Source organism: Haemorhous mexicanus, chromosome 23 (assembly GCF_027477595.1).
Source record: "Haemorhous mexicanus isolate bHaeMex1 chromosome 23, bHaeMex1.pri, whole genome shotgun sequence".
In the NCBI taxonomy this organism is placed as follows: domain Eukaryota; kingdom Metazoa; phylum Chordata; class Aves; order Passeriformes; family Fringillidae; genus Haemorhous; species Haemorhous mexicanus.
Window position 1 is genome coordinate 2,070,697 of NC_082363.1, and position 114,065 is coordinate 2,184,761.

The window sequence follows — 114,065 nt, forward strand, 5'->3', positions numbered from 1 at the left end:
AGCTTGTTAGTACAAAAGTTTAAAGGTCTCAGCATCTAGAATTCCAACATCTTATGGCTCATCCCCAGGGAACAGGGTGGGATGTGCCTGGGACAGGGAATGGGAAGGATGGGATGTGTTTGGGACAGGGAATGGGAAGGAGAGGTCCGGGAAGGGCCAAACCCCTGTGGGGAGCAGCAAGAAAAGGCCCAGGGAAGCTGGGCAGGGCTCAGAGGAGCCAGAGCCAGCACTGCACTGAGCTGCACATCCTCAGCTGCCAGAGCAGGGAATTCCCTGTGGGATCAAACTGCTGGGATGTGCCCAGCCGGGATCCGGGAAGGGGATCTGGGAAAGAGATCCAGGAAAGGACCCCAAGAAAGGGCTCCCTCCCACTTCAACAGCAGCAACCACCCCCAGCTCGGTGTCTCGTACCCCAGAACAGCTTCAGGAATTGGAGGAGCCCAGAGGAGCAGCCAGAATGCTCCAGCAGGGAATGCTGGTGGCATTTCCAGGCTCTCCCAGGCCTCACTCATTGGAGATTTTTGGTAAGAACCCATTTTCCACAGCCCAGCAGCACCCAAACTCCTGCTGGGAATGGTGCTGGCTCTCCAGGCCTTCCTGGAAGCACAAACCTTGGTGGATCCCTGGACTGGGAGCTGGAATGGTGGAGTGGCCCCAGAGGGCCGGGCTCCCCACTGGAGGCTGCTGGTTGCACTGGTTTGTACTGGGCAGGGGCTGGGGCCGTGCCCCGAGCCTGCTCGGCTGGTTTGGGCCGAGGGATGGACAGGAGCACACCTGGGGCCGGGACAGGAGCACACCTGGGGCTGGACTGGAGCACACCTGGGGCTGGGACAGTAGCACACCTGGGGCCCGGAGAGGAGCACACCTGGGGCTGGGACAGGAGCACACCTGGGGCTGGGACAGGAGCACACCTGGGGCTGGGACAGTAGCACACCTGGGGCCGGGACGGGAGCACACCTGGGGCCGGGACGGGAGCACACCTGGGGCCGGGACGGGAGCACACCTGGGGCCGGGATGGGAGCACACCTGGGGTCGGGACGGGAGCACACCTGGGGTCGGGACAGGAGCACACCTGGGGTCGGGACGGGAGCACACCTGGGGCCGGGACGGGAGCACACCTGGGGCTGGACCGGAGCACACCTGGGGCTGGGACAGGAGCACACCTGGGGCTGGGACAGGAGCACACCTGGGGCTGGGACAGGAGCACACCTGGGGCTGGGACAGGAGCACACCTGGGGCCGGGACGGGAGCACACCTGGGGCCGGGACAGCAGGATTGGGGTGCTCTGCGATCTGCAGGGAGGGGAGCTCAGCGCTGCCGGGAGCACAGCGGGAGCTGGGACCTCAGTGCTCCCCAAAATCCAGCGGGATCGCATCCCTGGGCACGGAGGGCCCAGACCTTCCAGGGCCGGGTGGGTTTTGCAGCTCAGTCCCAGCCCGTTCTGAGCCGCTGCGGGTCTCGCCCAGCCCCAAGCACCGGCGGGGTTTGGGTGGAACCGGCCCTCCCTCCTCTTCCTCCTGCAGCTGCCATCGGCTCCGACGTGCCGTGCTCGGGGACAGGAGGGTTTGGAGCCACCCGGCCCGGCCGGAGCTCAGCGCTTCTCCCTAATTACAGCCTGTCCTGGGAAAGTGGCACATGACAGACGGATCCCGCCTGTCCATCACACCAGGGAGCTTGGGCAGCCTGCTCTGGGGGTGCCTTTGTCTTTCCCCAGTCCCAGACTCTTTCCTTCCCCAATCCCATTTTCCCAATCCCAGCCTCTCTTCCCCAATGCCAGTCCATCCCAAGCCCCCCAAACGCCCGCAGGAACCCCAGGACAGCCGGATCCCTCCGGGGCGTGTCTCCTCGCCCATCCTGCAGCCCCACTCTGCCAAGGAAAGTTCGATAATCTCCCTAAGCCGATAATTACAGCTTGTTAATTACAGCTGGTTAATTACCCCGCATGCCGAATTGCAGGCAGGAACCCTTACGAGCCGTGTCAGGCTAATTACCTGAGCAGGGCGAGACATCGAACCAGCTATCAAACCCCGCCGGGCTCGGCAGCGCTTGGGGCTCCTGAAGGGTTTCTTTAGGTTTTCTTTAGATTTCTTTAGGGGTTTTTTTGGCTGCGGCATCCCAGGCAGGCAGGGACGACTGTCATCCCCCATTCCACCTGGGAGCCAGGGAAAAAGAGCAGGAGGCAGGTTCGGGGCGAAAAAAATTCTGGGAAAACCCAGAGTTCGGGTTGGTGTGGAGCATGGAAAACCCCCGGACTGCCCAAGCACCCCAAAACCCGCTCCGTCCCTTCCTCTGCCCCAAAGAAAGGCGGCTGCCCGCAGGGAGGCTCCGGAGCTGCTGATCCCAGAGGGAAGCGTCCCGGAAAAGCAGAGCAGCGATTTTCCCTGCGGCTGGAGCCGGGCCCCAGCTCTGCCCCAGCCCTGCCCCACACATCGCCTGCCCTGCCCCAGCACAGCCCCGGCTCTGCCCCAGCGCCTCCATCCCGAATTCCCGAATCCCGAGCAGGAACGGGCAGCGCCCGGCCGGGCACGGGCACCTGTTGGCACCTCCCGAAGGCGAAAGGTCAGCGCGGAGCGCTCCGGGGAACATTTCCCTCCCACTCCCGGAATTCCGAGCCTGCAGCGCGGAGCCGGAACGACCCCCGAGCCCCGAGCGGACACCCCGGGAGAGCAAATCCCGAGTTCCAGCTCCGGGAAAACTTCGGGAATGGAGCGCGGGGGCTACTCCCAAGCTCCAGGCTGGGATCTGCTCCCAGCTCCTGGGAATTCGGGCGGCAGCGCTGTCTCGGCAGAGGGAGGTTCGGGCAGAGCAGCTCCCGGTCTGGTCTGGGCGTTAAAGACCCCCGGGAATCCTCGGAGCGGCTCAGATTCACCGGGAAACCGCAAGACAGATATAGGAATAAACCGGGATCCGGAGAGTCCCAGCACAGCCGGGGTACAGATCCATGGAAAAACCCAATTCAAATGAAATGATCCCAAATCCAGTGGAAATGGTCCCGATTAACTCAGATTCCCTATTTTCCCAGCCCTGAACTTCCCAGCACCTGGCCTGGATGCTCATCCCAGATATTGCTCAGCACAATCCCAGAAATATAAATATTTGGGCCAGAAGGGCTTTAAGTCCCACCCCATTCCCCCTCATTCCATGGGGGGCTTCCAGGGGGAGAATGATCCCTAAAAAGTCCAGGAATATTCATCCCCCAGCCCTTCTCACCCCTCAGTTCCAAAGGAAATTATCCCAATTCCAATTAAACTATCCCAATGCCAGTGGAAATGATCCCAATTCCAGTGGGAATTATCTCAGTTTAGATCAGATTCCCACGTGGACCTAGCCCTGAACGTCCCAGCTCCTGGCCTGGATATCCATCCAGGATTTCCTAGCACAATCCCGGAATGATTTGGGCTGGAAGGGCTTTAAATCCCACCCCATTCCCTGTTTTTCCATAGGGGAATGGCAGCGTGGGGATGATCCCTATAAATCCCAGGGACTTCCATTGCCACGGAGGAAAGCCGGGGCTGGAAAAGGGAAGCCCGAGAGGGATGGAAAGAAGGAACATCCTCCTGAGCCTTGCTCGCTAATTGCTTGTGGCTTCCAGAATCTGGGGCAGCAGTTTGGGCTGGAAAATGAATATTTAGCTGGGTGTTCATGAACGATGCAAACCCGCGTGGGCGGGAACCGCTCCTGACGCGCTCCGGAGCGGCCCGGGGGGACAAAACCAGCTCCGAGCTCCCTTCAGCAGCCACTGCTCCCCAGCTTCCCTTTGAAAATGAGCAGGGGAAAAAAGGAGAGTTCTGCTCTTGCCTCAGGGCTGGGAAAGCGGGAGCAGGCAGGGGTTTTCCCTAGAGAGCAGAAGGAGAGGGTGAAGTGCACCCCAGGGATGCGGCCAGGTCCCAAAATGCCGCAAATCCGCCTTGGGGATCCCAGGCTGGGGTCAGGGAGGTGAGGAGGGACCGGGAGCTGGGGACAGCTGGGGGAGCTCCTTGCCCAGGGCTGGGGCCAGCTGCCCTCCCTCCCTCGCTGTCCATCCCTCCCTGTCCATCTCTGTCCATCCTTCCCTGTCCATCCCTGTCCAACCCTGTCCATCCCTGTCCCTCCCTCCCCATCCCTGTCCCTCCCTCCCCCGGATCACTTTCAGAGGTCTCACAGGTCCAGCCCAGCCGCCCCCTCGCTCCCATTGCCATCCCAGCCCCGCCAGCCCCGCGAGGAGGAGGAGGGCGGCCCGGCCGGGGGAAGGAGCAGCAGCGGCCGTGAGGGTTCCGCAGGGCAGCTCCCGGGGCAGCTCCCGGTGCCGGTGCCCATGGCCGGGGAGATGCCGGGGGAGCCCCGCACGCTGCGGCTGCAGCACGGGAACCGCATCGAGGCCCTGTGTGTGCTGGGAGGCCACGTCCGCGCTGACGTCTTCGGGTGAGAGGGACCCCAAAACTTCCCTTCCTCCTCCTCCTGCTTCACCTTCCCCCCTGCTTTAATCTGCAAATCCCTGCTCCTCATTTTCCCTCCTACAAATCCCGGCTCCTCGTTTCTCCTCCTCTTTCCCAAACCCCAGAGCTGCTGGGCAGCCAGATCCACACCCATGTCCATGGTGAGAGGGACCCCCACAAAACCTCCTTTCCTCCTCCTCCTCCTCCACCTTTCTGCCCACCTTTCAACCCTGTTTTTCCCTCCAGGAATCCCTGCTCCTCGTTTTTCCTTTTGCAAATCCCTGCTCCTCATTTTCCCTTCTGAGAATCCCTGCTCCTCATTTTCCCTCCTACAAATCCCTGCTCTTCGTTTTTCCTTCTGCTTTCCCAAACCCCACAGCCCCAGCACCGTTTTGATGCAATCTGTGGGCAAAACCCTCTCTGGGCTTTGCAGAGCTGCACAAATCCCTGGAAAGCCTTGAACACCCTTGTATTTACCCCAGCCCAGGGTGGGTCTGACCCGCTGGGCTCAGCAGATCCAGGGGCACCTCAGGGAGGTGAGGAGAGCAGAGGGATGAGCAGGAGCCTGGGGAGGGACTGCAAAGTAAGGGAAGAACACAAAACCTCTTGACCAAAACCTTGGGAAAGTGGGAAATCCCCACCGCGCCAACCCCGCTTCCCTAAACAAACTCAACACTGAACCTTGGAATAATCATTCCCCCCAAGGGAAAAAGAAGGTGAAAAGCTCATTCCAGGCTCGATTCTGGTCGGTGGTGCTGTTGCAAATCCCAGCCTCAATATTCAAGCCAAGCAGCGCAGCTCCAGCTCCCCTGGCACCTCTCCAGGCCAAATCTCTTCCCAGCGGAATCCCCAGATCCAAGAAACCAGGAAACCAAACCAGTTTTTCCATGTGTAATTAAAAGCAATTGAAGGATTTAAGGAACACCCAGGCGGGAGCAAAGGAGCGCTCGGATTTCCTCCCCGCTCGCCAAGGGTGCAGGTTTGGTGGGACCGGAGGCATCCGAGAAACCTGATCAACGCGAGGTCTCGGGTGTCGGGCCAAAGAGCCCAAAAATAATAACCTGGAAAGGCAGGGAAATTCGGGAAAAGGAGAGGGGAAGAGCAAGGGCACATCGGACTGGGAGCAGGGCAGCACTGGCAGCTTTGGGGCTGGATAAAATCCCCCAAAAATTAGAGTTTCCCGTGGAAGAGCCTCTCGGGGGATGGCCACAGTGTTTTGAGGAGCTGTTAGACGCCATGCTGGAAAAGGAACCAGGATTTCTCCATGGAAGTGAGAACCCAGGTTGGTTGGGATTATTACAGATCCTTATCCACAGCAATGGCTGCAAACCCTCACGGGGCTAGGCCGGGCCTAAGCCCAGGTAAATTCCAGTTCCCAGGCAGGAGCAGGGCAGGAAGGTGCCGGCGGTGAGCGTGGAGACGCCGGCGTGCCCGGTCTTGGCCGCGCTCGGGGCAGTGGAATGAATCCCGGTGGGAACGCCGTGCTGGCCCTGCACATCTCTGAGAATTCCGGGTGTTTCTGGCAGGGCGGCCCCGGCCGGGGCCGTGGCCTTTGGCGTGAAGCACACGGAGGGGGTCAGCGTGGACGTGCTGTTCCGCGGCCGCGCCGAGCCCGAGGCAGTGCCCGGCGCCGGAGCGCGGTGGCCGCTGGACGAGGGGACGGTGCTGAGGTTCAGCATGAACCGGGCCAGCTCCGAGGTCAATGACAACAAGGTGAGGAGCGGGATCCTGGGAGCAGGACCTCCACGGAGGGAGAACGTCCTGCCCCAGTGTGGGGTTTGGGGTTTGCAGGTCACCGTCAGCTTTTATGCAGAGGGAGGGAAGCCCATCAACCAAGCCGGGGTGTTCCTCACCGGCGTCGGTGAGTCCGGAGCTCCGGGAGTCCATCTGTGTCCCCTCGTGCCTGGAGCAGGGGCAGGGATGGAGACAGCAAACCCAGGTCTGCTGGCTCTGGGGGTTTGGCACTCGATCCCCTCACCATGCCCGGGGATGAGGAAGCTCTGTCCCTGCAGGGATCTCCCTGGATGTGGACGCGGATCGGGATGGAGTGGTGGAAAAGAACAGCCCCAACAAGGTACCCAGCCTCCCACACCCACGGAAAATCCTCAGGCTCGGTGGGTCCTGAGCCCACTGAGCCCCAGGGGTGCTTTAGGCGAGCTGGGCCTGGGGACCAGAGGGACACGGGGCCATCCTGCTGGTCAGCTGTGACAAGGATTTTCCCTTCATCCCGCCCTCCGACTGCGACAGCGAGCAGGTGTTCAACAGGGAAGGTAAAGGCTCCCCAAATGCCCTGTCCCCAAAACCCCCATCATCCCCTCTCTGTGACCTTTCCTGAGAGGGACCCAGCCCAGGACCCAGCCCAGGACTCAGCTGCTCCCCACCAGCTGCTGAGCAAGCTTCCCACATGGGAATTTCGGTGGAATTAACGCCACGCCAACCCACTGGAGCCAGGCAGGGCACGGCAGCCAGCCCAGGGAAGGGCTGAGGTTCCAGGGCTGGCACGGTGCGGGCCGGGGATGCTCCACACAGGTGAGAGGAGCGCGGGGTGAGGCACGAGGCCGGCAGCCAGGAATCCACCCACCCATTCCTGGAAAACCCAACCCACGCGGAGCCAGGCCTGGCGGCGCTCCGAGGTCACAGCCCGGCCGTGCCAGGGAGGGCAGGGAGAAGGGATGGGAAAAGGGCATTTGGGTCACAGCCCACAGGGCACCAGCTCTGGTTTGCCAGGGTGCCCGGGCTGGTGGCAAGGGAAGGAGATCCAAACCCCAGGAGGGAACATGGAGAGCCCCACCCAATTTGCTTCGTTCTCCCCCAGATTTGCTGGACATGGCTCAGATGGTGCTGAGGACAGAGGGGCCCCAGCGCCTGCCCCGGGGCTATGAAATCGTCCTCTCCATTTCCGTCAGCGACGCCGACAAAGTTGGGGTCTTCCATGTGCAGAGTAAGGTCTTCCTCACCTCCTGCTCTGCCTCTTCCTCCTCTGCCCCTTCCTCTCCCCCTTCCTCCTGTTCCCCTTTCTCCTTTTCCTCTTCTTCCTCTTCATCTTTCTCCTCTTCCCCTTCTTTCTATCCCACTTCCTTTTCTGCCCCTTCCTTCTCTTTCTGTTCCTCCTCTGCCCCTTCCTCCTCTGCCCCATCTTCCTTTTCCCTTTTCTCCTCTTCTCCATTTCTCTTTTCTCCTTTTCCCCTTTCTCCTTTTCTCCTTTTCCCCTTCTTCCTCTTCCCCTCTTCCCCTTCCTTCCTTTCCTCCTCTTCCTTTTCCTCCTTTTCCCCTGCTTTGTCTTCCCCTTCCTCCTCCTCCCTGATGATTTTGAGGTCCCCATAAGCCCCTTCCTTCCCATCTCCGACCTTGTCCTCTCCACGCTCCTCAGACCATGCCCCCAGTGCCCCTTCCCCATTTTCCCCCCATTTCTCCCCCATTTTTCCCTTTTTTCCGTCCTGTGGAAAACTCTGGGGATAAACAAGCAGAGGGAGGGGGACACAAAGCCACACAGCAAAGGGGTGGCACCAAGCAGCCTGGTGTGGCTTTAAGAAAAGGAGGATTTAAATATAAATAACATTTGTTTGGCTCCCTGAGAACCGAAATTTCTGAGGGGAAGCAGGAAAAAGCTCACTTTTCCCGACATGTATATTTGGGTTATCCTTATGGAAACCAAACCCCATTTCCTCGGGCACAGCAGAAGTGTGGGAGCTCTTTGCCCGAGGGAACAGACAAGAGGGAATCCTGTGGAAACAGGAGGGAATCCCGAGGAAATAGGCGGGAATCCTGAGGAAACAGGCAGGAATCCCAAGGAAACAGGCAGGAATCCTGAGGAAACAGACAGGAATCCCAAGGAAACAGGCTTGAATCCCAAGGAAACAGGCTTGAATCCCAAGGAAACAGGCAGGAATCTCAAGGAAACAGGCAGGAATCCCGAGGAAATAGGTGGGAATCCCAAGGAAATAAGCTGGAATCACGAGGAAACAGGCAGGAATCCCGAGGAAACAAAGAGGCAGGAATCTCGAGGAAACAGGCGGGAATCCCAATAAACTGGGGCTTTCCTGTTTTCCCGCAGATCCCTTCTTCGGGCAGCGCTACGTGCAGGTGCTGGGCCGCAGGAAGCTGTTCCACACCGTGCCCTACCCCGGCGGGGCCGCCGAGCTCCACTTCTTCGTGGAGGGGCTGCGCTTCCCCGACGAGACCTTCTCCGGGCTGGTGTCCATCCACGTCAGCCTCCTGGAGCCACTGGCTGAGGTCGGGAACTCCAGGAACTCCTGGGAATGGGGCAGATGGGAGCCTGCACCCAGCAGATTGGGATAGTGCCAGAAGGGAGGGTGATCCCATTAACCGATCCCAAAAATGGCCTCAGGAGAGGGTGTCTGGGGGGAATGGTGTGGGGAATGTCCCTGATTTCTGCTTGGCTCCCTCAGGGCATCCCCCACTCGCCAATCTTCACGGACACTGTGGTGTTTCGGGTGGCACCGTGGATCATGACCCCCAACACCCTGGCCCCGGTGAACCTCTTGGTGTGCAGGTACAGGAGGTGCTTTCCCAGCCCCACCGGCACTGGGGCCAGGCTGGGAACAGGGAATTTCCATCCTTTCCATCCTTTCCTCCAGCATGAAGGACAACTACCTGTTCACCAAGGAGATCCAGAGCCTGGTGGCCAAGGCCGGCTGCAAGCTGAAGGTTTGCTTCGGCTATATCAACCGTGGCGACCGCTGGATGCAGGTAGGGGGGCTCCAAAAACCGGGAAAACCCTTCCCTGCCGGTGCCCCAGGTGGGATTTCTTCCCTTCCTCAGGATGAGATCGAGCTCGGCTACACCCAGGCTCCCCACAAGAGCTTCCCAGTGGTGCTGGACTCCCCTCGGGAGAGAGGGATGGAGCAACTCCCAGTCAAGGAGCTGCTGGTGAGAGAAGGTTTCCTGCGTTCCCGGTGTTCCTTGTGGAGTGGTTCCCAGGGTCAGGCCCAGCCCACATTCCCATTTCCCAAATCCTTCTTGCCCTCGGCTCCGTGCATGGAATTGCCTGGAAAATAAGAGCAGAGCAGCTCCACGTGGAGATTCCCTCCCAGCCAGCTCCAGCCTCACCCCCTCATCCCTCATCCAGCCTCACCCAATCCCAGCCCTCCGAGAAACCTCTGACCCAGGGGGAAAGGAGGATCCGGCACCCCTGGGAGTGAAAGGCTCCAGCCAAGCTCTGGGATGGGATTTCTTCCCCTCGAGCATCCCAGGACAGGCGGCTCTTTCCTTTCCTCCTCCATGCCTGGGATTATCTGGCAGGAGAGGGAAGGGAAGCAGGTGAGGGTCAGTTTACTTCCTCGGAGGAGAACGGGATGCAGCCAGGACCAGGAACATCCCTGTGGGCTCCTTGGCCAAGGAAAAGGGCCAGGACAAGTCTGGGATGGGGCATTTTGGGAGAGCCCAGCACGGAAAAAAGCTGGGTTGGGTGATCCCTTGGAGATACCCCACGGGGGAAGGGCAGAACACCCCAGGCAGTCACAGAGTCCCCAACTCCCAGCCAGGTGCTGGAGCAGCCTCAGCCCTGGCAGGAACAGGAGACAAGGAAAAATCCCAGCTTTTGTCCCTTTGGAGAAGGCTGGGGGCTTTGGGGAGCGCTGAAATCCATCACTTCTCATGCCTGGTATGGGAACATCCAGTCCCGGATTCATCCAGCGAATCCTCTGGGCGGCCGCGTGGATCTGCCCTCTTTAGGAATTGCTCTGCCTCGTATTTAGGGCAGCAATTTCAGCCTTGGGAGCTGCTAACGCATTATCCTCCAATTTCTACTTTGAAGCCTGCCCTAATCCCCAGCCCAACCTTTCCAATCTCATTTTCCAGATAGGAATACTTGGCCCGACACCATGGGCACAGGTCAAGCCCTGAGCCCCTGGAAGCCCATGCCAGGGAAAAAGGAGACGGGAGGGAATTATCTCCTCAAAATCAGTGTGGAACTGATAGGACTTGGATGTGACCCGCAAACCTGGGATGAACCAGAGCCCTGACAGTTGAAACCGGGAGGGCTCCATGGTTTTATTAAACTGAAATTAGTCAGAAGCAGGTGGTTGGTGCTCAGGCTCTCCCTTAGAACCCAGGGAAAAAGGGATCTGATCCCAGCCATCCCCCAAAAATGCACCCCAAAACCGCACAGGGAGCCTCAGGGAAATCTGTGCTCCCTCTGGCCCAGTGTCTCCAAACATCCTGGGTTTAAAAAGGGAATTTCTGTGTGGAAGCACCCCCAGCTCTCCCTGCTCACTTTTTCTGACCTGTATATTTGGGTTATCCCCATGGAAACCCAGCCCTGATAAGTGACTGGGATTTAACTCAAACCTCACGGACACCTGATCTCATCCCCGGGGCTGCCGTGCGCTCCAGTCCCGCGTTGGCTCCAACCGGAGAGCGGGCAATGTGGGATTTTGGTCCCATCCCTGCCGGTTTTGCCCTGTTTTTAATGCTCCCTCAGGCTTTGGCACACAGGGCCAAGCACTAATTGCCCCTGCACGCACAGTTCCTCCAATCCCAGATACGGTAAATCCTGGAAATCAGGCCTTAAGTGGGATTTAAGTGCCATGCAGCCCTTGGGGTGGCTCTTAGCCCAGGGAAGAGTCACCCTCAAGGGCTGGAGTTCACCTCCCTCCCAGAGCCAGCCAGGAACTTGGCTCAGGGCTGCTTAATTAGCTTAATGTGGACACTTAAAACTTGGCTTAATGTGAACATTTAAACCTTGGCTGGAGAGAACAGAGGAGATCTGGCCTGGCTTAATGTAGACACTTAAAACTTGGCTGGGAAGAACAGAGGAGATCTGCTCCTGCTTAATGTGGACAATTAAACCTTGGTTTAATGCAGACACTTAAACCTTGGCTAGGGAGAACAGAGGAGATCTGGTCTTGCTTAATGTGGACATTGAAATCTTGGCTGTGGGATGAGAGGAGATCTGGCCCTGGCTCCAGGCCTGGGCTCTGCTCCTGGGTTGTCCCAATTATTCCTGCAGCTCTGTGATCCCGAGACCTTTCTCCTGTCCACTTTCCTGTCCCTTCGCCACCGCTGTCCTCGCTCTCCCCACAGGCCGATAACACCACGGGAGCAGTGGGGACTCAGGGCATTTCCTTTTTCCCAGGGCCCCGATTTCGGCTACGTGCACAAGGAGCCCCTCTTTGAGGCCATGGCCAGCCTGGACTCCTTCGGGAACGTGGAGGTCAGCCCGCCCGTGTCCGTGGCTGGCAAGGAGTATCCCTTGGGAAGGATCCTCATCGGCAGCAGCTTCCCTGCGTAAGAGAGGGGGAATCATAGATTTGGGAAAAACATGGATTTGGGAACAGAGCCTCAACAAGAGCCCTGAAATACCACCAAAATCAGGGAAATTGGGTCAATCAGACACTGCCTGAGCAGGGTGGCGGCTCCCAGCTCCTCCACATCAGAGGCAATTAATATCCAGGCAGATGTTGACAGGAAAACCCCCCAGCCCAACTGTCCAGGCAAATGTTGATGGAAATTCTCCCCCAGTCCAAGGATCCGGGCAGATGTTGATGGGAATTCTCCCCCAGATCCGCGGGCCGCAGGATGACCAGGCTGGTGCGGGATTTCCTCTACGCCCAGCTCGTCCAGGCCCCTGTGGAACTCTACTCTGACTGGCTGGCTGTGGGCAATGTCAACGAGTTTGTCAACTTTGTCCCCACTTCCGACAAAAAGGTACCCCCAAGACAGCCTGTGTTGCCCCAGGGTTCCTTCTCCGGGACACCGATCCCACTGGGAAAACCCCAGAGCTCCTTCCTTTGGCACCCCCAGCCAGTGTTTGCTTGGGTTTCATTCCCCACCCCAAAATGAGGGATCTGAGCACAAAAAAAGGGATTTGTTGGGCTATTAATGAATGCAAATAAAAGGGAAAAGATGCCTGCAAAGGCATCCAAGAAATTCCAGCCTTAAGATTCCCGGGGGTTTGCAGTGGCTCAACATCTCCCAGAGGTTTTCAGAACATTTATCTTCCCTCTCTTGTGGCTTTTCCTGCTTCTGACATAGATTTTTCCCTCAGGGAAACTGAGCCTTGACCAGGATGGTTCCAAAAACCAAAAGGAATATTTATGCCCTCATGTTTTCAGAACAATTCTCTTCCCTCTATCATGGTTTTCCCTGCTTCTGACTAGAATTTTTCCCTCAGGGAAACCGAGCCTTGACCTAGATGGCTCAAAAAAGGAATATTTAGGGCCACAAACCCTCCACAGGTTAAACGAGGCACTAGATAACAAGATAACTAGATAAAGACTCCTGATTTCAAGAGTTTCAGCTCGGGTTTTTGCAGAAGTGAGTCCTGGGGCGCTGCAGGGCTGCACTGACCCGGCCGTGTTCCCGCAGCGATTCCGGATGCTGCTGGCCAGCCCGGCCGCCTGCTACCGGCTCTTCCGCGAGAAGCAGAAGGAGGGACAGGGAGAAGCCACCATGTTCAAAGGCAAGGGGACAGCACTCAGTGGCACAGCCAGGGCCACGCGGGGACATTTCCCCGCTGGGTGTCCTTCAGCGGGATGCCTGCCTGCCGCCCCCAGCCTCCTCCGGCCCTATTTCGGGAAAGCGAGTGGGATGGGAGGGATAAGGGCCTCCGCGTAGAGGGGATGTTTGCTGCCAGGGATGGAGCCTCTGGAAATGCCAGCGGAGCTCCAGCACGGAGCAGGACAACTGGCAGCTCTCGTGTCCCCCCAGATTAGCACCATTGTGATTTTGATCCCTGACGGGGTTGGGAGGTCTCCGTATCTCCAAGGATATGGAGGTCCAGCATGGAGCAGGACAGCTGGCAGCTCTCCTGTCCAGATTATAATTGGATTTTTTCCATTTCATTGTGGTTTGGATCCCTGATGGGGTTGGGAGAAGGTCTCCGTATCTCCAAGGATATGGAGCTCCAGCACAGAGCAGAACTCGTGTCGCCCTAGATTAGAACCAGGATTTTCCATTTCATTGTGGTTTTGATCCATGGCAGGGTTGGGAGAAGGTCTCTGTATCTCCAAGGGTTCCTCTGGTGGGAGCTTGGCTGTCCCCAGACCAGGGGTGACCCATGGAGGGGGATGCTCTGGAGAAATCCACCGGATTCCCCTGGGCAGGAGGATGGATGACAGGACTTTTCCATTGCTCTTTCCAATGGGCAGAGATTTCCTCCCATCAGCTTCCCAAGCTTTCACCCCAGCCTTAGGAAATTGGGATTTGGGGCTTTGGGGGCTTTTTTTTTGGCTTTTTGGGCTTTCTCCATCTCTATACCCCACCTCAAGCCAGGCTCCTGCCAGCGCTGCTTCATTTTGAGGGCGTTTTGCGTGTTTAGGGTACTCGGGGACAGACACCAAGCGCGTCACCATCAACAAGGTGCTGTCCAACGATGTCCTGGCGCAGCAGAACCAGTACGTGCAGGTAAAGCCCACGCTCCGGGTCACAGCCCCCATTTCTGGCAGGGACCGCCCCGGCGTGGCACAAACCCCGCAGGGAGTGGTGGAATTTGGGGCCCTCTCTGCTCTGCTCCGTCCCCCGCAGCGCTGCATCGACTGGAACAGGGATATCCTCAAGAAGGAGCTGGGCTTGCTGGAGGAGGACATCATCGACCTGCCAGCCCTCTTCAAACTGGACAAGCAGGGAAAAGCCATTCCCTACTTCCCCAACACGGTAAGGGGGGGGGGGGGGGGTCCCACCCTTGTCTCCTCCCCAAAAAACAGCTCCATCAGCCAGGATGAGTCCCCAAAGTTTTCCTGAAAAGAAAAATCAGCTGTCTAGAAAAGGGAAATATCTCCAGGATAAACACGGGTCTAACACAGCTTGGTGGCTTTGGGTTTTTGAGGCAAAACCCTTTCAAAGCAGTGAAATTGCAAGCTGAGAGGCACGTTTTCCACAAAGTTTTCCCAACACCCCCTCCCCCAGCTGTCTAGCAAAAGGAAATATATCCAGGCAGGCAGGGATAAACATAGATCTAACACTGCTTGGTGGCTTTGTAGTGCTTGCAGTGGGGTTTTTTTAAAAAGTGGTGAAATTGCAAGTGGTGAGGCATGTTTTACTGATAAAATAGAGGGAATTCTGTTGGATTTGGAATCCTGAGGGAGACCAGCTGCAAAAATGGTGCTGAGGAGGGTGGAGGAGGGTGATCAGTGTCTTTCATTTGGCTTCATCCATCCTGACACTGCTGGTGTCAGCCTGCAGGTCATCGTGATCGTCCTGGCCAGGGACCTGGGCATCCCCAAGCCCTTTGGCATCACCCATTCTGATGCCAACAACCTCTGGTGTCACCCCATAGGTCACCATGATTGACCTGGGCATCCCCAAGCCCTTCAGTGTCACTCATTCTGATACTGATATGCCCTTGGTGTCACCTGCAGGTCACCATGATTGTCCTGGCCAGGGACCTGGTCATCCCCAAGCCCTTGGTCATCATAGATTCTGATGCCGCTGTCCCCTGGTGTCACCCCGCAGGTCACCATGATCGTGCTGGCCAGGGACCTGGGCATCCCCCAGCCCTTCAGTGTCACCCATTCTGACACCAATGTCCCCTGGTGTCACCCCGCAGGTCACCATGATCGTGCTGGCCAGGGACCTGGGCATCCCCAAGCCATTTGGCCCGATGGCAGGCGGCGAGTGCTGCCTGGAGCGGCGGATCCGCGCGCTGCTGGAGCCGCTGGGGCTGTGCTGCCGCTTCCTGGAGGACGTGGCCTCGTACCACGGCAGCCTGGGCGAGGTGCGCTGCGGCACCAGCGTCCAGCGCCGGCCCTTCGCCTTCCAGTGGTGGCACTTCACGCCGTAGCCAGGCCTCTTCGTCCTCCTCTTCCTCCTCTTCCTCCTCCTTCTCCCTCCACATTTGCTCCCAGAGTGTGTTGCTTGTGATTCTCTTAATAAATGAATTTGCTGTGAGGAAAAAGCTGGGGAATTAAATAACTGAATAATTAATAATTAATTAATTAATAATTCCACTGGGAATAACTGGGAGGGAAAGTGAGGGAGCGCTCAGAGAGGTGGGGAGAGTTACCAAAATCCTCCAAAATTGTCTCTACCACTGTTTTTGTGGTGTTGGCGAGTCAGGCGTCACTTTATTTAAACTCAGCCAGGGTTTGTGTGCAGCTGACAGAGCTCCAGCTTCCACATCAATACAAAATGTTTTCATTTATCTACACATCTTTAACAAAGAAATTAGTGGTCATGGGTCCTAATAATGCTCTTCATTGATTAGCATTCTGTCCACTATTGGTTATTGATTTCTCACTCTCCATACTTAGCTGGGCCACATTCTTCAGTTCTTTTATCATCTTTGCCTTGTCTTTTTCAATTGGGAATCCCCAGCTTTCCAGGCTTCAATCTCCTCTGTACCTTCTTATTACTCCAGTGTCCTTAAAGGTCCATAAATTTGAGATCCCAGATCTCCACTCTTCAAATCCCTTTGGCTTTATTGAAGCTTGTCAGGGTTAGCTTTAACAAACTCAAGGTTTCAGTGATTTAATGATCAAAACAGAAGTATGAGCCTGTGAAGAAGTTTTAAATTGTGCTGGCTAAAAGTGGGCACTGGCTTACAAGCAATTATAACGATTAATTAAAAACTAATTAGGAGAGTTACATCATTTCAAACGGGGGCTTTTTTTGGCAGGGGCTGCCCAGGGAGGTTTGGAGTGCCCATCCCTAGTGGTGCCCAAGGAAGGCCTAGATGTGGCACTCAGTGCCCTGGGCTGGGGACAAGGTGGGGATCAGCCACAGCTTGGACTTGAAGGTCCTGGAGGGACCTTGGAGGGCTTTTCCCACCTTAATGTCTCTGGGACTCTGCTCCCCAGTGCCCACCATTGGCCCCATTGGTGTTGGGGCAGCTCCCCTTGAGGCAGGGGGTAGCAGTATAGGTACCTCCATACAAAACAATGATGCTGGGAATTAATGGAGAGAAAACAAGTGGGATTTAGGAAAGAAAAAGGGAAATTTAGGGAAAAAAAAGGGGGTTTTTGGCGTCCTGCTCCAGTCCCACAGGGCGCGCCACACCAAACATGGCGCCCTCCTGAGGGCACAGCCACACTCAAAATGGCGGGAGCGCCTTCCGTCAGCGCAGGACAATGGCGGCGGCAGGAGCGCTTCCGGGGCGGGCGGAACTGCGCAGCGCCAAGATGGCGGCGGCCGCGGTCGGAGTCTCCTTGAGGCGCGGAGTCCCCGCGCGGCTCCTGCGGGCCGGGCCGCGGACGGTGAGGGGCCGGGGCGGCCGCGGGGGCTGGCAATGGAGCGGGGAGAGGCGTGGCAGAGGCGGGCGGGGGCTGCAGCGGTCCGGGATGGGGGCGGAAGAGAAGGGCGGTGAGCTGAGGGGGAGAGGGAGCTGTGGGGAGGGGGCTGGAACTGGAGTGGGGGGTCTGGAATTGGAGTGGGGGGCCTGGAGCTGGATTGTGGAGAAATCAGGGATGGACAGGAGAGCAGGGTTGGGGAAGGGGCTGAGGAGGGGGCTGGGGGCAGGGGCAGGTGAGGTAAGAGGGGGGAAGGAGTTGTGGGGAGGGGGCTGGAGAGGGTCTGTGGGGTCTGGAAGGGGGAATTGGGGAAGGACATGAGGGAAAGGGTGGGAGAGAGGGTCTGTGGGGTCTGGAAGGGGGATTGGGGATGGACATGAGGGAAAGGATGGGAGAGAGGGTCTGTGGGGTCTGGAAGGGGGAATTGGGGAGGGGAAGAGGGGGAGAGAGGGTCTGTGGGGTCTGGAAGGCGGAATTGGGGATGGACATGAGGGAAAGGATGGGAGAGAGGGTCTGTGGGGTCTGGAAGGGGGAATTGGGGAGGGAAAGGATGGGAGAGAGGGTCTGTGGGGTCTGGAAGGGGGAATTGGGGAGGGGAAGAGGGGGAGAGAGGGTCTGTGGGGTCTGGAAGGGGGAATTGGGGAGGGAAAGGATGGGAGAGAGGGTCTGTGGGGTCTGGAAGGGCCTGTGTGGGAATTGGGGTGGGCAGGGGGAACAGTTTCAGAGGGGCTGGGGGGCCTGGAGGGGGACTGGGATGTGGGAAAATCTGGGAAGAGTGGATAGGAAAATGGCGTGGGGTGCGAGGGAATGGGGTCTGTGGGATTTGGGAAGGAGTAGGGTCAGTGGGAGAAGGGAGGGGGCTGGAGAGGTTTGTGGGATTTGGGAAGGAATAGGGTCAGTGGCAGGGGGGCTGGAGGGGATCTGTGGGATTTGGGAAGGAACAGGGTTAGTGGGAGAGGGGCAGGAAGGGATCTGTGGGATTTGGGAGAGGGGAGGAGAAGCGGGAGAAGGGGATGGAGGGAGGGGGCAGGAAAGATCCAGGAGGAGATGAAATAGGGGAAGAATGGCCGGGAAAAGGGGGGGGCTGAGGAGGGGCTGGGGGCAGAGAGCAGCTGGAAGGGTCTGGGAAGGGTTTGGGGGAGATAAAGGACAAGGGGAAATTCGGGGAGCGGTTCAGGAAAAGGTTGGGAAGAGCAGTGGGAGCAGGAGTGTGGGGTTATCCTGGGAGAGGGGAGCAGGGACGGGAAGTGGAGCCCTGGGAAAGGCTGGGAAGAGCAGTGGGAACACTCCAGGAAAAGGTTGGGAAAAGGAGTGGGGACATTCCGGGAAAAGGCTGGAAAAAGAGCAGGGGGAACATTACAGGAGAAGCTTGGGAAGAGCATTTGGAACATTCCAGGAAAACGTTGGGAAGAGCAGGGAGAACGTTCCAGGAAAATATTGGGAAGAGCAAGGGAGCAGGGCCGAGGGTGATCCCGGCAAGAGCAGGACGTGCTCGGGAATTCCAGGATAACTGGGCAGGGAGAGCCTCTGGGATTTGATGGATCCAGGAGCAGCTCGGGGTTGGAATTTCGGGAATATTGGTCTGGATCCAGGCAGGGGGAGCCCCAGGATAGATTTATATAAAATTTTAAGAAATGATATAAAAATACATATCATTTATCTAGATATACAAATATGTAAATATGTATATCTTTATGTAAATTTTTGTTTTTATATCTATCTATAAATATATATAATGGATATGCATATATTATAGATGTATATACATATTATATTATATATAAATTTGTCTACAGACATTTATAGACATATATCTACAGACATTTTATATTACATATATAAGTAATGTATATAAATTGTGCATAAAGATATATAGATGTAAAATATAATTATATTATTGTAATTACACTATACAAATACTTATAATTTACAAACACAGCTCTAAATACGTGTAATTTATAAACATACATAGAATATATTAATTTGTTCCATATAAAATGCATATAAATTGTAGACTTATATGTGCATATATATGGGTATGTGCACATATATATAAATACAAATATGATGTGTTCTGTATAGTGTGTAATATACACTGTATAAATACATAGAATATATTTTTAAACATAATATATAAATAAAGTAAACATGTAATTATGCCATTATAATGACAGTCAGTGGAATATGCAAATACATATAATTTATAAACATGTACATATAATTTATAAATAAAATACACCATAAGCAATGTGCATATATGCATACACATATATATGCATGTTTGTGCCTATATATTTATATATGTGTATATAAATATATATCATATACAATCTGTTATATAATCTATGTAATACAATTTATATATGTGTATATAAATATGTCATATACAAAGTGTCATATCTATAATATAGAAGTACACACAAAATAATAGCAATGATGTGGATACATGCGCAGCATACACATATATATCCACACGTAATTCCAAACAAAAATATCATTTATATATATATGGGTGTGGGTAAATATATATGTAGTTGTTATCTTTAAAAATCTTTATATATATGTGTCTATATATCTATATTTAATATGGCTTTCAATATATACACATGTATATATTTTCTGTGTATCTCCTCCTGGATCCAGGATGGGATCTGAGGCTGTTTTTCCCTGGATCCGGGGTGGGATCTGAGGCTGTTTTTCCCTGGATCCAGGATGGATCTGAGGCTGTTTTTCCTGGATCCAGGATGGGATCTGAGGCTGTTTTTCCCTGGATCCAGGATGGATCTGAGGCTGTTTTTCCCTGGATCCGGGGTGGGATCTGAGGCTGTTTTTCCCTGGATCCAGGGTGGGATCTGAGGCTGTTTTTCCCTGGATCCAGGATGGATCTGAGGCTGTTTTTCCTGGATCCAGGATGGGATCTGAGGCTGTTTTTCCCTGGATCCGGGGTGGATCTGAGGCTGTTTCTCCCTGGATCCGGGATGGGATCTGAGGCTGTTTTTCCCTGGATCCAGGGTGGGATCTGAGGCTGTTTTTCCCTGGATCCAGGATGGGATCTGAGGCTGTTTTTCCCTGGATCCGGGGTGGGATCTGAGGCTGTTTTTCCCTGGATCCATGATGGGATCTGAGGCTGTTTTTCCTGGATCCAGGATGGATCTGAGGCTGTTTTTCCCTGGATCCGGGGTGGATCTGAGGCTGTTTCTCCCTGGATCCGGGATGGGATCTGAGGCTGTTTTTCCCTGGATCCGGGGTGGGATCTGAGGCTGTTTTTCCCTGGATCCAGGATGGGATCTGAGGCTGTTTCTCCCTGGATCCAGGATGGATCTGAGGCTGTTTTTCCCTGGATCCGGGGTGGGATCTGAGGCTGTTTTTCCTGGATCCAGGATGGGATCTGAGGCTGTTTCTCCCTGGATCCAGGATGGATCTGAGGCTGTTTCTCCCTGGATCCAGGATGGGATCTGAGGCTGTTTTTCCCTGGATCCGGGGTGGGATCTGAGGCTGTTTTTCCCTGGATCCAGGATGGATCTGAGGCTGTTTTTCCCTGGATCCGAGGGTGGGATCTGAGGCTGTTTTTCCCTGGATCCAGGATGGGATCTGAGGCTGTTTTTCCCTGGATCCAGGATGGATCTGAGGCTGTTTTTCCCTGGATCCGGGGTGGGATCTGAGGCTGTTTTTCCCTGGATCCAGGGTGGGATCTGAGGCTGTTTTTCCTGGATCCAGGATGCGATCTGAGGCTGTTTTCCCTGGATCTGAGGCTGTTTTTCCCTGGATCCATGATGGGATCTGAGGCTGTTTTTCCCTGGATCCGAGGGTGGGATCTGAGGCTGTTTTTCCCTGGATCCAGGATGGGATCTGAGGCTGTTTTTCCCTGGATCTGAGGCTGTTTTTCCCTGGATCCATGATGGGATCTGAGGCTGTTTTTCCCTGGATCCGAGGGTGGGATCTGAGGCTGTTTTTCCCTGCATCCAGGATGGGATCTGAGGCTGTTTTTCCCTGGATCCGGGATGGGATCTGAGGCTGTTTTTCCCTGGATCTGAGGCTGTTTTTCCCTGGATCCAGGATGGGATCTGAGGCTGTTTTTCCCTGGATCTGAGGGTGGGATCTGAGGCTGTTTTTCCCTGCATCCAGGATGGGATCTGAGGCTGTTTTTCCCTGGATCCGGGGTGGATCTGAGGCTGTTTCTCCCTGGATCCGGGGTGGGATCTGAGGCTGTTTTTCCCTGGATCCAGGATGGATCTGAGGCTGTTTTTCCCTGGATCCAGGTGCTGCGGCAGGCGCAGACGGCGGCGGCGGCACCGCGGCTGAAGAAATTCGCCATCTACAGATGGGACCCCGACAAGGCCGGGGACAAACCCCGCATGCAGACCTACGAGGTGGACCTGAACAAGTGGGTGTCCCCTGGGAATGGGGCTGGGGAGCAATCCCAGCTCCAGGGAATGGCTGGGAAGGGGCTGCTCACCTCTGGCACAGCCACCGTGGGTGTCATCCCTGGAAAAAGCGGATTTAAGCAAATTTTCTCAAGGAAAAGGCAGATTTTCCACAGGAGCTGTGGGTGTTATCCCAGGAAAAAGCAGATTTAAGCACATATTCCATAGGAAAAAGCAAATTTTCCACTGGATAAAGCAGATTTTCCACAGGCACTGTGGATGTTACCCCAGGAAAACGCAGATTTTCCACAGGAAAAAACAGGTTTTCCACATTTCTGGACCATCCCTGGGATGGGTTAAAGAGGTGCTGGTGGCTTTAATAGACCTGATTTATTTGGAAAGTTTGGGGGCTGCCAAAGAAGAGGGAGAGCAGCTTTTCCCAAGGCCTGTTGGTGGCCTGGCAGGTGTCAGGAGCAGTGGCAGGGGACAGGGTTTGAACTGAAAGAGGAGAGGTTTGGGTGGGATACTGGGAAGGAATTCTTCCCTGGGTGAGGTTTAGATGGGATGTTGGGAAGGAATTCTTCCCCACGAGGCTGGCAAAGAATTCCCAGAGAAGCTGTGGAAGTGTCCCAGGCCAGCCTGTATGGGGCTTGGATCTGCCTGGGGTAGAGGAAGGTGTCCCTGCCCCTGGGAATGGGATGGGAAGGTCCCTCCAGCCCAGGGATGGTCCCTTCTGGAATGCACAATTCCCAGGGAGCTCTATCCACCCTTCCCATATCTGTGGCATCCCAGAGCAGCTCCTGCTTCCCTAGGATCCTGGGAAGGGGCTCAGAAACCTCCCTGTGGATGCTGGGCCTGGATTTCCCTGAGCTCCTCCAGAGGGATCCACTCCAGACCCTTCCCAGGAGCTCCTCCAGTGGAACCCACCCCAAACCCTTCCCAAGGGCTCCTCCAGAGGGATCCACCCCAAACCCTTCCCAGGAGCTCCTCCAGTGGAACCCACCCCAAACCCTTCCCAAGGGCTGCTCCAGAGGAACCCACCCCAAACCCTTCCCAGGAGCTCCTCCAGTGGAACCCACCCCAAACCCTTCCCAAGGGCTGCTCCAGAGGAACCCACCCCAAACCCTTCCCAAGGGCACCTCCAGAGGGATCCACCCCAGACCCTTCCCAAGGGCTCCTCCAGAGGAACCCACCCCAAACCCTTCCCAAGGGCTCCTCCAGTGGAACCCACCCCAAATCCTTCCCAAGGGCTCCTCCAGTGGAACCCACCCCAAACCCTTCCCAAGGGCTCCTCCAGAGGAATCCACCCCAAACCCTTCCCAAGGGCTGCTCCAGAGGAACCCACCCCAAACCCTTCCCAAGGGCTCCTCCAGTGGAATCCACCGCAAAACCTTCCAGAGGGATCCACCCCAAACCCTTCCAGGAGCTCCCACTCCCACCCAGCCCTACCCAAACCCCACAGGAGCCACAGCTCCGTTTTTGGGGTGGCTTTGCCCCAGTGAACAATCCCTGGGTGGTGTCCTGGGTGTCAAATGACAGAAATTGTCCCCCGGTGTTTGTCCCTGTCCCTCGTGACTCAGGGGCCAGGCAGGGCTGTCACAGCCTGACCCCGAGAGGGGAAAAGGGGCCAGCACAGGTCACTGGGGTTTGGCTTGGCCAAGCCCTCAGTGGTCACAAGAGTCTGACCCACCCTGCCCCTGGGCTGCCCTGCTGCTCAGAGATCCCTCTTTGATCCCTGGGATTCACACAATTAATGGGAATTGTTAAAAACCCTTTCAGGTGCTGCTGGGTGTGGGTGCAGGGGTCAGACCCTGCGTCTGGGGGCTCTGCAGGGTGGGTGATTTGGGATTTGTGCCACAGGTGTGGGCCCATGGTGCTCGATGCCCTGATCAAGATCAAGAACGAGATGGACTCCACGCTGACCTTCCGCAGGTCCTGCAGGGAGGGTAAGGACAGCACATTCCCACCTGGAACGGCCTTGGAATGCTGTGGGTGCTGACTGTGGGAGCTCAGGGAGCTCAGAACCCCTCCTCTCGCATCCCTGGGGGTAAAACACCTGAGTGAGCCAGGCAGTAAAACTGCTCAGAACCCCTCTCCTCCCATCTCTGGGGATAAAACACCGAGGAATAAAACTGCTGAGAACCTCTCCTCTCCTCCCACTGTGGGATAAAACACCCAAATGAACCAGGGAGTAAAACTGCTCAGACCCCCTCTCCTCCTACTGTGGGATAAAACACCCAAATAAACCAAGGAGTAAAACTGCTCAGACCCCCTTTCCTCCCACTGTGGGATAAAACACCTAAATGAACCAAGGAGTAAAACTGCTCAGAACCTCTCCCCTCCCACCCATGGGTATGAAACACCTGGGTGAACCAAGGAGTAAAACTGCTCAGAACCCCTCCCCTCCCACATCTGGGGATAAAACACCCGAGTGACCCAGGGAGTAAAACTCTCCTCCACCTGTGGGGATAAAACCAAGTGAACTAAGGGTAAAACTGCTCAGAACCCCTCTCCTCTCACTTTTGGGGATAAAACATCCAAGTGACCCAGGGAGTGGAACTGCTCAGAACTCCCTCCTCCCACCCAGGGGATAAAACACCCAAGTGACCCAGGGAGTAAAGCTGGAGTTGGTGCTCCCAGGGTGTAATGACACAATTCTGAGCTGCCAGCTCCAGTAATTCCTTCCACAGCTCCCAGTTGTTCCAGTTTCTCTCAGTCTGGTTCCTCTGCTGCCTCCCAGTGCGTGGGGAGATGAGGGAAGGATTCCAGCAGCGGGGCTGAGAGGGCAGGGCTGGAGTGGGAGCAGTGGGGGCTGTGCCAGGAATCAGACTGGGTGAGCTGGGAGAGAGCACTTGGGACTTCGAGGAACAGCTCCAGGAATCTTCTCCTTGGCCCTTTGGCCGAGGGCAGGGGTGGGTTGAGGAAAAGGGCACTGGTGGTTTGGGGTTGTGGCTGCTCCCAGATCTGGTTTGGGGCTGCTGTCAGACTTCCCCTGGGAAAAACTCCTGAGTCACGGGTCACACTGGGCTGTGGGAGTGCATTCCTGGCTGGAATGGCTCTGGATTTAGGGGGCTTGCTGGGCTGTGGGGTTGCATTCCAGACTGGAATGGCTCTGCATTACTGAGGTGGGTCTGCAGGCAGGGGCAGTCTCAGGGCAGGCAGTGCCTGGGGATGTTTTGTCTGGGGTGGGAATGGAAAGCAGCACTCCCGAGGCACCTTTTCCTGAGGCACCTTTTCCTCTGGAATCTGCACGGCAGGGCAGGAATTCCACACAGACTGGGGCTCCCAGACAGCCAGAACTTTTGCCCTGAATATTTTCCCTGGACTGGACGGGTTTTCAGGCCGAGCTGGTTCCATCCTGCCCCTCTGTGGCTCCCCCAGTCCCACATTCCTGCTGCAGGCCCTGCTCCCCTCCCAGCTGGCTGGAAAATGCTTGGGAGCCTTTCTGCAGTGGGAGGAACCTCGTGGCAGTGCAGGGGCTGGGACACCCTCGGAGGAGTCATTTCATCCCTTTGTTGGGCTATTTTTGTGGCCCTGCTGCCTCCTGTCACCTTCGGGAGGGCAGTTTGTGCCCTGGCAATGAGCACGAGGGGAGGGGGCTCCTGCTGGGGGGAATGGGGTTACATTCCTGAATTTTGGGGATGATTTGGGGCATTTTATTCCCCTTCTGTGAGGAGAGGCTGTGGGAGCTGGGCCTGTTTATTCCAGAGATGGGGAGGCTGAGAGGGGATCCCATCAATCCTTACGGATATTTCCAGGGGGTGGTGCCAGACCCTTCCTAGTGGTGCTGAGACAGGATAAGGAGCAGCAACCTCAAATTAAAACACTAAAATTCCATTAAAACACAAAAATTCCAGCTGAACTTTTGGAAAAAAGTTCTTTCCCTGGAGTGGAACTCCAGCTCCAGCTTTTGGAGGGAAAAAGGGTCGAGTGAGGTTTGTGAGGGTTTGTGAGTTTGCTGTCACTGGAATCCATCCTGTGACCTCCAGGGGCATGAAATGAAGGGCAGTGTCAGCCTGGATTCCAGGTTTTAGGGAAAAAAGGGGTGCTGAGCACCTCCTCTGACTGCTAATCCCATGAGTGGTTGGTTTACTCCAGCTTGGATCCGTCCTGTGACCTCCCGGCACAGGAAGGAAGGACAAAGCCAGGCCCAGTCGGGGCTTTTAGGGACAAAAAAGGTTGGACAGAGCCCAGGGAGGTCCCAACCCCCTGGACACATTCCAGTGCCACCTGCTCCAAGGTTGCCCTGGATGATTCCCAGAGGTCCCTTCCATCCCTGCAAGCCCTGGGATTCTCTGGCTGAGGAGGCTGCAGCAGTTCCCCAGGTTTTAATGCCATTTTTTGTTGTGTTTTTTATTTTTTATTTATTTTATGCCTCCCTCGGCTCCCACCTCGTGCCCCAAACCCGAGGGCCGAGCTGGATGTTGTCCCCTCCCCAAATCACACCCAGCCCCCTCATGTGCTGCTGGGGAAGGAGCTGCCCCATGGAAAAAGGGGTTTTGGTGCTGGTGGAAGCAGCTCCCGTGTTTGATCCTTGCTGAAGTTAAAAACTTTCAGCCCCAGTGGTGAATTCCGGCTTTCTTCTCCTTTGGGGCATTTGTGGGATAGATAAAGACCCTGGGGTGGAGTGAAAGGAGTTTTTTGGGAATCTGGTGGATTGGGAAGAGGTTTTTTGGGACCCTGGCAGGTTGGGAAGAGGTTTTCCAGGACAGGTGAGGACACTGAAAGAACAAGAAGGGTTTTTTTGGGGATGGCTGAGGCCTCAAGAGGCTTTTCCAGAACCTGTGATGAGGTTTTGTGGGATGGGTGAGGACCCTGGTGTGGTGAGAAGAGATTTTTTGGGGTAAGTGAGGATCCCAGAAGGTTGGGAAGAGCCTCTCCAGGATGTTTTCTGGGACGGGTGAGGATCCTGGTGGGTTGGGAAGGGGTTTCCCAAGACCCTGTTGGGTTGGGAAGAGTTTTTTTGGGATCCTGGTGGATTGGGAAGAGCCAAGCAGAGTTTCCCCAGGACAGCCCAGGGGGATTTTTGGGGCCAGGAGGGAGAGTCCCACACTTGGCTCTGCTCTTCTCCCTCAGGGATCTGCGGCTCCTGTGCCATGAACATCGGAGGGGGCAACACCCTGGCCTGCATCAAAAAAATCGACAGTGACCTCAGCAAAGTCACCAAAATCTACCCCCTGCCCCACATGTACGTGGTGAAGGACCTGGTTCCGGTGAGTGCAGGGCTGGCAGCAGCCAGGGGACAGCCTGGGCTGGAGCAGGGCGTGGCAGCTGCCACCAGGGTCAGGGCTCACCTGTCCCTTGGGTGGGTCCCAGTGACTAAATGTGTGCTGGCCTGGAATGTGTCAGGTCTGGGGAGGGAATGGCACCTCCTGGTCAGGTGCTCAGGTGTGAGTTTGAGGTGAGGCTGTGCCAGGAGGGGATTTAGGTGGGATTTTGGGAAGAGGCTGTGCCCCCGAGCGTGGGGCTGAAGGGAGGGGTCAGGGCCCCATGGCATGGACAGCAGGGGTGGGATTTGGGCTGGATCTGGCTGGGGTTGTTCCCTGATTCTCCTCAGCCCCATAACCAGATCCCTGTACTTTTCCTGCCCCCAGGACCTGAGTAACTTCTACGCCCAGTACAAATCCATCGAGCCCTACCTGAAGAAGAAGGACGAGTCCAAGGAGGGCAAGCAGCAGTACCTGCAGTCCATAGAGGACCGCCAGAAACTGGTCACTGCCATTTCAGTGCTGAAACCCCTCCCAGAGCAGCCCCGGCTCACAGCTGAGCCCTCAGCCCCTTCCCAGTCCCACACCCCCTCCCACAGTGTGGGACACGGCCCCACAGCTGGGGCTGCTGGCTCAGGGCGGGGAGCTGGGCTTGCCAGGGGGCTCTGATCCCATTGCCCCCCATCCCATTCCCCTGTGGAATTCCTGCTGCTGGGAGCGCTCTGCATTCCAGTGGGGAGAGGGGGTCTGGCTGTGCTCCCACCTCGCTGGGCTTTTGCAGCCTGGAAAGCTCCTGGGAAAAGCTCAAGTGCAAGATTTGGGGTGTCTGTCTTGAGCAGGGGGGATTTTGAGGGGAGTTTTTTGAGCTCTTTACAAGGCTGATGGTGTGGCCGAGGTTTGGGGTGGATTTCCATGGCTGCCACAGGGATTAGCAGCAGATCAGGAAGGGTTTTTCCCCTGAGCTGCCAGGATGGATCCATCATTCCAGGATTCTGAGCTCAGCCTGTCCTTGCTCCGCTGGGGAGGTGGCAGATCTCCATTTTGGGAGGGAGAGGTGGATGTGAGCAGCAGGAAGGGAGGCTGAGCAGAGGGGTTCAGGGAAACACTACAGGTGTCCCCTGGGCATCTGCAAGCTGACATCCCATAATAGCCCCTGGTGTGACACCTGAGCAGCCCCAGGGCTGGACAGGCTGCAGGAATCTCTGTCCAGGGGCAGCACCTCCAGCTTCTCTGATCCCTGTGAGCTCCAAAGGGAGTTTCCCTGCCCTGGGAGTCCCTTCCTCAGCCAGGTGGGAACCAGAAAACCCAAAAGCCACACCTGGAAAATGGCTCTTGATCCCTTTGCTGGAATTCCTCTCCCTTTGGGATCAGCCTGTGTGCAGGAGAAACTTGGATTTGGCTGAAAAATTCCTTTAAATCCTTGATCCTTCAGAGTGGTGCAGTTAAAAATGAGATTTGGAGTGAGGAGGGGGAGCTCTGCCCTTGGGGCTGGCAGCTCTTCTCAAAGGCTTGTTAGGAACTGCTGGGAATTCTGGCACCAGGAATCTCCTGAGCTCAAACTTTTATCCCAGAATAACTTTCAGGAATATGAATTAAGCCAGGTTGGGCTCTGTCTCTGTCTGGGAGAAGTTGCTGGGCCACAGGGAGGCTCAGGGGAGCCTGAGCTCCTCAGTTTCCTGTCCAGGATGAGAAATCAGCTCCTCATTCCAGCAGGAATGAGCAGAGCTGCCTGGATCACTTCCACATAGTATTGGACTCCTCCTGTGCCTGGAAAAAAAACCTGCCCATAAAAACAGGGAAGTGATCCAGGAGGAAAGGGATCCCGAGGGGATGTGATCCAGGGGGGAGGTGATCCAGGACCTGCCCTGTTCTGTGCTAGGGTGCCCTCAAGGACAGGCTGCACCCGGAGCTGCCAGGCAGACTCTGCCCTCTCTTCCTGCTGAGCACCCCTGGGATTGTCCACTGGGGACAAATCTCTGCCTATCCTGGCTGGGATGAGCTGGGAGTGCAGGAGAGCCCGAGCTGGGAGTGCAGGAGAGCCCGAGCTGGGAGTGCAGGAGAGCCCGAGGTGGGAGTGCAGGAGCCCGAGGCAGGGGTGCAGGAGAACCCAAGGTGGGAGTGCAGGAACCCAAGGCAGGGGTGCAGGAGAACCCGAGGTGGGAGTGCAGGAACCCAGGGCAGGAGTGCAGGGGAGCCCGAGGTGGGAGTGCAGGAACCCAAGGCAGGGGTGCAGGAGAACCCAGCAGCTCCCCCTTCCTCTCCAGGCCGTGCCCTTCCCCTGCTGCCCCAGACCCTGGTTCATTGTGTGGCTCCTGGAACCATGGAATAAACACCCTGAGCTGGAAGGGGGCCACAAGGACCCTGGGGGGACCACAAGGACCCTGGGGGGACCACAAGGACCCTGGCAGGGGCAAAAGAGCCGTGAGGGGACTATGAGGACAATGGGGGGACCACAAGAACCATGGAGGGGCCACGAGGACCCTGGGGGGGGCCACAAGGACCCTGGGGGGGCCACAAGGACCATGGGGGGCAGCTCCTGGCCCTGGTCTGGGAGGGTCGGGATTGTTCCCCTCAGGAATTGCTGCCTCACGCGGGAGCTGCTCCGTGGGGACAGGGGTGGATCCCTGTGTCACCAGCCCCGTGGTGACAGCCTGCCTGTCCCCTCCCTCGCAGGACGGGCTCTACGAGTGCATCCTGTGTGCCTGCTGCAGCACCAGCTGTCCCAGCTACTGGTGGAACGGGGACAAGTACCTGGGCCCTGCTGTGCTCATGCAGGTGAGGCCAGACACTTTGTCACCTGCCAGTGTCAGTGTCACCTGGCCGGTGTGGGTGCCTTGGAGTGGCTGCCTAGACCAGAGATCTGACAGGGTTAAGAGGATGAAGTGGGTATTTTTTGAAGGCCTTCAGTAGGCACACCTTGGGCAGTCAGAAACCTCCAAGGCTACACCCAAAATGGATGATGGGCACGAGTTTTTCAGACAATTATAAATTGTTAACCCCATTTCCATATCAGGGGTTAATGCTCCAATTACAGCTTCAGGTGATGAAGTCATTTACCCCAGGTTTGCTGCCCCCCAACTCATTTTGTTTATCCTTTTTGGGCCCTGGGGCTGGAGGGTGTCCTTGAGTTTCAGGCCCAGAGGAATTGTTGTGTGTGACCAGAGCGGGAGAGCAGCAGCTGGCCCTGTCTGGGGTTTGGAGTTGGGCACTAAGGCAGCACAGGAGCTCCAAAATGCAGAATATAAAATCCTCAGGCATCGGTGTCACCGGCCTGGCCTGGCACTCCTGGGTGGGTGTCACTGTGGGATCCCCGCTGGTGCCAGCAGGGAGTGTGTCCCCAGCAGTGTCCCTGTCCCCAGCAGTGTTTGTGGTGTCCCAGCAGTGTATCAGCAGTGTCCCCAGCAGTGTCCCTGTCCCAGCAGTGTCCCTGTCCCAGCAGTGTCCCTGTCCCCAGCAGTGTCCCAGTCCCACAGTGTCCCCAGCAGTGTCCCACAGTGTCCCCAGCAGTGTCCCTGTCCCAGCAGTGTCCCTAGCAGTGTCCCTGTCCCCAGCAGTGTCCCAGTCCCACAGTGTCCCCAGCAGTGTCCCACAGTGTCCCCAGCAGTGTCCCTGTCCCAGCAGTGTCCCCAGCAGTGTCCCTGTCCCCAGCAGTGTCCCTGTCCCCAACAGTGTCCCTGTCCCAGTAGTGTCCCTGTCCCAGCAGTGTCCCACAGTGTCCCCAGCAGTGTCCCTGTCCCAGCAGTGTTCCTATCTCCAGCGGTGTCCCAGCAGTGTCCCACAGTGTCCCCAGCAGTGTCCCAGTCCCACAGTGTCCCCAGCAGTGTCCCTGTCCCACAGTGTCCCCAGCAGTGTCCCTGTCTCCAGCGGTGTCCCTGTCTCCAGCGGTGTCCCTGTCCCAGCAGTGTCCCCAGGAGTGTCCCACAGTGTCCCTGTCCCAGCAGTGTCCCAGCAGTGTCCCCCCGTGTCCCTGTCCCCAGGCGTACCGCTGGATGATCGATTCCCGCGATGAGTTCACGGAGGAGCGCCTGGCGCAGCTGCAGGACCCGTTCTCGCTGTACCGCTGCCACACCATCATGAACTGCACCCGCACCTGCCCCAAGGTACGGCACGGGGGACACGAGGGGACACGGACATGGGGGGACATGGGGGCCATGGGCTGGCATGGAGGGACGCAGGACACAGGGGGACATGGGCTGGCATGGGGGGACGCGGGGACACAGGGCACAGGCTGGCATGGGGGGGACACGGGACATGGGGGCACATGGTGGGACACGGGCTGGCATAGAGGGGTCACAGGACATGGGGGGACAAGAGCTGGCATGGGGGGACATGGGGTGTGGGCTGGCACAGGGGGTCACAAGGCACGGGGGACACGGGGTGTGGGCTGGCATGGGGGCACATGGGCTGGCATGGAGATACATGGGGCACAGACTGGCATGGAGGGGACACGAGTCACTGGGGCAGTGTCACAGACTGGCATGGAGGGGACACGAGTCACTGGGGCAGTGTCACAGACTGGCATGGAGGGGACACGAGTCACTGGGGCAGTGTCACAGACTGGCATGGAGGGGACACGAGTCACTGGGGCAGTGTCACAGACTGGCATGGAGGGGACACGACTCACTGGGACAGTGTCACAGACTGGCATGGAGGGGACACAGGGCATGGGGCACAGCCTGGCATGGGGGGACGTGAATCACTAGGGCAGTGTCACAGCCCGGCATGGAGGGGATATGGGGCACAGCCTGGCATGGGTGAACACAAGGCATGGGGCACAGCCTGGCGGAGGGGGGACATAGGACACGGGGCGTGGGCTGGCACAGGGAGACACGGCCTGGCGTGGGGGGACATGGGGCACAGGCTGGCATGGAGGGAACATGGCCTGGCATGGAGGGGACATGGGGCACAGGATGGCATGGGTGGACACAGGACATGGGGCACAGCCTGGCAGGGGTGGACACAGGACATGGGGCACGGCCTGGCATGGGGGGACACGAGTCACTGGGGCAGTGTCACAGCCTGGCATGGAGGGGACACGGGGCATGGGCTGGCATGGAGGGAGCCAGGGGTCACAGGGGCAGTGCCACGGCCTGGCATGGGGGGCACGGGCAGGGAGCACAGCCTGGCATGGAGAGAGCAGTCAGGTCACAGTGGCAGTGCCAGCCCTGCCAGGACACCAGGACATGGCGCTGGCCCATCTGCCCCAGCCAGGCCTGGGCACTGCCAGCGGTCCAGGGACAGCCACAGCCTCTCTGGGAATGCCATCCCAGGGCCTCTCCACACCCACAGGGAGGGGTTTATCCCAATTTCCCACCTAAACCAGCACGTGGAATCCTGGAGGGGTTTGGGCTGGAAGGGACCTTAAAGTTCCTCTCGTTCCATGGCAGGGACACCCTCCACTGGCCCAGGGTGCTCCAGCCCCATCCAGGCTGGCTCTGGACATCTCCAGGGCTGGAGCAGCCACAGCTCCTCTGGGAATTCCATCCCAGGGCCTCTCCTCCCTCACAGGGAGGGGTTTACCCCAGTATCCCACCCAAACCTCAAACCATGTCCCTTTATATTGTCACTGCCCCCCCTGAGCTGCAGCAAGGCCACAGTGAGGTCTCCCCATCCCTTTTCTGGAATTCCTGGTGGTTTTCAGAGGAAAAGGTCCTTTTAGGTCCCAGTTTTCCCCAGACTTCCCCGTTCTGCTGAGCCTGGGGACACCCAGAGCTCCCAGCAGAGCCAATGCTGGGATCAGCTTTTCCTCCTCTGAGCCCAGGGTTTGGGAGCAGGGCCTGCCAGGAGAGCTCCAGGGAATTTCTGAGCATTCCAGGGAATTTGTGAGCCCTTCCTGTGCAGAGCAGAGGGAGCTTTCCCAGTGTGCCTCTGTCCAGCCTCGCTGCTGGGAGTGAGGAGCGGCTCCCTGGCAGGGCTCGACCCCACAGCTTTCATCATCCCAGAGCAGGAACACCCCGCAGCCCTGCAGTCAGGCTGCCTCTGGAAATCCAGACACCCATAAAAACCTGGAATTCCGTCCTGAATCTCCCTTTGATCCCCATCAAAGCCCAGCTCCAGGGGCAGGAGGGGAGCTCCAGCTCCGCGTCCTGCTCCAGGCTGGGCCGCTCTTCCCAGGGAAACTGAGGCTGGGATGGGGCAGAGCTGCACCTGGACCCCCTGGAATTCCCAGTCTGCCCCCAAAGTGAGGCTGGGATGGGGCAGAGCTGCACCTGGAATTCCCAGTCTGCCCCCAAAGTGAGTCTGGGATGGGGCAGAGCTGCACTTGGACCCTCTGGAATTCCCAGCCTGGCTGGAGTCAGAGCTGGCCCAGGTGTCCTGAACCTCCCTGGGATGGAAAGGAGGGTTCCTGTCAGGCTGGACTGGGATTTCTTAGGGAAAAAAGAGGTGTTGAGCAGCTCCTCTAACAAATATTTGAATGAGTAGCAGCACATTTGTGAGTTTGCTGCGGTTTAAATCTGTCCTGCGGTCTCCCAGCACAGAAAGGAAGGACAATATCAGCCAAATTCCAGCTTTTAGGGGATAAAAAAGGGGGGCAGCAGCAGACTTGGGAGTTTGCTGTCACTTGGATCCCTCCTGTGACCTCCCAGGGTGTGGAAGGAAGGACAGAATCAGCTCAACTCCAGCTTTTAGGGGGAAAAGGGATGCTGAGCACCTGCTCAGTGCAGAGAGGAAGGAGAATGTCAGCCAAATTCCAGGTTTTAGGGGAAAAAAGGCAGAGCAGCAGCAGATTGTGAGTTGCTGTCACTTGGATCCAGCCTGTGACCTCCCAGGGTGTGGAAGGAAGGAGAATATCTGGCTGAACTCCAGGCTTTTTGGGAAAAAAGGGGGCTGGGCACCTCCTGTACCAAGTATTTCTATGAGTAGCAACTCAGTTGTGGTTTTATTGTGGCTTGGATCCCACCTGTGACCTCCCAGTGGAAGGAAGGAAGGACAGAACCAGCTCAGCTCCAGGTTTTAGGGGGAAAAGAGGTGGAGCAGCAGCAGATTTGTGAGTTTGCTGTGGCTTGGATCCATCCTGTGACCTCCCAGCTTTTAAAAAAGGACAGAACCAGCCAAATCCCAGCTTTTTGGGGAGGAAAAAAGATGGAATAGCAGCAGATTTGGGAGTTCATTACAATTGTAACCCATCCTGTGCCCTGCTGGGGTTTGAAAGGAAGGAGAGCATCAGCTGAGTTCCAGGTTTTAGGGAAAAAAGGTGGAACAGCAGCAGGGTTGGGAGTTCAGTAGGGCTGGGATGAGGAGGAGGGAGGGAGGGAGGAAGGAGGGAGGGGAGGGAGGTGCTGCAGCCCCCCTGGCTCTGACCAGCCCCTCCCACAGGGGCTGAACCCTGGCAAAGCCATCGCTGAGATCAAGAAGATGATGGCCACCTACAAGCAGAAGGCAGCGACTGCCTGAGGGCTGAGTGACCCCGGAGTGACCCCAGAGTGACCCCGGAGTGACCCCAGAGTGACCCTCACACCTGTGCAGGGTTACCTGTGCACCTGCAATAAAGGCTGTAAAGAACAGCTCGGGCTCCATCCTTCGTTATTCACTTGTTACTCATTTGTTATTAATTTATTATTCATTTATTAATTCCCTTCGTGGAGCGTTTTGCCAGCCCCCAGAGCTCCCGGGGCTGGGAGCAGCTGGGAGGCTCTGGGAATCCTGGGATTGGCTGGAACAGGGAATGGGGGAGGGATCCTGAGCCTGAAATCCCAGATTGAGGGTTTGGAGCTCCCGGGAGGCAGGATGGGACAGATCCACCAGGAGCAAGTCTGGTTTGTATTCCTGATTTCTTCTCCAAATCCCAGGAAAATTGGGTTTTTAGGGGTGGATCTTCCTATTTTCTGCAAAACAAGTTCATTATTTTATCTCCAGATCCACCAGGAACGAGGTGTTCTCTTCCCACCCCATGGGACCCTGGTTTGTATTTCTGAGTTCTACTCCAAATCTAAGAAAATGGGATTATTTTAGGGGTGGATCTTCTTCTCTCTGATATTTTTACCTCCAAATCCACCAGGAGAGAGGTGTTCTGTTCCCAGCCTGTGGGACCCTGGTTTGTATTCCTGAGTTCTACTCCAAATCCTAAAAAAATGGGATTTTTTAGGGGTGGATCTTCCTTTTTTCCCTGCTATTTTTACCTGCAGCGTTCTCCAGTTGGGGATGTTTGGAGCAGCTCCAGCTTTGCTGGTGAATTCGTGATTTTGGTCTGAATTACTCAAACCTCCCAGAAATGGGATGCTGCTCCTGCGAGGTCACAGGGACGCCACTCCTGGGGTGTCACACCTGGTTTTGGGGTGCAGACTCCATTTCCCGGCATCCCCCGGGGGTGTCACACCTGGTTTTGGGGTGTGGACTACAATTCCCAGTATCCCCCGATGTATCACACCTATTTTGAGGTGCAGACTCCATTTCCCAGCATCCCATGGGGCATCACAGCTGGTTTGGGGGTGTGAACTACAATTCCCGGCATCCCCTGGATGTCGCACCTGTTTTGGGAGTGCGGACTCCATTTCCCGGCATCCCCCGGGGTGTCACGCCTGGTTTTGGAGTGTGGACTCCAATTCCCAGCATCCCCCGGGGTGTCACACCTGGTTTTGGGGTGCGGACTCCATTTCCCGGCATTCCCCGCCGCTCTGGCCCCGCCCTTTCCGGCGGCGCGCGGGGCCGCGGGGCCGCGCCATGAGCTCAGGTCAGGAACCGGCACCGGGGCCGGGATCCGGGAATGGGGTCGGGATCGGGATCGGGATGAGGGGTCGGGGTCAGGGATCGGGACCCCCCGAGTGCCCCGAGCCCCCCGGACCCCAAAGCGCCGCCGGGGGCTCCCGGGGCCGCTCCAGCCCAGCCCGGGGGGCGGCACCGGTGCGGCTCCAGTGCCATTTATTCCCGTTTATTCCCGTTTATTTCCATTTATTCCCATGTGTTCCCATTTATTCCAGTTTATTCCTGTTTATTCCCATGTATTTTCATTTATTCCCACTGATTTCGCTTTATTATTTTGCCTTTCTTCAAAATTTTTGCTTTTTTAATTTGCCTTACTATGCTTTATTTATTTTTTTACTATTGCTTTATTCTGTTACCTTTTTTTTATTCTGCAGTTTTATTTTGCTTTAATTCTCTTCATTATTCCGCTTTATTTGACTTAATTTTATTTTGCTTTTTTGCTTCCTTGTTTTGCTTTCTTTTGTGGCTTATTTTTTTACTTTCACTTTTTAATTTTACATTTGGCATCATTATTTTGCTGTAGTTTTGTTTCCTAGCTTTGTTTTTCTGCTTTTTATTTGTGCATAATTTTGCTTTGTTTGTTTTTTCATTTCCCTTTATCATTTTCCTTTATTTTTTTTCATTTTCATTTTTTCCTTTTTTCACTCCAATTCATTTTGCTTTTTATCTTTTGCTTTATTTCACTTTTAAAATTCCATTTCTCTTTTATTTCACTTTATTTTGCTTTTTTATTTTGTTCCGTTTCTGTTTTATTTCACTTTATTGGGCTCCACTTCCCTTTTTTATTTTGCTCCACTTCCCTTTTTATTTCACTTTATTTCCGTGTTTTATTTCGCTTTATTTCCCATTTTTATCCCACTTTCTTTCCCGGCCCCTCTCCCAGCCCGGGACCTCCTGGCTCTGCATCCCTTGGGAATTCCGGCCCTGGGAGTGCAACCATGGATCCGAGGGGAAGGAATTGGGGGAAGGGCTGGGGGGTGCTCCAAACCCCCCAAATCCCAAACCCCTCAAACCCTAAAACCCCCAAACTCTCTAAACCTCAAACTCCCGAAACCCCAAAATCCTCAAGCCCTCCAAACCCTTAAAACCCCAAAACCCCCAAACTCCAAATCCCAAACCCCCCAAACTCCTGAAACCTCAAAACCCTCAAACTCTCCAAATCCCAAACCCCTCAAACCCCAAACCATCCAAATCCTTCAAACCCCAAACTCTCCAAACCCCAAACTCCTGAAACTCTCTGAACCCCAAAACCCCTAAACCCTCCAAATCCCAAACTCATCAAACCCCAAACTGTCCAAACCCCAAACCCTCCAAACCCCAAAATCCCCACCCCTCCTAACCCCTCCAAACCCCAAAACCCCCAACCCTCCTAACCCCCCAAAGCCTCCAAACCCCAAACCATTCAGATCCTCTAAATCCCAAAACCCCTCAAACCCCAAACCGTCCGAATCCTTCAAACCCCAAAACCCTCCAAACCCCAAACTGTCCAAACCCCAAAAACTCTCTAAAGCCTCCAAACCTCCCAAACCCCAAACTCTCCAAACCCCAAAACCCCCAACCCTCGTAACCCCCCAAAACCCCCAAAGCCTCCAAGCCCCAAACCATCCAGATCCTCCGAACCCCAAAACCCCTCAAACCCCCCCAAGCCCCTCAAACCCCCCAAGCCCCCCAAACCCCAATTCCCCCAGGCCCAAACCCCACCCTGGCTCCCCTCGGCCCTCCCAGAGCTGCTCCCCCGGGTGGATCCCACCCAGAATTCGGGAACGCTCCCGTCCCTCTCCCGCGGGGATCGTGGGGAACGGACTGGGGTTTGGGCTTGGGAGGACCCATCGCCCCTCAGATCCCATCCTGGAGCAATCCCAGGGTTTTTTTCATGGATGAATGATGGAATGTGGTGCACGGTGGGAAAAGGGCACCCGGGATTCCGGATCCTTCCAGGGCTCCCGGCCGGGATTCCCATTCCCGGGAATGCGGGAGCCGAGCGACCTTCGCCCCTTTCCTGCCGGGACGTTTCCTCCAGGCAGAGCGGCTGGGCAGGGAAGGGCAGAGGGGACATCCCTGGGTGCTCTGGGAGTTCCATCCCTGTGCTGATCCCGCTCAGATCCCCGGGATCCCCCTTGCCAATCCCAGTCCCAGTCCCGATCCACAGCCAAGCAGCGCTTGGGGGTCCAAGCTCCCCCTCTTTTCCCTGAGTTCCTGATTTAAGGGTTGCAGGAGTTGTTCCCCCCCAGTTCCTCACTTCCCATCAGGAATGCCGGGAGTGCAGCCCCTCTTCCTGAGGGAGGGAGGAGCCCTCATTACCTGGAGCTGGGGGAGATGTGGGGTTGGGGTGTGATCCCGCTGTTTTCCTGCTCACACCGCGCTGTTCCCCAAGCCGGGATATTCCTGGCACTTCCCTCCGGACTGGCAGCTGGGCTTGGGTGCCAGGGAGGATCCCCCTGTGCCAGAAGGGTTGGAATGCAGGGATCTCACAGGCACATGGCACAGCCCTGCTCCTCACAGAGGAGCTCTCCAAAAACCCAAACCACAACCGGTGCAGGCGGATGGGGCTGCTGGGAATTCCCAGGAATTTGTTCCTCAGCTGTCTCAGGGGTTTGTTGCCTGAGCATGGATTTCCCAGCACTGGGGAGTCCGAATCCTGGTTTTCCACGTCCCCACCTTGGATCAGACCCATCTCAGCCTTTGTTCCTCCAGCCTTGGGCAGTTTTTCTGGGAGGACCTGACCACCTGGTCAGATGGGTTTGCTCCAGCGGCACAGGATGGGTGTGTGGGATCCATGGGAAGGGCAGCACATCCCTGTCCAGCTGGGTTTGGTGTGTGGGATCCATGGGAAGGGCAGCGTGTCCCTGACTGGCTGGGAGGGGTTCCTGTGGGATCCATGGGAAGGGCAGGATCACCAGGATCTCAGCCCGACCCTGCCCTCAGCCGTGGGATCTCCCATCCCGGAGCTGAAGGCTCTGGAAGATCCTCCTGGGTGTCTCACCCTCCATGACCCAAACACTTCCTCACATTGTCTCTCTTTCCCAGATTTTGCCTTATCCTGTTTTTCCATGTCCCCATCTCCCCAGGTTGGCCTTGCCATCCCCATCCCACCAACCTCAGTGGTTGGAACGAAACTTCCTTGGATGGAGCATCCTGATCTTGTGTGCAGCTTCCAGTCCATATGGAGGCATGGATGGATGGGTGGAGGCATGGATGAATGGATGGAGGGATGGATGGATGGAGGGATGGATGGAGGGATGGATGGATGGATGGATGGATGGATGGAGGCATGGATCCATGGATGGATGGACAGATGGATGGTCCTGCCTGGGACCATCCAGCAGGAGCCATGGGAGCAGCAGGAGGTCTCCAGGCCCCCTTGGGGTTCGTTTGCTTCCTGGAAGGGGCTTGGGAAGGGCCAGGGCTGCCCAGGGAAGCTGATGGAGAAGTCTCCAGGAGCAGCATCCGTCTGTTTTCCATGTGCACCTCCTCTGGGGAGGGGGCTGTGACTTGGATCCAAATCCTGGGACAAGGACCTGGCATTCCCAGCTGATCCCCAGCCAGGTCTTGGATCCCGATCCCATCCTGGCTTCCGTCCCTGCGCTCCAGAGTCCAGGGTTCACCCCCCCCCCCACCAGGATGTGCAGTGGCTGTGGGAGCATCCCGAGCAGCCTCTTCCCAAATTTCCACCCGAGAGGACAGGGCAGGGCCTGGACTCGGAGCCAGGCAGCTGCAGGGAACTCCAGGTGGGGTTTTGGCCGTGCACATCCATCTTCAGTGCAGGATCTTCGCTCCCCTCTTCCCCGGAGCAGCCAGGCCGGTGCATCCTGACCCCTCCGGGATTCCAGCCTCTCCTGGCCCTTATCCTCCTCCTCATCCCTGTTTTAGCGGCGGAGCGGGAAGCAGAGAGCAGAGCGCTGTGCAGGGCTCCGGGGAAATTCCCGGGATCCGGAGGCGGAGGAGGGACATCCAGGAGCCCTCGCGCCGTGTTTGCCGACAAGGAGTGGCCTCGGTGCCGGGATTGCGGCGGCAGCGCGGCCGCTCCGCTCGGCATCTGCCCGGCCACGGCCGCGGGGGCACCGGGGGTGGCGGCGCCGCCGGTCCCAGCCCGGCCGATCCCATCCTGACCGATCCCATCCTTACCGATCCGATCCTGACCCATCCCATCCCGGCCGATCCCACCCTTCCCGATCCCATTCCGACCGATCCTGACCCATCCCATCCCGGCCGGCCCCACCCTTCCCGATCCGATCCGGACCCACCCTTCCCGATCCGATCCGGACCCGTCCCAGCCCGGCCGATCCCAGCCCTACCGGGAGCGGCTCCGCGGGCGCTCCCGGCGGGATGAGGCGGGGTGGGTCTGTGCCGGGGCTTCTCCTCACCTGCCGAGCTTTGGGAACAGCCGGGATGGGAGCGGGAGGGGAGGAATTCAGCGGGGACGGGGCTGTGCGGAGCCGCTTGGTTCCTCCCAAGGATTTATTGCTTTAGGATCAAGAAGAGCCGGGATAGTTCCGTTCAGGAGAGGGGCGGGCCGGGCTTCCCATTGCCCAGGGGCTCCGGGAAGGGAACCGGGCTGATTTCAGGTTCTTTGGATGCTTTTTCCCCCTCCTGCAGATACCGGGCAAAGCCCTGGTGTATGACCCCCCGCCCTGTCCTTTGTCCTGCCCTTGGGAAGGGCAGCGCTCCCGGTGTCCCTGCAGCTGGAATTCCTGCTTTTTGCAGAATTTGAGGCTGGCACTGGGGATAGCTGACCCCTCCCTTTCTTTTCTTGGCTCCTGGGACAGCTTTTGTTTTACCGAACCATCCCTCGGGCTCATCCCCCAATTCCCCCCCTCCAAATTTATCCCATGGGGCAACACCAGCTGTGGGAGCTGGAGATGGATCTCCCCCACCGGGATCACCAAAACCAGGGAATGGTTTTAATGAATGGCTTTTATTCCCTGCAGAGGAGCTTTGGGGTGGACAGGGAGCAGCAGGAATCCAGCCGGGGCGGTTTTTCCAGTGTAAATCCCTGAGCTGGTCTCTGTGCCCTCCTGGAAACCCAACCCTGGCTCAGGCAGGAAATATCCACGTGTTCCAGGAGCAGGAACAGCTCCCAGCTCCGTGCTTGTGCCACGTGCTGCCTCCCCCCTGCTGCTCTGAGATCCCGGCCTTGGGAATACTGTGATCATAATCCATCCTGGATTTAGGGAATGAGCAGGCTCAGTGACTTGTGATCCATCCTGGATTTAGGGAATGAGCAGGCTCAGTGACTTGTGATCCATCCTGGATTTAGGGAATGAGCAGGCTCAGTGACTTGTGATCCATCCTGGATTTAGGGAATGAGCAGGCTCAGTGACTTGTGATCCATCCTGGATTTAGGGAATGAGCAGGCTCAGTGACTTGTTATCCATCCTGGATTTAGGGAATGAGCGGGCTCAGTGACTTGTGATCCATCCTGGATTTAGGGAATGAGCAGGCTCAGTGACTTGTTATCCATCCTGGATTTAGGGAATGAGCAGGCTCAGTGACTTGTGATCCATCCTGGATTTAGGGAATGAGCAGGCTCAGTGACTCATGATCCATCCTGGATTTAGGGAATGAGCAGGTTCAGCTTCAGGCACGGAGGGTGGTGGTTGAGATCCCACCTGGGTGGATCCCAGGGATGACCCCTGATCCAAGGGGATCCCCTAATTTCCAAGGCTGGGCTTTGGGGTGCAGCAGAGCCCAACAGGAATTGGCACATGGTTAAAAACTGGGAAATGCCAATTTTTGGCGGCCAGGAGCAAACCCAGGGAGCAAACAAGGAGCAAACGAGCTGGAAAAGTGTCAGGGAGAGCTGGCCTGGCTCTGGCCCAGCCCCGCTCCCTTCCCGTGCCCGCTGAGCTCCTGGGATAACGCCAGAAATCCCGGGGCTGCTCCGGCGTCGTCCCCGTGACCGTCACGTGCCCGGGAGGATGAGGGGGCAGCGATCCCGGCTGGATGGGCCACGAGCCACCACCTCCTCCGGGGCTGGCCGGCCCCTCTGCTGACCCTTCTCCGTGTTTCTGGTGGATTTGCAGACAGCAGCCGGCTGCTGGGGGCCCGGCGCCCGGGCTACGGGACGCTGCAGCCGGACACGGACCCGGCCCACATGGTAGGTCCGGCCTGGGGGGGCTCCCACACCCATCCCGGGGCTTCCCACACCCCCAGGTGCTGCTTCTCCAGCCCCTTGGTTTTCCCTGCCTGGGGTTCGGTCACGCTGGGATCTTGGGAGTTTGGGGTTTAATGGATGGTAATCGAGTTTAGCTGATTTTATGTCTGAGCAGCCAGGCACAAGTGGTTGATTCCCAGTGATTCCCAGTGATCGATCCCTGGTGATTGATTCCCAGTGATTGATTCCTGGTGATTCCCAATGATTGATTCCTAGTTATTCCCAGTGATCCCCAATGATTGATTCCCAGTCATTCTGTGATTGATTCCCATTGATTGATCCCCAGTGACTCATTCGCAGTGATTCCCATTGATTGATTCCCAGTGATCAATTCCCAGTGATTCCCAGTGATCAATTCCCAGTGAATGATCCCCAGTGATTCATTCCCAGTTATTCCCGGTGATCCCCAGTGATTGATCCGCAGTGATTCCCAGTGATCAGTTCCCAGGGATCGATCCCCATTGATCGATCCCTGGTGATTCCCAGTGATCAATCCCCAGCGATTCCCATTGATCGATCCCCGGTGATTCCCAGTGATTGATCCCCAGCGATCCCCAGTGATCGATCCCCAGTGATCCCCAGTGATCAGTTCCCAATGATCAGTCCCCAGTGATCGGTCCCCATTGATCAATCCCCAGTGATTCATTCCCATTGATCGATCCCCAGTGATCCCCAGTGATCGATCCCCAGAGGTCAGTCCCCAGGGATCCGTCCCCAGAGGTCCCCTCCCTCTCCCCAGGAGGTGACGGGCTACCAGCGCCGTTCCTGGCGGGTGCTGCTGTGCCACGCGGGCTCCGTGCTGAGCGCGGGGCTGCTCCTGCTGCTCTTCCACTGGAAGCCCAGCCTGGAGGTGCAGGCCAAGTGCCAGCCCTGCGCCCTGGGCCAGGCCGACTGGCTCATCATCAGGGTGAGTGCCCAGCCGGGAGCCCGGCAGTGGGGCTGGGCTGGGGGGCGGGATTCTGTGGGTTGGGAATTGGATTCTGTGGGTCTGGGGTTGGATTCTGTGGGTCTGGGGTTGGATTCTGTGGGTCTGGGGTTGGATTCTGTGGATCCAGGGTTGGATTCTGTGGATTGGGAATTGGATTCTGCAGATCCCGGGTTGATTCTGTGGGTCTGGGGTTGGTTTCTGTGGATCCAGGGTTGGATTCTGTGGATTGGAGTGTGATTCTGTGGGTCTGGGTTTGGATTCTGTGGACTGGGAATTAGATTCCATGGGTCTGTGGTTGGATTCTGTTGGGTGTGGGATTGGATTCTGTGGATCCAGGGTTGGGCTCTGGATACAGTGTTGGGTTTTGTGGGTCTGGGTTTGGGCTCTGTGGCTCCAGGGTTGGATTCTGTGGGTCTAGGGTTGGATTCTATGGATCCAGGCTTGGATTCTGTGGGTCTGGGGTTGGATTCTGTGGACTGGGAATTAGATTCCTTGGGTCTGTGGTTGGTTTTGGTTGGGTGTGGGGTTGAATTCTGTGGCTCCAGGGTTGGATTCTGTGGACTGGGAGTTGAATTCTGCAGATTCCGGGTTGATTCTGTGGGTCTGGGTTTGGATTCTGTGGGTCTGGGTTTGGATTCTGTGGACTGGGAATTAGATTCCATGGGTCTGGGGTTGGATTCCATTGGGTGTAAGGTTGGATTCTGTGGATCCAGGGTTGGATTCTGTGGATCCAGGGTTGGGTATTGTGGGTCTGGGTTTGGGTTCTGTGGGTCCAGGGTTGGATTCTGTGGATTGGGAGTTGGATTCTGTAGATCCAGGCTTGGATTCTGGGGTTGGGCTCTGTGGGCCTGGGGTTGGATTCTGAGGTTGGATTCTGTGGAGCAGGGGGGTGGATTCTGTGGATCCGGGGTTGGATTCTGTGGATCTGGGGTTGGATTCCGGGGTTGGATTCTGTGGATCCAGGGTTGGATTCTGTGAATCAGGGTGGATTCTGTGGATCAGGGCATGGATTCTGTGGATCAGGAGGTGGATTCTGTGGATCAGGGGGTGGATTCTGTGGATCCAGGGTTGGGCTATGCCCCAGGTTCCCAGCAGGACCCTGTGAATGTTCTCTCTCCTTGTCCTCCTGCCTGTGTCTGGCATCTCCTTTCCTCAAGCACCAGATTATCCCAGGAATTTATTATATAATTCCTAGAATTGTCCCATTCCAGGAATCATCATTATTCCTAAAATAACTCCACCTTTCTCCCTTCCATCCCAGCCTGCCCAGCTTGGAACTCCTCTCCATTGTCCCCAAACCTCATCCCCCACCCGGGATGGGTGGCCAGGGCCTTCCCGGGGTCTGGAAGGAGCTGGGAGCACTGCGGGCATTCCCAGTCCCCATCCCTGTGTTTCAGGACCGTTTTGGGCAGTGCTTCACCACCAAGGTGCTGACGGAGCCGCTGGGCGAGGCCAGGTGAGCCGGGCTGTGTCCCTGCGGTCCGGGGCCACTCCTGGCGCTGCGGAGGGTGGCTGAGCCCCAGTGTCCCCGAGGGAGGGTGGCTGAGCCTGGGTGTCCCCAGGGGAGGGTGGCTGAGCCCCACTGTCCCCAGGGGAGGGTGACTGAGCCCCACTGTCCCCGAGGGAGGGTGGCTGAGCCCCACTGTCCCCAGGGGAGGGTGGCTGAGCCCCACTGTCCCCAGGGGAGGGTGGCTGAGCCCCACTGTCCCCAGGGGAGGGTGACTGAGCCCCAGTGTCCCCGAGGGAGGGTGGCAGGCCATGTCTGAGCCCCAGTGTCCCCGAGGGAGGGTGGCAGGCCATGGCTGAGCCCCAATGTACCCAATGGAGGGTGGCAGGCCATGACTGAGCCCCAATGTCCCCAAGGGAGGGTGACTGAGCCCGTGTCCCTGATGGATGCTGGCAGGCCATGTCTGAGCCCCAGTGTCCCTGATGGAGGCTGGCAGGCCATGGCTGAGCCCGGGTGTCTCTGATGGAGGGTGACTGAGCCCCAGTGTCCCCAAGGGAGGGTGGCAGGCCATGGCTGAGCCCCGATGTCCCCAGTGGAGGGTGGCAGGCCATGGCTGAGCGCAGTGTCCCCGAGGGAGGCTGGCGGGCCATGGCTGAGCCCCATTGTCCCCGAGGGAGGCTGGCAGGCCATGGGTGAGCCCAGTGTCCCCGAGGGAGGCTGGCAGGCCATGGCTGAGCCCAGTGTCCCCGAGGGAGGCTGGCAGGCCATGGCTGAGCTCAGTGTCCCCGAGGGAGGCTGGCAGGCCATGGCTGAGCCCAGATGTCCCCCCGCAGCCTGGAGCAGCACCGCGGGGCCCAGCCGGGGCGCAGGAGCAGCGTGGCCGTGGCGGTGCCGGACGAGGAGGAGAGCCGTGACACCGTGCGGCTGCACGACAAGGACGAGGTGGCCCCGGCGCCTTCCCTGCCCCCAGGCCCTCTCCCTGTCCCTGTCCCCCCGCTCACACCTCCTTTTCCCGTCCCTTTCCGGCAGAAGAACCTCCTGAGGTATTACCTGTTCCAGGGAATGCGCTACGTGTGGCTGGAGCGGCGGCAGGCCTTCTGCAGGGTCAGGTACTGCCAGAGCCCGGCATTCCCGCTCCCCCGGCTCCCTCGGGACCCTCCCGGATCCTCCTGGATCCCAGCATTCCCAGCTCCCTCGGGACCATCCCGGATCCTCCTGGATCCTGGCATTCCCAGCTCCCTCAGGACTCTCCTAGATCCCAGCATTCCTGCTCCCTCAGCTCCCTCAGGATCCTCCTGGATCCCGGCATTCCCGCCTCCCTCAGGACCCTCCTGGATCCTATCTGGCATTCCTAGTTCCTTCAGGACCCTCCTGGATCCTCCTGGATCCCAGCAGCCCCGGCTCCCTCCACTCCATCAGGACCCTCCTGGATCCTGGCATTCCCAGCTCCCTCAGGACTCTCCTAGATCCCAGCATTCCTACTCCCTCAGGATCTTTCTGGATCCCAGCAGTCCCGGCATTCCTGAGCTCCATAAGGATCCTCCTGGATCCCAGCATTCCCAGCCTTCCCAGGTCCCTCAGGATCCTCCTGGATCCTGGCATTCCCAGCTCCCTGAGCTCCCTCAGGACCTCCTGCCCCCGGCATCCCCAGTATCTCCTGTCCCTTGGTGCCTTTTTGGGGCTCCCTAAAAGCGGAGGCCAGCCCAAATTAAGGGAATAAAGTCACTTGTGTTTCTGAAGGCTTTCACTCGAGGCTCCTTGGACAGTCAGAACCCCCCAGGGGCTGCACCCAAAAATGGACCACGGCTCACGGGTTTCACACTTTTATAACTTTGGCCCATTTGCATATTGGGGGTTAATGCTGCAATTACAGCTCCAGGTAATGAAGTCATTTACCCCAGGTTGGCTCCCCCAGCTCCCTTTTGTTCAATCTCTGGGGCCTGAGGCAGTGAGGTGTCCTTGACTGCCAGGCTGGAGAGGAATTGCTGTGTCTGCCCAGAACGGGAGAGCAGCAGCTGGCACTGCCTGTGGAGTTTGGAGTTACACACCAAAGAGCTGCAGGGTCACAAACACACGGAAAATATAAAAACTCAGACCCTGAGGCATCACCCTGAGGACTCCCAGGCCTCAGAGCCATCCCTGCTGCCCTCAGGGTGCTCCGGGCACGGGGAAGCGCCCGGGGCGGTTTGGCAGGGCCGGACACTCCCGGCTCTCTCTCGGACTGTGCCCCTTTTGTTGGCTTCCCTTGGCAGCCGTGGGCTGCAGGGAGGCCAAGGAACAGGGCACTGTCCCTTTCCAAAGGGGGGGTTTGTCCCGAGCCCTTGGCCCTGCTGTTTGTTCCGCCCTCCCCGCTGGGGCTGACGCTCTCCCTGTTCTCCTTGGCTGCCCAGCGTCCTGGACGAGGGCTGGAGCTGCGCAGAGCTGCACCTGTGCCAGGCCGGGCTGGACCTGCAGGAGCACGGCACCAGGTGGGGCTGGCAGCTTCCTGGGGCTTTTCCAGGGAGCAGGAAATCCCAGAGCCTCGGACCCCAAACTGCCGGGCCGGATGGAATTCCTGGGATTGGCTTCTCCCCATAACCCGGCTCCTTGTGGGGGTCTGGGCAGCACGAGGGGCCTTGGGCTGGAAATGCAGCTTTTCCCAAGGGTGAAACTCCTTCCCTCTTTTCCCAAGGGTGAAATTCCTTCCCTCTTCCCAAGGATCAAACTCCTTCCCTCTTTTCCCAAGGATGAAATTCCTTCCCTTTCTTTTCCCAAGGATGAAATTCCTTCCCTCTTCCCAAGGATCAAACTCCTTCCCTCTTTTCCCAAGGATGAAATTCCTTCCCTTTCTTTTCCCAAGGATGAAATTCCTTCCCACTCTTTTTCCAAGGATCAAATTCTCCTTTCCCAAGGATTAAACTCCTTTCCTCTCTTTTCCCAAGGATCAAACTCCTTCCCTCTCCTTCCCAAGGATAAAATTCCCTTGCTGTCCTTCCCCCCCTCAGGAGGAAGATCTATGGCCCCAACCTCATCGAGGTGCCCGTCAAGTCCTACGCCAGGCTCCTGGTGGAGGAGGTGGGTTCTGGGCTGGGCTTCCCAAGCGGATTTTCGCAGGACAGATCCCTCTCCTGCTCCCTGTCCCTCTCTGGAAACGCTGCCCGGCCCTTGGGAAGGGAGGAGAGGATTTGGGGAGAAGGCAGAGCTGTGGAGGGGACCCTTCCTGACCCTCTGGGCACGGACAGGAGCAGCCCCCAGGGGTTGAGGAGGTGACTGAGCATCCTTGGGAGCAGCATCCATAGGGAATTCCGGGGGGATGGAGGGTTTGGGGGCTGCCAGCCCCAGGGAAGGGCTGGGTTCTCCTCTGAATCCGGGAGCCTGGAAGGCTCACAATGGGCTGGAGGAAGCTTTTCTTCCTCCAAGGAGCCTGGAGAAATTCTTCCCACCTGGAAATCCCATACTGGGCTGGGGGAAGCTCTCCCCATCCCAAGGAGCCTGAAAATCCCATACTGGGCTGGGGGAAGTTCTCCCCACTTCCAGGAGCCTGGAAATCCCATAATGGGGTGGAGGAAGCTCTCCCCACTTCCAGGAGCCTGGAAATCCCATGATGGGCTGGGGGAGGCTCTCCCACCCCAAGGAGCCTGGAAATCCCATGATGGGCTGGAGGAAGCTCTGCCTATTTCCGCAGAACCTGGAACTCCCATGATGGGCTGGGGGAGGCTCCCCACCCCAAGGAGGTCTCCCAGTGAGCTCCCAGACCTGTTTTTTCTCCTTGTTGCAGGTGCTCAACCCCTTCTACCTGTTCCAAGTGCTCAGCATGGTGCTGTGGGTGTGTGATGCCTATTACTACTACGCCGCCTGCATCTTCCTCATCTCCACCTTCTCGCTGGGGCTGTCCCTCTACGAGACGCGCAAGGTGGGCGGGGGCAGCTCCTCTGGGGCCACAGCCCCGCTCCGGGGGGGGACAGCCCTCTCCCAGCTCTCCCTGCCCTCTGGCCCTGCTTCCGAGCCCCCCAGGCCGTTTTTAGGGATGGTTTCCCGTGTTTTGGGTGGATTCTGACCACTGCCTCCCCCCCAGCAAAGCACCACGCTGCGGAACATGGCCAGGATGTCCGTGGGGGTCCGGGTCCGGCGGCCCGGAGGAGGTGAGAGGGAGGGGATTTGGGATGGGGGTTGGGATGACATGTCCTTTGGGATCCTGGTTCTGCACCAAAGTAGTGTTGGGATAGGTGGGAATGGTGTTGGGACACACCGGAATAACATTATTGTACGTGGGAATGATGTTATGAGGCACCAGAGTAATGTTGGGATGTGTGGGAATAGTGTTGGGATACACAGGAACAGTTTTATGATACATGGGAATAATGTTGGGATACATGGGAATAATGTTGGGATACATGGGAATAATTATATGATTTATGGGAATAACGTTATTATACATGGGAACAATGTTATGAGACACCAGAGTAATGTTGGGATGTGTGGGAATAGTGTTGGGATACAGGAATAATGTTGGGATACATGGGAATAACCTTATGATATATGGGAATAATGTTATTATACATGGGAATAATGTTATGAGGCACCAGAGCAATGTTGGGTTGTGTGGGAATAATGTTGGGATACACAGGAACAGTTTTATGATACATGGGAATAATGTTGGGATACATGGGAATAATGTTGGGATACATGGGAATAATTATATGATATATGGGAATAATGTTATTATACATAATGTTATTATACATAATGTTATTATACATAAGAATAATGTTATTATACATTATGTATAATGTTATTATACATAAGAATAATGTTATGAGACACCAGAGTAAAGTTGGGATATAGGAATAATGTTGGGATACATGGGAATAATGTTGGGATACATGGGAATAATGTTATGATATATGGGAATAATGTTATTATACATGGGAACAATGTTGTGAGACACCAGAATAATGTTAGGATGTGTGGGAATAATGTTGGGATACACGGGAATACTGTTGGGGGATACATGGGAATAATGATACGATATGTGGGAATAATGTTATAAAACAGGAGCGATGTTGGGCTACATGGGAATAATGTTGGGATACATAGAAATAATGTTATTATACATGGGAATAATGTTATGAGACACCAGAGCAATGTTGGGATGTGTGGGAATAATGTTGGGATACATGGGAATAACAATCTGATATATGGGAATAACATTATTAAACGTGGGAATAATGCTGCCATACACGGAATAACCTTATGAGACACTGGAATAATTTTGGGGTCCAGTTAGTAAAAGCTGCCTCTGCCCAAATGAAGGTGCAGACAAGGCCATATTCCAAAGCCAATATGGATTTGATTTAACAGGAGATTTCAGGGAAGGAGAGAGAGAAATTGATTACAAGGATAATCCCCCATCAATCCCTGCCCTGTCCCACCAGCCCTTTTCCTCCTGCTCTTCCCAGTACTGGGAATTCCTGGGGTTCCTCTGGTGGTTCCATTGCCACACAGCCCAGACCCTGGCTGTCCACAGGTCTTTGTGCCATTCCCAGCGCTCGGGGTGGCTGGGAATTCTGGTCTGGATCAGCTTTCCCCAGGCCTGGCACCTCCCTGCTGGGAATTCTGGTCTGGATCAGCTTTCCCCAGGCCTGGCACCTCCCTGCTGGGAATTCTGGTCTGGATCAGCTATCCCCAGGCCTGGCACCTCCCTGCTGGGAATTCTGGTCTGGATCAGCTATCCCCAGGCCTGGCACCTCCCTGCTGGGAATTCTGGTCTGGATCAGCTATCCTCAGGCCTGGATCTCAATTTACCACCTCCAGGGAATTAACCCCTTCCTGTTTGCTGCCTTATCCCACAGGGATTCCTTCCCTGGTGCCTGGAGATGAGTGTCCCCATTCCCCAATCCTCAAGTGGGTTCTCCAGGTGTCAGGAGACGAGTGATCCCCATTCCCCAATCCCTGAGCGGGTTCTCCAGGTGTCAGGAGATGAGTGCCCCATTCCCCAATCCCTGAGCAGGTTCTCCACGTGCCTGGAGATGAGTGCCCCATTCCCCAATCCCTGAGCAGGTTCTCCACGTGCCTGGAGATGAGTGCCCCATTCCCCAGTCCCTGAGCAGGTTCTCCAAGTGTCAGGAGATGAGTGCCCATTCCCCAATCCCTGAGCAGGTTCTCCAGGTGCCTGGAGATGAGTGCCCCATTCCCCAATCCCTGAGCAGGTTCTCCAGGTGCCTGGAGATGAGTGCCCGTTCCCCAGGCCCTGAGCAGGGTTGTTTTCCAGAGGAGCTGGTGGTCAGCTCGGCAGAGCTGGTGCCCGGGGACTGCATCCGGCTGCCGGCGGCCGGGGCGCTGCTGCCGTGCGACGCGGCGCTGCTGACCGGGGAGTGCATGGTCAACGAGAGCCTGCTGACTGGTGAGAGCCCTCCCTGCCCCTGGAGCAGAGCAGAGGCCTGACAGGGTTTAGAGGATAAAGTGGGTATTTATTGAAGGCCTTCCAGTTCTGGGCAGTCAGAAACCTCCGAGGCTACACCCAAAATGGATGATGGGCACGAGTTTTTCAGACAATTATAAATTGTTAGCCCCATTTCCATATCAGGGGTTAATGCTCCAATTACAGCTTCAGGTGATGAAGTCATTTACCCCAGGTTTGCTGCCCCCCAACTCATTTTGTTTATCCTTTTTGGGCCCTGGGGCTGGAGGGTGTCCTTGAGTTTCATGCCCAGAGGAATTGTTGTGTGTGACCAGAGCAGGAGAGCAGCAGCTGGCCCTGTCTGGGGTTTGGAGTTGGGCACTAACGCAGCACAGGGTCTCAAAAACAGAAAAACTGAAATCCTAAGGCATCACATTCCCACGGGATTCAGTCAGAGCCACCTTCCCACTCCGTCTTGCTGGCCCCTGACCCCCCTGGGGAGACAATCCCCCCCTGGAATGTTCTGGGCAGGAGAGAGCGTGCCGGTGATGAAGACGCCGCTGCCGGCGGGCGGAGCCGCGTACTGCCCCGAGGAGCACCGGCGGCACACGCTGTTCTGCGGCACTCAGGTCATCCAGGCCAAGGCCTACGTGGGCGGGGAGGTGCTGGCCGTGGTCACCCGCACAGGTGAGGGCATGGGGGATCATCCAGGATGAATGCCAGGTTAAATCCGTGCCCTTGGGAGCGGTGCCATGGTGACCTCCTGCCTGTCCCGCAGGGTTCTGCACGGCCAAGGGGGACCTCATCAGCTCCATCCTCTACCCCAAACCCGTGAGCTTCAAGTTCTACAAGGACGCAGTGAAGTTTGTGCTGTTCCTCGCCGTCCTGGGTAGGTCTGGGTGCCGAGGTGCATCCTGGAGCAGCCAGATTCCTTGGAATGGAATTCCATTCCAGCTCCCTGCTGTGCCCTGCTTTGTAACCGAGCCACTTCTGCCCCTGCACAGCTCTCATCGGCACCTTGTACAGCGTCCTCATCCTGGTTAGGAACCAGGTAGGGCTGGTGGAGCGAGCGGGAGAGCCTGCAGGGACCCATCAGGGGAGGGATGCCCACCCTGTTCCTCCTCCTCCCCTCCCAGGTCCCAGTGGGACAAATCATCATCCGCGCCCTGGACCTGGTCACCGTCATCGTGCCGCCGGCGCTGCCGGCCGCCATGACCGTGGGCACCATCTATGCCCAGAACCGGCTGAAAAAACAGGGAATCTTCTGCATCAGCCCCCCACGGATCAACCTGTGCGGGAAGATCCGCCTGGTGTGCTTCGACAAGGTGAGGCGGGCCGGGCGGGCGGGCCGGGCGGGCGCCGGGGCTGCCCGGACCCACCGTGCTGTGCCCGCAGACCGGGACGCTGACCCAGGAGGGGCTGGACGTGTGGGGCGTGGTGCCCCTGGAGCAGCAGCACTTCCTGCCCATCGTGCACGAGCCCCGCCGCCTGCCCGCCGGCGCCCTGCTCTACGCCCTGGCCAGCTGCCACACCGTGTCACCGCTGCGGGGACAGCTCGTCGGGGACCCCGTGGACATCAAAATGCTGGAATCCACCGGCTGGGTGAGGCTGCGGGGCCGCAGAGGGAGGAGTTGGGAATCTCGGCGGTTCTGGACCCTCTGTGGGTGGACGAGCTCAGCCAATTTTTTGCCCTCTCGATTTCAGCACCTGGAGATGATGGAGGAGGAGGAGGAGGAAGGGGAACTCCCGGCATTCCAGCAGTTTGAGATGAAGGTCTTGGCTGTGGTGAAACCTCCACCAGAGGAGGAGCAACCTCTGGACAGGGTAACCCCATGAACAGCTGCCCACCCTCCTGCCTCCTGGAGGAGTTCCTGCCCGGCCCTGATCCCACCCACTCTCCACAGAGGCACCAGGCCCCCCTGGGGATCCTGCGGCGTTTCCCGTTCTCCTCCTCCCTCCAGAGGATGAGCGTCCTGGTCAAGCTGCCCGGGGAGGCCTCGGCCCACGCCTATGTCAAGGGCGCCCCGGAGATGGTGGCCAGTCTGTGCAGGAAGGAAACTGGTTGGTACTGGGAGGTGGGCTCACCCCCAGTCCTGCTGGCTGCATCCTTGAGGCTCATCCCCCAGGGAATTATCCTCAGGAAGGCTGTGGTGCAGCTCCCAAAGGCTTTGGGGTGGCTCCAGCCACAGGAGGGAAAGGAAACAGGAGCCAGAAGATGGGGAATGGGGTTGGGAGCTTCCTCCAGCCCATGCTGGGATCTCCAGGCCCCTTGGGGTGGGGAGAGCTTCCTCCAGCCCAGTATGGGATCTCCAGGCTTCTTGGAGTGGGGAGAGTTTCCCCCAGCCCATCCTGGGATCTCCAGGCTCCCCGAGGAGCAGCTGCTCATGAGCACCCAAACCCCAGAGCTCCGTGTCCCCCTCAGGAGCTGTTCTGGCCTCGCTTTTCCAGTGCCCCCGGATTTCTCCCAGATGCTCCGGCACTACACCACCGACGGGTTCCGGGTCCTGGCTCTGGCCTGCAAAGCCCTGGGCACAGTGGCCACCTTCGAGGAGGCCCTGCAGCTCCCCAGGTCAGTGCCAGCACTCCCATCTCCATCTGCTCACTCTCTCCCGGCATTTTCTGGGGTGCCCTGCAGGGAATTCATCCCTAATCCATACAGAGGGAATTCCTGGCCAGTTCCAAGATGGATTTTAGCTGCTCACACCGCTAAATCCTCTGTGCTGGTTTTGGAGGTGATTAAAGGCTCCTTGTCTCCCCCCAGGGACTCTGTGGAGAGCGGCCTGAGCTTCCTGGGGTTCCTGGTCATGAAGAACGTCCTGAAGCCGGAGTCTGCCCCGGTGATCCAGCTGCTGAGGAGCGCCAACATCCGCCCCGTCATGGTGACAGGTGACCCTGGAGGGACCAGCACCCGGGGCTCGGGGAGGGACGGCACATAGACAGTCCTGGGCAGTGTGCCAGGGAAAGGGCTTTCCCACCAGGAACCCCATCCCAGGAACCCCACCAGGATCCCTACCAGGAACCCCACCCCAGGAACCCCACCCCAGGAACCCCACCCCAGGAACCCCACCCCAGGATTCCCACTAGGGATCTCAGCAGGAACCCCACCTCTGGAATCCCACCAGGAACCCCACCAGGGACCCCACCAGGAGCCCCAGCATGACCCCTAGCAGGAATCTGTGCCTGAAGCAGTTGTGGGGCACCACGAGGACTCCTGGGTCCTGGCTCTGTGCATCCCTGCCCTCGGGATGCATGATCCACTGCGGGGCTCAGGGCGTGGACGTGTTTTGGGTGGAGGAACTCATTGTTCTGCTGTCCATCCCCTAAATATTGCTGTGTTTGAAATCCCAAATTCCATGCCTAGGGTCACCTCTGCGTGTTTTCCAGGCAGGAGAAAGGGGTTGAATCCACATTTCGTTGGGGCAGGACAGGCAGGAGGTTTTGGAGGAAAGAAGAGGGAAGCGAAGCCACCACATGGCTGCGGTGGCTGGGAGAGGGGACATGGCAGCTTGGAGCTGCTCCTCTTGGCCTGGACATCCCAAAACCTCCTTGCTGATGGCCCATGTGTCCCTGGCAGGTGACAACATGCTGACAGCCATGAACGTGGCGCGGGGGTGCCGCATGGTGGAGCCCAGGGAGGGCGTGATCTTCGTCACAGCCTCGCCACCCGGCCACGACAAACCTGCCACCCTCAAGTTCGTCCTGGCCGAGCATTCCCAGGGCGAGGAGCAGCCCGAGGTGAGAGCCCAGGACACCTTTTGGGAGCCCAAACTGCCCAGGCACCCTGCAGGGCTCGGTTTTTTGTGGAATCACAGAATTCCAGAGTGGTTGGGGTTGGAGGGATCTTAGAGCTCATCCCATCCCACGGGCAGGGACAATTTCCACCATCCCAGGCTGCTCCAGGCCCTCTCCAGCCCGGCCTTGGACACTTCCAGGGATCCAGGGGCAGCCAAAGCTGCTCTGAGCAGCCTGTGCCAGGGCCTCCCCACCCTCCCAGGGAGGAATTTCTTCCCAATATCTAAGAAATTGAGTCCCTCAAATCCGGCTTTCTCCACAGTCCTGGGAATCCCGGAATCCCAGAACGGGTTGGGTTGGAAGGGACCTCAAAGCTTGTCCCATTCCATGGGCAGGGACACCTTCCCCTATCCCAGGGTGCTCCAGCCTGGCCCTGAGCCCTCCCAAGGATGGGAAGGGGTTTTCCATCATCGTTATCCTTGGAGGCAGTTAAGGCTGTGATCCTGCTCCTGATAAACCCATCCATTGGAGAGGTTCAGCTGCTCCTGCCTCTCCCTGGAGCACATCCAGGGATCCAGGCTGGAATGGCAGCTCCAAACACCTGCCCATGGCTGCTGCTCGATCCTGCTCCCAGCTGGGCGTGGAATGCTGGGCTGCACCCCTGACAGCCTCATTGGTGTCCCTGGAATTGGGATTTCGGGGAGCCTTTCCCACTGCTCCAGGTCTGGCATGGAGACCTTGGTCAGCCCAGCCTTGTGCCCCAAACAGCACCACTGGGAATTGGGATTTTGGGGAGCCATTCCCGCTGCTCCAGACTAGGCTTGGATGACTGGGTCAGCCCAGCCTTGTGCCCCAAACAGCCCCACTGGGAATTGGGATTTTGGGAAGCCATTCCCGCTGCTCCAGACTAGGCTTGGATGGCTGGATCAGCCCAGCCTTGTGCCCCAAACAGCCCCACTGGGAATTGGGATTTTGGGAGCTATTCCTACTGCTCCAGACTAGGCTTGGATGACTGGGTCAGCCCAGCCTTGTGCCCCAAACAGCCCCACTGGGAATTGGGATTTTGGGAGCTATTCCCGCTGCTCCAGGTGGGTCCTGGCTTGGCCCGGGGGCCCTGCAGGGGTTGGGGCTGGAGCTGGAGCTGTTTCCTGGCAGGGCCTGCAGCAGCGGGACGGTTCCTCCCTCCCAGCCCGGCACTGCCACTTCGCCCTCAACGGGAAATCCTTCCAGGTGGTCTGCGAGCACTTCTCCGAGCTGCTGCCCAGGGTGAGTCGGGCAGGGAGCCCCCAGGGGCCTTGGGGAGCCTTCCAGTGGGCAGGGAACCTTCCAGTGCCACTGGGAACCCTCCAGTGGGCTGGGAACCTTCCAGTGCCGCTGGGAACCTTCCAGTGCCACTGGGAACCCTCCAGTGGGCTGGGAACCTTCCAGTGCCGCTGGGAACCCTCCAGGAGGCTGGGAACCTTGTTCCCTGCTGGACATTCCCAGTGCCCAGCTGGCCATTCCCAGTTCCCAGCTGGACATCCCCAGTTCCCTGCTGGACATTTCCAGTGCCCAGCTGGCCATTCCCAGTTCCCTGCCCCCCGGGAACGCTGACGGATCCTCCCTGTTGGCAGATCCTGCTCCGGGCCACCGTGTTCGCCCGCATGCTGCCCGAGCAGAAGACCCAGCTGGTGTGCAGCCTGCAGGAGCTCAAGTAAGGCCAGGGGCTGGATCCCAGGGGCTGGATCCCAGGGGATGGATCCCAGGGGATGGATATTGGAATTACAGGGTGGGCGGCGTTGGGAGACACCTCAAACATCACCTGGTGGCACCCATGCCGTGGGCAGGGACACTTCACCAGGTCCAGCCTGGAACGGGGCCTCCACAGCTTCTCTGGGCTGAGCCAGGGATTTTCCCCATTCCCTAAGGAATGTGGGATCCCATTCCCTGAGGAATGTGGGCTCTCTTTCCCCATTCCTGAGGAATGTGGGCTCCCTCTCCCATTCCCTGAAGAATGAGGGCTCAGTTTTCCATTCCCTGAGGAATGAGGGCTCCCTCTCCCATTCCCTGAGGAATGAGGGCTCCCTCTCCCATTCCCTGAGGAATGAGGGCTCCCTCTCCCATTCCCTGAGGAATGAGGGCTCAGTTTTCCATTCCCTGAGGAATGAGGGCTCCCTCTCCCATTCCCTGAGGAATGAGGGCTCAGTTTTCCATTCCCTGAGGAATGAGGGCTCCCTCTCCCATTCCCTGAGGAATGAGGGCTCCCTCTCCCATTCCCTGAGGAATGAGGGCTCAGTTTTCCATTCCCTGAGGAATGAGGGCTCCCTCTCCCATTCCCTGAGGAATGAGGGCTCAGTTTTCCATTCCCTGAGGAATGAGGGCTCAGTTTTCCATTCCCTGAGGAATGAGGGCTCAGTTTTCCATTCCCTGAGGAATGAGGGCTCCCTCTCCCATTCCCTGAGGAATGAGGGCTCCCTCTCCCATTCCCTGAGGAATGAGGGCTCCCTCTCCCATTCCCTGAGGAATGAGGGCTCCCTCTCCCATTCCCTGAGGAATGAGGGCTCCCTCTCCCGCAGTTACTGCGTGGGGATGTGCGGGGATGGTGCCAACGACTGCGGGGCGCTGCGGGCGGCCGACGTCGGCATCTCCCTGTCCGAGGCCGAGGCGTCGGTGGCCTCGCCCTTCACCTCCCGCGTGGCCACCATCGAGTGCGTGCCCAGGGTCATCCGGTGAGCTGGGGAATCCCGGGGATGCGGGGGATGCCGGGAATGCCGAAGTGCTCTCGGGATCCCTCCCGGGGAGGGCTGGCCGGTGGTGACGCTGTGTCCCCCTCAGGGAGGGCCGGTGCTCCTTGGTCACCTCCTTCGGGGTCTTCAAGTACATGGCCCTGTACAGCCTGGTCCAGTTCGTGTCCGTGCTCCTGCTCTACACCGTGAGTGCCACCCTGAATCCCTGCTTTTCTCAGAATTCCTGGGGCACCCATGCCTTTTGGGGCTGCCTAAAAGCAGAGCCAGACAAGGGAATAAAAAGCAGGTGTATTTATTGAAGGGCCCTCAGGTACATTTTGGACAGTCAGAAGCCCCCCAGGGGCTGCACCCAAGAAAAACAGCTCACAGGTTTTCACACTTTTGTAACTTTGCTACATTTGCATATTGGGGGTTAATGCTGCAATTACAGCTCCAGGTAATGAAGTCATTTACCCCAGGTTGGCTCCCCCAGCTCCCTTTTGTTCAATCTCTGGGGCCTGAGGCAGTGAGGTGTCCTTGACTGCCAGGCTGGAGAGGAATTGCTGTGTCTGCCCAGAACGGGAGAGCAGCAGCTGGCACTGCCTGTGGAGTTTGGAGTTACACACCAAAGAGCTGCAGGGTCACAAACACACGGGAAATATAAAAACTAAAACCCTGAGGTATCAGCCTTACTGGGTCTGAGCCTGTCCCTTCCCTCCTCCCCAGATCAACACCAACCTGAGTGATTTCCAGTTCCTGTTCTTCGACCTGGTGATCACCACCACGGTGGCCGTGCTGATGGGGCGCACGGGGCCGGCGCCGGCGCTGGGCGTGCGGCGGCCGCAGGGAGCCCTGATCAGCGGGCTGGTGCTGGGCAGCCTCCTGCTGCAGACAGCCCTGCTCATCACCGTGCAGGTCCTCAGCTACTTCATCACCGTCTCACAGAGCTGGTGAGGGCCCCAGATCTGGGAATCGTGGGGTTCAGGGTTGGAAAAGGTCATCGAGTCCAACTGCCAGCCCCTGTTTGCCACTAAGCCCCAAGTGCCAGGTCCACGGGGTTTTTGGACACTTCCAGGGGTGGTGATTCCATCCTCCCCTGGACAGGCTGTTCCAGTGCTTTGTAGCCCTTCCCACGAGGAAGTCTTTTCCAATATCCCACCTGAACCTGCCCTGGTTTCCTGAGGGTTTGATGATGGGGACAGCAGCAAGGTTGTGGCAGAGCCCAGGGTGTGTCCTGGGATTTGGGATCTGGCAGCAGACAGAGAACCATGGAATGTCCTCAGCTGGAAAGGATCATCCAGTCCAACCCCTGGCCCTGCCCAGACACCCCAGCAATTCCAGCCTGTCCTGGAGCTCTGGCAGCCCTGGGGCTGGGACCATTCTGGGGAGCCTGGGCAGTGCCCAGCACCCTCTGGGAAAGGAGAGCCTTTCCTGATCTCCAACCCAACCCCCCTGGCCCAGCTCCCGTTCCCAAGGGATCTATCCCTGGTCCCAGAGCAGAGGTTGGAGCTGCCCCTGCTCTTCCCAAAGTTGTAACTGATGGAGAACCAGGGGTGATGTTCGGCCCCTCTTGGCCTCTCTGCTGACCCTGTCCCCTGGCCCAGGTACGTCCCCCTGAACAGCACGGTGACAGCGCCCCAGAACCTGCCCAACTACGAGAACACTGTCCTGTTCTGTGTCACCGGCTTCCAGTACCTCATCCTGGCCGTGGCCATGTCCAAGGGCTACCCCTTCCGGGAGCCACTCTACACCAACGGTGAGGACACAGGGACACCCACGGGGACACCCACGGGGACACCGCGAGCCACCAGCCCTCTCTCCCCTGCCCTCACCCCGCCCCCTCTCGCCCCCAGTGCTCTTCCTGCTCGTCCTCATCCTGCTCTTCGGCCTGATGATCTGGCTGACCCTGTACCCGCTGGGCTTCCCCAAATCCCTGCTGAAGCTCCAGCCCATCGAGGATTTCAATTTCAAGCTGCTCCTCTTGGGCATCGCCGCCCTCAACTTCTTCGCTGCCTTCGTGCTGGAGGTAGGTCAGGGGGGCTTTGGGACGGGGCATCCCCCTGGAGCTTCTCCAGGTGGGCATGGGGCTCTCCTGTCCTCCCCCAACCCCGTTTCCCTCCTGTTCTGGCCCCAGACTGCCCTGGATCACGGCTTGCTCGGCTGCTTCCGACGGCTGCGCCGGAAAAAAGCCTCCAAGAAGCTTTTCAAGAGGCTGGAGAAGGAGCTGAGCCAGCAGCAGCCGGCCTGGCCACCCCTGGACCAGCCCCTGTTCGCCACGCCCAGGATGTCCCTGGCTGTGAGATAGCAGTGCCAGCTGTGCCTCTGCCCCAGCCCTCGGACACTTCCTTAATTTATTTATCCTGGAAAAAGCAAGGATGCAGCAGGTGGGATCCTTCAGCATCACAGATGGGAATCCCACAGTGATCTTGTGGACATGGTGATCCCATGGTGATCCCACTGAGCCCACAGCCACGCTGATCCCATGGCCACACTGAGCCCACAGCCACATTGATCCCATGGCCATGGTGATTCCATGGCCACACTGAGCCCACAGCCATGGTGGTCACATGGTCACACTGATCCTGTGGCCACACTGATCTCTGATCCCTCAGCCCCACTGATCCCGTGGCCACGCTGATCCCGTGGCCACGCTGATTCCATAGCCACACTGATCCCATGGCCACGCTGAGCCCACAGCCATGGTGGTCACATGGTCACACTGATCCCACGGCCACCCTGATCCCACGGCCACCCTGATCCCATGGCTGCAGCCCAGAGGAGCAGGAGGTGGAGGAGGAACGGGCGAGAAGATCCAGAGGAGGAGGAGGATCCAGCATGGCTCTTCCTGCAGGACTCCCCCCCACTCCCAGGCTGGCCACCCTCTCGTGGCCTGCCCAGGCCGTCAGGAAGGGGGTCCCTGGTGTCCCCAGCTGTGTCACTGTGAAGCCCCAGTCCCCTCTAGATGTGTAGGGAGTTTACAGTCCCCGTTCCCAGCTTGCCGAGGCTGCTGCTCCATCCCCAGCGCCTGGGCCCCTTCTCCGCTTGGAATGCTCGGGCAGAGCACCTCTGCTTGGGGATGGGACCTCTGTAGCATTGCAGACCCCACAAATTCTCTATTTTTTAACTCTTCCCCGTCGGGAAGGCGACGGTGCCGCTCGCGGGTTCTGGACGGGGCTGTTGCGGGTCTTGTCCAATAAATTAACACTTATTTTCTTGGCTGCTCGTCCCTGCTGCCCGCTGGGGGTGGGGCTGGGATGGCACGGGTGAGGATCCCTGGAGCAGGAGGAGGTGTCGGGGTCACCTTGTTCCCAGGCAGGCTGGGAAACACTCGGCTCGATGCTCGAAAGCAGGGCCTGGAGCCAGGGATGACACCGCTGGGATTCCTGCAGCCCAAACTGGGCTGAACAACCTCTCTCCAGCTGGAATTTCCTAGAAAATAACAATAATCGCTGGAAAAGCCCAGGTGTCCTGGCTGAGACTCTGAAACCTCGCTCCTTCCACCGAGGAAAAGCCGGGAGGCGGCGATGCCGCATCCCACAGGGAAGGAGCAGCTCCCCCGGGGTCTGTGCTGCCCCGGCCCCTCCCGGGGTTTTCCAGCTGCCTCCCAGGATCCCGGGCTGCTTCCTGCAGGGATTCGCTTCCATGGAAAGTCTGAAACCCCTCCGAGCGCCGGCGGCGCCTCTCTGCCCTGGGGAGCTGGGATTAGGTCAGGAAATGAGGCACAAGCAGAGGTAAGAGGTTTCCTGAAGGCCCGGCCAAGGCTGCGGTTGTTAACCCAGGCTTCCCGAGCCTGGAAAAACCCTCCCCGCTCCGAGCCCTCGGGAGTTCTGCCTGTTCCTGGCGGCATCCAAAGCAGAGGCACCCGGGAGCCGCTTCCCCTTGGAATTTCCGCGCGCTCCGCTCCGGTGTTTGGCTTGGATGGGCCCGGAGGGTGTTCTCGGCCCCGGGGGTGGCCAAGTTCATTTAATTATTGACAGGCAGCTCCTGCCCCCGCTGGAGCTGAACAGGGCTGGGATGGGGACAGCGCTGCACTTGGGGGCCGGCAGGAGCTCGGTGGAGCAGCTGAGGTGGTTTTGGGTCCTTTGGGTGGTTTTACCCATCCTTCAGCCTGGAAAATGAGGTGTTTTGGGGTCCTTTGGGTGGTTTTACCCATCCTTCAGCCTGGAAACTGACGTGGTTTTGGGGTCCTTTGGGTGGTTTTATCCATTCCTCAGCCTGGAAATCCAGAGGAGAGGAGATAGGAGCACCTTCCCGCCCCATCTGCCTCTCATCATGCTCTGAAAATCCCTTTTTTTCCTGCATTTTGCAGCTCTCAGAGCCTGTCCTGGTGCTCAGCCCTCGGCACAATCCAGCGTGGGCTGCTGGGAATCCAGTCCCACGGGAGAAAATCTGCTCACCCCCATTCCCGTCTCCAGAGACCTCCTCCCTCCACCCCAGTGCCCTCCCTCCGCTCCTTTCCTGGGTTTTTCACCCCAAACCTGCAGGATTCACCGCCCAGCTCTGGCTCTGTGTCCCTGCTGAGCTCGGGGGGTTCGGGATCATCGCGATCCCGCCGGGATCCTCCTCCAGGAGCGGGGAAAGGGGCCCCAGGCCGGCACCGGGGGCTGCAGAGCCTCCCGCAGCCCCGGCCTGGCTGGGAAAGCGGGATTTGGGTGATCTGGGATATTTTCCCGCCCCGTCCCGGGACAAATCCCCCGCGGGGCTGCAGCATCCTCGCTGCTGGGGGGGAATGGGAATCCACCCCTGGATCGGGAGGGGTGCTGTGATCTCAGGATCCCAGATTTTGGGGGTGCAGTGATTTTTTTTCCCCAAGAACTGACGAAGCGGCGGAAAAATCCCCGGAGCTGCTCCTTCCATCCCTCCCTCCCCGCAGCCCCACAAACCCCGGCCCGCTCCGCGCGGGATCCTCCCCCCTCCTCGCTTTTCCATGGATTTAAAACTCATCCCGCCGGGAAAAAAAACCCCAAAAACAACAAAGCACCCCGTCCCCGGCGCCCCTGGCCGCGGTGCGTTCTCACGGATGGCTGTTTGGGGTTATTGGTGGGTTTTCCCGGCTTTCCCCCTCCCAGGCAGCGCGGGAGGAGGAAGGGGCCGGCTCAGGTGTGGCTTTAGGACCCAGCGGATCCCCCGTGCTGGAGGTAGGAGGTTTTTTGGGTTTTTTTGTTTTTTCGGACTCCCATTTCAAGAGTTTTGGGGAAGCAGAGAGGAGACCGAGGCGAGGGCAGAGCCGGCGCTCACTGGTAAGGAGCAGGCGAGGGAAACCCCCCCCAATTCCCAGGAATTCCGGGGACCCCCTCCCAGCAGCAAACGGGGCGGAACCCCCATTTTGGGGACTTTGTGAAATCACCTTTAAAACTCCATCGGTTAAGAGCTTGGAAAAGTTGTTTTCAGCTTTTTAACCTCACAAAGCCAAACCCTCTTGATTTTTGGGGGGGCTGAAGGAACGGCAGCCGCGGGGGGAGGGGGCCCTTCTTTGAGGCCTGACAGTTACTGGAGATTTTTAACCACTTCCAGAAAGTCTAAAAATACCCTAAAGCCTGGAGGAAGCCGTGGGTTTGTTGGTTGTTTTGGGTTTGGTTTTTTTTTTTTTTTTTTTATCCTGGAAAGAGATTGTAGAAAAGGGATCTTTTATTCCAATTTATTTTTGGGGAACGGGCCCCTGAGGAAAAGGTGATGTGAAAACAGGGATGGGGGCACCAAGTTCCTTACCTCTGGTGGGGGGGCCAAAAAAATTGGAATCCTTTAATATTCCCTTTGTTCTCCCACTCTCTAGCAACGGGAGAGCTCAAAAAAAAAGAAAAAAAAAAAAAAAAAAAGAAAAGAAACGAAAAAAAAAGGAAAAGAAAAAAAAAAGGAAAATGGGAAGAAAAAAAAAAAAGCTGAGGGAGGGGGGAAAGGCTGGGAGGCTGGGGGAAGGTGGGGTTTAGCAGAATGAAAGGGACTGTGGTGTTCTTTCTCCGGGGTTGATTGTTCCCAGATGTGCCGTTGCAAAAACATCTGGCGCGGTCGGAGCCGCCGGACCCCTGCACGGACGGAGCGGAGCCTGGGGAAGGGAAGGGGGAACAGCGGGGCCCTCCCGGCGGGGAGCGGCCGGGCCGGGGGAGGACGGGGGGAACGAGGCTGGAGGCGGCTTCATCCCCTCCTCGGTGGCCTCGGTGAAGGGGGGATGTCGTGGGGACATCGTGGGCATGTCGTGAGCATGTCGTGGGGGCGTCGGCGTCGCTCCGGGGTCTCCGTCGGGAGCAGCCGCTGGCGTCGCCATCGGGGCAGACGTGACCCGACTGTCCCCGTCCCGCGGCCAAACCCTGCGAGCTCCGGCCAAGATTGGGGGAAATTCAGGGAATTGGAGCTCGGGAGAAGCTGTGCAGGCTGGAAGCAGGGCTGGCAAAGAGGGCACTGCGGAGCCGTGTCCTTGGGAGGGCGGGAGGATGGTGGGGGATGGCTCCAGAGGTGGTGTCTCTCCCTCCATCCACCCATCCATGGACCAATGGATCCATGGATCCATCCATCATCCATCATCCATCCATCCATCCATCATCCATCCATCATCCATCCATCCATCCATCCATCCATCCATCATCCATCCATCCATCATCCATCCATCCATCCATCCATCCATCCATCCATCCATCCATCCATCCATCATCCATCCATCCATCCATCCCTCCCTCCCTGTTGGGATCCAGGCACAGACCAGGATTACTTGGATCCACAGGACGCTGGCTCTGCCATCCCACGGGATCCCGGCACCTGCAGAACCAGCAGAGCTCGGGATGGGCACCCCCAGCCCACCCCAGACCCCCAGTCAGGCCCCAGGAGCTGTCCCGGACCCCAGCTCTGCCAGCCTGGCAAGGCCTCCGGAGGTGCCGCTGGTCCGGTTCATCCCGGTTCCTTTAACCCCGGGACGTTCCGGGCCGGCTCCTGGGCCGTGGGGAGCAGACAGGGCCGGTCCCACCGAGGCACAGCCGGGGCTGAGCTGACCCAGCCCAGCCTGGGACCGACTCTGCAGATTCCCGGAGCCAGGGAGGGTCTGGAGTCAGCACCTCCAGCAGCTCCAGTCCTGGAATGGGGAGGAGGAGGAGGAGCAGGTTCCCGTGGGATGAGCTCTGTGGGGAAGGGGCTTGGTTTGGTGGGGCTGCAGGATGGGGTCCTGAGGGTGCCGTGATGGTGCTGGGGAGCCCCTGGGGACCAGAGGGTGCCACACGCTGGGTTTGGTGCGGGACAAGGGCCCTGGAAGGTGCCTTCAGTGACCGGGGTGGCTGGGAAACGGGACTTTGGGGACAGAGTGGGATGGGATCCCCAGAAGATCCCGCACTCTGGAGCTAGATGGGATCCCTGGAAGGTGTAGGATGGGATCCCTGGAGATCCCACACTCTGGAGAGGGATGGAACCCTGGAAGGTGTAGGATAGGATCCCTGGAGCTTCCCAAATTCTGGTGCAGGATGGGATCCCTGGAGGATCCCACAGTCTGGAGTTGGTGCAGGATGGGATCCCTGGAGGATCCCACACTCTAGAGCTAGATCCCTGGAAGGTCCAGGATAGGATCCCTGGAGGATCCCACACTGGGATGGAATCCCTGGAGGATCCCACTAGAGCTGGTGTGGAATGGGATCCCTGGAAGGTTCAGGATGAGATCCCTGGAGGATCCCAAATTCTGGTGCGGGATGGGATCCCTGGAGGATCCCACACTTGGGCTGGTGTGGGATGGAATCCCTGGAGGATCCCACACTGGGGCTGGTGTGGGATGGAATCCCTGGAGGATCCCACACTCCAGAGCGGCTGTGGCCGGTCCCACTGACCCTTCCCGGGTGTTGTGGGGCTGGAGCCATGTTCCCCGGGATCTCTCCGGGAAGCTCTCCCGGCACGGGGGGTTGATGTTCCCGCTCCACAGGGATTGGGTTCCAAAGGGCTCCTCTCCCCCGTGCCTCAGTTTCCCCTCTCTGGCAGCAGAGCCGGGAGAGCCCGGGGAGGATCCCCCCACCGAGCACCTGGAATGCCGGCAGGATTCATCCTCAAACCCCTTCCCCTGGATTTCAGAGGAGTTTGGGGGGAAAATTTCTCTTTTTCCCCTGATTTTTCCCCTGGAGCTGGCTGGGGATGGGGGAAGGGCGGCCGGCATTCCTGGCGGCTCCCGGCCTTGGCCCCTCGTCCCGCCGGGAGCAGCAGGCTTGGAAAACGCCGGGAAGCGTCAGAGGCCGCCCAACCCCACGGGATTCCTCTCAAAATCCGGGATTTTCTCCTCAAATCCTCACCTTCCTTTGGATTTAGGGGACGCCCCAGCAAATGCAGCAACCCCCCGAAACAATTCCTCACCCAAGGAATTGGAAACCTCGGGAAAGGAGCCCCAGATTTCCACTCCGGGAGGTCTGGACCTCTCCTCCCACATCCCGGGAGTGATCCCGACATCCCGGGAATGATCCTGACATCCTGGGAGCGATCCTGAGGGCGATCCCAGCATCCCAGGAATGATCCTGGCAGTGATCCCGACTCCCCAGGAGGGATCCCGACATCCCAGGAATGATGCCGGGGGTGACCCCGCATCCCGGCGGGATTTCTCCTCCCCGCTCTGCCCGCGGGATATTCCGGGCTTTGGTCCTTGCAAATCCCCTGGGAATGGGCGGGAAGCATTTTTGGGGAAATTCTTTGGTTTCTGAGGACTGGGAGGGGGAGAATGTTTTTGGAGCCAGCTCCCGGGGACACCCGGGATGGGGCAGAGTCCCTGAGTGTCCCCACGTGTCCCCGAGTGTCTCCTCCCTCTGAATTCCCTCTGTTCACATCCAGACTCCTCGGCTGCATCCCGGCCGCGCTCCCGCCCTTTCCCGTCATTCCAGCAGGATGAGAGCGGCGGAGCTCCTGGTGCTGTGTCTGCCAGGTGAGTGTCCCCAGCCCCAGGTGCCACCCCCGAACCCCCAGCAGCGTTTGGATCATCCCAATCCACATTTCCTAGATCCACTTTTACCGGTTTTCCTCGGTTTTAAACCCCAATACACAACTGGAGGGTCCAAACTGTCATTTTCAGGATATAAACCCCATTTCTAGAGATAAAAACCTAATTTTTTTGTGCCCTCAAGCCTCATTTTTGCATCCCAAAACTTCATTTTTATGTTCCAAATCCTAATTTTTAGGTGCCAAACCCTCATTTTTAGGTCCCAAACCCTCATTTTTGTGTCCCCAAAACCTCATTTTAATATCCCTAAACCTCAGTTTTAGGTCCTAAATCTTCACTTTTGGAGCCCAAAACTTTGATTTTGTGATAGAAAACCTCATTTTTTATGGTGCAAACCCTCATTTCGAAGTCCCATGTGCACTTCTGGAGGTCTAAAGGTTCATCTGAATGCCCAAAATCTCATTTTTAAGGCCAAAAGTTTGGTTTTGAAAGTCCAAAGCCTCTCATTTAGAGGCCAAAGTCTCATTTATAGACCCAAATACTCATTGTTTTGGCCCAAAGCCTCATTTTTACCTTCCAGAATCTCATTCTGGGGATCAAAGCCTCCAAAAATGCATTTTTAGGGTGCAAAGTGTTAATTTTTGTTACTAAAGCATCGTTGCAGGGATGATCAAGAGGTGGCCACAACCCCCAGTGATCTTTGGGTGGCTGCACCATCACTCATTCCCTGTTCCTCCCCAAAATTCCCCCAAATCCCACTTTGGGCTCAGCTCTAGGCTGGGAATGGCTCTGAGCCGGACCCACGAGGTTCCGAGCCAGCTGGGACAGGGAGGTGGCACAAAACTGGGACAAAATCCAGGGAAATGAGGTTTGTAGCCCTGGGGGGCTGGCAGAGGGGGTGGCAGCCAGCAGGGAGGGGACGGAGCCGGAGCCAGGAGAAGTTTGGGTGAAAGGAGGGGAGGGGACACAGGGAAACATCTCGGGGAGAGGGAAGGGGGCTGGAGCCTCCAACCCTGTCCCGGCAGCATTCCCGACCCAGGGGTGCTCCTGTCCTGGGACACAGAGGGATGGAGCAGAGGGATAGAGCGTGGGCTGAGCAGATCCCCCTTCCTGGGGATTCCCATCCCTTCCCAGGATTCCAGTCCTTTCCCAGGGATTTTGGTCCCTTCCTGGGATTCCAGACCCTTCCCAGGGATTCCAGTCCATCCGACTCTTCCGTGCTGGATTTGGAGCAGTTTCCCCCGGATGAGCTCCCAGGGGATGGAAGGCCTTGGAGCATCCCGGGGGCAGCGGGGCCGTGGCAGCCGGGATCCTCTGGGGTCACCCCTGGGGTCACCTGGGTGCTGCAGGGACCCCGGGCAGGGCTGATCCTGCATCCCTGAGCATCCCAAATCCTTCTCCCGCTCTCCTGGGGCCACGGGGCCCTGAGGACAGAGGGGTGGGATTGGGGATGGTGGGAGCAGGGTCAGGCTGGGGGTGTCCGTGGGAACCCCAAATCCTGGGCAGGGGGTGTCCGTGGGACTGGGGGGATGGTGGGAGCAGAGAACCCCAAATCCCTGGGCTGGGGGTGTCCACGGGAATCCCAGATCCCGGTTGGGGGTGTTGTGGGAATCCCAGATCCCAGTTTGGGTTGTCCACGGGAATCCCAGATCCCGGTTGGGGGTGTCCATGGGAAGCTCAGATCCCAGTTTGGGGTGTCTATGAGAATCCCAAATCCTGGTTTGGGGTGTCCACGGGAATCCCAGATCCCGGTTTGGGGTGTCCATGGGAATCCCAGATCCCGGTTTGGGGTGCCCATGGGAATCCCAGATCCCGGGTTGGGCTGTTGTGCCCCGCTGACCCCAGCCCTGTCCCGCAGTGCTCCTGGTGCAGGGACAGTTCAGCAGGTTCGAGGGCATCACCTACCCCGAGCCAGTCCAGTACTCCCAGTACGACCAGCAGGCAGGTGAGAGCCTCGCGCTGAGACGGCCCCGCCCCTTCCGTCCCTCTGATCCGGACAGACAGACACCCACCCCTCTGATCCGGACAGACAGACACCCATCCCTCTGATCCGGACAGACACACACCCGTCCCTCTGATCCGGACAGACAGACACCCGTCCCTCTGATCCGGACAGACACACACCCGTCCCTCTGATCCGGACAGACAGACACCCCTCCCTCTGATCCGGACAGACACAAACCCGTCCCTCTGATCCGGACAGACAGACACCCATTCCTCTGATCCAGACAGACAGACACCCATCCCTCTGATCCGGACAGACACACACCCGTCCCTCTGATCCGGACAGACAGACACCCGTCCCTCTGATCCGGACAGACACACACCCGTCCCTCTGATCCGGACAGACACACACCCGTCCCTCTGATCCGGACAGACAGACACCCACCCCTCTGATCCGGACAGACACACACCCGTCCCTCTGATCCGGACAGACACACACCCACCCCTCTGATCCGGACAGACACACACCCGTCCCTCTGATCCGGACAGACAGACACCCGTCCCTCTGATCCGGACAGACACACACCCACCCCTCTGATCCGGACAGACACACACCCATCCCTCTGATCCGGACAGACACACACCCACCCCTCTGATCCGGACAGACACACACCCACCCCTCTGATCCGGACAGACAGACACCCATCCCTCTGATCCGGACAGACACACACCCACCCCTCTGATCCGGACAGACACACACCCACCCCTCTGATCCGGACAGACAGACACCCATCCCTCTGATCCGGACAGACACACACCCGTCCCTCTGATCCGGACAGACAGACACCCGTCCCTCTGATCCGGACAGACAGACACCCACCCCTGTGATCCGGACAGACAGACACCCGTCCCTCTGATCCGGACAGACAGACACCCGTCCCTCTGATCCGGACAGACACACACCCACCCCTCTGATCCGGACAGACAGACACCCGTCCCTCTGATCCGGACAGACAGACACCCACCCCTCTGATCCGGACAGACAGACACCCATCCCTCTGATCCGGACAGACACACACCCGTCCCTCTGATCCGGACAGACAGACACCCGTCCCTCTGATCCGGACAGACAGACACCCACCCCTGTGATCCGGACAGACAGACACCCGTCCCTCTGATCCGGACAGACACACACCCACCCCTCTGATCCGGACAGACAGACACCCGTCCCTCTGATCCGGACAGACACACACCCGTCCCTCTGATCCGGACAGACAGACACCCGTCCCTCTGATCCGGACAGACAGACACCCGTCCCTCTGATCCGGACAGACACACACCCACCCCTCTGATCCGGACAGACAGACACCCATCCCTCTGATCCGGACAGACAGACACCCGTCCCTCTGATCCGGACAGACACACACCCATCCCTCTGATCCGGACAGACAGACACCCATCCCTCTGATCCGGACAGACACACACCCGTCCCTCTGATCCCTCCCTCCTGTGCTCCGTCCTTTTCCTCCGCCCTTGGAATTCCCGGCCTTCCCAGCTCCTCCCCTGCTCTCGCTGACAATTCTTTATTAAACATTTATCCAATTCCTTGTAAAACCTTTATCCAATTCTTTATTAACCCTTTATCTAATACTTTATTAACCCTTTATCCAATTCCTTATTAAACTTTTATCCAATTCCTTTTAAAACCTTTATCCTTTATTAACCCTTTATCCAATTCCTTATTAACCCTTTATCCTATTCCTTATTAAACTTTTATCAAATACTTTATTAAACATTTATCCAACTCCTTGTTAAACCTTTATCCAATTCTTTATTAGCCCTTTATCTAATACTTTATTAACCTTATATCCAATTCTTTATTAAACCTTTATCCAACTATTTATTAGCACTTTATCCAATTATTTTTGCACCTTCATCCATCCCCAATCCCCACCTGTGGGAAGTGGCCCCAGCTCATCCCTGGAGGGGCTGGAGGGAGTTTTCCCAACCCACTACAGAATCCCAGGGATCTCATTTCCCACTCCCAGTCTCCGCGGGATGAGCTCTCTCCCAAACCCTCCCTCAGCCTGTTTCTGTTTTATCCCCAGAAATTCAGGATTACTACGACTACCACGGTGAGTGTTTCCCTGTGGGATGCCGGGGGAGGGATCAGGATTTGGGGGTGTCCCTGCACTGGGTCTCTCCTTGCAGATGTCACCCCCCGAGCCCCTGAGGAGCAGTTCCGGTACCAATCCCAGCAGCAATCCCAGCAGGAAACCGTGCCAGCCCCGACCCCAGGTGGGTGACAGCCCCCAAAGTGGGTGACAACCCCCAGGATGAGTGACAGTCACCAGGATGGGTGACAGCTCCCAGGGGGGTGACAGCCCTGCAAGAAGGGTGACAGTCCCTGGGGTGGGTGACAGCCCTGCAGGAAGGGTGACAGTCCCTGGGGTGGGTGACAGCCCAGCAGGAAGGGTGACAGCCCCTCCAGGATGGGTGACAGCCCAGCAGGAAGGGTGACAGCCCCCAAAGTGGGTGACAGCCCCCAGGATTGGTGACAGCCCCTCCAGGTTGGGTGACAGCCCTGAAGGTTGGGTGACAAACCCCAAGCCCCCCTGTCCCGGGTCTCTCTGTCCGTTCCCTGTCTCCCAGCCCAGCTGTGCCCCCCCAGAGCAGCCGGTGGGTGCCAAGGGTGCTCCAGCCCTAAAATCCAGGGAAGGGGCAGGGAGATGTTTCTGCCCCATCTTGAAATTCCCTCCCCTGCCCCCCTGTCCCCCCCTCCTCTGTCCCCCTGTCCCCCTCAGCTGCGGTGCCCGAGACGGAGCCCACGGAGCCGGGACCGCTCGGTGAGTGCCGATCCCATTCCCGTTCCCTGTGCCGGGGTCCGACCGTTCCCGCCCGGAGCCGGGCTGTGCCGCCGGGGGGGAGACAGCCGGGGCGGGGGGAGGCGACAATCGGGGCGGGGGGAGTTGCCGGGTGAGGAATTCCCGGGAATTGGCGGTTCCGCTGCCCGCAGACTGCCGGGAGGAGCAGTACCCCTGCACCCGGCTCTACTCCGTGCACAAGCCCTGCAAGCAGTGCCTGAACGAGATCTGCTTCTACAGGTGCGTGAGGGAGGGGAAACACCCCCTGATCCCTCCGATCCGGGATTTTGGGAACCCCTCCGCTTTACACCCCCATCCTTTCTATCCCAAAAATTCCAGCCTCCGCCGGGTGTACGTCATCAACAAAGAGATCTGCGTCCGCACCGTGTGCGCCCACGAGGAGCTGCTGCGAGGTGAGGAAGAAACCGGGACCGTCCCCATCCCAACCACGCCTTTCCCCGGAATCCCGGGGAGGGAAAATCCAGCGGGACCAAAGCTCCAGAGACCCCCGGAGCAGGGCGGGGTCGGGCCGTGCGGTGGGGCTGGGCTTGGGGGCTTCCCTCGCTGCTCTCCCGGAGTTGTCCCGATTATCCAGGGATAATCCCTCGCTCCCCGCAGCCGACCTGTGCCGGGACAAGTTCTCCAAGTGCGGGGTGATGGCCACGAGCGGCCTGTGCCAGACCGTGGGCGCGTCCTGCGCCCGCAGCTGCGGCGGCTGCTGAGCCCCGGCCCCGCTCCGGACCCGCCCCGCGCCGCTGCAGCTCCCGTGCATGAACGAGCAGCGCCCCGAAACCCCGGGATTCCTCTTTTCTTTGTGCACATAATAATTAAATCGGGGGGGTTTGTTATTGCTGTGCCTTCCTCTGTTCCGCGGGAGGGGGAGCCCCGGAGGGTCCCGCAGAGAGCGGAGGGGCCCTGCGGCTCCCGGCTCCTTCCTTTGGGGTGATTCCCGATTTCTGGGCTCCCGGCTCCTTCCTTTGGGATTATTCCCGATTTCTGGGCTCCCGGCTCCTTCCTTTGGGATTATTCCCGATTTTTGGGCTCTCAGCTCCTTCCTTTGGGGTGATTCCCGATTTCTGGGCTCCCGGCTCCTTCCTTTGGGATTATTCCCGATTTTTGGGCTCCCAGCTCCTTGCTTTGGGAGTATTCCTGATTTCTGGGCTCCCAGCTCCTTCCTTTGGGTTTATTCCAGATTTTTGGGCTCCCGGCTCCTTCCTTTGGGATTATTCCCAATTGTGGGCTCCCGGCTCCTTCCTTTGGGATTATTCCCAATTGTGGGCTCCCGGCTCCTTCCTTTGGGGTTATTCCCGATTTCTGGGGGGTTTCTGACAATTTGAACAACTCCCAGTGCTGCACACAGGGTGTGCGATGATTTGGGGTGTTTTGGGTGTAAACTGGTCGATTTTGGGGTGGTGGTTGGGGGCTGTGGGGGCTCAGTTTGGGGCAGTTCCTACAGGAAGGTGCAGGGGATGGAAATGTTTGGGGTGAGGTCTGGGTCACTTACAGACAATAAAGGGGTTTGGGGTGGGTTTGGGGCTGGCTTTGGGGTGCTGCCCAGCTCCCCTATAGAAGGGTGGTGTGTGGAGTCTCACAGTGAATTTCCCCTCTAATAGGATGAGTTTCTCCTCTGCAGGTTGAATTTCCCCTCTATAAGGTGCATTCCCCCCTGCAGGGTGCATTTCCCCTCTATAGGATGTATCCCCCCTCTATAAGGTGCATTCCCCTCTATAGGGTAAATTTCCCCTCTGTAGGATGTATCCCCCCTCTATAAGGTGCATTCCCCCCTGCAGGGTGCATTTCCCCTCTATAGGATGTATCCCCCCTCTATAAGGTGCATTTCCCCTCTACAGGGTGAATTTCCCCCCAAAGCTTCTCTCTCATCTATAGGGTGCACCTTTATCCTCATCATTATTTGCTGTTTATTACGATTTCTTATCCTCTACTCTTCATTATTAATTATCATTATTGGGTTTTAAGAATTGCTTATTTCTATTTATTGGTCATTATTCTTATTATTCATTCTTATTTAGGGACCTTATTCAACCCAGCCCAAATTTGGGCATTCCCAAAATGACAACTTCCCCCCAAAAAATCCCTCAGAACTCCCAGTTTGGATTTTCCATGTTTATTCTGGCTGGGACTGGGGGGGTCAGAGCCACCACCTCCCTTCCCATGGCTTTCCCACCCTCAGGAGCACCAGTAAAAACCCCCATTCCCAAAAATTCCATATAAAAACCCTGCTAGTTCCTAAAAAAAAAAAAAAATCCTTCAAAAGCACAAATCCAGGGAGTTTTTTGTTAGAAAAAGGGGGAAAATTAGGATGGGGTGAGGGCAGGGCTTGGAAGACTGGAGGGGAATAAATCAGTTGGGTCTTCTGGGGCTAAAACAAAGGGATATTCCCCATTTTTCCATTAAAAACTGCAACAGGAAAATAGGTAAACCATCCATGAGGTCCCAGATTGTATCAAAAATAGACAAATTTTGTTGGTTGGTGGAAAAAGTGCAGCTTTTTCCTGGAGAAAAGGGAATGAGGAGACAAAAATCGCTGTGGGATTGGAGCACAGGGATGGGGCTGGATCCCCCTCACCCCTGAGCGGAGCTGCTGTGGGTTTTGGGATCGGTGATGGGGCTGGATCCTCCCATCCCGGAGCTGTGCCGGTCCCTGCGGATGCCCCGGAATTCCCTAAGTTCCGGTGGAATGTCGCTGCAGCTCCTGCTCCTTGAGCAGCGCAATCTGCAGGAGGGAGGGAGGGAGGAGAGGCTGTGGGGCCGGGCCGTGCCTCCGTGTCCCTGCGGGCTGTGTTCCCCCGGGCTGTCCCCGTGTCCCCGGGCCATGTCCCCGGGCCATGTCCCCTCACCTGCTCCTCCAGGCCGCCGCGGCCGAGCCGGAGCCGCTCCAGCTCCCGCTGCAGCTCCGCGGGCGCCTCGGGGAGCGGCCGGGCCCGGAGCTCCAGCGCCGACACCTGCGCCTGCGGGGAGGGGTGCCCGGCACCCCGGAATGGGCACGGTCTGCACGGGCACCCCCGAACGGCCCGGAGCCAGCGCCAACACCGACACCGACACCAACACCGACACCGACACCAACACCAACACCGACACCAACACCGACACCGACACCAACACCGACACCAACACCAGCGCCAACACCGACACCAACACCGACACCAACACCAACACCGACACCAACACCGACACCGACACCAACACCGACACCAACACCAGCGCCAACACCGACACCAACACCGACACCAACACCAACACCGACACCAACACCAACACCGACACCGACACCAACACCGACACCAACACCGACACCAACACCGACACCAACACCAACACCGACACCAACACCAACACCGACACCGACACCAACACCGACACCAACACCGACACCAACACCGACACCAACACCGACACCAACACCAACACCGACACCGACACCAACACCGACACCAACACCGACACCAACACCGACACCAACACCGACACCGACACCAACACCGACACCGACACCAACACCAACACCGACACCAACACCAACACCGACACCAACACCGACACCAACACCAAGACCAACACCGACACCGACACCAACACCAACACCGACACCAACACCGACACCGACACCAACACCTCCCTGGTGCGCCCAGTGCAGAGACCTCCCTGCCCCTGGAACGAGCCCGGCCCCTCCCAGTACCGGGACCATTCCCATTGGGATGAGCCCGGCCCCATCCCAGCACCAGCACCAGGCTCGTTCCCATCAGGGTGAGCTCCCGATGGAGCAGCCCCAGCCCCATCCCATGGATCGGGATCAGCCCCAGCCCATCCCGTGGATCGGGCTCGGCCCCGGCGCAGGGACCCACCCGCAGCACCTGGATGCGTTTCCGAGCCTCCTCCAGCTCCCGCTCGGCCGAGCCCGCGGGGGGATCCGGCCCCGCCGGGAGATCCGGCCCCGCCGGGAGCTGCGCGGATCCAGCCCGGCCGGGAGGATCCCGCTCCTGCCCGGACACACAGATAAATATTTATTAAAGTATGTGTAACAGATAGAAAAATACAGATAAACCCAAATATATATTAGAGTAATATATATCTATCTATATATATACGGCAATAGATCAGTTATCTAATACAGTATCAGATAATTAGATCTGATTATACAGGTACGAGATGATAATTAGATAATTAATTAGCCCATAAGGGTGCGGGGCTCTATGGGGGATCCACAGTCTGGGGTCAAAGGTCAGGGAATTTGGGGTGCAGCCCCGCTCACCTCTTGCTGCCGGTCCTGGGAGGGCTCCAGCGGCATTCCCTGTTCCGGCGGCATTCCCTGTTCCGGCGGCATTCCCGGCTCCCGGAGCATTCCGGGCTCCCGCAGCATTCCCAGATCCCGGAGCATTCCCAGCTCCCGCTGCTCCCGCAGCTGCTCCCGCAGCTGCTCCCGCAGCATTCCCTTCTCCCGCCGTGCCTCCGCCAGCGCCCGCCGCGCCTCCTCCAGCCCCTCCTGGGACACCGGGGGGACAGCGGGACAGCCCCGTGACACCCCGGGACACCAGGGACTGGCAGGGGGCTGAGGGGGACTGGGAATGGGTCCAGGGAGAACTGGGACAGGATTCAGGGGAACTGGGGGAGCTGGGAGGGGGCTCAGGGTGAAGAGGGAGGAGTTCCAGCGGGAACTGAGAGGACCGGGAGTGGTTCAGGGCAAATGGGAGCACTGGGAGGGGTTCAGAGGGAACTGGGGGAAGTGGGAGGGGGCTTAGGGAGAACTGGGAGGCCTGGGAGGGGGTTCATAGAGAATGAGGGGAGTGGGAAGGGGCTCGGGAGGAGCTGAGGGCACTGGGAGGGATTCCGGTCCCACCTGGAGCAGCCTCCGGTCCGTCTCGCCGGCGGCCAGCGCGTTCTGGAGCTGCAGGAGCCGCTCGTGGAGCAGGGACCCGTCCGGAGCCTCCCCCTTGGAGCCGCTCCCCGGCGGCACCGGGAACGGCCCCGAGCGGGACTCGGCCTGAGCCAGCTGTGCCCGGAACGGGAACGGAGAGTGGGGAACTGGGGGCACTGGGGGGACTGGGGGGACTGGGAGGGGCTCAGGGGGAACTGGGGGGAACCGGGTAGGTGTTCAGGAGCAGAGGAATTGGGAAGGGATTTGGGGAGAACTGGGGGACTGGAGGATTTTGGGGGAACCGGGAACAACTGGGATGGGATCTAGGGGGAACTCGGGGGAACTGGGAGTGGGTTCAGTGAGAACTGTGGGGCTGGGACGGGGCTCAGGGGAAACTGGAGGGACTGGGAACTGGAGTGGGTTCAGTGGGAGCTGTGGGACTGTGCGAACTGGAGTGGGTTCAGTGGGAGCTGTGGGACTGGGAAGTGCTTCAGGAGGCGCTGGGAGGGAGCTCAGGGGGGAACTGTGGGACTGGATCCATGGAAAGGCAGTTCAGCCCCTGGAAGCCGGCGGGAGCGGTGCCGGTACCTGCGTGCGGAGCTGCTCCGCTCGCTCCCGCGCCTCCCGCGCCTCCGCGTCCCGCTCGGCCAGCGCCCGCCGGGCCCGGCCCAGCTCCGCCTCCAGCGCTCGCCGCTGCAGCTCCAGCCGGGCGCTCCGGCTCTCGCACACCTCCAGCCTCTGCCGGGCCTCCTCCAGCTCGCCCAGCTTCTCCTGGAGCCGCGGGAATGCGGGCGTGCAGCCGGGATGTGCCGGGCACGCCGCCGTGCCCACCCGGGCTGCCTGACACCCCCCACGGGGCTGCCCGGCATTCCCACCTGAATTATCCCACCTGGACTGCTCAGCATTCCTGCCTGGACAGCCCAGCATTCCCGACTGGACTGCTTGGTATTCCCACCTGGATTATCTCACAATCCCACCTGTGCTGCCCCCCATTCCCACCTGGACTGCCCGGCATTCCTGCCTGCACTACACCCCAGTTTCCAGCTGGACTCCCCCATTCCCACCCGACCCCTCGTTCCCCCCTGACCCCGTTCCCCCCGGCCCCATTCCCACCCGACCCCGCCATTCCCCCCTGACCCCCCGTTCCCCGGGCCCGCTCCCCCGTTCCCGGCCCCGTTCCCACCTGTCCCGCCCGCCGCTCCCTCTCGGCGGCGCGCATCCCGCTCTCCAGGGCGCTCAGGCGCTCCCGCAGCCCGCGGCATTCCCGCTGCGAGCGCCGCAGGCTCTCGTCCTGCAACAGCAGCGAGGCGCGGGCCCCGCTCAGCTCCCGCCGCCCTGCGGGGGTTGTGGGGGTGCAGAAGGGATTTACTGGGGTTTGTGAGGGTGCAGTGGGGTTTTATTGGGGTTTTACTGGGGTTTGTGAGGGTGCAGTGGGGTTTTACTGGGGTTTGTGGGGGTGCAGTGGGGTTTTATTGGGGTTTGTGGGAGTGCAGTGGGGTTTTATTGGAGTTTGTGGGGGTGCAGTGGGGTTTTATTGGGGTTTGTGGGAGTGCAGAGAGGATTTACTGGGGTTTTACTGGGGTTTGTGGGGATTTACTGGGGTTTGTGGGCATGCAGTGGGGTTTTACTGGGGTTTGTGGGGGTGCAGTGGGGTTTGACTGGGGTTTGTGGGGGTGCAAGGGGATTTTAATGGGGTTTGTGCAGATGGAAGGGGGTTTTACTGGGGTTTGTGGGGGTGCAGTGGGGTTTTACCAGGGGTTATGGTGTTGCAAAGGGGTTTTACTGGGGTTTATTGGGTTTATGGGAATTGCAGAGGAGTTTATGGGGGATGTTGGGGTGGTTACTGGGGCTTATTGGGAGATGCAGGGGGGTTTCAATGGGGTTTGTGTGGCTGCAGTGGGGTTTTAATGGGATTTGTGGGGCTGCAGTGGGGTTTTACCAGGGTTTGTGGGGGTTTATTTGGTTTCTGGGAATCGCAGAGGGGTTTATCTGAGTTTATGGGGGATGCTGGGGGGGTTACTGGGCCTTATTGGGATTTATGGGGGATGCAGGGGGGGTTTATGGGAATTGCAGAGGGACTTACGGGGTATGCTGGGGGTTACTGGGATTTATGGGGGGTTACTGGGGTTTTGGGGGTGCAGAGCTGTTTATTTGGGTTAATGGGGGATGCAGGGGGGTACTGGGATTGATGGGTCTTTACTGGGGCTTAGGGGGTGCAGTGGGGTTTTACTGGGGTTTAGGGGTGTTTACTGGGGTTTAAAGGGGATGCACAGGGATTTGACCAGTTTTCCTGGGTGTCCAGGGGATTCACTGGGAAGTTGTCCAGTTCTGCTGGGGTTTATGGGGATGCTGAGGGGTTTCACCCATTTTATTGGGATTTACAGAATTTGCATGGGGGATTCCCAGTTTTACTGGGAATTACAGGGGAGGCATGGGAGGTCCCCAATTTTACTGGGGTTTCTGGGAGATTCAGGGGAGCTTTACCCACTTTATTGGGATTTCTGGCATTTGCTCAGGGCATTTCCCAGTTTTCTGGGGGTGGTGATGGAACGCAGGGAGGTGTAACCAGTTTTACTGGGATTTTATTGGGGTTTTATTGGAATTTATGGGGGACAGACTGGGAGGGGTTACTGGGTTCACTGGGGTTTAAGAGAGATGCACAGGGGTTTTACCCCTTTATTGGCATTTATGGAGACTGCACAGGGAGTTCACCACTTTTACTGCAGTTTATGGAGAGTTTTTTAATGGGTTATTTTTTTAATACTATTTTTTAATGTTTTGGGTCTTTAATTTAATTTTATTGGGATTTCTGCAGTTTGCACAGGGGTTTCTTAGCTGTTTTATTGGGGTTTACAGGAAGTACACGGGGGATTTACCAGTTTTACTGGGATTTACGTGGGGTGCAGACAGGTTGTGCCCCACTTTATTGGGATTTATGGAATTTGCACAGGGGGTTTTGCCAGTTTTACTGGGTTTTATGGAGCTTACCAGTTTAACTGGTATTTACATGGGATCCTTAGGGGAGTTTAGCAGTTCCAGTGGGATTTATGGGCATCCCTGAGGGTTTTACCAGTTTCACTGGGATGTGTGGGGGATGCAGAGGGGTTTTACCCATTTTATTGGGGTTAGAAGGATATATGGAATTTTTTACCACTTTGTACTGGTGTTTAAAGGAGGCAGAGAAGGGTTTTACTGGGGTTTACAGGGATTTATGAGGTTTCCCACCAGGATTTTGGAGGAAATCCCGGGGAGCATCCTCCGCTCTGGGCAGCACCACCCCCCTCCCTGTGAGTCAGTTTCCCACCGAGCTCCTGCTCGCTGTGGCAGCTCCAGCAGCCACCAGACCACCCCGAATCCCGCAGTTCCCAAAAATCCCCAGCACCTTGCTCGCTCTCGTCCAGCAGTTTCTGGAGCCGCTGCGCGCGGGCCCCGGCGCTGTCCCGCTCCGCCTCCGCCTCCGCCAGGCGCCGGCCCAGGCTGCCCAGCTGCCCCCGGAGCTCCTCCTGCCGGGAACAGGGGCTGGGAACGGGCCGGGAAGGGCCCTTTGGGGATAACGGGGGCGGGAGGGACAGGGCCACGCACCCGCTCCCGCTGTGCGTCCTGCAGCTCCTGCAGGAATTCCCGCAGCGCCGCCCGCAGCGCCTCGGGATCGGCCTCGGGATCCGGGAGCGAGCCGGGGCTGCCCGGGCCCTCCGGGCCCCCGCCTGGGGGGACAAGAGGGGTGGCAGGGGGACACCGGCCTGGGGGGAGGGGATGGAGCAGTGGAGGACACCAGGGAGGCAGGGGATGGAAAAATGTGGGGATGTAGGGGATGGAGTGAAGGGGACCCCGGGGTGCAGGGGGTGGAATAACAGGGTTTGGGAGGATCCAGGGGTGCAGGGATGGAATAACGGGGTTTGGGAGGATCCAGGGATGGAATAACGGGGTTTGGGAGGATCCAGGGATGCAGGGATGGAATTAGGGGGTTTGGGAGACCCCCAGGATGCAGGAGCCAGAGCACCGGTGTGTTGGAGATGCCCAGGGCTGGATCAAGGGGTGACACTTCCCTTCCCCTCAGCCCCCTCAGGAGCCCCTCAGTCCCCGGGGCCGCTCACCCTTGGCCCTGGCCACGGCCACGGTGCGTCGCAGGGTGGCCTGGAGGCCGCCCAGGCGGGACTCGGTGGCCCTGCGCTGCTCCTCGCCTCGGGCCAGCTCCGCCTCCAGCCCCTGGGCCCGGCCCTGCGCCGCGCTCAGCCGCAGCCCCAGCTCGGCCACCTCGGCCCGCGCCGCCTCCACCTTGAGCTGCAGGTTCCGCGCGTCCGCCAGCAGCTTCTTCTCATTGCCCCGCGCCTCCTCCAGGCTGCGGGACAGCTCCTGCTCCCGCCGCCGGAACTCCTGCTCCGCCGCCGCCAGGCGCTGCTGCAGCTGCTGCAGCTGCGGGGGGGACAGGGGAGAGGGGAAGGGTGGGTGGGTAATGGGGATGGGCGATGGAGAAATGGGGTGATGGGGAACCCCAGAGTGGCAGGGGATAGAGCAGTGGGGTCACAGGGAACCCCAGGGATGCAGGGGATGGAGCAGTGGGGCAATGGGAACTCCCGGGATGCAGGGGATGGAGCAATGGGAAAACCCAGGGACACAGGATTCCACAGTGATGGCGATGATTGGGGACAGGGGCACAGGGACACCTCCAGACCCACATGATAGCCAGCTATAGGGGCACAGGCACACTTTGGGATTTGGGACACCCCCAGCAGGGTCTTGGGGACCTTTGGGGACAGCCTCACCTCCTTCCTGGCAGCCTCGGTGCCGGCCTCGCTCTCGGCCACCTTCTGCCTGAGGCCGGAGGCCTCGCGGCGGCTGCGCTGCTCCCGCTGCTCCTCCAGGGCCACCCGCGCCTGCAGCTCCCCCAGCTCCCGGCCCCGCCGGCTGTTCTCGCTGTCCAGATCCTTCACCTGCCCGTGAGGGGACCAGCGGTTCGGGGACACCCCGAGGGCCGGGGAGGCTCCGTGCCACCCCCTGTGCCCGAGCCGGCTGTCCCTGACCTGGCGGCGCAGCTCCTGCAGCTCCCGGCGGCTCTCCAGGCGGGCACGCTCCAGCCCCCGCAGCGCCGCCCGCAGCTCCGACACCTCCCGCTCGGCCGCCGCCCGCGCCGCCTCCAGCAGCGCCAGCCGCTGCTCCTTGTCCTCCCCGGAGCGCTTCAGGCTGCGGGCAGCCGGGGCTGGCAGCGCCCGGGGGGGCAGCATGCCCCCGGCCCCAGCCGTGCCCCAGCTGTGCCCATCCCGGGTGCCCCCCCAGCCCCAAATTTCCATTATCTTGTCCTGAGCGTCCTCCTGACTTGAAGCACCGCCCCATCCCAACCTGAGCATTCCCGGAGCGTCCCAACACCGCCCCCACCCCAGGCATCGCCCTCCAGGGTGGGGATCACCCCTGTAACTCCCAACTCCTGCTTTCCCTCATCCCGAGCATCTCCCAACTCCTGCATCTCCCAATTCGAGCAGCCCCTTGTCCCACCCATCACTCCGAACTCCTCCATCTTCCAGCTTGGACATTCCCTTACCCTGAGCATCCCCCCAGCCCCGAGCAGCCCCTCCAAGGCGCTGCAGCCGCGCCCGGCACCCCCCGGTGAGGCCGTCCCGCGTTCCCGACCTGATGCGCTCTCCCTCGGCGCGCCGCAGGGCCGCTCGCAGCTCCTCGTTGGAGCGCTGCAGCGCCTCCTTCTCCCGGGCCGCATCGCCCAGCGCCCGCCGCGCCTCCTGCGCCCGCCGCCGCTCGGTGTCGCGGCCCTCGCGGCTGTCCCGGGCCTCTCGCTGCGCCTCCAGCAGCTCCTGCCGCGCTGCCGCCCGCGCCTCGGCCCCCGCCCGCAGCTGCGCCCGCGCCTCCTCCGCCTGCCCGGAGGGGGAACTCCAGGGATTTGGGGATTTCAGGGGGGCGGGAAGGGGTTTTGGGGGGCGCCTCACCTCCCGCAGGGCGCTGTCCCGCTGCTTGGCCGCCGCTGCCGCTTGGTCCCGGAGCGTCCTCGCCTCCCGCTCGTGGCTCAGCGCCGCCTCCTCCGCCCGCGCCCGCAGCGAGCGCAGCTCCGTGGCCAAGGCCTGCGGGGGCACGGCCCCCTGAGACCCCACTCCCTCCCACGGGGGTCCGAGGGGCGGCGGGGTCCCGGAGAGGGGGGACAATGGGGACGGGGTCCCGGACACGGGAGGGTAACGGGGATGGGTTGCAGAGAGAGAAGGGTCAGTGGGGTTGGGGCCCCTGAGACAGGAGGACAGTGGGGATGGGGTCCCAGAGAGAGGGGGACAGTGGGGATGGATCCCGGGGAGGGGGGGTGGGCAATGGGGATGGGTCCCAAAAAGAAGGGGGGACAATGAGGATTGGGTCCCGGAGAGAAGGGGTGCAGTGGGGATGGGGTCCTGGAAAGAGGGAGGGCAATGGAATGGGTCCTGGAAAGGGGGGGACAGTGGGGATGGGGTCCCAGAGAGAGGACGGCAGTAGCGGTGGTGAAGGGATCGGGTGAGGGGGCTCAGGCACCACAGCTGAGCCCCATTCCTGCAGGAGATGGGGGGGTGAAGTTGGGGGGCTGCAATGCTGGGGGTGAGGCTCAAGCTGGGGGGTGGAATGGGGGGTACACAGGAATGGGGGGGCTGCAATGGGCGGGCACAGGGGATATTTAGACAGGAGGGACTGCAGTGGGGGATGCCCAGGAATTGGGGGGCGACAAGGGGACACCCAGGCATGAGTGGCTGCAGGAGCAGGGAACAGTTTGGCAATGGAGTTTGCAAAGAAGGGAGACACCTGGGCACAGGGGCTGGAAGTGGCAGCTCTGTGCCACCCTGGGGGAGTTCTGGGAGCCCCCCAAACCCACCTGCTCCTTCTCCTGGTGGCCCGTGACCTCTCGCCGCCGCTGCTCCAGCTCAGCCGTGGCCTCATCCAGGCTCTGCTGGAGCCCTGCCAGTGTCCCCGCCAGGGCCACCCGCTCCTCCTCCTGCAGCGCCAGAGCCTGGGGGCATCGGGGGTGGCACAGGGACAGGCAGACATTGGGCTGGCACAGGGCTGGGGGACAAAGGGCTGGCACAGGGACAGGGGGACATCAGGGCCACCACCTGCTGCTTCTCGCTCTGGCGCTGCTGCCGCGCTGCCGCCAGATCGGCCACCAGCTCCTCGTGCTCCTGCACCAGCCGGCCCCGCTCGGCCTCCAGCTCCTCCTGCCAGCCCCAAAATCACCAGTGGGCCCCAAAAATCACCAGCGGACCCCAAAAATCACCAGCAAACCCAAACGATCCTGCACCTGGAGTATCATGCCCCAACAATCAGTAGGAATGTCAGAAATCAAGGTCGCCCCCCAAAAATCACCACTGTGCCCTCATCAATCAGCACACATATCAAAAATCAGCTCTGCACCCCAAAACCCAACATTTCACCTCAATAACCAACATCATTCCCCAACAATCACCCTTAAAACCCCCAAAATCCCCATCGTACCCAAAAAATCCCCATCACACCCTAAAAACCTCCACCAGAGCACCCCAAAATCCCAGCGCCGTGCCCCAAGTTCCTCCCGCAGCCCAAACCCTCGTGCACCCCCGCCCCGTGCGCACCTTCTCGCGCTGGAGCTGCTCGAGCTGCTCCCGGTGGGCGTCGCGGGCGCTCTGCAGCGCCGCTGTCACCGCGGCCGCCTCGGCCACCGCCACCGCCTGGCGCCGCTCCCGCAGCTCCTGCGCCCGCTCCCGCCGCGCCACGCCCAGCTCCGCTGGGGGACACGGGGACAGCGCAGTCATGGGAACAGCCTCGGTCACGGGGACACCCCTCAGTGATGGGGACAGCCTCAGTCACGGGGACACCCCTCAGTGATGGGGACAGCGCAGTCATGGGGACACCCCAAGTCATGGGGACAGCCTCGGTCACAGGGACACCCCTCAGAGATGAGGACAGCCTCAGTCACATGGACACCTCTCAGTCATGGGGACAACCCAGTGATGGGGTCACCCCCAGTCATGGAGACACCGCACCATGGGACACCTCCAGTCATGAGGACACCCCCAGTCATGGGACACCCCAGAGCTAATGGGGACCCACCAATCACTGGGGACAACCCCAGTCAATGGGGACACCTTGTCATGAGGACACCCCATCACGGGGACAGCCGCCCCCATCAATGGGGACACCCCCAAGTCATGGAGACACCTTGTCATGAGGACACCCCATCATGGGGACAGCCGCCCCCATCAATGGGGACACCCCCAAGTCATGGAGACACCCCCTGTCAATGGGGAAAGGGGGATGGAGCTGAGGATGAGGATGGACAGGGATGAGGATGGGGAGGATGGATGGAGATGGACGGTGAAGATGGAGATGGACGAGGATGAAGATGTATATAACAGATACTATGGATGGGTATGGATGGTGAAAATGGGGATGGATGGGTTGAAGATGAAGATGGGGGTGGATGGGGATGATGAGGGTGAAGATGGGGATGGATAGGTGAGAGCTGGCCATGGCCAGGCCAATGGGACACACAGGTGGCCGGGACCCCTCACCCTCCAGCGCCTCCTTGGCCTGGGCCAGAGTCCGGCCTTGGGCCTCCAGCTGCTGATTGCGGGCCTGGAGCTGGGCCAGCTCCTGCTGCAGCTGGAACACGGTGCTCTCCAGCCCCTCCTTCTCTGACCTGCGGGACACCGGGCACAGGACTGGGCACGGGGCTAGACCTGCCCCCGCACCCCCCGAGCCTGGCCCTCCTTGAGCCCGGCCCCCACCTGAGCCCGGCGCTCTCTGAGCCCGGCCCCCACCTGAGCCCGGCGCTCCTTGAGCCCGGCCCCCACCTGAGCCCGGCGGCCTCGCGGTCGCGGTGCCGCTCCTGGCGCTGGGCAGCCGCGAGCTGCACGGCCAGTCCGGCCCCGTCCTGGGCCAGCGCCGCCTGGGTCCGCCCGAGCCGCTCCTGCTCCGCCCGGAGCCGCTCCTGCTCCGCCCGCGCCCGCGCCAGTGCCTCGCCCGCCGCGCTCTGCTCCTGCACCGCCTGCGGCACACCGGTGACAGCTCAGGGACCACCAGTTATCGCATGCCCCCTCCCAGTTACCCTTGGCACCCTCCCCACCTCTCCCAGTTGCCCCAGCACCCTCCCAGTTGCCCCCACTGTGCCCACCTGACCCAGGCTCTGGCGCAGCCGTTCGTGGAGCCCGCGCAGCTCCCGCAGCTCCTCCCGCAGCCCCCGCCCGTCGTCCCGGGGGTCGCCCCGGGGCTGCTCCAGGCCCCGTCGCTCGCTGCCGGGGCAGGGGCCGCTCTCCAGCCGTGTCCGCAGCAGCGCCAGCTCCCGGCACAGCTCCCGGCTGCGCAGCCGGCCCCGCTCCCGCTCCTGCTCCAGCCGCTCCAGCCGCCGGCCCAGCTCCGCCTTGTCCCGGGCCAGCCCGGCCGCCAGCTCGCTGGTCTTGGCCAGCGCGTCCCGCAGCCGCGACTCCTCCGCCTCTGCTGCCCGCCGGGCCTCCGCCAGCTCCCCGCAGCTGCCCTGCGCCTGCGAGCGGGCACCGGCTGGCACCGTGGCCACGGCGGGGCAGGGGGAGTACCTGGGACAGGGGGAGTACCTGGAGCAGGGGGAGTACCTGGAGCAGGGGGGGCACCTGGGGCTCAGGGAGTACCTGGGGCACAGGGGGCACGGAAGGCACCTGGGGCTTGGGGAGTACCTGGGGCATGAGGGGCACAGGGGGCATCTGGGGCTTGGGGAGCACCTGGGGGTATGGGGAGCACTTGGGGACACCTGGAGTATGTGGGGACACCTGTGGAACCAGGCCACGGGGCTGCACCCAGGGCAGGGCTAGCACTCCCGGGGATACATCCACAGGGATTTCATCTGTACCCATGGGGATGCACCTGTATCCGTGCCCAGCCCTGCTGTGGGGCGGGTCCCGGTGCCCACCTTGCCCAGGGCCTCTGCCAGCGCCTCCTGCTCGCCCCTGGCCAGCTCCGCCTCCAGCAGCGCCCGGCTCAGCTCCTCCCGCGCCTCCAGCAGCTCCCGCTGCGCCCGCGCCCGCTGCGCCTCCAGCTCCTGCACCTGCTGCTGGCTGTGCGGGGACAGCACAGCCTGCCCATGCCCACCTGTGTCCCCTGTGCACCCATCTGTGCCCATCTGTGCATGTCTGTGTCCCCTGTGCACCCACCTGCACTCCCCCGAACCCTCCTGAACCCTCCTGTACCCCCCTGCACACCCACCTGTGTCCCCTGTGCACCCACCTGTGCCCACCTGTGCCTGTCTGTGTCCCCTATGCACCCACCTGCACTCCCCCGAACCCTCCTAAACCCACCTGAACCCTCCTGTACCCCCCTGCACACCCACCCATGCCCACCTGTGCCCACCTGCATCCACCATAGGTAGGTCCTGGGGGTGCTGTGCCCTCCAGCACCTACCTATGTGCACCTGTATGCACCTGAGCCCACGTGCACCCACCTACACCCACCTGTGCCCACCTACACCCACCTGTGCTCATCTGAACCCTCTTGTATACCCTCTACCCAGACCCCACATCCACCTGGGTTCCCACCTGCACCTGCTCATGTCCACCTGTGCCCCCCATGCCCTCCTGTGCTCCCAAGGCCACCTGTGCTCATCTGAACCTTCTTGAACCTCCTGTACCCACCCTGGCCCCGCACACACCTGAGTCCCCACCTGAACCCTCCTGTGCCCACCTGTGCTCCAGCTGCTCGTGGGCAGCCTGGGCGTCGAGGGCAGCCTGGTCCCGGGAGTCCTGCAGGCCCTCGCTGCGGCGCCGCAGCTGCTCCCGCTCCTGCTGCAGGGCCCCCACCCGCTGCTGCTCCTCCGCCAGCGCCGCCTCCGCGCGGCACAGCTCCCTACGGACACACGGACATATGGACACATGGACACACGGACATATGGACACATGGACACACAGACATATGGACACATAGGCACACGGACACACAGACATATGGACACATGGACACACAGACATATGGACACGTAGGCACACGGACACACGGACATATGGACACATGGACACACGGACATATGGATACATGGACACACAGACATATGGACACATGGACACACGGACACACAGACACAGGCACACGGACACAGGCATGGGCCCACAGACACATGGACACACGGACACATGGACATGGGCATGAGCCCACAGACATAGGAACACGGACACACGGGCACAGGCATAGGCACACGAGCACAGGCATGGGCACATGGACACAGGGACACACGGATGCACAGGGACAGATGGACATTCAGGGACAGACACACGGACAAACAGGGACAGACAGCCAGACACACAGGACAGACAGAGGGGCGGTACCTGCGCAGCCCCTCGGCCTGGGCCCGCAGCTGAAGCCCCTCCCGCTGGGCCTCCTCCTGTGCCCGCCGGCAGCTCCCGGCCTCGGCTCCCAGCTGCTCCAGCCGCTGCTCCAGCATTCCCAGCTCCCGCCGCAGGCTCCCGGCCGCCTCCCGGCCCGCCTCCACCTGGCTCCGGGCCTCCTGGGGGCCAGCCTCGATCAGATCCCATCCTTGTCCCCATCCGTCCCATCCCCATCCCAAACCCACCCCATCCCCATCCCCATCCCATCCCCATCCTCCTCCTCCTCCCAGCTCACCTGCAGCTGGAGCTGGCGCCGGCTCAGGGCCGCGTGGACGGCAGCGGTGGCGGCGCTGGCAGAGAGGCTGCGGAGAGGGGACACGGCGGGACACGGAGGGGACACGGGGGGACATGGGAGGGACACGGCGGGCGCGGGGAGCTCGGGGTCATCGGCCAGCACTGCCTGTTCCCGGGAAAATCCAGGGGAAAGTGAGGCAGGGAAGGGAATTAAGTCAGTGAAGGGGGCAACCAAGGTGAAGAAGGGGAGATGGAGTCCAGGGAAGGGGAAGCTGAGGTGGAAATGGGAAATCAAGTCAATTAAGGGGGAAAGGGAAACTGAGGCAGGGAGGGTAAAACTGAATCAGGGAGAGGGGAAACTGAAAAAGGAAATACAAAAAATGAATCAAGGAAGGGGACACTGAGGCAGGGAGAGGACACTGAGGAAAGCAGGGGACACTGAGGCAGGGAGGGGACACTGAGGAAAGCAGGGGACACTGAGGCAGGGAGGGGACACTGAGGAAAGCAGGGGACACTGAGTCAGGCAGAGGCCCCTCCTGGCTGTGGGTGTCCCAGCACCTGGGTGATCTCGTGCAGCGTCCGGCGCAGCAGCTCCAGCTCGGAGCGCAGAGCCTGCACCTGCTCCGGCGTCGGCTCCCGGGCACGCGCGGCCTCCTGCAGCCCCGGGATGGGATCAGGCCAGGAATGATGGACCTGCATCCCCAAACCCCCACACCCTGCACGCACCAGCTCCCGCAGCTGCAGGGTCAGCGCTTCCACCGCCCGCTCCTTCTCCTCGTCCTCGCTCCGGCGCCGTTCCAGGGCCGCCGTCAGCTCTGCCAGCCTGGCCGGGACACAGCCAGTATGCAACATCCAGCATTCAACATCTGACATCCAGCATCCAACATCCATCATCCAGCACCCAACATCTGACATACAACATCCAGCATCCAACATCCAGCATCCAGCGTCCAACATCCAACATCCTACATCCAACATCTGACATCCAACATCTGACATCCAACATCCAGCATCCCTGCCTCAGCCTGAAAACCTTCCCCACAAAACATCCCCTATGGCCCCATGGGGGTGCATCCTCCCCATCCTGGTCCTCCTGCACCCCCTGGTGCCCCCATACCCCCTCCTGGTGCTCCTGCACCCCCTGGTGCTCCTGCATCCCATCCCTCTGACTCACTCCCTCCCCACCCTGTGCCACATCCCCTGCACTTCCATTCCTCCCCTCGCCCAGCCGGTGCCCCTAGCCCCCCGTACCTGGCTGCCAGGGTGGTTTTCTCCAGCTCCGCGTCCCGTGCCCGCGCCGCCAGCTGCTCCTGCAGCTGCTCCAGCCGCAGCTCCTGCCGCTCGCGGGCCGCGCCTGCCTGGCTCTCGGCCAGCCGCAGGTTGGCGGCCAGGTGCAGGCAGGCGGCGTGGGCGGCGCGGCCCGTCCGCGACACCTCGTGGCCCAGCTCCGACAGGTCCCTGTGCGGGCAGGAGGCGCAGGGTGGGATCCCCAGGGATCCCCGGCGGGAGGGATCCTGCCCCGGGCCCCGCTGACCTCTCGGTGGTGGCCTTCATCTCCCCGAAGTGGCGCCTGAAGGCCACCAGCTGCCGCCAGAGGGTCAGGAGCCGGCTGTGCTCGTTGCTGAAGTAGGTGTTGAAGGACTGGGATGGGATGGAGCAGGATCAGGGACCCACCACGGTCCCCAAATTCCCAGGTATCCCTCCTGGCCACACCCATCACCCCCACAGTCCTCTACAGCCCCACCCCAATTCTTGTAGGCGCGGAGAGGGGTGGGGGGTTGGACATGTCCTTGCCTCACATCCCCTTCCCATCACATCCCCCAAACTCCCAAATTCTTCTCCATGCAACATCCCTCACGGCCCCACATCCCTGCCAGAGTCCTGTGTAATTGTCCCTGACACATCCATGCATCCCCCTGCCTCATCTCCCTTCCCCATCCGTGTCACATCCCCAAATCCTTCCCCATGGAACATCCCCCACGGCCCCACATCCCCTGCATTGTCCCTGACACATCCACCTGCCTCATCTCCAGTTCCCTTCCCCACGGAACATCCCCCCGGCCCTGCAGCCCACCTCAGCGACCCCACATCCCGTAGCCCTCTGCCTCGCATCCTCTTCTCACCAAGCCGATCCCCCATCCTCCCCAAGCTCTGCTCTTTGCAGCATCCCCCACGACCCCACACCCCTCTCCATGATCCCACATCCCCTCATCCCCCTGTCTCACACCCCTCTCCCCGCTGCTGCTCCCTGGTGTCCCGTGTCCCCGCCCGGGTGTCCCCCACCTCCTCCTCCCGCCTCCACTCCGCCTCCCGCTGCTCCAGCTCGTCCCGGGCCCGCGCCCAGTCTGCCGTGAGCTTCCGGATGTCCTCGCTCAGCGCCGCGTTGGCCACATTGGCCTGTTCCAGCTGCTCCCGCAGCATCGAGTTCACCTGCACCAGGCTGCTGCTCCTGGGATTGGGGATCACTGGGGTCAGCATCCCCCGGGAATCCTCACATTCCCCCCCGGGTCCTGCCCACCTCTGCTGCTCCTGGGATTGGGGATCACTGGGGTCAGCATCCCCCGGGAATCCTCATATTCCCACCCACCTCTTCTGCTTCTGGGATCCCAGGGGATCACCGGGTTCAGCATGCCCCGGGAATCCCCACCTCCCCCAGGATCCTGCCCACCTCTGCTGCTCCTCCTCCAGCCGGATCAGGGCGTTCTCCAGCTCGTTGCTGCTCTCCTCCTCGGGCTGGGAGCCGCTGGCATCCAGCTGGATCTGTGGGAACATCCCCCCGCTGGCCATCACCCCAATTTGGGATCTGGGGCAGGGGACCCCCAAAGCCTCCCTCACCGTCAGCCTCTCCTGCTCCAGCTCCGTCGCCTTCTCCAGCAGCTGCTGCTCCACTTCCCCACATTTCTTCTTGTACTGCAACACCTGCGGGAGGAACGGGGGTGACACCGATGGGCGGGGTGTCCCCAAATTATCCCAGTGCCCCCCCAGGGAAGGATTTACCTTGGCTTGGAGCTTCTGCACCAGCTGGGCCTGGCGCTGCTGGCCCTCCTGGTAGGCCTGGAGCTTCCTCTTGTAGGCAGCCTGCTCCTCCTCCAGCAGCCTCCGGAGCTCGATGTTGTGCTGTGCCAGGCTCCGGCTCTCAGCTGCTTCCTCCGGCTCCAGCCGCAGGCTCTGCTCCAGCTGGGATCAGGGGAGCCCAGGCTGGCACCCCCACACCCCTGAGCCTCCCCCAGTCTCGCTTCCAGGGGTTCCATGGCAAATCCCAGCCTGCCAAAGGCCCCAGTTCCCACATTCTCCCATTTCTCCATGCACAGGGAGGGGATAAATGGGAAATTTCTGGGCGCTTTTAAGGATAACTCAACCTCCAGTCTGTGGGTTCAGCAAAGCCCCTTCCCAGTTTGCACAGGGTGGGTGATGGATAAAGGATCCTTGGGTACAGGAGTGGAAACTTGCCTGGGGATATTTTCCTGATATTTGCTTTTATTTTGAATACTGAGGCACAAATTGAGGGATTCATCCAGTATCCTACCAGTTTGGGGCACACTTAGCACTGGGAGGGCCAAAGCCCTTTGGAATTCCCGGTTGCCAAGGCAAAGACCTGGAAAACTGAAGGATTCCCACAGGGAGGGGGGAGTTCTTTCCCAAAATCCAGCAGGACAAATAAAACAGGGATGGACAAGCCCTGGCAAGCCAGGACTGGTCTGGACAATTCCCACCACGGGGACACCACAGCTCCCCTGCCCCACACAGGGAACGCCGGGGCTGGAGCTGGCACCGCCTGGAATTTGGGGCTGAAAAGGGGGATTTGGGGGGGCTGGCTGAGGGTGTTGTACTGATGGCCAGCTGTGGATTTTGGGGTTAAAAAGGGGAATTTGGGGGGGCTGGCTGAGGGTGTTGTACGTGATGGCCAGCTGTGGATTTTGGGGTTAAAAAGGGGGATTTGGGGGGCTCACCCGCTCACTGAGGGCGTTGTACTTGATGGCCAGCTGTGGATTTTGGGGTTAAAAAGGGGGATTTGGGGGGCTCACCCGCTCGCTGAGGGCGTTGTACTTGATGGCCAGCTCATCGCGCTCGGCCCGGCTCTGGGCCAGCAGGTCCTCGACGCGGGACAGCTCCTGCTGCAGGATCCTGTTCTCCTCCTGCAGGGACAGCAGCGAGGCCATGGCCCCTGCGGGATGGGATGGAGAGAGGCAGGATGGGATCTGGGATCCGGGATGGGATCCAGCCCAGGACACAGCCAGGGCATCCTTTGCCACCACGAGCTGCCCTGCTCCCCTTGGGAAGGGGCTGAGCCCTCCCTGGGTACAGCATTTGGATAAAGGATCCTCAGGGATAGGACAACAACCTGCCTTGGGATCCTTCCCTGATATTTGCTTTGATTTTAATAAGCAGGCACAAACAGGGGGATTTCCACCAAAATCCCACCACCCTGCAATGTGAGTCTCCTCCAGCCCATGGGGAGCGTTCTGCCCCCTGGCCCAGCTGGAAATGCCACCTCCCACACTCAGACATTCCAAGGAATGCTGTTTGTGAGGGAAGAGCTGCTGGAAATGCACAGTTGTGGTCAGAAGCCCATGGGAAGTTTGCAGTTGTGACTGCAAGGATGTTCAGATCCACATTCACAATCACAAAACTGCCAGAGATTTGCAGCTGCCACCACAAAATGGCCAAAATCTGGAGTTTAGGATCACAAAGTGCTGCAGATCAACGGCTGTGATCCAAACCCACTTCATTTTGCAGCTGCAACATAAAACCTCTGTAAATGTGTGTTTGGGATCGCAAAATCATGGCAGATTTATACCTGCAAGAGCAAAGCTGCTGCAGATTTGCAGCTATGATCCCCAAAGTGCTGCAAATCTGTGTTTGTGATCACAAAACCCCTGCAGATTTACAGCTGCAGTCATAAAACTGCCACTGATCCCAACTGTTCCCAACTGATCCTAAAAGTGCTGTAAATTCATGACTGTGATCCCAAACCTGCTGCAGACTTCCAGTCACAATCCCCAAACTATTGCAAATTCATAGTTGATCCCAAACACTGTGTAAATTCATGTCTATGATCCCAAAACTGCTGTAAATTTGTTTGTGTTTTCCAAAACTGCTGCAAATTCACGTTTGTGATCCCAAAACTGCTGTAAATTAATGTTTAATTCCAGAACTGCTGCAGATTTCCAATTACAATCACAAAAATGCTGCAGATTTGTAACTGCAATCACAAATCTGACACAAAATTTGGATTTCTAATGCCAAAACCTCTGCAAATTCATGTTTGTGGTCCCAAAACCGCTGCAGATTTACAGTTGCAATCATAAAACTGGCACAAACTTGCATTTGTGATCCCAAAACTGCTGCGGATTTCCAGTTACAACAACAAAACTGCTGCAGATTTACAGTTGCAACCACAAAATCACTAAATATTTGTGTGTGTGATCCCAAACCCTGCTGCAGATTCACAGCTGTGATCCCCAAACCGCTGTAAATTCGCATTTCTGATCCCCAAACCGCCGCAAAATCACATTTGCGATCCCCAAACCACCGTAAATTCTCATTTAAGATCCCAAACCGCGGCACTTTTCCATTCGCGGCCACAGACCCGCCCCGATTCTCCGCTGGGATCACGGAGCCGCCCCGATCCGCGATTTTGCCATCACAAACCCCCTTTGCCCTCCCAAATCCGCTGCTCCAGCGCCATTCCCGATTCCATTCCTGACCCCGATCCCATTCCCATTCCCGATCTCATTCCCATTCTCGATCCCATTCCCGACCCCGATCCCATTCCCATTCCCGGTCTCCATCCCACGTTCCCCGCGCCGGGGGGGACCGGGTGCCCCCACCTCAGCCCCGGGAGCATCCCCCGAGCCCCGGGCACCCCCTTGCCGCGGCCTCCTCGTCCCCCGGCCCCTTTTCCCGGGATTTGGGGCGGTCCGGGCTCGGTGCCCGCCCGCGGGAAGCGGATGCGGGGTCGGGATTAGCCCGAAATCCGCGTCCCCTCCCCGTGTGACGGCGGGAGCGGGGACCCTCCTCTTCCTGGAGGTCCTGAGAGCGGCTCGGCCCCATCCTCCCCCAGCAATGCCTCGGCATTCCCGGTCTCTGCCGACAAACCCACCCCGAGGCTCGGCGCGGGAGCAGAACGAGGAAAAGGAAGGGAAACAGAACCAATGCCAGCCCCCGGCGCCAGCCGTGCCCCGAGGGCGTGGGGCGGTCCTTACCCGGGACGGAGCCGCTCGGCGCTCCCGGAGGGCCCTGGCCTTGAGCCCCGCGCTCCTTAAGCTCATTAACCCCGGAGTTGGCTCCGGCAGGAAAAGCTCCGGGGTGGAGCGAGCCGGGGTTGCCAAGGGGTGAAGCGGCTTTAACACCCCCGGGATGCGGGGATGGCCCTGCGACCCCAGATCATCCCCCCCGCCGGAGCTTTAATTATCCCCCGCGTAATTAAAGACTTTCTGCCCCCACCCTGGTAGGGAAAAGTGGGCATAAATCTCCAAGCCGGCCCGCAAATCCCCCAGGACGGGGGCTGGAAGCGCCCCCGCCCCTGAAACAAGGGACGGATGCGGTCCCAAGCCACGCTCCGGGCAGGAGGGGCGCGCCGGGCCGCCCTCCCCTCGCTCCCCACGGCAGGGAAAGTGCCCTTTCTCGCCCGGAGAGCCGGAGATTACCCGGGCCGGGGAGCAGGCAGATGGGATTGAGGATTTACGGCGTCTTGGAAGCCTCCAGCCCGGCGGGAGCTGCCTCCAATTCCACCCCCCAGCACTTGTGTCCCAAAACCCGTCCTTTTCCCCTCATTTCCTCTCTTACCTTCCCCTCCCGGTGTCCTTCCCAACAGAAACCACTGCTAAGCAACAGGTTCTGTTGTGCTCCGTGTCCAATCCCATTCCCTCGGCACCGGCAAGGAATGGGAATCACAAAAGCTCATCCTGGCTGCTCCGAGCCCGCCCAGGGGAAGAAAAAAATTCCAGTCTGGCATCAAAACCGTTTTATTGTTCACTCAGAAGCGTTACATTCTCACCTGGGTTCGCTGCCAGGCCCAGGGGAAAGCTCTGAAAGCAAAATGCCCATTATCCAGTTGGAATTGGAAAGGAAAATCCAAATGGCTGGATAAAAATAAGTGGGATTTCGTACTCGGAAAAGCCTTAATATAAATAGGTAAGAAAATATTTATTTGTTTCAAGAGGAGTCTCAACCTCAGCTCTGTCCAAGAGCTTGACTCCATTCTGTCCTTAATAAAATGTCCATGGAAATGAGTAAAAAATCTTGTCTTCAAAATAAAGGAGGAGAAAAACAAACTTCCCAGAGTAAGAAACAAGGAATTTCAGCATGGAAACACTGAACAGGCTTCCCACATCCCAGTTAAGTGCTCAGAAAAAAATCCAGGTGGTGCTTGGCATCCTGGCAGGGAAAGGTTTGAGTGGATCCAGGAGGATGCTCCTCACCAAGGGAAGGACTGACCCAGCCCAAAAGCACGAGCAGAAGGCAGAGGAATCTCCAAGGAGACTGAGCTCTCCCTCCTTATCAAGAAGAGGGAGGGACCTGATGGTTTTTCCCAAAGGAGAAGCCTCCAAGGTCTCCCAGGATCCAGGCCCTGGGTGTGGAGTGTTTTAAGGCACATGGCTGTTTCTTTCCAGCACTTATTCCAGCATTCCCATGCTGGGTGGGTTTAAGGGCAGGAGTGAGGTGTCCTGAGGCTGCTTCTTTGGTCCCACAGAATCCTGAGGATCCCAGCACCCACGTAGGGAAAGGTGGGATCAGAACTGAACCCAGCCAGTATTCCCCTGAGCCTGGCTGGAAGCTGACCTAGAGAGAGGGAAAAACAGGGGAAAAAAGGTGTCTAGAGATGGTAAAGGCATCCAGGGAGGAAACTGGGCTGCAAATGGGTCATCCAGGAGCACCCCAAAACTCTCCTGGAGCAGCAGAGCAAGAAGTGCCCATGGACCCAAACTCAGGGAATTGGCAGCACAGAGGCAGAGCCGCTTCTGAACCCCAGAGCTGGGACTGGATGGAGCAGTGCCCCCACCCCAGCGGGGGTTTCCAGCAAAACCAGGCGGTTTTGGGGCATCCACATCCCCCCCGAATCCCTCTCCTGCTCACCCTGAAGCTTTGGCAAAGTCTCCCCAGACATCAGCAGCAGGAGCAGCAGTGGGCTGAGGCCAGGACAACAGGGAGTCTGTCAGGAAGTCAGGAAGAGAGGAAACAGAACAGCAGGAGTGATTTCCCACTCTCATTCCCAGACTCCCCCCTTTGACGGATGAAGCAGCCCCTCAGGAGCCCTGTGTGAGCACAGACCTGTGATGGGGGTTCCTGGGAGCTGGGCAGGCGTGGAGAGTGGGGCCGGGCGCTCCCCCGAGCCGGATTTTCCTCCAGGGGGTGGTGGGAGCAAGCTCAGGCCCCCAGGCCCTGCAGGACGTGGCCTGGTGCTCCCTGTCCCTCCTTCTTTTTTCTTCATGTTCTGAAAGGAGAGCAGGAAGTTTGGGTGGGATTGCATTTAAATCCAGAGCCAGAGTGTGAAAACCCTGGAAGGCAAATTGTTTTAATTTGGGAATAAAGTCCTGCACTGCTGCGACGTCCCACTGCTGGTGCATCCAAAGGGGTCACAGCAGGGGTGGAATTTACCCCCGAACACATAGGCCTGGTTTTGGCAGCAGGAATTGATTGCATCACAACCCCTGCAAATCCCTGCAGGCAGCATTATCCCCACGAGCTCTGCCCCGAGCCCATGCCCGGGGATTTCAGGGAGGAGCTGCTGCTTCCTCGTGGCACCCAAAGGAAAAGCTGGAATCAGCTTCCAGGGGAAATGCCCTCACAGCGATGTTGAGTTTGATGGTTTGTCCCTCCTTGAAGCCCAGATCCAGTTTGGGTCCCTGCTCCAGGTCCTGGGCCTGCCGGGCCAGTTCGCTCTGCTGCTTCACCCACCTGTGGGAATTAAATCCATGGAAAAGGAGACACAGCCCGCCCCAGGCTCCCCCAGGCACATAAATCCTGCTCAGGACCATCCCTCTGTGGCAGCAGCTCTGCAGAAGTGTGAGCTGGGACCTCACCTGAGGGAGCACCCAGGGGACAATTCCCAGCAGCGGCTGCTGGAGCCCCATGGATCCACCGCCAGCAACACATCCATCCATCCCTCCCCAAAACCCCAAAATTCCAAAACCCCACCATCCCCAGCAGCTGGAGCAGCCCCTTACAGCTGATACAGGAAGTAGAGGAAGTAAACTAGGGAATCTGGAGTGGGAATCTGGATGCCCAGTTTTGGACTTGGGAAGCCCAGTTTGGGACACTGCTGATCCAGGTTGGGAATTCCTGGAGAGAGGAAGGGCTGCGAGTTCCCTCCTCTTCCCACCACAGCTGCCCAGCCCAGCTCCCACTTCTCCACCTCTCCTGGAGGAGACCTGCGAAAAACAGAGCTGAGAGGACACAGGGAGAGGCACAAACTCACTTGAAGTGGTCCTGGAGAGCCACGTTGAAGTCAAAGGCATCCCCTCGGTCCACAAAGCCAACCCCAATGAACGCCCGGCGGCCTGGGCAGGGAGGAGGAGATTGGGATGGGCTGGGGATGGAGATGGGAATGGGATGGGGATGGAAATGGGGGTGGGATGGGATGGAGATGAGAATAGGATACTCCATCCTGCACAGCCCCGTGCCTGGCGCTGCCTCCAGAGGGAGCTGGGACACTGGAGACTGAGCCACGTGACTGGGGATCACAGAATCCCAGAATGGTTTGGGTTGGAAGGACTGTAAATCCCATCCCATTCCATGGCCAGGGACACCCACTATCCCAGGTAGCTCCAAGCCCCTTCCAACCTTGGACACTGCCAGGGTAAAAAATCTGGGGTTTTTTACACCAGGGACCCAGGGGCAGCCACAGCTGCTCTGGGCACCCTGTGCCAGGGCCTGCCCACCCTCACAGGGAACAATTCCTGCCCAATACCCCATTCAGCCCTGCCCTCTGGCAGTGGGAAGCCATTCCCTGTGTCCTGTCCCTCCAGCCCTTATCCCCACTCCCTCTCCAGCTCTCCTGGAGCTCCTTTAGGGACTGGAAGGCCACCATTAGGTTATTCCAGAGTCTTCCCTTCTCCAAAGGCATCTCCAGGTGTTTGACCTCATTGGCTGCACCTAAACTGCAGTACAAACAGCTTTTTAATTAACTGGCAGCAGGGGAGTGTTCCTGCATCCTCCTGCCCACGCCGAGCAGCCAAACCCAAGTGTTTTTGTTCCTGGCCAAGGTCAGAGCCGTGGGAGGGAGGCAGCTCCTCCCTCTGCCCCCCCGTGCAGGGAACATTCCGCCATGGGAAGCAGGAATCCTTCCCGAACAGGAGGAGCGAGGGCTCCGCGGGGTCCGCGGATGTGCGAGACGCACCGTTCCCATCTTCAATCCGGATGACAAAGTATCGGCTGGAGTCCGTCACGCCCTCCACAGCGATCCCGGGGAACTGCTCCACAGGAGCCTGGGCGAAGAGCTCTCCTGGAACACAGCAAGGGGCCGGGTAACGCCGGGCCCAGCCCGCACCGCTGCTCGCCCGGAGCCCCGCGATCCCCCTCACCCGAGCTCTTGTCCTCCAGCTTGATGAAGGCCGTGCTGCCCTTGGCCGTGATCCGCAGGCGGCCGCTCCAGGCCGGCTGGTCCAGCTGCCACTCCGCGGCCCTGGGGAGCAGGAGGGGAACCTGAGCCCTGTGCAGCCCACAGCCCCCGTGCTGCCCCGGGACACCCACGGAGCTCCTCTGCCTGCCTGCTGACAGGGTCAGGCTGGGGACACTGGCGTTTGTCACAAGATGGCTCGTTTCACCCCAAAACAGCTGCTGCGTTTGAGCGGGGAGCAGGCAAGAGCTGCGCGGGAGGTTTCGGTTCCCTTTCCGCGGAGTTTCCAGAGCCGAAGTTGCGTTAGGGACAGGCGACTGTGCCAGGACGGGCTTGGGCTGGGGGTCACTGACGGGTTGGGAACCCCAAAACACACGGGGGGACGGAGACAGCCCTGTGGGGTGGGGATGGGGGCACAGACACCTCCTGAGGGAACCCATGGGGGCTGAGGTTTCTCACCGAAGGGCTGAGATACCCCATGAGAGGCAGTTCTTGCTGCCCCACGGGGAGGGAGAGACGCCGAACCCCACACACCTCATGAGGACGGGACCCCATAAACCCCCGTGGAGAGGGCGAGCCCCCCCACGCCAGGAGGCGCTGACACCTCGCGGGCGGGCGCGGGCCCCACCTGTAGCCGCGGTTGGAGGCCCGCGGCGGTACCCGGTACACGAGCACCGCCGGCTTCACGCACAGCACCGACTCGTACTCCTCCTCCGCCGCCATCGCGGCCCCGCCGCCGCTCTGCCCCGCCGCCTCGGTGGTGCCTCGGTGGTGCCTCAGGCCGCCCAGGAGGGGACGGGGCCCGGCGGAGAGAGGCGCTTCCGCACCCAGGGCGCCCCCTAGCGCGCGGGAGGACCCGGTGCAGGGCGCTGCGGGAACTGGTCCCAGTTCGCTGCGGGAACTGGAACCGGCTCTGGGCTCCGAGGCACTCACAGATTTCACTCGTTTTATAAATCAGATAGTGGAGACTACTACTTCTATCTATTTCTATTATAACGTTATATACTATAAATTATAGTATTGTATGTTCTATAATATATATATATGTAAAATATATGTATTAGATACTGGGTTGTATAATATATAATTATGATATGTTTCATCTATATATTTATTAATATTCCTATATTATATACTAATATTATATGTTTGCATTATTTCTATTACAAATAGATAAAAAACATCAGCATTCCAAGGGAGCTGGAGGCTGTGGGAGCTGCCAGGGCTCCTGGATTCCTCACCCCAGGAGGCTCCAGCACCTTCTCTGGACATTATGGAGCACAACACCCAGGGGGGAGCCCAGCACAGAGCAACAAAATAATCACACTAAATTAAATGAGTTCAATTAAATAACTTGCTTTTCTCCTCCAGGGAAAGACAGCGCTCACATCCACACTTGGGATCCACATCTTCCCTTGGAGCACTGCCCTTCCACCCTCCTTGGACCACTCCTCTCAACCACCCTAAAAACGGGATAAAATCCCCTGGTTTTGGGTGAAATTATGGACAAAAGCTCCCAGATTTTACCTTCCTGGCAGATTTTTATACAGCTGCCACCACAAAGCTGCCCCTGGCAGACACGGGGACAAAAGGAGGGAGCCATAAAGCCGTGAAAAGTTTAAAGACATTTATTTAAAATACAATTTATAAAACGTTTTCTTTCCGGCGCACGTTTTTTTTTTTTTGTTTTTTGTTTTTTTGGGGGCGGAAACGCAGGTACCACGTCCATCCTCCCCCTCCTCGGGATGAAGGCGCTTCCCACAGGAACGCCACCGAGCCCTGCCCGCGGGCGGGACGTGTCCTGGGCACCATGTCCTGGCACCGGGACGCAGCAGGAGCAGCCGGAGAAGGAGATTTCAGTGCTGGAAAAAGGGATTTTGGTGCCGGAGGTGGGATCTCAGTGCAGGCCATGGAGGAGGCAGCGACGCGGCGCCGACCGGCCGCACCAGAAATCCGGCGGATTTGGGAGGTTTTTGGCTATTTGATGCTATTTTTAGGAATAATTAAGGAAAGGCGCAGTGACTACAGTTATTGCTGACGGCCTTCTCCCTCCCGCTCCCTCCCGGAGCTCATCCCAGCCCCCAGGCTGAGGGGGATGAGTGAGATCCCCCAGAAGTCCCCAGGATCCCCGGGGGAATACTGGGGAAATCCCGCCCCACCCGGAACCAGCTGTGAGGAGCCCATTGAGGTTCCGGGGGTTGGATACACAGGTAGTTTCTATTTTCCCCGTTTCTGTGGGATTTCAGCCTCATTTCCACACATGGCTTTTCGTGCACGTCAAGATTAGCTAGTTCCCCCTCAAATCTACTGAAGGCAGCACCCGGATGCAGGAATCCGTCGGGAACCACCCGGGTCTCCAGGTCCTGGCCCTCCAGGAAAAGCATTTAGTGTTCATCCAATCCCTTGATATCGAGTGATCCTCAGCTTCATCCAGGGGAGAACATCTCCGTTCCTGGGGAGCAGCAGCCTCCCTGTCCTCTTCCCGGGAGCGGGAGCAGGACGATCCCTTCCCTGAAGCCTTGCTGCCTCCAGGGAGATGGGGGGATCATCCAGGCTTTCCCCAAGGCTGGTCTGGTTCCCAGGTCTGCCATTCCAGGAGAGCTTGTACCATCCCTGCGCCGCTGGGCTGGCCCCTCGGGATATCCCACTGCCCAACGTCACAGCCGCAGCTGCGCCGGAGCCTCTCCTCTTCCACCAACTCCTCCTCCTCACATCTCCCTAATTCTTCACCGCCCGGCCCTCTGTGGCCGGACAGCAGGCATTTGCACGGGGTCACTCTGCATTCCCTTCTCCCCAAACACAAAAGAACCCAAAAAGGATGTATTTTAAGCTTCTCCTCAAAGCCAGCAGGGAATCGGGGCCAAGCTTTAACAGGAGCAGGATGTGAACTGGGTCCGACTCCGAGGTACCTGGGGGTATCCAGGAGTTCACTTCCATGGCAGTGGAAATGGAGAAGGAGAAGCATGATCTTGTCATCCCCAAGCCATCACATTCATGGAAATCCATTGGAATTCCCCTCGGAACACTCAGCTACCTCTCTGGATTCAAACAAACGGCTCAAACCCTTCCCAAGCACTCCGCCGATCCAAGATACAAAAAACAAACAGAAAACCAAATAAAAGAACCTAAAATCCTTGGAAACAGAACTCGTTCTGGAAGTGATGAGGACAACATGCGCGGCTGGGGAGGCTTCCCATCTTTTTTTTTTTTCCTTAAATGCCAGGTTTCGAGTACAACAAACGTTATTGCTGGCGCTCGCTCCAACCCGAGTGGGACACGCACGACTCCCTGCACCCGGCCAAGTCTGGCACGGCCCCTCGTGTCCCCCGGCCGCGGGGACAGCCCTGCCGCGATGGCCGCTCACAGTGGGTGGAGAGGGGAGGTCACAGTGCGTGGGGCTGAAGGTCACAGTGGGCAGAGCAAAAGGGTCACAGTGCAAATCACCCCGGGAGGTCCCCAGGCCCGGGTCTGTGTGTCCGTGCCGGCGGAACGGCGCCTCCGCCTCTATCTGCGCTGCTTGAAGCCCTGCGAGCCATCGGGGCCCAGCGGCTGCCGGATCACATTGTTGGGCTGCCGGCTGTCCTCGGGCTGCGAGATCCGCGGAGGCCTGCGGGGACAGAGGGAACAGAGCTGAGCCTGCGGGGACACAACTGAGCCTGCAGGGACACTGCTGGGGCCTGCAGAGACAGGGGCACTGCTGGGGCCTGCGGGGACACAGGGGGACAGCTGAGCCCACAGGGCACTGCTGGGTCCTGCAGGGACACCCTGAGGGACACGTGAATGAGGTGTGGAATTCCGAATGAGGTGTGGAATTCCAAGCGCCTTGGGGAAATCCCTGCACCATGGAAATGCTGTCACGTCCTCTGGGGTCCCCAGAGCAGGAAGGACATGGAACAAGCCCAAAGGAGCCTGCCAAGGTGATCAGAGGGATGGAGCAGCTCTGCTGTGAGGAAAGGCTGGGGGAATTGGGATTGTTCAGCCTAGAACAGAGAACCTCTGGGGTGACCTAACTGTGGCCTTCCAGCACCTGAAGGGGCCAACATGAAAGATAGAGGGACTCTGGACAAGAGCCTGGGGGAATGGATTCCCACTGCCAGAGGGTAGTGATGGATTGCATATTGAGAAGAATTCCTCCCTGGCACAGGTCTCCCAGAGAAGCTGTGGCTGCCCCTGGATCCCTGGAAGTGTTCCAAAGGCAAATGGACGTGGCACAGGGACACGTTTAATGGGGAACACAGCAGTGCCAATCAATGGCTGGACTCTGTAATCCTGGAGGGCTCTTCCAACCTCAATGATTCCATGGTTTATGGCCTTACCAGGCACTTCCCTCACTCTCACGTAGCTGAGGCTCTAACAGAGCTCTCCTCTCTCTGTGCCAGCCCGGCTGCACTCCCCGAGCAGCCCACCCCCACTAACACCAGGCAGGAACTCCCCAGGCCCACGGGGAGTCTGCTCCCACCTGTCCAGGATGGGCTTCTCCTGCTCCTCCTCGGGGCTGGCGCTGCCCAGGATGCGTTTCCTGGCCTCGGCGTACTCGGCCTCGCGCTGCGCCAGCGATTTGACGGGGAAGGCGGGGCGGCTGGCCGAGTGCGGGCTGCTGAGCACGCCGTTGCTCGTGGGCCGCTTGAGGATGCGGATCTGCGGCGGCGGCCCCGCGGGAAGGCTGTCGTCCTGGATCACGATCGGCACTTTGGGAGGAGATTTGGACTTTCTGCTGTTGGGAAGGAAAACATGGGGTTGGTGCTTGTTTGCCACGGGGGTTTACTGCCCGGCGTGTGAATTCCTCGTGCTCGGATGGTGTTGCTGTGATTAAGAGCAGCCTGGAATAATTAAAGGCCTCGTTATAGTTGTAACTCTAAAGAGGAGCAGTGGATTAGCTCAGAAAGAGATGGAAAATCAGTCCCTGCTGTGTGTGACACCATTAAACTCTGCTGAAGGAATAGTAACAGAGACTGGGTAAAGCTTTAGCATTTCTAGTTGAAGATATTGGTATAAGCACCTTGATTTAATTCCCTGCAAGGATTTCCAGGGCCCCTCTCACCAGGACACCCAGCCTGTCACTCCAACCCTGCCATTTCACTCCTTGGAGCCAGCCTCGGCCCCAGCTCACCATCTGAATGTTTTACAGTCCCTTTTCTGCATGGAACTCCCAGAGGATAAATCCCATGACTCTCTAATAATCAAAGGGGAAAAAAATCCAACAACAAAGGACTTGTCAGCAGCGATTAAAAAAGTTTCTGGTAGGAGAAAATAACACAGACCTGCCCAGCCCCAAAGGAAGCAGGAAAAGAAATTCTCCCTGATGCAAGACACAGCGAGTCAGTCCAGAGCCAGTAGCTGGGATTACCTGACTCACTCATTTCTTCCCCTCTTTCTCACATGGCTTCCCCCAAGCTGGAGCTTCATCCAGTCTGGAGGAGCTGGTTCTGATCACAGCACTCTCAGCTTTCTGCTGCCATCCCGCGGCTCCAAAGGGCCACCTAGTGGCTCGGAGACAGGGATTCCCTGATTCTCAACCCCAACCCAGCGCCCCCTGCTCAGTTTGAAGCTGTTTCCCCACTGGTCCCACTCCCCAGGCCCTCAGCTGTCCAACAGCACCTCAGGAAAATCAGGATTTTACCTTTCCTTCTGTGTGATCTTCAGCTTCTTTTCCAACCGTCTGTCTATTTCCTTGAAAAGAAGGAGAGAAAAGTAAAACCACAAAGTTTTAATAAAATGAAGACCAATCTCAGTTTGGAGGTCAGAGTTTGAGCCCGTCTGAGCATATATTTAATTTTTGCTCCAAATACCGATCTGTAAAGGGGGGAGGGAGTGTGTGGTTCCATCTGAGGATGACCTGGGAATCAAGAGGCAGAGAAAAGCAAAGCCACCATGGATAACCCATGAGAAAAGCAAAACCACCAGGAGTATTTTGCTGTAACCAGCAGCACACCCACAGCAGGCCGTGGATCCGGTGCAGAGTGCTCATCACTCATTTCAACCACCTCAGCTGGCAAAAAACCACCTGTGAGGGTAAAACCCCACGGATTCCACAGCAATTCCACAGCAAGGTACTCCTGGATCCAGACAGGGGTCAGGCCAAACCTGCCGGGCATTGGAGCAGCAGCAGCCACAGCTGGGGCAATCCCAGGGAAGCTGAGCCCCGAGCCCAGAGCCCCGAGCCAGGGGCAGGGCTGGCCGGCAGGGCCACATTCCTGCCAGGAGAAGGACCTGCCCTGCCCCACACGCACCAGGGAGCCTCCCTGGGCTGCTCCCTGCCTTTCCACCCATCGAGTCACCCATGGGCAGAGAGACGCGTTCATCACCGACAGAGCCGGGTCTGAGCGTGTCAGCTCTGCCCGAGGCTGGCAGCCACCTCTGCCAAGCTGGCCAGGTGTTGCAACCAGAGCAATTGCACAGAAAACTTGGCTAAGGAGAAGGAAGCCAGGTTTCAACCCCCTGCAGCTGACCTGCCCCAACCCCGTCAGTATTTTTAGATCGTCACGACAGCTCTGTTAAAAGAGGCTCCGAAACAGCTTTTTGTGTTTGATTTAATCACAAAGGAAGGAGGGAAAACACTACCTGAGAGTGTCCTAGTTTAGCCAGCTGATAACTGGCACTACAGAAGGAAATTCCAAACTTGTGGCAGGAGGCAGCAGCTCTGCTTTGAGGCCTGGCTGCTTCCCCCTGCTGCCGGCAGGAACCACAGCGGGCACAGCTCGGGAAAGGAACAGGTTTGGACAGAAATTCCCTGCCCCTGTGAGCAGGGAAGGAGCACAAGTCACTACAAGATGCCAAACCACAGTGTTGGCTGTTGGTCATACAGGCCACGGCAGCCTCCACCTAGAAGGGAATAAATTATTTCAGGAAGATAAAAGGTGGGTGGGAGGTTGAGTTTCCTACCCAACCCTGTCCTGGGAGGTAACAAAACCAGGCAGAGCTTCACAAGGCAGGTCTCAGCCAGAGCCTCCCAGGGAGGGCAAACACCTGCAGCTTCCTTCCTTTTCAAGGGGACTGGGGGAGAGGAAAATCCCATTCCAGTGGTGCTCAGGAGGGAGGGAAATGTGTAAGAGCTGCCTCCAGCCCCCCAAGAGCAGTGGATATCCTGCTGAAGATGGAGATGCTGTGGAGCAGCTGGTGGCAAACAATGGAAGGCAAATGAGGGGAAGGGGTTGGCTCCTCACTGAGCCAGCCCAGGTGACATCGTGGTCTTGAAACCACATTTTCAGCCTCCAGGAGTTCACCCAGGCCCTCCTGGAATATCCCCATTAAATATTTCAGCACACGGGGGAGAGAGACAACAGGAAAACAGGATGGAAAGGGGGGAAACACTCAGGAGCTTCTCCATCCATTTCACTCCAAGGAGAAACAGTGCTGCTGAGCCCTCAGCTGGGCCCATGGGACAGAGGTGACACAAGCCACACGGCAGCCCTGGGGAAGGCTCTGTTCTGCTGCCTCCTTCCCAGCAGAGGAGGTGGCCTGGCAAAAGTCACATTCCTGCACTGCTGGGGGCTCTGAGCTGAGCCCTGGGGGTGTTCCTATACTGCTGGGGGCTCTGAGATGAGCTCAGGGCTGTTCCTGCACTGCTGGGGGCTCTGAGCTGAGCCCTGGGGGTGTTCCTGTACTGCTGGGGGCTCTGAGATGAGCTCAGGGCTGTTCCTGCACTGCTGCTGCCCCGGGGGCTGTTCCTTCACTGCTGGAGGCTCTGAGCTGAGCCCCAGGGCTGCAGCCATGTTCTGACTGGGAGATGCTGCAATTGCAGGGTGTCACCTCTACCTCAGCACCTGAGAACAGGTGATTCATGGCATTGTCACCAACCCCCAGTGCTGCCAGACAGTCCCACACACTCCAACCACAACCTCAGCCTCCCCTGCCACAGAAAAATGAAGCTCTTTACTCTGCTCAACACAAAAACTTATTCCAAGGAATCCTTCAAAACTATCCCAACTCCTTCACAGCCTGTTTCACTTTTCCCACTCTGGAGCAGGTCACTTCTAGCAAAATTCCTGGTGCCTTTGTCTCCAAACCCCCAAAACTGCCAGAGGTCAGGGAGCAAACATGTGGTCCTGGACCATAAACCAGTGCTCTGTGCTTGGGGAGCTCCTCACCAGGGATCACACAGGATCAGGGAGGCTGGAAAAGATCACTGATCCCACCCTGTGCCTGATCCCACCCTGTCCCCAGCCTGGAGAATGCCACCTCCAGGGATGGGAATCCCAAACCTCCCTGGGCAGCCCCTGCCAAGGCCTGACCACCCTTTCCATGCAGAAATTCCTGCTGATGTCCACCCTGAGCCTGCCCTGACCCAGCCTGAGGCAGTTCCCTCTCCTCCTGTCCCTGTTCACTGGAGCAGAGCCTGACCCCCTGGCTGTCCCCTCCTGGCAGGAGTTGTGCAGAGCCACAAAGGCCCCCTTGAGCTTCCTTTTCTCCAGGCTGAGCCCCTTTCCAGCTCCCTCAGCCTCTCCTGGGGCTCCAGCCCCTTCCAAAGCTCCATTCCCACCTCTGGACACACTCCAGCCCCTCCAGGTCCTTCGTGCCACGAGGGCCCAGGACTGGAGGTGCCTCAGCACAAGGGCCAGGCCCTGCCCTGGGTCTGTGCCCACACCAGGCTGGCACAAGAAGCAAAGCCAGGAGCAGCAAAATATCCCCTAAATTCCAGCCTCAGCAGCTGATGGGAGCACTATGCTCTCTGCAGAACACGAGGCTTCCTCCACACGTAGGGACCTTGGCAGAATAACAGAAACCAACCACTGACACCAATCACACACAAACCCCTCCCATCCACCCCAAACACAGCAGGATCCACAGAATTCCTGGCACTGCTGAGGGGATTCCAGCTGCCTCCAGACATCCACTGAACTTTTGGGTAGGAAAAGTCACCCTCTGTGTTTAAATAGATGGCCAAAAGCAGCTCCCCACCTCACACACATCTTGGTGTGCCAGAAATTGTGTTTTCTTCTAAACACAGGCACTGACTCTGCATTTTCCAGGAAGCTCAGTGCTCATTACTAGGATGTTTGGAATTGTAGGAATGGAGCGTTTGAACACCACGTGCAGACACAGCCCCAGCCCTGAGCAGCCTCACAGCTCGTGACACGGATCACTGCACCAATTTAAAAGCAGAATCACCTTGGCACTGCTCATTTTTAATTAAAATCAAATCCCTGCTGCTGCTCCGCACGGATCCATCCGTCTGCTGATGTCACCCCCTCTCCTCTGCTGTGTCACGCTGTCACCGTGTGGGTAAGGAGATAAAATTAGGAGCTGACTCCAAGGGCAAGTGCCAGAGGCACTACAAGCACCACAGGCATGAGCTGTCTGCAGAGGCAGCTGGATGTGGCATCCAAGGACCTGGACAGGTCACTGTGGACAAACCCCAGGTGTCCTTCATCTGAGGGGCTCTTCCAGCTCCCCCTTCCCACACAAACGTATCTGCATCACCAAAAACCAAGAGCCTGCTTCACATCCTCGTGCAAAACCCCCTCCCCAAAGATTAGTAAGGAATCTCACCCGCCTATTTTTAGGGCTATTATTTGTGGATGCCAAACAGGACCCAAACAAACAGCCTGAAGAAGATTCTGTTCTCTGACATTTAGGCTGCATTTGTGGACAAGGACATCATGGAAACTGAGCTCCAGCCCCACCACAGCCACCCTTCCTACCCCTACCCTGAGGAAAACAGCCAAGAGGATCCATAACCCCCCTTGGAATGCAGACAGAGACCCCAAGACACGAAGCTGCTGCTCAGATCCCACATTCCCATGGCCTGGCATCCCAAAGAGCCACCCAGCCATTAAGCTGACACCTTGGGGGTACTCCTGGTGAGTTGGAGACCCTCAGCACCCCAGGAATGCATCCTTCAGGAAGGGACAGCCCTCCAGGGGATGGAGGCACATTCCCAGGCAAATCCAGAATATTGGGAAGCACAGGGGCCCGAGTCAGCCACGCTGCTGGCCAGAAACCTTTGGGGAATAGTGCAGTGCCCTGGACACCCACAGAGCATTGTCCCCCATCCCGGCCAGCAGGGACTCTCCAAACACAGCAAACACCGGCAGCTCCCAGCCCGGCTGATCTGGGCAGGAATAACAGGATAACCCCTGGCTGCCTTTCACCCCAAGGTGAGTGAGTGACCATCACTGAAGGCGTGAGGAAGGCAGAGACTTTGTGTCAATCACTTACACCAGGTATTCCCCCCTCTGCCTCCAAAATTCCTCTGCAGAAATCCAGGGGAGATCCCTACCAGAGCACAGGGTAGCAGTCTTGGTGCTCTCCTGGATCTCTGGTAACATTCCAAAGCTCTGGAAAACCTTTAACCACATTCTCTGCTATATCTACTCCCAGCACAACCTTCTACCCCTTCTCACCCCAGTAACATGGAATGTCAAACCCCAGAATGAGTGAATTTCAGCTGGAGCTGGATCCTCCCAAAACCACGGCCATATCTGCTCCTTACAGCACCACTGGATGCTCTGGCAATTCCTGACAGAGACAAATTCCAAGGCCTGGCTGGTGTTCCTTTCTTTAGGAAATAAAAACAAGTTTTAAGATCTGAGGTCACCAGAGCTGTTGATGGGGACCTGGACCTGGAACTGCTTCCCCAAAACACCCTCAGGAAAGAGCAGATGTGGGCAGTCCCTGACCTCCTTGTTATCCATCTATTTCTCTCCTCCAAAGATAAATTAATCTATTAATTACTGCAACATTCCAATTCCTGAGGCTACTGGGGATCAGCCTGCTGCATTAATTAGTCCTCCCAGTCGCTCTGCTATGCTCAGGCCTGGCAGTGGCAGCCCAGGACAGCCCCAGGTGTTTGTGCCTCCATGGCTGGTCCTGCCCCTCAGCACCAGGCATTGAGGACACGGAGCATTTTTGGGAACAAGCCCAGTGGTGCCACAGGACATTCCCAGCACAGATGTTTAGGGGTGGGGGAAGCACTCAGTGGGGCAGCAGCTCCATCTCCCTTGCTGCAGTATCCCCAAACCAATCCTCACTTCCCACTGTTCATTCCCAACCTCCCATTTCTTACCAAAAAAACTCCCTCTGCCCAAACAATACCAAGCAGCAGAAACAGAAACTTCCATTCCCAGTTTCAAGAATTTTTGGATTTGTTACAGCACCTAAAGCAAACATTTGGTGAAAGTTTGCCCAAATCTTTTTGGTGTGGGAAGTCCAAATCCATCCTGGGTTCATGGCAGCACGATGGCAGCAGGGGAGGGGGGATTCTGCCCCTCTGCCCCTCAGGGGAGCCCCTCAGCACCTGCAGAGCTGCCCCAGCCCTGGGCCCGCACAGGGAGGAGCTGGAGCTGCCGGAGCCAGGCCAGAGGAGGCTCCAGGGGGATCAGAGGGATGGAGCAGCTCTGCTGGGAGGAATGGCTGGGAGAGCTGGGAATGCTCACCTGGAGGGGAGAAGCTCCAGGGAGAGCTCAGAGCCCTTCCAGGGCCTGAAGGGGCTCCAGGAGAGCTGGAGAGGGACTGGGGACAAGGGATGGAGGGACAGGACACAGGGAATGGCTTCTACTGCCAGAGGGCAGGGATGCATGAGATATTAGGAATTGCTCCCTGGGAGGGTGGGCAGGCCCTGGCAAAGGGTGCCCAGAGCAGCTCTGGCTACCCCTGGATCCCTGGCAGTGTCCAAAGCCAGGGTGGACATTCAGGCTTGGAAAAGCTTGGGACAGTGGAAGGTGTCCCTGCCTGTGGCAGGACATGGAATGGGATGAGCTTTAAGGTCCCTCCAACCCAAACCACTCTGGGATTCCATGCCCCTCACAGCCCTGATCCCAAAACCCAGTTTTCCTCACGGACACAGCTCCTGCACACCCCAACCTTGTTAGTGTGGCCTCTGATCACAACAGTCATTAGCAGAGGGAGGTCACAGTGTCACACTCCAAAAAATTTCCCTTTTGACTCTGCTGGACTTCAACCTCATTGAGCACATCGAAGCAACAGGAACTGACACCTTCAGATCCAGTGACCCAGAGCCTTTGCTGGCAGGTGACACCCACGCCACCCTCACGTGTGACAGACAGGAGACATTCTGCCACCTCGGGTGCCCTGTCCTCCCTGAGCGCTGTGACACAAGCTGGGGACAGCCCCCAGGCCAGGCCAAAGTGCATTCCCAGCCTCTGGCTGCTCCATCCTCCCAGAGTGGCCGATCACCGGACACGGGGCAGGTTCTCCCCTCCTGGGGACACAGCTGGGGTCACTGGGGAGGCTGCAGGCAGCAGCTGGGAGCTCAGTCTGCAAACTCCAGGGGGGAAAAAGACACACAAGGAGGTTAATTCCATGGGGTTCTTAACCTGTTTTGGATTGCCAGAGTAATGTTTGACCTGCAGGGAATCAGGGAATGTCCTGAGCTGGAAGGGACCCACAGGGATCAAATCCAACCCCTGGCCCTGCACAGACACCCCAACAATCCCAGCCTGTCCAAACCCTCTGGAGCTCTGGCAGCCTCGGGGCCAGGACCATTCCCTGGGGAGCCTGGGCAGTGCCCAGCACCCTCTGGGGAAGAGCCTTTCCTGATCTCCAACCCAAACCCCCCTGGCCCAGCTCCAGCCCTTCCCTGGGTCCTGTCCCTGCTCACAGGCAGGGATCAGAGCTGTCTCCTGCCTTGGGATGAAGCTGGAAGACATCCTGACCTGAACTCAGTTATTAAGACTCTGACACACTCCAGTTTTACCTGGCAAAGGAATAACCAATGAATCCCTCTGCCAAGAACCAATTCCAAGCTGAGGATCACCCATGACCATTCCAGTTTTGGAGCCCAGCTTCCCACCTAACATTTAATTATTGGTTTAGCCAGGTAAACAGGCCTGAGTGTCACCAACTGACCTCTCATTTATGTTTGCCAGCTGGACCACACAACACCACAGAAAAACAAACCAGGAATTAAGGCTCATTAGTGTTTTCTGACCCAGACTGGCCTTTGAAGCCCTTCCCACCCTTACTCCTAACTCAGACAACTCAGACGTTACTCACGGCCTGGTTTTCCATCTGTAACTCCCCATTCCACAGACATTCCAGGGCTCTAATTAGACACAGGGAGGTGACAAGGAACCAGAGGCCTCAAGGAGCTCTGCTGCACCCTGTGGCCCGGGGACAGGGGTCACTGCCAGAGCAGAGGGCACTGCCTGCCATGGTTGCTCCGGGGTGGCACATTCCCAAGAGGCTGCTCCGTTCCTGGGGCAATTCTGATGGCACAAGAGCAAGAGACAAACGGAGGCCATGTTGAACGCCCAGACAACCACCAGAGGATTTGTTTCACAGCTCCCTGAGTGACCAAACCGAGCTGAGTTGGGTTTTGGGGGATTTTCTTCAACCTAGTAAGATCTTCCTGGTGCCTGATTTGGGAGAGCTACAAGAGAGAAATGAGGTGAACTTTAATTAGGAGACCACAGGATCTCTCCTCGGCCCAGAGCTGCCTCTTGCTGACAAACCTTCTTTAAGGCCTTGAGCAGAAGTTCTCAGCCTCACCAAAAGCTACAAACAAAAACCCCCAGAACTAAAAATATTATGTATTTGCTTTCCCAAGAAACAACACCCTGTGGGTGGAATATTAAAAAATTACATGCTAGGACACAGATAATGTATCCCATAAAGCCCACCATGGATCTCCTGCTATATCTCTACTGTTCCCTCATGCGCTGAAAGGTCTACAAAATTAAATAACTCAGGCTCTCAAGAGTGGGAAGTATCAGCACCACAGAATCCTAGAATAGCGTGGGTCGGAAGGGACCTTAAAGCTCCTCCAGTGCCACCCCTGCCATGGGCAGGGACACCTTCCACTGTCCCAGGCTGCTCCAAGCCTGAATGTCCAACCTGGCCTTGGGCACTGCCAGGGATCCAGGGGCAGCCACAGCTGCTCTGGGCACCCTGTGCCAGGGCCTGCCCACCCTCCCAGGGGACAATTCCTGTCCAGTATCCCAGGTAACCCTGCCCATTCCCTGTGTCCTGGCACTGTCACAACAGGATGTGTTTGGAGCTGCTCCCTGGTGTCTCTGCTCTACTGCAGCCTCCTCCTGAGCACCAACCAGGACTGCCAAGCCCTGTTCCTGTATGCTGGGATCCATCTTGTGCTGTCTTGGGTGGAAGAAAATCACAGAACCAGGGAATGTCCTGAGCTGGAAGGGACCCACAGGGATCAAATCCAACCCCTGGCCCTGCACAGACACCCCAACAATCCCAGCCTGTCCAAACCCTCTGGAGCTCTGGCAGCCTCAGGGCCGGGACCATTCCCTGGGGAGCCTGGGCAGTGCTCAGCACCCTCTGGGGAAGAGCCTTTCCTGATCTCCAACCCAACCCCCCCTGGCCCAGCTCCAGCCCTTCCCTGGGTCCTGTCCCTGCTCACAGGCAGGGATCAGAGCTGCCTCTTGGGAGGAGCAGAAGTTGCTGCTGGTGCTACAGCAGAGCCTCCTCCTGCCCTCGCTGCTCTGTGCCCACCTGCTGCCTCCTGTCGCTGTGACTTTGGGACACCTGAACATCCCCAGCTGCAGCAGCATCCACCAGGACCACAAGAACCACGGGACAAGGGGAGGTTGGGCTCTCCTGCGCTCTATCCTGTCAGCATCCCACTTCCTGCGGGCACCACCAGCAGCTCCAGGACTCCTTCCTGCCAGGCACAGAGTGAAATCCCCTTCCTAACATCCAGGGATGGCCCAGGGCAGCTCCTGCCCCTCTCCCAGCCTGCACAGGCAGCTCACTTCCCACACGCCTCCCAACTGCTCCACAGGCACCCAGAGCCCAACAACTGCAACAGCAGCTGCTCCTCCTGCCAGGCCTACAGGAGCAGCTGAAGGAGCTGGAAAGGGGCTCAGCCTGGAGAAAAGGAGGCACAGGGGAGCCCTTGTGGCTCTGCACAACTCCTGACAGGAGGGGACAGCCGGGGGGGTCGGGCTCTGCTCCCAGGGAACAGGGACAGGAGGAGAGGGAACGGCCTCAGGCTAAGCCAGGGGAGGCTCAGGTTGGACATCAGCAGGAATTTCTGCATGGAAGGCCTTGGCAGGGGCTGCCCAGGGAGGTTTGGGATTCCCATCCCTGGAGGTGTCCAGGGAAGACCTGGAGGTGGAACTCAGTGCTCTGGGCTGGGGACAAGGTGGGGATTAGGCACAGGGAGGACTCGATGGTCCTGGAGGGCCTTTCCTACCCCAACGATTGTGTGATTCCTCAGGGAATCTCCCTGCTCTCCCTGCTCACCAGCACAAGCACCCCTGAGGTTATGAGCACGGCAGTTTGGACTGGAAATGGGTGTGAGAAAGGACAAGTGACAGGGATTTCTCCTTCTAAGGAAAAGCACCTGGGAGGTACCAGCAGGAAGGACAAACTGGGAGAACGCTCCATGGCAGGATTGGAGCATCAGGACCATTTTAAACCATTACTCAAGGCCACAGTCATGGGCTCCCGAGGCTCCAGCCATGTCCCTTCATGGAGCGCTGGAATTATCTCCGAGCCGGGCACGGGGGGCGGGCGAGCGGCTGCGCTGCCAGCCTGGCACTGGCCCCTCTCGGGCATTCAGTTACAGGCTCTATTTTGCTCCCCTGCCTCTGGCCAGGTGTAACCCAATCCCTTGCCCACAGTCGCGTCCAGGCTCCTCGCCGAGGCCCCGTCCGGAGGTCCCTCTGCCCTCTGATCCTCACGACCCCGAGGAACTCGCCACAAGCACAGTTTGCCTGGCGGAGTTTCCCCACGCTACGAGCAGCCCGCAGCGCGCCCGCCCACACGGCTGCCGAAGCCGTGGCTGATCTGCAAGCACAGCACTCACAGACGCTCGGGGTCCCAGAGCGTGACACACACGGTGCCAATCCGGTTCTGCTGAAGCGCGGGCCCAGCTCCGGGGGCCGGGCTGGGGCTCCCCCCGTTCTGCCCGAGTGACGGAGGACGTTCAGCTCGGGGGAAAGGCCTTCGGGTGTGCACCCGCTGCCCCCAGAGCCCCGCCAGGGTCACCGCCGCGCCGAGCGCGCACATTTTGGCCCTGCTCGCCCCCCTCGCCCCTCCTGCTTCACCCCCCGGCCAGCGGAGCTTCGTGCGGAGCTGGGCCGCGACCCCGCTGAGCCCCCGCGGCCTCAGCCCCGCCGCGCCGAGGTGGGGGTGGACACCGAGGAGCACACGGGGGGGCGGAGGACGGGCAGGGAGCTGCTCCGAGGAGGGACCTAAAGCGGGACTGAAGAACCGGCGAGCAACGGGGCTGGGGGCGACCCGCAGCCCCCCGCGCCGAGCGAGGCCGCGGTCTCTTTAAGAGGCCTAGCAGCGCCTCGGGGCCGCCACGCCACCGGACGCGTCCCGCCGCCTCCTGAAGCAGCGCCGCGCCGTCCGCCCGCGCCCCCCCGGGCCCGCCGCGCCGGCCCGCGCCGCCGCCCTCACCCCGCTGTCGGCCGCCTCCTCCCAGCTCTCCGCGACCTCCTCATCTTCCATTTTAATTCCCGTCCGCCGCCGGGCCCGCGCCCCGCGCATGCGCGCGCCGCCCGCCGGCCCGCGCCCGGCAACGCACGCGCAGCGCGCGGAAAGGGCGGGAAGCGGCGGCGGGGCACGGCGCCACAGCGCCCCCTGGCGGCCGGGAGGACCGGGTTCACGGCGGGTGTTAAAGGCGTTTTCCTCTAATTTTTGTGTTTTCCTTAAATTTTGAGGAGTTTTCCCTTCGTTTAGGCTTGCTTTACCTTTGAGATATTTCCCCTATTTTTGGTGTGTTTTCCCACAATCTTGAGGAGTTTTCCCTTAATTTTGAGGTGTTTTTCCTTGATTTTGTTTTACTTTCTCTTAATTTTGGGGCTTTTTGTTTGTTTGTTTTTCTATACTTTTGTTTTCCCTTAAATTTTTGAGTCTCTTCTCTTAGTTTTAGGGTGTTTTCTCTTAGTTTTGAGGCGTTTTCCTCTAATTTTGGGTTATTGGACAAATCTCTGCCCAAATTTAGGCTATTTCAGCCACCAATCCAGCCTCTGGTCCCTCCTGCAGACATCCAGGTGTCCGTATGTCCTTCCATCCAATTCGTGCCTTTTCATTTAAGCCTAAAGCTGCTCTTATGGAGCACAAGGATCAGCTCCAGCCTTCAGAAACATGCAAAATTCCCCAAGTCTGCATAATTTCTTAAACCTTTCTCATTTATATCCAAAATATTCCCCACTCCAATGTTCTCCTTTGAACTCCGAGCCATACAAAGGTTTTCGGGGTGGGAT

The 114,065-nt window shown here is 58.4% G+C and overlaps 7 protein-coding genes and 3 long non-coding RNA genes across 24 annotated transcripts; 7 read left to right on the plus strand and 3 right to left on the minus strand.

The window, feature by feature from the left end:
* Nucleotides 1-4,121: 4,121 nt before the first annotated feature.
* On the plus strand, nt 4,122-15,270 carry LOC132337719 (protein-arginine deiminase type-2-like). 3 transcript variants are annotated; one of them, XM_059866518.1, is made up of 16 exons: nt 4,122-4,401; nt 5,942-6,128; nt 6,207-6,276; nt 6,428-6,489; nt 6,568-6,685; nt 7,231-7,356; nt 8,470-8,648; nt 8,825-8,928; nt 9,014-9,125; nt 9,198-9,305; nt 11,512-11,663; nt 11,939-12,083; nt 12,744-12,837; nt 13,696-13,781; nt 13,902-14,030; nt 14,829-15,270. In XM_059866518.1, the coding sequence occupies exons 1-16, from the start codon at nt 4,295-4,297 to the stop codon at nt 15,234-15,236; spliced, it is 2,187 nt and encodes a 728-aa protein (XP_059722501.1). In that variant the 5' UTR covers nt 4,122-4,294; the 3' UTR covers nt 15,237-15,270. The 3 variants fall into 3 exon arrangements, with proteins under 3 accessions (XP_059722501.1, XP_059722502.1, XP_059722503.1); XM_059866519.1 differs by having other exon boundaries at nt 4,123-4,401; nt 14,923-15,270; XM_059866520.1 differs by lacking the exon at nt 4,122-4,401 and adding an exon at nt 4,483-5,697.
* Nucleotides 15,271-16,475: 1,205 nt separating this feature from the next.
* SDHB (succinate dehydrogenase complex iron sulfur subunit B) lies at nt 16,476-33,676 on the plus strand. Of its 2 annotated transcripts, none has more exons than XM_059866521.1 (8): nt 16,476-16,567; nt 20,827-20,984; nt 22,825-22,910; nt 26,041-26,177; nt 26,559-26,675; nt 28,845-28,946; nt 30,149-30,271; nt 33,489-33,676. In XM_059866521.1, the coding sequence occupies exons 1-8, from the start codon at nt 16,493-16,495 to the stop codon at nt 33,564-33,566; spliced, it is 876 nt and encodes a 291-aa protein (XP_059722504.1). In that variant the 5' UTR covers nt 16,476-16,492; the 3' UTR covers nt 33,567-33,676. The 2 variants fall into 2 exon arrangements, with proteins under 2 accessions (XP_059722504.1, XP_059722506.1); XM_059866523.1 differs by having other exon boundaries at nt 16,478-16,567; nt 20,860-20,984.
* On the plus strand, nt 26,682-28,516 carry LOC132337721 (uncharacterized). Its single transcript, XR_009489257.1, has 2 exons — nt 26,682-28,327; nt 28,372-28,516. It is a non-coding gene; the product is annotated as an uncharacterized LOC132337721 (long non-coding RNA).
* A 1,121-nt stretch (nt 33,677-34,797) lies between the features above and the next one.
* ATP13A2 (ATPase cation transporting 13A2) lies at nt 34,798-59,437 on the plus strand. Of its 4 annotated transcripts, none has more exons than XM_059866895.1 (29): nt 34,798-34,842; nt 40,898-40,971; nt 41,768-41,935; nt 43,354-43,412; nt 44,237-44,345; nt 44,433-44,512; nt 45,794-45,871; nt 46,388-46,457; nt 47,161-47,295; nt 47,458-47,524; nt 49,654-49,785; nt 50,314-50,469; nt 50,561-50,671; nt 50,787-50,833; nt 50,919-51,107; nt 51,178-51,384; nt 51,487-51,606; nt 51,687-51,843; nt 52,231-52,351; nt 52,544-52,668; nt 53,357-53,517; nt 54,670-54,780; nt 55,128-55,207; nt 56,070-56,222; nt 56,329-56,425; nt 56,946-57,169; nt 57,824-57,975; nt 58,073-58,245; nt 58,354-59,437. In XM_059866895.1, the coding sequence occupies exons 1-29, from the start codon at nt 34,833-34,835 to the stop codon at nt 58,522-58,524; spliced, it is 3,537 nt and encodes a 1,178-aa protein (XP_059722878.1). In that variant the 5' UTR covers nt 34,798-34,832; the 3' UTR covers nt 58,525-59,437. The 4 variants fall into 4 exon arrangements, with proteins under 4 accessions (XP_059722878.1, XP_059722876.1, XP_059722880.1 ...); XM_059866893.1 differs by lacking the exon at nt 34,798-34,842 and adding an exon at nt 39,083-39,210; XM_059866897.1 differs by lacking the exon at nt 34,798-34,842 and adding an exon at nt 39,083-39,210 and having other exon boundaries at nt 51,196-51,384.
* LOC132337899 (uncharacterized) lies at nt 47,541-48,619 on the plus strand. Its single transcript, XR_009489291.1, has 2 exons — nt 47,541-48,115; nt 48,189-48,619. It is a non-coding gene; the product is annotated as an uncharacterized LOC132337899 (long non-coding RNA).
* A 1,723-nt stretch (nt 59,438-61,160) lies between the features above and the next one.
* Nucleotides 61,161-70,762, plus strand: MFAP2 (microfibril associated protein 2). Of its 3 annotated transcripts, none has more exons than XM_059866900.1 (9): nt 61,161-61,225; nt 65,001-65,091; nt 66,965-67,051; nt 69,159-69,185; nt 69,262-69,348; nt 69,855-69,896; nt 70,067-70,154; nt 70,254-70,327; nt 70,533-70,762. In XM_059866900.1, exons 2-9 carry the CDS (start codon nt 65,055-65,057, stop codon nt 70,634-70,636), a joined length of 546 nt encoding a protein of 181 aa, XP_059722883.1. In that variant the 5' UTR covers nt 61,161-61,225; nt 65,001-65,054; the 3' UTR covers nt 70,637-70,762. The 3 variants fall into 3 exon arrangements, with proteins under 3 accessions (XP_059722883.1, XP_059722882.1, XP_059722881.1); XM_059866899.1 differs by lacking the exon at nt 61,161-61,225 and adding an exon at nt 61,230-61,357; XM_059866898.1 differs by lacking the exon at nt 61,161-61,225 and adding an exon at nt 61,306-61,459.
* A 597-nt stretch (nt 70,763-71,359) lies between these two features.
* On the plus strand, nt 71,360-71,906 carry LOC132337900 (uncharacterized). The gene is made up of 2 exons (XR_009489292.1): nt 71,360-71,568; nt 71,687-71,906. It is a non-coding gene; the product is annotated as an uncharacterized LOC132337900 (long non-coding RNA).
* A 117-nt stretch (nt 71,907-72,023) lies between these two features.
* CROCC (ciliary rootlet coiled-coil, rootletin) lies at nt 72,024-92,527 on the minus strand. Of its 2 annotated transcripts, none has more exons than XM_059866892.1 (34): nt 92,467-92,527; nt 90,389-90,528; nt 89,361-89,540; nt 89,199-89,282; nt 89,032-89,096; nt 88,647-88,812; nt 87,898-88,004; nt 87,615-87,821; nt 87,090-87,186; nt 86,922-87,017; nt 86,365-86,529; nt 86,070-86,248; nt 85,432-85,593; nt 84,665-84,809; nt 83,897-84,262; nt 83,577-83,770; nt 83,295-83,422; nt 82,356-82,507; nt 81,861-81,962; nt 81,623-81,757; nt 80,724-80,855; nt 80,413-80,651; nt 79,809-79,968; nt 79,551-79,718; nt 78,882-79,200; nt 78,370-78,491; nt 78,170-78,290; nt 75,971-76,122; nt 75,376-75,558; nt 74,770-74,922; nt 74,185-74,415; nt 73,778-73,912; nt 72,773-72,883; nt 72,024-72,648 (listed from the first exon to the last, which is right to left on the minus strand). In XM_059866892.1, the coding sequence occupies exons 2-34, from the start codon at nt 90,521-90,523 to the stop codon at nt 72,598-72,600; spliced, it is 5,142 nt and encodes a 1,713-aa protein (XP_059722875.1). In that variant the 5' UTR covers nt 90,524-90,528; nt 92,467-92,527; the 3' UTR covers nt 72,024-72,597. The 2 variants fall into 2 exon arrangements, with proteins under 2 accessions (XP_059722875.1, XP_059722874.1); XM_059866891.1 differs by having other exon boundaries at nt 89,032-89,123.
* Nucleotides 92,528-93,315: 788 nt separating this feature from the next.
* NECAP2 (NECAP endocytosis associated 2) lies at nt 93,316-97,737 on the minus strand. The gene is made up of 8 exons (XM_059866933.1): nt 97,553-97,737; nt 96,890-96,990; nt 96,706-96,810; nt 95,785-95,866; nt 95,156-95,264; nt 94,638-94,800; nt 94,443-94,518; nt 93,316-94,148 (listed from the first exon to the last, which is right to left on the minus strand). The coding sequence occupies exons 1-8, from the start codon at nt 97,645-97,647 to the stop codon at nt 94,100-94,102; spliced, it is 780 nt and encodes a 259-aa protein (XP_059722916.1). The 5' UTR covers nt 97,648-97,737; the 3' UTR covers nt 93,316-94,099.
* An 800-nt stretch (nt 97,738-98,537) lies between these two features.
* Nucleotides 98,538-113,364, minus strand: SZRD1 (SUZ RNA binding domain containing 1). Of its 6 annotated transcripts, none has more exons than XM_059866938.1 (4): nt 113,257-113,364; nt 102,545-102,594; nt 101,384-101,638; nt 98,538-100,531 (listed from the first exon to the last, which is right to left on the minus strand). In XM_059866938.1, exons 1-4 carry the CDS (start codon nt 113,344-113,346, stop codon nt 100,429-100,431), a joined length of 498 nt encoding a protein of 165 aa, XP_059722921.1. In that variant the 5' UTR covers nt 113,347-113,364; the 3' UTR covers nt 98,538-100,428. The 6 variants fall into 6 exon arrangements, with proteins under 6 accessions (XP_059722921.1, XP_059722922.1, XP_059722920.1 ...); XM_059866939.1 differs by having other exon boundaries at nt 101,384-101,635; nt 113,257-113,361; XM_059866937.1 differs by lacking the exon at nt 113,257-113,364 and adding an exon at nt 103,486-105,105 and having other exon boundaries at nt 101,384-101,635.
* Between the last annotated feature and the right edge of the window lie 701 nt (nt 113,365-114,065).

Excerpts from the sequence above, each read along its gene's own strand:
- SZRD1 (XM_059866934.1), bottom strand. The coding sequence starts at position 103,226 with ATGAACGCGTCTCTCTGCCCATGGGTGACTCGATGGGTGGAAAGGCAG. Across the intron at positions 102,595-102,860 it reads CACCGGATCCACGGCCTGCT|GAAATAGACAGACGGTTGGA; the intron begins GTGGGTGTGCTG and ends CTTCTTTTCAAG. Across the intron at positions 101,639-102,544 it reads AAGATCACACAGAAGGAAAG|CAGAAAGTCCAAATCTCCTC; the intron begins GTAAAATCCTGA and ends CCTTCCCAACAG.
- ATP13A2 (XM_059866895.1), top strand. Across the intron at positions 41,936-43,353 it reads CCGACTGGCTCATCATCAGG|GACCGTTTTGGGCAGTGCTT; the intron begins GTGAGTGCCCAG and ends CCTGTGTTTCAG. Across the intron at positions 51,385-51,486 it reads TGCTGGAATCCACCGGCTGG|CACCTGGAGATGATGGAGGA; the intron begins GTGAGGCTGCGG and ends TCTCGATTTCAG.
- CROCC (XM_059866891.1), bottom strand. The coding sequence starts at position 90,523 with ATGGCCTCGCTGCTGTCCCTGCAGGAGGAGAACAGGATCCTGCAGCAG. Across the intron at positions 86,249-86,364 it reads GGCGCCAGCTCCAGCTGCAG|GAGGCCCGGAGCCAGGTGGA; the intron begins GTGAGCTGGGAG and ends GCTGGCCCCCAG. Across the intron at positions 79,719-79,808 it reads TGCAGGAGCTGCGCCGCCAG|GTGAAGGATCTGGACAGCGA; the intron begins GTCAGGGACAGC and ends CCTCACGGGCAG.
- MFAP2 (XM_059866900.1), top strand. The coding sequence starts at position 65,055 with ATGAGAGCGGCGGAGCTCCTGGTGCTGTGTCTGCCAG. Across the intron at positions 69,349-69,854 it reads CGTGCCAGCCCCGACCCCAG|CTGCGGTGCCCGAGACGGAG; the intron begins GTGGGTGACAGC and ends TGTCCCCCTCAG. Across the intron at positions 70,155-70,253 it reads AACGAGATCTGCTTCTACAG|CCTCCGCCGGGTGTACGTCA; the intron begins GTGCGTGAGGGA and ends CAAAAATTCCAG.
- LOC132337719 (XM_059866518.1), top strand. The coding sequence starts at position 4,295 with ATGGCCGGGGAGATGCCGGGGGAGCCCCGCACGCTGCGGCTGCAGCAC. Across the intron at positions 6,686-7,230 it reads GCAGGTGTTCAACAGGGAAG|ATTTGCTGGACATGGCTCAG; the intron begins GTAAAGGCTCCC and ends GTTCTCCCCCAG. Across the intron at positions 8,929-9,013 it reads GTGAACCTCTTGGTGTGCAG|CATGAAGGACAACTACCTGT; the intron begins GTACAGGAGGTG and ends CCTTTCCTCCAG.
- SDHB (XM_059866521.1), top strand. The coding sequence starts at position 16,493 with ATGGCGGCGGCCGCGGTCGGAGTCTCCTTGAGGCGCGGAGTCCCCGCG. Across the intron at positions 20,985-22,824 it reads TACGAGGTGGACCTGAACAA|GTGTGGGCCCATGGTGCTCG; the intron begins GTGGGTGTCCCC and ends TTTGTGCCACAG. Across the intron at positions 26,178-26,558 it reads TGGTGAAGGACCTGGTTCCG|GACCTGAGTAACTTCTACGC; the intron begins GTGAGTGCAGGG and ends TCCTGCCCCCAG.
- NECAP2 (XM_059866933.1), bottom strand. The coding sequence starts at position 97,647 with ATGGCGGCGGAGGAGGAGTACGAGTCGGTGCTGTGCGTGAAGCCGGCG. Across the intron at positions 94,801-95,155 it reads CCATCAAACTCAACATCGCT|AACATGAAGAAAAAAGAAGG; the intron begins GTGAGGGCATTT and ends CTCTCCTTTCAG. Across the intron at positions 94,519-94,637 it reads CCCAGGAACCCCCATCACAG|ACTCCCTGTTGTCCTGGCCT; the intron begins GTCTGTGCTCAC and ends ACTTCCTGACAG.